The sequence below is a fragment of the Delphinapterus leucas genome, unplaced genomic scaffold, assembly GCF_059928025.1.
Source record: "Delphinapterus leucas isolate spDelLeu-1000000601 "Yukka" unplaced genomic scaffold, BTC_Dleu_Yukka2 spDelLeu_asBTCV2_sq53, whole genome shotgun sequence".
Classification (NCBI taxonomy): Eukaryota; Metazoa; Chordata; class Mammalia; order Artiodactyla; family Monodontidae; genus Delphinapterus; species Delphinapterus leucas.
Window position 1 is genome coordinate 2042409 of NW_028322262.1, and position 141565 is coordinate 2183973.

Genomic DNA, 141565 nt, shown 5'->3' on the forward strand with positions numbered 1-141565 from the left:
GGGTGCAAGTTGTAGCAGTAGTAGTAGCAGTAGCAGCAACGGCAGCAGTAGTAGTAATAGAAGCAGTATTTGCCATACACTGGAGTACTAGTAGTAGCAGTAGTGGTAGTGACAGCAATAAAAGTGGCAGCAGCAGTAGTAGAAACAGTAGTAGTACTTGCCATGCACTGCACTACTATCAGTGGCAGGAGTAGTAGTAGTAGTAGTAGCAGCAGCAGCAGCAGTAGTAGTAATAGTAGAAGTATTTGCCATGCACGGAGATAGTAGTAGTAGCAGCAGCAGCAGCAGCACTACTAGTAGCTGCAGTAGTAATAGCAGCAGCAGTAGTGGTAATAGTAGTAGTATTTGCTAATCACTGGGCTGCTACTAGTAGGAGCAGTCGCAGCACTAGCAAGGGTAGTAGTAGATTTACCATGCACTGGTCGAGTAGTATTGGTATTAGTAGTGGCAGTAGTAGCAGCAGCATCAGTAGTAGTAATAGTAGCAGTATTTTCCACGAACAGGGCTAGGATGAGTAGTAGTAGCAGCAGCAGCTGTAGAAGAAGCAGCAGCCGTAGTAGAAGCAGCAGTACTAGAAGTAGAAGCAATAGTGCTAATAGTAGTAGTATCTGCCATGCACTGGTCTAGCAGTAGTAGTAGCAGTAGCCGCAATAGAAGTAGTAATAGTAGATTTGCCATGCACTGGGTTAGTATTATAGATCATTGTAGTAGCAGTACTAGCAGCAGTAGTAGTAATAGTAGTAGTATTTGCAATGCAAAGGACTGCTAGTAGTAGCAGTAATAGTAGAAGTAGGAGGAGCAGCAGCAGCAGTATTAGTAATAGCACTAGTGTTTGCCATGCACTGGACTAGTAGTAGTAGTAGAAATAGCAGCAGCAGTAGTAGTAGCAGCAGTTGTGGTAATAGTAGTAGTATTTGCCATGCACTGGACTACTAGTAGTAGCAGTAGTAATAATGGGAGCAACAGCATTAGAATTGACCGCAGCAGCAGTAGTAGTAGCACCAGAGTTGCCCTGCAGTGTGACATTAGGAGTAGTAGCAGTAGTAGCAATAGAAGTACTAGTAGTAGATTTGCCATGCACTGAGGTAGTAGGATGGATAGTAGTAGCAGTAGCAGCAGTAGTAATAATAGAAGTAGTATTTGCCATGCACTGGGCTACTAGTACTAGCAGAAGTAGTAGCAGAAGTATCATCAGCAGCAGCAGTAGTAATAGTAGTAGTATTTGCCATGCAATGGTCTACTAGTAGTAGCTGCAGTGGTAGCAGTAATAGAAACAGTAGACACAGGAGTAGTTATACAAGTAGTATTCTCCATGCACTGAGCTACTAAGGGTACAAGTAGCAGCAGTAGTAGGAGTAGCAGCAGTAGTGGGAGTAGCAGCAGTAGTGTTAATAGTAGTAGTATTTTCCATGCACTGGGCTTGTTGTAGTACTAATAGTATTAGTGGTAGCAGCAGCAGTAGAAGTCCCGGGCTAAGTAGAAGTAGCAGAATATTAGACCTGCAGTGGACCAGTAGTAGTATTCGCATTAGCAGTAATAGGTGTAGTACTAGTAGATTTGCCATACACTGGACTACTAATATTGATACTAGTAGCAGTAGTAGTAGTAACTATAATATTATTTGCGATGTACTGGACTACTATTAGTAGCAATAGTAGTAGCAGTAGTAGCAGCAGCAGTACTGGTAATAGTAGTAGTATTTGGCATGCACTGTGATAGTAGTAGTAGTAGCCCTAACAGCAATAGCAAACAGGCCCGACCCTGCTTAGCTTCCGCGATCCAGCCGAGATCACGCCCCTCTGGGCTGGTTTGGCAGTAGGTGGCTGCAGGGTCACGGGCTGCCTCTTGAGGCGCAGCTGAGCAGGCACTTTGGTCTAACCTCCAGCCCAGCGGCCCGCCCGAACTGGCAGGGCCCCGCCGCCCGTCTAGACAGGGAAACGGAGGTCTAGGGTACAGGGGAGTGGCGGGCATGTTGGCGACCATCCAGCCCAGGGCGGGCGGGACCCAGCAAATTTTTGGCGCTTGGCGCCCCACCCCAGATCTCGCAGGCCGCTCACAAGTATGTGGCCCCGGAGGCTTCAGGGCCCGGGGCCCGCGGTCCCTTGGGCATCCCACCTGCCCGCCCACGCTGTGCTAGTCGCAGCCCGGACGCAGACGTGCCCGGCCCTCCTAACCGAGAGAAGCTGTCACGAAACCATTGGGAGCCACCATTGTGTTGGCACGGCCCCTGAGACCCAGCAACGCCACCCCTGCCCCCACGCCACAGTTCCAAACTCAGTACCCCGCCCCAAGTGGCCGGCAGCCCCGGGGAAGCGGCCTGCGCCCTCAATCCCGCTCTCGCCCCCGGCCAGAGTGAAAAGGCAGAGGGGTGGCATTTTCCATATGGAGCTGTGGAGAGACAGCCAGGCAGACAGGTGGCGGCGAAGGGGCTGTGCTCCAGTGGGTGAGGCCACCTTCCCCGGGGCTGCCGGCCACTTGGGGTGGGGTACTGAGCTCGGAACTGCAGCGTGGGGGCAAGGGTGGCGTTGCTTGATCCTAGGGGCCCTGCCAACTCAATGGTGGCTCCCAGTGGTTTCGGGCCAGCTTCTGTCTGGTAGGACGGCCGGGCTCATCTGCATCTGGGCTGCGCCTGGCGCAGCGTGGGCGGGCAGGTGGGATGCCCAAGGGACCGCGGGCCCCAGACCCTGTAGCCTCCGTGTCCACGTCTTTGTATGCGGCCTGCGTGATCTGGGGTGGGGCGCGAAGCGCCGCAAAGTTTGCTGGGTCCCGTCAGCCCTGGGCTGGTTGGTCGCCCACACCTCCGCCACCTGCATGTAGCCTAGACCTCCGTTTCCCTGTCTAGGCAGGCGGCAGGACTCTGCTGGATCGGGCGGGCCGCTGGACTGGTGGTATGACACAAGCGCCTGCTAAGCTGCGCCTCAAGAGGCAGCCCGCGACCCTGCAGCCACCTATTTCCAAACCAGCCCAGAGGGCGTGATCTCGGCTCAATTGCGGAAGCTAAGAAGGGTCGGGCCTGTTTAGTACGGGAATGGGAGACCTCCTGGGAATACCGGGTGCTACAGGCATTTGGCCTCCCGCTCTGCATTCTCCTTTTGTCGTCCGCGGCGGCGGCTATCTCTGCCCACGCCGGGTACCTCTGCAGGCCCCACCTCCTCAGGCCCCTCCCACCACAGCAAGCGTCTGACGGGGCGCTCCCCGCCTGCCTGACCGGCCAGGCGGCCAGAAGGCGTCCCTGGAAGGCAGCGACACACCAGACGCTCCGGGGGTGGCCTGACGCGACCCAGACATGGCCGCGGACACGGGTGCCATCCGTGCGGCCCGCGAGCCCTGCGAACTGCAATAGTAGTAGTAGATTTGCAATGCACTAGTCTAGTAATATTGATATTAGTAGTAACAGTAGTAGCAGCATCAGCTGTAGTAGTAAAACTATTAGTTATAACAATGCACTGCAGTTCTAGTAGTAGCGGCAGTAGTAACATTTTAGCAGCAGCAGCAGTCCTCATAGTAGTAGTATTTGCCATGCACTGGACTCCTATAGTAGCAGTAGTAGTGGTGGTAACAACAGCAAAAAAGGGCCGGCAGCAACAGTGGTAGCGGAAGAAGATTTGCCCTGCAGTTGGCCAGTAGTAGTAGTAGTAGCGGTAGCAGCCATAGCGGTCGTAGTAGTAGATTAGCCATGCACTGAGCTAGTAGTATTGATAGTAGTAATAGCACTAGTAGCAGCAGCAGCAGGTCTAGTAATTGTAGTAGTATTTGACGTGCACTGCACTACTAGTAGTAGCAGTAGAAGTAGTAGCAGCAACAGCAGTTGTAGTAATAGTAGTAGTATTTGCCACGCACTGGGGAGGTAGTAGTTGTAGTAACAACAGCAGTAGTAGAAGTAGCAGCAGCAGCAGTAGTAGTAGCAGCAGTAGAGGTAATAGTATTTTTATTTACGATGCACTGGGATTGTAGTAGTGGTAGAAGCAATAGTAGAAGACGCAGCAGCAGCAGTAGTAGTAACAGCAGTTATGTACTGCACCGGGCCAGTCGTAGTAGTAAGAGTAGAAGCAATAGGAGTAGTAGTAGGGATTTACTGTGCACTGTGATAGTAGTATTGATACAAGTAGTAGCAGTAGTAGCAGCAGCAGCAGCAGTAGTAATAGTAGTAGTATTTGCCATGCGCTCGACTACTAGACGTAGCGGTAATAGTAGTAGTAGTAGCAACAGCAGCAGCAGGAATAGGAATAGTTGTAGTATTTGAAATGCACTGTGATAGTAGTAGTACTAGCAGCAGCAGCAGCAAAAGTAGTAGCAGCAGTATTTGTAGCAGCAGTAGTGGTGGTAGCAGCAGAAGTGGTAATAGCAGTAGTACTTGCCATGCACTCGGCTAGTAGGAGTCCTAATAGCAGCAGTATTAGTAGTATCACCAGTAATAGTAACAGCAGCAGTACCCCTACTAGTAGCAGCTATAGTGATAATAGTAGTAGTGCTTGGAATGGACTGGGCTAGTAGTAGTACTAGTAGCAGCAGCAGTATTAGTAGAAGCGGTAGTAAAAAGTAGCAGCAGTAGTGGTAATATTTGTAGCGTTTGAAATACACTGTGGGAGTAGTAGTAGTAGTAGTTGTATTGGTAGCAGCAGCAGTAGAATTGGCAGAATATCAGTACTAGTAACAGCAGACTTGCCCCGCTGTGTGCAAATAGTAGTGTTAGCCTTAGCAGTAATAGGTGTAATACTAGTAGATTTGCAAGCACTGGGTTAGTAGTATTGGTAGTAGTAGTAGCAGCAGCAGAAGTAGTAGTAACATTAGTAGTATTTGCCATGAACTGGACTATTATTAGTAGAAGTAGTAGTAGTAGCAGTCGTAGCAGCAGCAGCAGCAGAAGTGGTAATAAGTAGTAGTATCGGCCATGCACTGGGTTAGTAGTAGTAGTAGCATTAGCAGCAATAGCAATAGTAGTAGTAGACTTGCCATGCACTCCGCTAGTAATATTGATATTAGTAGTAGCAGTTGTAGCAGCATCAGCAGTAGTAGTAATAGTAAAAATATTTGCAATACACTGGACTACAAGTAGTAGAAGCAGTAGTAGAAATAGTAGCAGCTGCGCCAGTAGTAATAACAGTAGTATTATTTTGCCATGCCCTGGGTTAGTAGAAGTAGTAGCAGCAGCAGCAAAATTTGAAGCAGTAGCAGTAGTAGCAGAAGTAGTAGTACTAGCAGCAGTAGCAGTAGTTGCAGCAGTAGTGGTAATAGTAGTAGTATTTGGCACGGACTGGGCTACTAGTTGTACTAGTAGCAGCAGCAGTAGTAGTAGCAGCAGCTGTAGTGGTAATATTTGTACTCTTTGAAATCCACTGAGGTGGTAGTAGTAGTAGTAGTTGTATTGGTAGCAGCAGCAGTTGAATTGGCAGCAAGATCAGTAGGAGGAGGAGGAGATTTGCCCTACAGTGTGCAAGTAGTAGTATTAGCATTAGCACTAATAGGTGTAGTACTAGTAGATTTGCCATGCACTGGGTTAGCAGTATTGATATTAGTAGTAACAGTAGTAGCAGCAGCAGCAGCAGTAGTAATATGAGTAGTACTTTCCATGCACTGGACTACTATTAGTAGCAGTAGTAGTAGCAGTAGTAGCAGCAGCAGAAGCAGTAGTGGTAATAGTAGTAGTATCTGCCAAGCACTGGGTAAGTAGTAGTAGTAGCAATAGGAGAAATAGCAATACTAGTACTAGATTTGCCATACACTGGGCACGTTGTATTGATTTTAGTAGTAACAGTAGTAGCAGCAGCAGCAGTAGTGTTAATAGTAAAAGTATTTACCATGCACTGGACTAGTAGTAGTAGTAGAATTAGCAGCAGCAGTACCAGTAGCTGCAGAAGCAGTAGTAGTAGCAGCAGCAGTAGAAGTAGCAGCTGCAGCAGCAGTAGTAGCAGCAGTAGTAGTAGTAGTATTTGCCATGCAGTGAGCTAGTAGTAGTCGTAGTAGTAGTGGTAGCAGCAGCAGTAGAACTGGCAGCAGCAGCAGTAGAAGTAGCAGAAGCTTTGACCTGCAGTGGGCCAGTAGTAGTAATAGCATTAGCACTAATAGGTGTAGTACTAATAGACATGCCATACAGTGTGCTAATGTTATTAATACTAGCAGTAGCAGTACTAGCAGCTAAAGCAGTAGTAGTAGTAATAGCAGTAGTATTACCATTCACTGGACTAGTAGCAGTTGTAGCAGCAGCAGTAGAATTATCAGCAATAGTACTAGTAGTAGTAGCAGTATATGTAGCAGCAGCAGCAGTAGAATTATCAGCAAGAGTACTAGTAGTAGTAGCAGTAGTAGTAGCAGTAGTAGCAGCAGCAGTAGTAGTAAAACTATTTGCCAGGCACTGCACTACTTGTAGTAGCAGTAGTAGTAGCAGCAGCAGCGGAAGTAGTAATAGTAGTGGTATTTACCATGCACTGAACTAATATTAGCAGTAGTAGCAGCAGTAGCAGTAGTAGTAGTAGCAGCAGTAGTGGTAAATGTAGTAGTATTTCCCATGCGCTGGGCTAGTAGTAGAAGTCATAGTAGTAGTGGTAGCAGCAGAATTAGAAGTGCCAGCAGCAGCAATAGTAGTAGCAGAAGTTTTGCCCTGCAGTGGGCCAGTAGTAGTAGTAGCAGTAGCAGCTATAGAAGTAGTAGTAGTATATTTGCCATGAACTGGTGTAGTAGTATTGATAGTAGTAGTAGCAACAGCAACCGTAGTAGTATGAATAGTACTTGCGATGCACTGGATTACTAGTAGTAGCAGCAGTAGTAGAAGTAATAGCAGCAGCAGCAGTAGTAGTAATGCTAGTACTATGTGACATGCACTGTGCTGGTAGTAGTAGTAGTAGTAATAGCAGCAGCTGTAGATGTGGCAGCAGCAGTAGTAGTAGTAGCAGCAGTTGTGGTAATAGTAGTAGTATTTGCCATGCACTAGGATCGTGGTAGTAGCAGTAATAGTAGTACTAGCAGCAGAAGTAGATGCAGCAGCAGCAGCAGTAGAAGTAGCAGCAGTAGTGGTAATAGAATTAGTATTTGCCATGCACTGGGCTAGTAGTAATTTTAGTGGAAGTTGCGGCAGTAGATTTGGCCACAGCAGCAGTAGTAGTAGCACCAGATTTGCCCTGCAGTGGGCAAGTAGTAGTAGTAGCAGTAGCAGCAATAGAATTAGTAGTAGTTGATTTGCCGTGCAATGGACTCCTAGCAGTAACAGTAGTAGTAGAGGTAGCATCAGCAATAGAAGTGGCATCAGCAGCAGTAATAGTAGCAGTAGATATTTCCTGCAGTGGGCCAGTAGTAGTACTAGAATTAGCACTAACAGTTGTAGTACTAGTGGATTTCCCATGCACTAGGTTAGTTGTATTGATACTAGTAGTAGCAGTCGTAGCAATAGCAGCAGTAGTAGTAACATTAGTAGTATTTGCCTTGCACTGGAATTGTAGAAGAATTAGTAGATTTAGAAGCAGGAGTAGAAGTTTCTGCAGCAGCATTAATAGTAGCAGCAGCAGTAGTAGTAGTATTAGCAGTTGTGGTTATAGTAGTAGTATTTGCCATGCACTGTACTAAAAGTAGTAGCAGTAGTAGCAGCAGCAGCACTACTAGTTACACTACTAGTAATTACCATGCACTGGGCTAGTAGTGGTATTAGTAGCAGCAGCAGTAGTAGTAGCCGCATTAGTAGTAGTCGAAGCAGTAGTGGTAATAGTAGTAGCATTTTCCATAAACTAGGCTAGTAGAAGTAGTAGTAGTGGTAGCAGCAGCAGTAGAAGTGGCAGCAGTAGTACTAGTGGCAGCAGATTTGCCCTGCAGTGGGCTAGCAGTAGTAGTAGAAGAATCAGAAATAGCAGTAGTATTAGTAGATTTGCCATGCACTGGGCTGTAGTATTAATACTAGTAGTAGCAAGAATAGCAGCAGCAGCAGCAGTAGTAATAATAGTAGTATTATTTGCCGTGCCCTGGGATAGTAGTAGTAGTAGTAGTAGCAAAAGCAGTAGAATTAGAAAGAGTAGCAGTAGTAGTAGCAGCAGTAGTAGCAGCAGTAGTGGTAACAGTAGTAGTATTTGGCACGCCCTGGGTAAGTAGTAGTAGTAGCAGTAGCAGCAATAGCAATTGTAGTAGTAGATTTGCCATGCTCTGGCCTAGTGGTATTCATATTAGTAGTAGCAGTAGTAGCAACAGCAGTTGTAGTAATATTAGTTGTATTTGCCATGCACTTTACTACTAGTAGTAGCAGTGGTAGCAGCAGCAGCATTAGTATTAATTGTAGTTGTATTTACCATGCACTGTACTACTAGTAGTAACAGTAGTAGCAGCAGACGTAGTAATTATAGTAGTATTTTAAATGCAATGCACTACTAGTAATAGCAATGTGTTTGCAATGCACTGGACTTGTAGTAGTAGCAATAGTAGCTGCAGAAGCAGCAGTGGTAGTAATAGTAGTAGTATTTACCACGCACTGGGCTAGTAGTAGCTGTAGTAATACGAGCAGCAGGAGAAGTAGCAGCGGCAGTCGAAGTAGTAGCAGCAGTCGTGGTGATACTAGTAGTATTTGATATACACTGGACTACTAATAGTAGCAGTAGTAGCAGAAGTAGTAGCAGCAGAAGCAGTAATAGTAGTAGTATTTGCCATGCATTGACTAGTAGTAGTAGTAGCAGCACATAGAGCAGCAGCATCAGTAGAATTAGCAGCAACAGTGCTAGTAGTAGTAGCAGTAGTAGTAGCAGTAGTAGCAGCAGCCTGAGCAGTAGTGTTAATAGTATTTGCCATTCACTGCACTACCTGTAGTAGCAGAAGTAGTATCAGAAGTAGCAGCAGCTGCGGTAGTAGTAATAGTACTAGCATTTGACATACACTGAACTAATAGTAGTAGTAGTAGCAGCAGCAATCAAATTAGCATCAGCAGTACTAGTAGTAGCAGCAGTAATCATCATAGTAGTAGTATTGGCCATGCGCTGGGCTACTAGTAGAAGTTGTAGTAGTAGTGGAAGCAGCAGCAGTAGAACGGACAGCAGAAGCAGTAGTAGTAGCAGAAGATTTGCCCTGCAGTGGGCCAGTAGTAATAGTAGCGGAAGCAGGAATAGCAGTATTAGTAGTATATTTGACATGCACTGGGCTAGTAGTATTTATAGTAGTAGTAGCAGCAGCAGCAGTATTACTATTAATAATATTTGCCATGCACTGGATTACTAGTAGTAGCAGTAGTAGGAGCATCAGTAGTAGCAGCAGCAGTAATAGAAATAGTAGTAGAATTTTAAATGCACTGGACTGCTAGTACTAGCAGTAGGAGTAGCAGAAGCAGCAGTAGTAATAATAGTAGTACCATTTGCCATGCACTGGGCTAGTAGTACGCTAGTAGTAGCAGCAGCAGTAGAAATAGCAGCTGCTGTAGTAGAACCAGTAGTGGTAATTGTAGTAGTATTTGCCATGCACTGGACTAGTCGTCGTAGTAGTAGTAGTGGGATCAGCATCAGTAGATGTGACAGCAGCAACAGTAGTAGTAGCAGCTAACTTGCACTGCAGTTGGCAGTAGTAGTAGGACAAAAAGCAGCAATAGCAGTAGGAGTAATAGATTGGGCTAGTAGTATTGATGGTAGTAGTAGCAGTAGTAACAGCATCAGAAGCAGTAGTAAGAGTAGTAGTATTTGCCATTTACTGGACAAATAGTAGTAGCAGTAGTAGCACCAGAAGCAGCAGTAATATTAATAGTAGTAGTATTGTTGATGCACTAGTCAATAGTTGTAATAGTAGTAGCTGTAGCAGCAGCAATAGAAGTGGCAGGGGCAGCACTAGAAGTAGCAGCAGATTTTCCCTGCACTGGGCCAGTAGTAGTAGTAAAAGTGTTAGGAATAGAAGTAGAAATAGTAGATTTGCCTTGCAATGGGCTAGTAATATTCATAGTAGTAGTAGAAGTAGTAGCAGCGGCAGTAGTGGTAATATTAGTAGTATTTGAAACGCACTGGACTACTATTAGCAGCAGTAGTAGCAGCAGCAGCAGCAGTAGTGGTAATAGTAGTAGCATCTGCCATGCACTGGGTTAGCAGTAGTAGTAGCAGCAGCAGCAATAGCAAGAGTAGTCGTAGGTTTGCCATGAAATTGGCTGGTACTATTGATATTAGTAGTAGCAGTAGTAGCAGCATCAGCAGTAGTAGTAATAGAATAATATTTGCAATACACTGGACTAGCAGTAGTAGCAGTAGTAGCAGTAACACTAGAAGCTGCATCAGCAGTAGTACTAGTAGTATTAGGATTTACCATACACTGGACTACTAGTAGTAGCAGTAGTAGTAGTTGTAGCAAGAGCAGTAGAAGTGGCAGCAGCAACAGAAGTAGTAGCAGCAGATTTGCCCTGGAGCTGGCCAGTAGTAGTAGTAGTAGCGGTAGCAGATACAGCAGTAGTAGTAGCAGATTTCCCATGCACTAAGCTAGTAGTATTGGTAGTAGTAGTAGCAGTAGTAGCAGCAGCAGCAGGAGTAGTAATAGAAGTAGTATTTCCCATGCACTAGACTACAAGTAATAGAAGTACTAGTAGAAGCAGTAGCAGCAGCAGCAGTAGTAATAATAGTAATAGTATTTGCCATGCCCTGGGCTAGTAGTAGTAGCAGCAACAGTAGAATTAGAAGCGGTAGCAGTAGTAGTAGCAGAAGTAGTCACAAGAGCAAGAGCAGTAATAGTAGCAGAAGTAGCAGCAGTGGTAATAGTCGTAGTATTTGGCATGGACTGGGCTAGTAATAGTACTAGTAGCAGCAGCAGTAGTAGTAGCAACAGTACTGGTAATATTGGTAGTATTTGAAATGCACTGGGGTACTAGGAGTAGTAGTTGTATTGGTAGCAGCAGAAGTAGAATTAGCAGCAACGTCGGTAGTAGTAGCAGCAGATTGGCCCTGCAGTGTGCAAGTAGCAGTATTAGCATTAGCACTAATAGGTGTAGTACTAGTAGATTTGCCATGCACTGGGATAGTAGTATTGATACTAGTAGTAGCAGTAGTAGCAGCAGCAGAAGTAGTAGTAATAGTAGTATTTGCCATGCACTAGACTACTAGTAGTAGCAGCAGTAGTAGAGGTAGCACCAGGAATAGAAGTGGCATAAGCAGCAGTAAGAGTAGCAGCAGATTTGCCCTGCAGTGGGCCACTAGTAGTAGTAGCAGTAGCAGCTATAGCAGTAGTAGTAGTATATTGGCCATGAACTGGGCTAGTAGTATTGATAGTAGTAGTAGCAACAGCAGCAGTAGTAGTAGGAATAGTATTTGTGACACACTGGATTACTAGTAGTAGCAGTAGTACTAGAAGTCATAGCAACAGCAGCAGCGGTAGTAGTAATCCTAGTACAATTTGCCACGCACTGTGCTAGTAGTAGAAGTAGTAATAGTAATAGCAGCAGCAGCAGTAGAGGTAGCAGCAGCAGTGGTAATAGAAGTAGTATCTGCCATGCACTGGGTAAGAAGTAGTAGTAGCAGTAGCAGCAATAGTAACAGTAGAGGTAGACTTGCCATGCACTGGGCTCGTAGTATTGATATTAGTAGTAGCAGTAGCCGCTGCTGCAGCAGTAGTAGTAATAGAGTAGCATTTGCCACGGACAGGATTAGTAGTAGTAGCAGTGGTAGCATTAGCAGCAGTCATAGTCATAGTAGTAGTATTTGCCAAGGGCTGGACTACTAGTAGTTGCAGTAGAAGGAGCAGTAGTAGTAGCAGCAGCAGCAGTAGTAGTGATAGTAGTAGTAGTATTTGCCATTCCCTGGACTACTAGTAATAGCAGTAGTAGTAGCAGTAGTAGCAGCAGCAGCAGTAGTAGTAATAGTAGTAGTATTTGCCACACACTGGTCTACTAGTAGTAGCAGTAGCAGAAGCAGTAGTAGAAAAAGCAGACGTAGGAGTCGCTTTACTAGTAGTACATTCCGTGCACTGGGATAGTAATAGTACAAGTAGCAGCTGTAATAGGACTAGCAGCAGTAGTAGGACTAACAGCAGTAGTGGTAATAGTAGTAGTATTTGAGATGCAATGGGCTAGTAGTAGTAGTAGTAGTTGTAGCAGCAGCAGCAGTAGAAGTGGCAGATGATTTGCCCAGCAGTGGGCCAGTAGTAGTAGTGGAAGTAGCAGCAATAGCAGCAGTAGTAGTATATTTGCCATGCACTGGCTAGTAGCATTGATAGTAGTATTAGCAGTAGTAGAGGCAACATCAGTAGTAGTAATATTTGTTGTATTTGCCATGCACTGGATCACTAGTAGTAGCAGTAGTAGCAGCAGTAGTAGCAGCAGCTGCAGCAGTAGTAGTAATAGTATTTTTCATGCACTGGACTACCAGTAGTAGCAGTAGTAGCAGCAGTACTAGCAGAAGCAGCAGTAGTCGTAATAATCGTATTATTTACCTTGCACTGGGACTAGCAGTGGTAGTAGTAGAAGCAGCAGCAGGAGAAGTAGAAGCAGTAGCAGTAGTATCAGTAGAAGCAGCAGCAGCAGTAGAAGTAATAGTTGTAATGTTTGCAATTTACTGGGTGCAAGTTGTAGCAGTAGTAGTAGCAGTAGCAGCAACGGCAGCAGTAGTAGTAATAGAAGCAGTATTTGCCATACACTGGAGTACTAGTAGTAGCAGTAGTGGTAGTGACAGCAATAAAAGTGGCAGCAGCAGTAGTAGAAACAGTAGTAGTACTTGCCATGCACTGCACTACTATCAGTAGCAGGAGTAGTAGTAGTAGTAGCAGCAGCAGCAGCAGTAGTAGTAATAGTAGAAGTATTTGCCATGCACGGAGATAGTAGTAGTAGCAGCAGCAGCAGCAGCACTACTAGTAGCTGCAGTAGTAATAGCAGCAGCAGTAGTGGTAATAGTAGTAGTATTTGCTATTCACTGGGCTGCTACTAGTAGGAGCAGTCGCAGCACTAGCAAGGGTAGTAGTAGATTTACCATGCACTGGTCGAGTAGTATTGGTATTAGTAGTGGCAGTAGTAGCAGCAGCATCAGTAGTAGTAATAGTAGCAGTATTTTCCACGAACAGGGCTAGGATGAGTAGTAGTAGCAGCAGCAGCTGTAGAAGAAGCAGCAGCCGTAGTAGAAGCAGCAGTACTAGAAGTAGAAGCAATAGTGGTAATAGTAGTAGTATCTGCCATGCACTGGTCTAGCAGTAGTAGTAGCAGTAGCCGCAATAGAAGTAGTAATAGTAGATTTGCCATGCACTGGGTTAGTATTATAGATCATTGTAGTAGCAGTACTAGCAGCAGCAGTAGTAATACTAGTAGTATTTGCAATGCAAAGGACTGCTAGTAGTAGCAGTAATAGTAGAAGTAGGAGGAGCAGCAGCAGCAGTATTAGTAATAGCACTAGTGTTTGCCATGCACTGGACTAGTAGTAGTAGTAGAAATAGCAGCAGCAGTAGTAGTAGCAGCAGTTGTGGTAATAGTAGTAGTATTTGCCATGCACTGGACTACTAGTAGTAGCAGTAGTAATAATGGGAGCAACAGCATTAGAATTGACCGCAGCAGCAGTAGTAGTAGCACCAGAGTTGCCCTGCAGTGTGACATTAGGTGTAGTAGCAGTAGTAGCAATAGAAGTACTAGTACTAGATTTGCCATGCACTGAGCTAGTAGGATGGATAGTAGTAGCAGTAGCAGCAGTAGTAATAATTGAAGTAGTATTTGCCATGCACTGGACTGCTAGTACTAGCAGAAGTAGTAGCAGTAGAATCAGCAGCAGCAGCAGTAGTAATATTAGTAGTATTTGCCATGCACTGGACTACTAGTAGTAGCAGTAGTAATAATGGGAGCAATAGCATTAGAATTGACCGCAGCAGCAGTAGTAGTAGCACCAGAGTTGCCCTGCAGTGTGACATTAGGAGTAGTAGCAGTAGTAGCAATAGAAGTACTAGTAGTAGATTTGCCATGCACTGAGCTAGTAGGATGGATAGTAGTAGCAGTAGCAGCAGTAGTAATAATAGAAGTAGTATTTGCCATGCACTGGACTGCTAGTACTAGCAGAAGTAGTAGCAGTAGAATCAGCAGCAGCAGCAGTAGTAATAGTAGTAGTATTTGCCATGCAATGGTCTACTAGTAGTAGCTGCAGTGGTAGCAGTAATAGAAACAGTAGACACAGGAGTAGTTATACAAGTAGTATTCTCCATGCACTGAGCTACTAAGGGTACAAGTAGCAGCAGTAGTAGGAGTAGCAGCAGTAGTGGGAGTAGCAGCAGTAGTGTTAATAGTAGTAGTATTTGCAATGCAATAGGCTAGTATTTGTAGTAGTACTAGTGGTCGCACCAGCAGTAGAAGTGGTAGAAGATTTGCCTGGCAGTGGGCCAGTAGTAGGAGTGGAAGTAGCAGCAATAGCAGTAGTAGTAGTAGATTTGCCATGCACTGAGCTAGTAGTATTGATGGTAGTAGTAGCAGTAGTATCAGCAGCAGCAGTAGTAGTAATAGTTGTAGTATTTGCCATGCACTGGACTACTAGTACTAGCAGAAGTAGTAGCAGTAGTATCAGCAGCAGCAGAAGTAGTAGTAGTAGTAGTATTTGCCATGCACTGGTCTACTAGGAGTAGCAGTTGTAGTAGCAGTAATATAAACTGCAGACATAAGCGTAGTTATAGAAGTACTATATTCCATGCACTGGGCTACTAAGAGAAAAAGTAGCAGCAGTAGTAGTCGTAGCAGCAGTAGGAGGAGTAGCAGCAGTAGTGTTAATACTATTAGTATTTGATATGCAATAGGCTAGTATTTGTAGTAGTACCAGTGATCGCAGCAGCAGAAGTGGTAGAAGATTTGCCTGGCAGTTGGCCAGTAGTAGTAGGACAAAAAGCAGCAATAGCAGTAGGAGTAATAGATTGGGCTAGTAGTATTGATGGTAGTAGTAGCAGTAGTAACAGCATCAGAAGCAGTAGTAAGAGTAGTAGTATTTGCCATTTACTGGACAAATAGTAGTAGCAGTAGTAGCACCAGAAGCAGCAGTAATATTAATAGTAGTAGTATTGTTGATGCACTAGTCAATAGTTGTAATAGTAGTAGCTGTAGCAGCAGCAATAGAAGTGGCAGGGGCAGCACTAGAAGTAGCAGCAGATTTTCCCTGCACTGGGCCAGTAGTAGTAGTAAAAGTGTTAGGAATAGAAGTAGAAATAGTAGATTTGCCTTGCAATGGGCTAGTAATATTCATAGTAATAGTAGAAGTAATAGCAGCGGCAGTAGTGGTAATATTAGTAGTATTTGAAACGCACTGGACTACTATTAGCAGCAGTAGTAGCAGCAGCAGCAGCAGTAGTGGTAATAGTAGTAGCATCTGCCATGCACTGGGTTAGCAGTAGTAGTAGCAGCAGCAGCAATAGCAAGAGTAGTCGTAGGTTTGCCATGAAATTGGCTGGTACTATTGATATTAGTAGTAGCAGTAGTAGCAGCATCAGCAGTAGTAGTAATAGAATAATATTTGCAATACACTGGACTAGCAGTAGTAGCAGTAGTAGCAGTAACACTAGAAGCTGCATCAGCAGTAGTACTAGTAGTATTAGGATTTACCATACACTGGACTACTAGTAGTAGCAGTAGTAGTAGTTGTAGCAAGAGCAGTAGAAGTGGCAGCAGCAACAGAAGTAGTAGCAGCAGATTTGCCCTGGAGCTGGCCAGTAGTAGTAGTAGTAGCGGTAGCAGATACAGCAGTAGTAGTAGCAGATTTCCCATGCACTAAGCTAGTAGTATTGGTAGTAGTAGTAGCAGTAGTAGCAGCAGCAGCAGGAGTAGTAATAGAAGTAGTATTTCCCATGCACTAGACTACAAGTAATAGAAGTACTAGTAGAAGTAGTAGCAGCAGCAGCAGTAGTAATAATAGTAGTAGTATTTGCCATGCCCTGGGCTAGTAGTAGTAGCAGCAACAGTAGAATTAGAAGCGGTAGCAGTAGTAGTAGCAGAAGTAGTCGTAAGAGCAAGAGCAGTAATAGTAGCAGAAGTAGCAGCAGTGGTAATAGTCGTAGTATTTGGCATGGACTGGGCTAGTAATAGTACTAGTAGCAGCAGCAGTAGTAGTAGCAACAGTACTGGTAATATTGGTAGTATTTGAAATGCACTGGGGTACTAGGAGTAGTAGTTGTATTGGTAGCAGCAGAAGTAGAATTAGCAGCAACGTCGGTAGTAGTAGCAGCAGATTGGCCCTGCAGTGTGCAAGTAGCAGTATTAGCATTAGCACTAATAGGTGTAGTACTAGTAGATTTGCCATGCACTGGGATAGTAGTATTGATACTAGTAGTAGCAGTAGTAGCAGCAGCAGAAGTAGTAGTAATAGTAGTATTTGCCATGCACTAGACTACTAGTAGTAGCAGCAGTAGTAGAGGTAGCACCAGGAATAGAAGTGGCATAAGCAGCAGTAAGAGTAGCAGCAGATTTGCCCTGCAGTGGGCCACTAGTAGTAGTAGCAGTAGCAGCTATAGCAGTAGTAGTAGTATATTGGCCATGAACTGGGCTAGTAGTATTGATAGTAGTAGTAGCAACAGCAGCAGTAGTAGTAGGAATAGTATTTGTGACACACTGGATTACTAGTAGTAGCAGTAGTACTAGAAGTCATAGCAACAGCAGCAGCGGTAGTAGTAATCCTAGTACAATTTGCCACGCACTGTGCTAGTAGTAGAAGTAGTAATAGTAATAGCAGCAGCAGCAGTAGAGGTAGCAGCAGCAGTGGTAATAGAAGTAGTATCTGCCATGCACTGGGTAAGAAGTAGTAGTAGCAGTAGCAGCAATAGTAACAGTAGAGGTAGACTTGCCACGCACTGGGCTCGTAGTATTGATATTAGTAGTAGCAGTAGCCGCTGCTGCAGCAGTAGTAGTAATAGAGTAGCATTTGCCACGGACAGGATTAGTAGTAGTAGCAGTGGTAGCATTAGCAGCAGTCATAGTCATAGTAGTAGTATTTGCCAAGGGCTGGACTACTAGTAGTTGCAGTAGAAGGAGCAGTAGTAGTAGCAGCAGCAGCAGTAGTAGTGATAGTAGTAGTAGTATTTGCCATTCCCTGGACTACTAGTAATAGCAGTAGTAGTAGCAGTAGTAGCAGCAGCAGCAGTAGTAGTAATAGTAGTAGTATTTGCCACACACTGGTCTACTAGTAGTAGCAGTAGCAGAAGCAGTAGTAGAAAAAGCAGACGTAGGAGTCGCTTTACTAGTAGTACATTCCGTGCACTGGGATAGTAATAGTACAAGTAGCAGCTGTAATAGGACTAGCAGCAGTAGTAGGACTAACAGCAGTAGTAGTAATAGTAGTAGTATTTGAGATGCAATGGGCTAGTAGTAGTAGTAGTAGTTGTAGCAGCAGCAGCAGTAGAAGTGGCAGATGATTTGCCCAGCAGTGGGCCAGTAGTAGTAGTGGAAGTAGCAGCAATAGCAGCAGTAGTAGTATATTTGCCATGCACTGGCTAGTAGCATTGATAGTAGTATTAGCAGTAGTAGAGGCAACATCAGTAGTAGTAATATTTGTTGTATTTGCCATGCACTGGATCACTAGTAGTAGCAGTAGTAGCAGCAGTAGTAGCAGCAGCTGCAGCAGTAGTAGTAAGAGTATTTTTCATGCACTGGACTACCAGTAGTAGCAGTAGTAGCAGCAGTACTAGCAGAAGCAGCAGTAGTCGTAATAATCGTATTATTTACCTTGCACTGGGACTAGTAGTGGTAGTAGTAGAAGCAGCAGCAGGAGAAGTAGAAGCAGTAGCAGTAGTATCAGTAGAAGCAGCAGCAGCAGTAGAAGTAATAGTTGTAATGTTTGCAATTTACTGGGTGCAAGTTGTAGCAGTAGTAGTAGCAGTAGCAGCAACGGCAGCAGTAGTAGTAATAGAAGCAGTATTTGCCATACACTGGAGTACTAGTAGTAGCAGTAGTGGTAGTGACAGCAATAAAAGTGGCAGCAGCAGTAGTAGAAACAGTAGTAGTACTTGCCATGCACTGCACTACTATCAGTAGCAGGAGTAGTAGTAGTAGTAGCAGCAGCAGCAGCAGTAGTAGTAATAGTAGAAGTATTTGCCATGCACGGAGATAGTAGTAGTAGCAGCAGCAGCAGCAGCACTACTAGTTGCTGCAGTAGTAATAGCAGCAGCAGTAGTGGTAATAGTAGTAGTATTTGCTATTCACTGGGCTGCTACTAGTAGGAGCAGTCGCAGCACTAGCAAGGGTAGTAGTAGATTTACCATGCACTGGTCGAGTAGTATTGGTATTAGTAGTGGCAGTAGTAGCAGCAGCATCAGTAGTAGTAATAGTAGCAGTATTTTCCACGAACAGGGCTAGGATGAGTAGTAGTAGCAGCAGCAGCTGTAGAAGAAGCAGCAGCCGTAGTAGAAGCAGCAGTACTAGAAGTAGAAGCAATAGTGGTAATAGTAGTAGTATCTGCCATGCACTGGTCTAGCAGTAGTAGTAGCAGTAGCCGCAATAGAAGTAGTAATAGTAGATTTGCCATGCACTGGGTTAGTATTATAGATCATTGTAGTAGCAGTACTAGCAGCAGCAGTAGTAATACTAGTAGTATTTGCAATGCAAAGGACTGCTAGTAGTAGCAGTAATAGTAGAAGTAGGAGGAGCAGCAGCAGCAGTATTAGTAATAGCACTAGTGTTTGCCATGCACTGGACTAGTAGTAGTAGTAGAAATAGCAGCAGCAGTAGTAGTAGCAGCAGTTGTGGTAATAGTAGTAGTATTTGCCATGCACTGGACTACTAGTAGTAGCAGTAGTAATAATGGGAGCAACAGCATTAGAATTGACCGCAGCAGCAGTAGTAGTAGCACCAGAGTTGCCCTGCAGTGTGACATTAGGTGTAGTAGCAGTAGTAGCAATAGAAGTACTAGTACTAGATTTGCCATGCACTGAGCTAGTAGGATGGATAGTAGTAGCAGTAGCAGCAGTAGTAATAATTGAAGTAGTATTTGCCATGCACTGGACTGCTAGTACTAGCAGAAGTAGTAGCAGTAGAATCAGCAGCAGCAGCAGTAGTAATATTAGTAGTATTTGCCATGCACTGGACTACTAGTAGTAGCAGTAGTAATAATGGGAGCAATAGCATTAGAATTGACCGCAGCAGCAGTAGTGGTAGCACCAGAGTTGCCCTGCAGTGTGACATTAGGAGTAGTAGCAGTAGTAGCAATAGAAGTACTAGTAGTAGATTTGCCATGCACTGAGCTAGTAGGATGGATAGTAGTAGCAGTAGCAGCAGTAGTAATAATAGAAGTAGTATTTGCCATGCACTGGACTGCTAGTACTAGCAGAAGTAGTAGCAGTAGAATCAGCAGCAGCAGCAGTAGTAATAGTAGTAGTATTTGCCATGCAATGGTCTACTAGTAGTAGCTGCAGTGGTAGCAGTAATAGAAACAGTAGACACAGGAGTAGTTATACAAGTAGTATTCTCCATGCACTGAGCTACTAAGGGTACAAGTAGCAGCAGTAGTAGGAGTAGCAGCAGTAGTGGGAGTAGCAGCAGTAGTGTTAATAGTAGTAGTATTTGCAATGCAATAGGCTAGTATTTGTAGTAGTACTAGTGGTCGCACCAGCAGTAGAAGTGGTAGAAGATTTGCCTGGCAGTGGGCCAGTAGTAGGAGTGGAAGTAGCAGCAATAGCAGTAGTAGTAGTAGATTTGCCATGCACTGAGCTAGTAGTATTGATGGTAGTAGTAGCAGTAGTATCAGCAGCAGCAGTAGTAGTAATAGTTGTAGTATTTGCCATGCACTGGACTACTAGTACTAGCAGAAGTAGTAGCAGTAGTATCAGCAGCAGCAGAAGTAGTAGTAGTAGTAGTATTTGCCATGCACTGGTCTACTAGGAGTAGCAGTTGTAGTAGCAGTAATATAAACTGCAGACATAAGCGTAGTTATAGAAGTACTATATTCCATGCACTGGGCTACTAAGAGAAAAAGTAGCAGCAGTAGTAGTCGTAGCAGCAGTAGGAGGAGTAGCAGCAGTAGTGTTAATACTAGTAGTATTTGATATGCAATAGGCTAGTATTTGTAGTAGTACCAGTGATCGCAGCAGCAGAAGTGGTAGAAGATTTGCCTGGCAGTTGGCCAGTAGTAGGAGTGGAAGTAGCAGCAATAGCAGTAGTAGTAGTAGACTTGCCATGCACTGGCTAGTAGTATTGATAGCAGTAGTAGCCGTAGTAGCAGCAGCAGCAGCAGTAGTAATAATAGTAGTATTATTTGCCATGCCCTGGGATAGTAGTAGTAGTAGTAGTAGCAAAAGCAGTAGAATTAGAAACAGTAGCAGTAGTAGTTGCAGCAGTAGTAGCAGCAGTAGTGGTAACAGTAGTTGTATTTGGCACGCCCTGGGTAAGTAGTAGTAGTAGCAGTAGCAGCAATAGCAATTGTAGTAGTAGATTTGCCATGCTCTGGCCTAGTGGTATTCATATTAGTAGTAGCAGTAGTAGCAACAGCAGTTGTAGTAATATTAGTTGTATTTGCCATGCACTTTACTACTAGTAGTAGCAGTGGTAGCAGCAGCAGCATTAGTATTAATTGTAGTTGTATTTACCATGCACTGTACTACTAGTAGTAACAGTAGTAGCAGCAGACGTAGTAATTATAGTAGTATTTTAAATGCAATGCACTACTAGTAATAGCAATGTGTTTGCAATGCACTGGACTTGTAGTAGTAGCAATAGTAGCTGCAGAAGCAGCAGTGGTAGTAATAGTAGTAGTATTTACCACGCACTGGGCTAGTAGTAGCTGTAGTAATACGAGCAGCAGGAGAAGTAGCAGCGGCAGTCGAAGTAGTAGCAGCAGTCGTGGTGATACTAGTAGTATTTGATATACACTGGACTACTAATAGTAGCAGTAGTAGCAGAAGTAGTAGCAGCAGAAGCAGGAATAGTAGTAGTATTTGCCATGCATTGACTAGTAGTAGTAGTAGCAGCACATAGAGCAGCAGCATCAGTAGAATTAGCAGCAACAGTGCTAGTAGTAGTAGCAGTAGTAGTAGCAGTAGTAGCAGCAGCCTGAGCAGTAGTATTAATAGTATTTGCCATTCACTGCACTACCTGTAGTAGCAGAAGTAGTATCAGAAGTAGCAGCAGCTGCGGTAGTAGTAATAGTACTAGTATTTGACATACACTGAACTAATAGTAGTAGTAGTAGCAGCAGCAATCAAATTAGCATCAGCAGTACTAGTAGTAGCAGCAGTAATCATCATAGTAGTAGTATTGGCCATGCGCTGGGCTACTAGTAGAAGTTGTAGTAGTAGTGGAAGCAGCAGCAGTAGAACGGACAGCAGAAGCAGTAGTAGTAGCAGAAGATTTGCCCTGCAGTGGGCCAGTAGTAATAGTAGCGGAAGCAGGAATAGCAGTATTAGTAGTATATTTGACATGCACTGGGCTAGTAGTATTTATAGTAGTAGTAGCAGCAGCAGCAGTATTACTATTAATAATATTTGCCATGCACTGGATTACTAGTAGTAGCAGTAGTAGGAGCATCAGTAGTAGCAGCAGCAGTAATAGAAATAGTAGTAGAATTTTAAATGCACTGGACTGCTAGTACTAGCAGTAGGAGTAGCAGAAGCAGCAGTAGTAATAATAGTAGTACCATTTGCCATGCACTGGGCTAGTAGTACGCTAGTAGTAGCAGCAGCAGTAGAAATAGCAGCTGCTGTATTAGAACCAGTAGTGGTAATTGTAGTAGTATTTGCCATGCACTGGACTAGTCGTCGTAGTAGTAGTAGTGGGATCAGCATCAGTAGATGTGACAGCAGCAACAGTAGTAGTAGCAGCTAACTTGCACTGCAGTTGGCAGTAGTAGTAGGACAAGAAGCAGCAATAGCAGTAGGAGTAATAGATTGGGCTAGTAGTATTGATGGTAGTAGTAGCAGTAGTAACAGCATCAGAAGCAGTAGTAAGAGTAGTAGTATTTGCCATTTACTGGACAAATAGTAGTAGCAGTAGTAGCACCAGAAGCAGCAGTAATATTAATAGTAGTAGTATTGTTGATGCACTAGTCAATAGTTGTAATAGTAGTAGCTGTAGCAGCAGCAATAGAAGTGGCAGGGGCAGCACTAGAAGTAGCAGCAGATTTTCCCTGCACTGGGCCAGTAGTAGTAGTAAAAGTGTTAGGAATAGAAGTAGAAATAGTAGATTTGCCTTGCAATGGGCTAGTAATATTCATAGTAGTAGTAGAAGTAGTAGCAGCGGCAGTAGTGGTAATATTAGTAGTATTTGAAACGCACTGGACTACTATTAGCAGCAGTAGTAGCAGCAGCAGCAGCAGTAGTGGTAATAGTAGTAGCATCTGCCATGCACTGGGTTAGCAGTAGTAGTAGCAGCAGCAGCAATAGCAAGAGTAGTCGTAGGTTTGCCATGAAATTGGCTGGTACTATTGATATTAGTAGTAGCAGTAGTAGCAGCATCAGCAGTAGTAGTAATAGAATAATATTTGCAATACACTGGACTAGCAGTAGTAGCAGTAGTAGCAGTAACACTAGAAGCTGCATCAGCAGTAGTACTAGTAGTATTAGGATTTACCATACACTGGACTACTAGTAGTAGCAGTAGTAGTAGTTGTAGCAAGAGCAGTAGAAGTGGCAGCAGCAACAGAAGTAGTAGCAGCAGATTTGCCCTGGAGCTGGCCAGTAGTAGTAGTAGTAGCGGTAGCAGATACAGCAGTAGTAGTAGCAGATTTCCCATGCACTAAGCTAGTAGTATTGGTAGTAGTAGTAGCAGTAGTAGCAGCAGCAGCAGGAGTAGTAATAGAAGTAGTATTTCCCATGCACTAGACTACAAGTAATAGAAGTACTAGTAGAAGTAGTAGCAGCAGCAGCAGTAGTAATAATAGTAGTAGTATTTGCCATGCCCTGGGCTAGTAGTAGTAGCAGCAACAGTAGAATTAGAAGCGGTAGCAGTAGTAGTAGCAGAAGTAGTCGTAAGAGCAAGAGCAGTAATAGTAGCAGAAGTAGCAGCAGTGGTAATAGTCGTAGTATTTGGCATGGACTGGGCTAGTAATAGTACTAGTAGCAGCAGCAGTAGTAGTAGCAACAGTACTGGTAATATTGGTAGTATTTGAAATGCACTGGGGTACTAGGAGTAGTAGTTGTATTGGTAGCAGCAGAAGTAGAATTAGCAGCAACGTCGGTAGTAGTAGCAGCAGATTGGCCCTGCAGTGTGCAAGTAGCAGTATTAGCATTAGCACTAATAGGTGTAGTACTAGTAGATTTGCCATGCACTGGGATAGTAGTATTGATACTAGTAGTAGCAGTAGTAGCAGCAGCAGAAGTAGTAGTAATAGTAGTATTTGCCATGCACTAGACTACTAGTAGTAGCAGCAGTAGTAGAGGTAGCACCAGGAATAGAAGTGGCATAAGCAGCAGTAAGAGTAGCAGCAGATTTGCCCTGCAGTGGGCCACTAGTAGTAGTAGCAGTAGCAGCTATAGCAGTAGTAGTAGTATATTGGCCATGCACTGGGCTAGTAGTATTGATAGTAGTAGTAGCAACAGCAGCAGTAGTAGTATGAATAGTATTTGCGACACACTGGATTACTAGTAGTAGCAGTAGTACTAGAAGTCATAGCAACAGCAGCAGCGGTAGTAGTAATCCTAGTACAATTTGCCACGCACTGTGCTAGTAGTAGAAGTAGTAATAGTAATAGCAGCAGCAGTAGATGTAGCTGCAGCAGCAGTAGAGGTAGCAGCAGCAGTGGTAATAGAAGTAGTATCTGCCATGCACTGGGTAAGAAGTAGTAGTAGCAGTAGCAGCAATAGTAACAGTAGAGGTAGACTTGCCATGCACTGGGCTCGTAGTATTGATATTAGTAGTAGCAGTAGCCGCTGCTGCAGCAGTAGTAGTAATAGAGTAGCATTTGCCACGGACAGGATTAGTAGTAGTAGCAGTGGTAGCATTAGCAGCAGTCATAGTCATAGTAGTAGTATTTGCCAAGGGCTGGACTACTAGTAGTTGCAGTAGAAGGAGCAGTAGTAGTAGCAGCAGCAGCAGTAGTAGTGATAGTAGTAGTAGTATTTGCCATTCCCTGGACTACTAGTAATAGCAGTAGTAGTAGCAGTAGTAGCAGCAGCAGCAGTAGTAGTAATAGTAGTAGTATTTGCCACACACTGGTCTACTAGTAGTAGCAGTAGCAGAAGCAGTAGTAGAAAAAGCAGACGTAGGAGTCGCTTTACTAGTAGTACATTCCGTGCACTGGGATAGTAATAGTACAAGTAGCAGCTGTAATAGGACTAGCAGCAGTAGTAGGACTAACAGCAGTAGTGGTAATAGTAGTAGTATTTGAGATGCAATGGGCTAGTAGTAGTAGTAGTAGTTGTAGCAGCAGCAGCAGTAGAAGTGGCAGATGATTTGCCCAGCAGTGGGCCAGTAGTAGTAGTGGAAGTAGCAGCAATAGCAGCAGTAGTAGTATATTTGCCATGCACTGGCTAGTAGCATTGATAGTAGTATTAGCAGTAGTAGAGGCAACATCAGTAGTAGTAATATTTGTTGTATTTGCCATGCACTGGATCACTAGTAGTAGCAGTAGTAGCAGCAGTAGTAGCAGCAGCTGCAGCAGTAGTAGTAAGAGTATTTTTCATGCACTGGACTACCAGTAGTAGCAGTAGTAGCAGCAGTACTAGCAGAAGCAGCAGTAGTCGTAATAATCGTATTATTTACCTTGCACTGGGACTAGTAGTGGTAGTAGTAGAAGCAGCAGCAGGAGAAGTAGAAGCAGTAGCAGTAGTATCAGTAGAAGCAGCAGCAGCAGTAGAAGTAATAGTTGTAATGTTTGCAATTTACTGGGTGCAAGTTGTAGCAGTAGTAGTAGCAGTAGCAGCAACGGCAGCAGTAGTAGTAATAGAAGCAGTATTTGCCATACACTGGAGTACTAGTAGTAGCAGTAGTGGTAGTGACAGCAATAAAAGTGGCAGCAGCAGTAGTAGAAACAGTAGTAGTACTTGCCATGCACTGCACTACTATCAGTAGCAGGAGTAGTAGTAGTAGTAGCAGCAGCAGCAGCAGTAGTAGTAATAGTAGAAGTATTTGCCATGCACGGAGATAGTAGTAGTAGCAGCAGCAGCAGCAGCACTACTAGTTGCTGCAGTAGTAATAGCAGCAGCAGTAGTGGTAATAGTAGTAGTATTTGCTATTCACTGGGCTGCTACTAGTAGGAGCAGTCGCAGCACTAGCAAGGGTAGTAGTAGATTTACCATGCACTGGTCGAGTAGTATTGGTATTAGTAGTGGCAGTAGTAGCAGCAGCATCAGTAGTAGTAATAGTAGCAGTATTTTCCACGAACAGGGCTAGGATGAGTAGTAGTAGCAGCAGCAGCTGTAGAAGAAGCAGCAGCCGTAGTAGAAGCAGCAGTACTAGAAGTAGAAGCAATAGTGGTAATAGTAGTAGTATCTGCCATGCACTGGTCTAGCAGTAGTAGTAGCAGTAGCCGCAATAGAAGTAGTAATAGTAGATTTGCCATGCACTGGGTTAGTATTATAGATCATTGTAGTAGCAGTACTAGCAGCAGCAGTAGTAATACTAGTAGTATTTGCAATGCAAAGGACTGCTAGTAGTAGCAGTAATAGTAGAAGTAGGAGGAGCAGCAGCAGCAGTATTAGTAATAGCACTAGTGTTTGCCATGCACTGGACTAGTAGTAGTAGTAGAAATAGCAGCAGCAGTAGTAGTAGCAGCAGTTGTGGTAATAGTAGTAGTATTTGCCATGCACTGGACTACTAGTAGTAGCAGTAGTAATAATGGGAGCAACAGCATTAGAATTGACCGCAGCAGCAGTAGTAGTAGCACCAGAGTTGCCCTGCAGTGTGACATTAGGTGTAGTAGCAGTAGTAGCAATAGAAGTACTAGTACTAGATTTGCCATGCACTGAGCTAGTAGGATGGATAGTAGTAGCAGTAGCAGCAGTAGTAATAATAGAAGTAGTATTTGCCATGCACTGGACTGCTAGTACTAGCAGAAGTAGTAGCAGTAGAATCAGCAGCAGCAGCAGTAGTAATATTAGTAGTATTTGCCATGCACTGGACTACTAGTAGTAGCAGTAGTAATAATGGGAGCAATAGCATTAGAATTGACCGCAGCAGCAGTAGTAGTAGCACCAGAGTTGCCCTGCAGTGTGACATTAGGAGTAGTAGCAGTAGTAGCAATAGAAGTACTAGTAGTAGATTTGCCATGCACTGAGCTAGTAGGATGGATAGTAGTAGCAGTAGCAGCAGTAGTAATAATAGAAGTAGTATTTGCCATGCACTGGACTGCTAGTACTAGCAGAAGTAGTAGCAGTAGAATCAGCAGCAGCAGCAGTAGTAATAGTAGTAGTATTTGCCATGCAATGGTCTACTAGTAGTAGCTGCAGTGGTAGCAGTAATAGAAACAGTAGACACAGGAGTAGTTATACAAGTAGTATTCTCCATGCACTGAGCTACTAAGGGTACAAGTAGCAGCAGTAGTAGGAGTAGCAGCAGTAGTGGGAGTAGCAGCAGTAGTGTTAATAGTAGTAGTATTTGCAATGCAATAGGCTAGTATTTGTAGTAGTACTAGTGGTCGCACCAGCAGTAGAAGTGGTAGAAGATTTGCCTGGCAGTGGGCCAGTAGTAAGAGTGGAAGTAGCAGCAATAGCAGTAGTAGTAGTAGATTTGCCATGCACTGAGCTAGTAGTATTGATGGTAGTAGTAGCAGTAGTATCAGCAGCAGCAGTAGTAGTAATAGTTGTAGTATTTGCCATGCACTGGACTACTAGTACTAGCAGAAGTAGTAGCAGTAGTATCAGCAGCAGCAGAAGTAGTAGTAGTAGTAGTATTTGCCATGCACTGGTCTACTAGGAGTAGCAGTTGTAGTAGCAGTAATATAAACTGCAGACATAAGCGTAGTTATAGAAGTACTATATTCCATGCACTGGGCTACTAAGAGAAAAAGTAGCAGCAGTAGTAGTCGTAGCAGCAGTAGGAGGAGTAGCAGCAGTAGTGTTAATACTAGTAGTATTTGATATGCAATAGGCTAGTATTTGTAGTAGTACCAGTGATCGCAGCAGCAGAAGTGGTAGAAGATTTGCCTGGCAGTTGGCCAGTAGTAGGAGTGGAAGTAGCAGCAATAGCAGTAGTAGTAGTAGACTTGCCATGCACTGGCTAGTAGTATTGATAGCAGTAGTAGCCGTAGTAGCAGCAGCAGCAGCAGTAGTAATAATAGTAGTATTATTTGCCATGCCCTGGGATAGTAGTAGTAGTAGTAGTAGCAAAAGCAGTAGAATTAGAAACAGTAGCAGTAGTAGTTGCAGCAGTAGTAGCAGCAGTAGTGGTAACAGTAGTTGTATTTGGCACGCCCTGGGTAAGTAGTAGTAGTAGCAGTAGCAGCAATAGCAATTGTAGTAGTAGATTTGCCATGCTCTGGCCTAGTGGTATTCATATTAGTAGTAGCAGTAGTAGCAACAGCAGTTGTAGTAATATTAGTTGTATTTGCCATGCACTTTACTACTAGTAGTAGCAGTGGTAGCAGCAGCAGCATTAGTATTAATTGTAGTTGTATTTACCATGCACTGTACTACTAGTAGTAACAGTAGTAGCAGCAGACGTAGTAATTATAGTAGTATTTTAAATGCAATGCACTACTAGTAATAGCAATGTGTTTGCAATGCACTGGACTTGTAGTAGTAGCAATAGTAGCTGCAGAAGCAGCAGTGGTAGTAATAGTAGTAGTATTTACCACGCACTGGGCTAGTAGTAGCTGTAGTAATACGAGCAGCAGGAGAAGTAGCAGCGGCAGTCGAAGTAGTAGCAGCAGTCGTGGTGATACTAGTAGTATTTGATATACACTGGACTACTAATAGTAGCAGTAGTAGCAGAAGTAGTAGCAGCAGAAGCAGGAATAGTAGTAGTATTTGCCATGCATTGACTAGTAGTAGTAGTAGCAGCACATAGAGCAGCAGCATCAGTAGAATTAGCAGCAACAGTGCTAGTAGTAGTAGCAGTAGTAGTAGCAGTAGTAGCAGCAGCCTGAGCAGTAGTATTAATAGTATTTGCCATTCACTGCACTACCTGTAGTAGCAGAAGTAGTATCAGAAGTAGCAGCAGCTGCGGTAGTAGTAATAGTACTAGTATTTGACATACACTGAACTAATAGTAGTAGTAGTAGCAGCAGCAATCAAATTAGCATCAGCAGTACTAGTAGTAGCAGCAGTAATCATCATAGTAGTAGTATTGGCCATGCGCTGGGCTACTAGTAGAAGTTGTAGTAGTAGTGGAAGCAGCAGCAGTAGAACGGACAGCAGAAGCAGTAGTAGTAGCAGAAGATTTGCCCTGCAGTGGGCCAGTAGTAATAGTAGCGGAAGCAGGAATAGCAGTATTAGTAGTATATTTGACATGCACTGGGCTAGTAGTATTTATAGTAGTAGTAGCAGCAGCAGCAGTATTACTATTAATAATATTTGCCATGCACTGGATTACTAGTAGTAGCAGTAGTAGGAGCATCAGTAGTAGCAGCAGCAGTAATAGAAATAGTAGTAGAATTTTAAATGCACTGGACTGCTAGTACTAGCAGTAGGAGTAGCAGAAGCAGCAGTAGTAATAATAGTAGTACCATTTGCCATGCACTGGGCTAGTAGTACGCTAGTAGTAGCAGCAGCAGTAGAAATAGCAGCTGCTGTAGTAGAACCAGTAGTGGTAATTGTAGTAGTATTTGCCATGCACTGGACTAGTCGTCGTAGTAGTAGTAGTGGGATCAGCATCAGTAGATGTGACAGCAGCAACAGTAGTAGTAGCAGCTAACTTGCACTGCAGTTGGCAGTAGTAGTAGGACAAAAAGCAGCAATAGCAGTAGGAGTAATAGATTGGGCTAGTAGTATTGATGGTAGTAGTAGCAGTAGTAACAGCATCAGAAGCAGTAGTAAGAGTAGTAGTATTTGCCATTTACTGGACAAATAGTAGTAGCAGTAGTAGCACCAGAAGCAGCAGTAATATTAATAGTAGTAGTATTGTTGATGCACTAGTCAATAGTTGTAATAGTAGTAGCTGTAGCAGCAGCAATAGAAGTGGCAGGGGCAGCACTAGAAGTAGCAGCAGATTTTCCCTGCACTGGGCCAGTAGTAGTAGTAAAAGTGTTAGGAATAGAAGTAGAAATAGTAGATTTGCCTTGCAATGGGCTAGTAATATTCATAGTAGTAGTAGAAGTAGTAGCAGCGGCAGTAGTGGTAATATTAGTAGTATTTGAAACGCACTGGACTACTATTAGCAGCAGTAGTAGCAGCAGCAGCAGCAGTAGTGGTAATAGTAGTAGCATCTGCCATGCACTGGGTTAGCAGTAGTAGTAGCAGCAGCAGCAATAGCAAGAGTAGTCGTAGGTTTGCCATGAAATTGGCTGGTACTATTGATATTAGTAGTAGCAGTAGTAGCAGCATCAGCAGTAGTAGTAATAGAATAATATTTGCAATACACTGGACTAGCAGTAGTAGCAGTAGTAGCAGTAACACTAGAAGCTGCATCAGCAGTAGTACTAGTAGTATTAGGATTTACCATACACTGGACTACTAGTAGTAGCAGTAGTAGTAGTTGTAGCAAGAGCAGTAGAAGTGGCAGCAGCAACAGAAGTAGTAGCAGCAGATTTGCCCTGGAGCTGGCCAGTAGTAGTAGTAGTAGCGGTAGCAGATACAGCAGTAGTAGTAGCAGATTTCCCATGCACTAAGCTAGTAGTATTGGTAGTAGTAGTAGCAGTAGTAGCAGCAGCAGCAGGAGTAGTAATAGAAGTAGTATTTCCCATGCACTAGACTACAAGTAATAGAAGTACTAGTAGAAGTAGTAGCAGCAGCAGCAGTAGTAATAATAGTAGTAGTATTTGCCATGCCCTGGGCTAGTAGTAGTAGCAGCAACAGTAGAATTAGAAGCGGTAGCAGTAGTAGTAGCAGAAGTAGTCGTAAGAGCAAGAGCAGTAATAGTAGCAGAAGTAGCAGCAGTGGTAATAGTCGTAGTATTTGGCATGGACTGGGCTAGTAATAGTACTAGTAGCAGCAGCAGTAGTAGTAGCAACAGTACTGGTAATATTGGTAGTATTTGAAATGCACTGGGGTACTAGGAGTAGTAGTTGTATTGGTAGCAGCAGAAGTAGAATTAGCAGCAACGTCGGTAGTAGTAGCAGCAGATTGGCCCTGCAGTGTGCAAGTAGCAGTATTAGCATTAGCACTAATAGGTGTAGTACTAGTAGATTTGCCATGCACTGGGATAGTAGTATTGATACTAGTAGTAGCAGTAGTAGCAGCAGCAGAAGTAGTAGTAATAGTAGTATTTGCCATGCACTAGACTACTAGTAGTAGCAGCAGTAGTAGAGGTAGCACCAGGAAAAGAAATGGCATAAGCAGCAGTAAGAGTAGCAGCAGATATGCCCTGCAGTGGGCCACTAGTAGTAGTAGCAGTAGCAGCTATAGCAGTAGTAGTAGTATATTGGCCATGCACTGGGCTAGTAGTATTGATAGTAGTAGTAGCAACAGCAGCAGTAGTAGTATGAATAGTATTTGCGACACACTGGATTACTAGTAGTAGCAGTAGTACTAGAAGTCATAGCAACAGCAGCAGCGGTAGTAGTAATATTAGTACTATTTGCCACGCACTGTGCTAGTAGTAGAAGTAGTAATAGTAATAGCAGCAGCAGTAGATGTAGCTGCAGCAGCAGTAGAGGTAGCAGCAGCAGTGGTAATAGAAGTAGTATCTGCCATGCACTGGGTAAGATGTAGTAGTAGCAGTAGCAGCAATAGTAACAGTAGAGGTAGACTTGCCATGCACTGGGCTCGTAGTATTGATATTAGTAGTAGCAGTAGCCGCTGCTGCAGCAGTAGTAGTAATATAGTAGCATTTGCCACGGACAGGATTAGTAGTAGTAGCAGTGGTAGCATTAGCAGCAGTCATAGTCATAGTAGTAGTATTTGCCAAGGGCTGGACTACTAGTAGTTGCAGTAGAAGGAGCAGTAGTAGTAGCAGCAGCAGCAGTAGTAGTGATAGTAGTAGTAGTATTTGCCATTCCCTGGACTACTAGTAATAGCAGTAGTAGTAGCAGTAGTAGCAGCAGCAGCAGTAGTAGTAATAGTAGTAGTATTTGCCACACACTGGTCTACTAGTAGTAGCAGTAGCAGAAGCAGTAGTAGAAAAAGCAGACGTAGGAGTAGCTTTACTAGTAGTACATTCCGTGCACTGGGATAGTAATAGTACAAGTAGCAGCAGTAATAGGACTAGCAGGAGTAGTAGGACTAACAGCAGTAGTGGTAATAGTAGTAGTATTTGAGATGCAATGGGCTAGTAGTAGTAGTAGTAGTAGTAGTTGTAGCAGCAGCAGCAGTAGAAGTGGCAGATGATTTGCCCAGCAGTGGGCCAGTAGTAGTAGTGGAAGTAGCAGCAATAGCAGCAGTAGTAGTATATTTGCCATGCACTGGCTAGTAGCATTGATAGTAGTATTAGCAGTAGTAGAGGCAACATCAGTAGTAGTAATATTTGTTGTATTTGCCATGCACTGGATCACTAGTAGTAGCAGTAGTAGCAGCAGTAGTAGCAGCAGCTGCAGCAGTAGTAGTAATAGTATTTTTCATGCACTGGACTACCAGTAGTAGCAGTAGTAGCAGCAGTATTAGCAGAAGCAGCAGTAGTCGTAATAATCGTATTATTTACCTTGCACTGGGACTAGTAGTGGTAGTAGTAGAAGCAGCAGCAGGAGAAGTAGAAGCAGTAGCAGTAGTATCAGTAGAAGCAGCAGCAGCAGTAGAAGTAATAGTTGTAATGTTTGCAATTTACTGGGTGCAAGTTGTAGCAGTAGTAGTAGCAGTAGCAGCAACGGCAGCAGTAGTAGTAATAGAAGCAGTATTTGCCATACACTGGGGTACTAGTAGTAGCAGTAGTGGTAGTGACAGCAATAAAAGTGGCAGCAGCAGTAGTAGAAACAGTAGTAGTACTTGCCATGCACTGCACTACTATCAGTAGCAGGAGTAGTAGTAGTAGCAGCAGCAGCAGCACTAGTAGTAATAGTAGAAGTATTTGCCATGCACGGAGATAGTAGTTGTAGCAGCAGCAGCAGCAGCACTACTAGTTGCTGCAGTAGTAATAGCAGCAGCAGTAGTGGTAATAGTAGTAGTATTTGCTATTCACTGGGCTGCTACTAGTAGGAGCAGTCACAGCACTAGCAAGGGTAGTAGTAGATTTACCATGCACTGGTCGAGTAGTATTGGTATTAGTAGTGGCAGTAGTAGCAGCAGCATCAGCATCAGTTGTAGTAGCAGTATTTTCCACGAACAGGGCTAGGATGAGTAGTAGTAGCAGCAGCAGCTGTAGAAGAAGCAGCAGCCGTAGTAGAAGCAGCAGTACTAGAAGTAGAAGCAATAGTGGTAATAGTAGTAGTATCTGCCATGCACTGGTCTAGCAGTAGTAGTAGCAGTAGCCGCAATAGAAGTAGTAATAGTAGATTTGTCATGCACTGGGTTAGTATTATAGATCATTGTAGTAGCCGTACTAGCAGCAGTAGTAGTAATAGTAGTAGTATTTACAATGCAAAGGACTGCTAGTAGTAGCAGTAATAGTAGAAGTAGGAGGAGCAGCAGCAGCAGTATTAGTAATAGCACTAGTGTTTGCCATGCACTGGACTAGTAGTAGTAGTAGAAATAGCAGCAGCAGTAGTAGTAGCAGCAGTTGTGGTAATAGTAGTAGTATTTGCCATGCACTGGACTACTAGTAGTAGCAGTAGTAATAATGGGAGCAACAGCATTAGAATTGACCGCAGCAGCAGTAGTAGTAGCACCAGAGTTGCCCTGCAGTGTGACATTAGGAGTAGTAGCAGTAGTAGCAATAGAAGTACTAGTAGTAGATTTGCCATGCACTGAGCTAGTAGGATGGATAGTAGTAGCAGTAGTAATAATAGAAGTAGTATTTGCCATGCACTGGACTACTAGTACTAGCAGAAGTAGTAGCAGAAGTATCAGCAGCAGCAGCAGTAGTAATAGTAGTAGTATTTGCCATGCAATGGTCTACTAGTAGTAGCTGCAGTGGTAGCAGTAATAGAAACAGTAGACACAGGAGTAGTTATACAAGTAGTATTCTCCATGCACTGAGCTACTAAGGGTACAAGTAGCAGCAGTAGTAGGAGTAGCAGCAGTAGTGGGAGTAGCAGCAGTAGTGTTAATAGTAGTAGTATTTGCAATGCAATAGGCTAGTATTTGTAGTAGTACTAGTGGTCGCACCAGCAGTAGAAGTGGTAGAAGATTTGCCTGGCAGTGGGCCAGTAGTAGGAGTGGAAGTAGCAGCAATAGCAGTAGTAGTAGTAGATTTGCCATGCACTGAGCTAGTAGTATTGATGGTAGTAGTAGCAGTAGTATCAGCAGCAGCAGTAGTAGTAATAGTTGTAGTATTTGCCATGCACTGGACTACTAGTACTAGCAGAAGTAGTAGCAGTAGTATCAGCAGCAGCAGAAGTAGTAGTAGTAGTAGTATTTGCCATGCACTGGTCTACTAGGAGTAGCAGTTGTAGTAGCAGTAATATAAACTGCAGACATAAGCGTAGTTATAGAAGTACTATATTCCATGCACTGGGCTACTAAGAGAAAAAGTAGCAGCAGTAGTAGTCGTAGCAGCAGTAGGAGGAGTAGCAGCAGTAGTGTTAATACTAGTAGTATTTGATATGCAATAGGCTAGTATTTGTAGTAGTACCAGTGATCGCAGCAGCAGAAGTGGTAGAAGATTTGCCTGGCAGTTGGCCAGTAGTAGGAGTGGAAGTAGCAGCAATAGCAGTAGTAGTAGTAGACTTGCCATGCACTGGCTAGTAGTATTGATAGCAGTAGTAGCCGTAGTAGCAGCAGCAGCAGCAGTAGTAATAATAGTAGTATTATTTGCCGTGCCCTGGGATAGTAGTAGTAGTAGTAGTAGCAAAAGCAGTAGAATTAGAAACAGTAGCAGTAGTAGTTGCAGCAGTAGTAGCAGCAGTAGTGGTAACAGTAGTTGTATTTGGCACGCCCTGGGTAAGTAGTAGTAGTAGCAGTAGCAGCAATAGCAATTGTAGTAGTAGATTTGCCATGCTCTGGCCTAGTGGTATTCATATTAGTAGTAGCAGTAGTAGCAACAGCAGTTGTAGTAATATTAGTTGTATTTGCCATGCACTTTACTACTAGTAGTAGCAGTGGTAGCAGCAGCAGCATTAGTATTAATTGTAGTTGTATTTACCATGCACTGTACTACTAGTAGTAACAGTAGTAGCAGCAGACGTAGTAATTATAGTAGTATTTTAAATGCAATGCACTACTAGTAATAGCAATGTGTTTGCAATGCACTGGACTTGTAGTAGTAGCAATAGTAGCTGCAGAAGCAGCAGTGGTAGTAATAGTAGTAGTATTTACCACGCACTGGGCTAGTAGTAGCTGTAGTAATACGAGCAGCAGGAGAAGTAGCAGCGGCAGTCGAAGTAGTAGCAGCAGTCGTGGTGATACTAGTAGTATTTGATATACACTGGACTACTAATAGTAGCAGTAGTAGCAGAAGTAGTAGCAGCAGAAGCAGGAATAGTAGTAGTATTTGCCATGCATTGACTAGTAGTAGTAGTAGCAGCACATAGAGCAGCAGCATCAGTAGAATTAGCAGCAACAGTGCTAGTAGTAGTAGCAGTAGTAGTAGCAGTAGTAGCAGCAGCCTGAGCAGTAGTGTTAATAGTATTTGCCATTCACTGCACTACCTGTAGTAGCAGAAGTAGTATCAGAAGTAGCAGCAGCTGCGGTAGTAGTAATAGTACTAGCATTTGACATACACTGAACTAATAGTAGTAGTAGTAGCAGCAGCAATCAAATTAGCATCAGCAGTACTAGTAGTAGCAGCAGTAATCATCATAGTAGTAGTATTGGCCATGCGCTGGGCTACTAGTAGAAGTTGTAGTAGTAGTGGAAGCAGCAGCAGTAGAACGGACAGCAGAAGCAGTAGTAGTAGCAGAAGATTTGCCCTGCAGTGGGCCAGTAGTAATAGTAGCGGAAGCAGGAATAGCAGTATTAGTAGTATATTTGACATGCACTGGGCTAGTAGTATTTATAGTAGTAGTAGCAGCAGCAGCAGTATTACTATTAATAATATTTGCCATGCACTGGATTACTAGTAGTAGCAGTAGTAGGAGCATCAGTAGTAGCAGCAGCAGTAATAGAAATAGTAGTAGAATTTTAAATGCACTGGACTGCTAGTACTAGCAGTAGGAGTAGCAGAAGCAGCAGTAGTAATAATAGTAGTACCATTTGCCATGCACTGGGCTAGTAGTACGCTAGTAGTAGCAGCAGCAGTAGAAATAGCAGCTGCTGTAGTAGAACCAGTAGTGGTAATTGTAGTAGTATTTGCCATGCACTGGACTAGTCGTCGTAGTAGTAGTAGTGGGATCAGCATCAGTAGATGTGACAGCAGCAACAGTAGTAGTAGCAGCTAACTTGCACTGCAGTTGGCAGTAGTAGTAGGACAAAAAGCAGCAATAGCAGTAGGAGTAATAGATTGGGCTAGTAGTATTGATGGTAGTAGTAGCAGTAGTAACAGCATCAGAAGCAGTAGTAAGAGTAGTAGTATTTGCCATTTACTGGACAAATAGTAGTAGCAGTAGTAGCACCAGAAGCAGCAGTAATATTAATAGTAGTAGTATTGTTGATGCACTAGTCAATAGTTGTAATAGTAGTAGCTGTAGCAGCAGCAATAGAAGTGGCAGGGGCAGCACTAGAAGTAGCAGCAGATTTTCCCTGCACTGGGCCAGTAGTAGTAGTAAAAGTGTTAGGAATAGAAGTAGAAATAGTAGATTTGCCTTGCAATGGGCTAGTAATATTCATAGTAGTAGTAGAAGTAGTAGCAGCGGCAGTAGTGGTAATATTAGTAGTATTTGAAACGCACTGGACTACTATTAGCAGCAGTAGTAGCAGCAGCAGCAGCAGTAGTGGTAATAGTAGTAGCATCTGCCATGCACTGGGTTAGCAGTAGTAGTAGCAGCAGCAGCAATAGCAAGAGTAGTCGTAGGTTTGCCATGAAATTGGCTGGTACTATTGATATTAGTAGTAGCAGTAGTAGCAGCATCAGCAGTAGTAGTAATAGAATAATATTTGCAATACACTGGACTAGCAGTAGTAGCAGTAGTAGCAGTAACACTAGAAGCTGCATCAGCAGTAGTACTAGTAGTATTAGGATTTACCATACACTGGACTACTAGTAGTAGCAGTAGTAGTAGTTGTAGCAAGAGCAGTAGAAGTGGCAGCAGCAACAGAAGTAGTAGCAGCAGATTTGCCCTGGAGCTGGCCAGTAGTAGTAGTAGTAGCGGTAGCAGATACAGCAGTAGTAGTAGCAGATTTCCCATGCACTAAGCTAGTAGTATTGGTAGTAGTAGTAGCAGTAGTAGCAGCAGCAGCAGGAGTAGTAATAGAAGTAGTATTTCCCATGCACTAGACTACAAGTAATAGAAGTACTAGTAGAAGTAGTAGCAGCAGCAGCAGTAGTAATAATAGTAGTAGTATTTGCCATGCCCTGGGCTAGTAGTAGTAGCAGCAACAGTAGAATTAGAAGCGGTAGCAGTAGTAGTAGCAGAAGTAGTCGTAAGAGCAAGAGCAGTAATAGTAGCAGAAGTAGCAGCAGTGGTAATAGTCGTAGTATTTGGCATGGACTGGGCTAGTAATAGTACTAGTAGCAGCAGCAGTAGTAGTAGCAACAGTACTGGTAATATTGGTAGTATTTGAAATGCACTGGGGTACTAGGAGTAGTAGTTGTATTGGTAGCAGCAGAAGTAGAATTAGCAGCAACGTCGGTAGTAGTAGCAGCAGATTGGCCCTGCAGTGTGCAAGTAGCAGTATTAGCATTAGCACTAATAGGTGTAGTACTAGTAGATTTGCCATGCACTGGGATAGTAGTATTGATACTAGTAGTAGCAGTAGTAGCAGCAGCAGAAGTAGTAGTAATAGTAGTATTTGCCATGCACTAGACTACTAGTAGTAGCAGCAGTAGTAGAGGTAGCACCAGGAAAAGAAATGGCATAAGCAGCAGTAAGAGTAGCAGCAGATATGCCCTGCAGTGGGCCACTAGTAGTAGTAGCAGTAGCAGCTATAGCAGTAGTAGTAGTATATTGGCCATGCACTGGGCTAGTAGTATTGATAGTAGTAGTAGCAACAGCAGCAGTAGTAGTATGAATAGTATTTGCGACACACTGGATTACTAGTAGTAGCAGTAGTACTAGAAGTCATAGCAACAGCAGCAGCGGTAGTAGTAATATTAGTACTATTTGCCACGCACTGTGCTAGTAGTAGAAGTAGTAATAGTAATAGCAGCAGCAGTAGATGTAGCTGCAGCAGCAGTAGAGGTAGCAGCAGCAGTGGTAATAGAAGTAGTATCTGCCATGCACTGGGTAAGATGTAGTAGTAGCAGTAGCAGCAATAGTAACAGTAGAGGTAGACTTGCCATGCACTGGGCTCGTAGTATTGATATTAGTAGTAGCAGTAGCCGCTGCTGCAGCAGTAGTAGTAATATAGTAGCATTTGCCACGGACAGGATTAGTAGTAGTAGCAGTGGTAGCATTAGCAGCAGTCATAGTCATAGTAGTAGTATTTGCCAAGGGCTGGACTACTAGTAGTTGCAGTAGAAGGAGCAGTAGTAGTAGCAGCAGCAGCAGTAGTAGTGATAGTAGTAGTAGTATTTGCCATTCCCTGGACTACTAGTAATAGCAGTAGTAGTAGCAGTAGTAGCAGCAGCAGCAGTAGTAGTAATAGTAGTAGTATTTGCCACACACTGGTCTACTAGTAGTAGCAGTAGCAGAAGCAGTAGTAGAAAAAGCAGACGTAGGAGTAGCTTTACTAGTAGTACATTCCGTGCACTGGGATAGTAATAGTACAAGTAGCAGCAGTAATAGGACTAGCAGGAGTAGTAGGACTAACAGCAGTAGTGGTAATAGTAGTAGTATTTGAGATGCAATGGGCTAGTAGTAGTAGTAGTAGTAGTTGTAGCAGCAGCAGCAGTAGAAGTGGCAGATGATTTGCCCAGCAGTGGGCCAGTAGTAGTAGTGGAAGTAGCAGCAATAGCAGCAGTAGTAGTATATTTGCCATGCACTGGCTAGTAGCATTGATAGTAGTATTAGCAGTAGTAGAGGCAACATCAGTAGTAGTAATATTTGTTGTATTTGCCATGCACTGGATCACTAGTAGTAGCAGTAGTAGCAGCAGTAGTAGCAGCAGCTGCAGCAGTAGTAGTAATAGTATTTTTCATGCACTGGACTACCAGTAGTAGCAGTAGTAGCAGCAGTATTAGCAGAAGCAGCAGTAGTCGTAATAATCGTATTATTTACCTTGCACTGGGACTAGTAGTGGTAGTAGTAGAAGCAGCAGCAGGAGAAGTAGAAGCAGTAGCAGTAGTATCAGTAGAAGCAGCAGCAGCAGTAGAAGTAATAGTTGTAATGTTTGCAATTTACTGGGTGCAAGTTGTAGCAGTAGTAGTAGCAGTAGCAGCAACGGCAGCAGTAGTAGTAATAGAAGCAGTATTTGCCATACACTGGGGTACTAGTAGTAGCAGTAGTGGTAGTGACAGCAATAAAAGTGGCAGCAGCAGTAGTAGAAACAGTAGTAGTACTTGCCATGCACTGCACTACTATCAGTAGCAGGAGTAGTAGTAGTAGCAGCAGCAGCAGCACTAGTAGTAATAGTAGAAGTATTTGCCATGCACGGAGATAGTAGTTGTAGCAGCAGCAGCAGCAGCACTACTAGTTGCTGCAGTAGTAATAGCAGCAGCAGTAGTGGTAATAGTAGTAGTATTTGCTATTCACTGGGCTGCTACTAGTAGGAGCAGTCACAGCACTAGCAAGGGTAGTAGTAGATTTACCATGCACTGGTCGAGTAGTATTGGTATTAGTAGTGGCAGTAGTAGCAGCAGCATCAGCATCAGTTGTAGTAGCAGTATTTTCCACGAACAGGGCTAGGATGAGTAGTAGTAGCAGCAGCAGCTGTAGAAGAAGCAGCAGCCGTAGTAGAAGCAGCAGTACTAGAAGTAGAAGCAATAGTGGTAATAGTAGTAGTATCTGCCATGCACTGGTCTAGCAGTAGTAGTAGCAGTAGCCGCAATAGAAGTAGTAATAGTAGATTTGTCATGCACTGGGTTAGTATTATAGATCATTGTAGTAGCCGTACTAGCAGCAGTAGTAGTAATAGTAGTAGTATTTACAATGCAAAGGACTGCTAGTAGTAGCAGTAATAGTAGAAGTAGGAGGAGCAGCAGCAGCAGTATTAGTAATAGCACTAGTGTTTGCCATGCACTGGACTAGTAGTAGTAGTAGAAATAGCAGCAGCAGTAGTAGTAGCAGCAGTTGTGGTAATAGTAGTAGTATTTGCCATGCACTGGACTACTAGTAGTAGCAGTAGTAATAATGGGAGCAACAGCATTAGAATTGACCGCAGCAGCAGTAGTAGTAGCACCAGAGTTGCCCTGCAGTGTGACATTAGGAGTAGTAGCAGTAGTAGCAATAGAAGTACTAGTAGTAGATTTGCCATGCACTGAGCTAGTAGGATGGATAGTAGTAGCAGTAGTAATAATAGAAGTAGTATTTGCCATGCACTGGACTACTAGTACTAGCAGAAGTAGTAGCAGAAGTATCAGCAGCAGCAGCAGTAGTAATAGTAGTAGTATTTGCCATGCAATGGTCTACTAGTAGTAGCTGCAGTGGTAGCAGTAATAGAAACAGTAGACACAGGAGTAGTTATACAAGTAGTATTCTCCATGCACTGAGCTACTAAGGGTACAAGTAGCAGCAGTAGTAGGAGTAGCAGCAGTAGTGGGAGTAGCAGCAGTAGTGTTAATAGTAGTAGTATTTGCAATGCAATAGGCTAGTATTTGTAGTAGTACTAGTGGTCGCACCAGCAGTAGAAGTGGTAGAAAATTTGCCTGGCAGTGGGCCAGTAGTAGGAGTGGAAGTAGCAGCAATAGCAGTAGTAGTAGTAGATTTGCCATGCACTGAGCTAGTAGTATTGATGGTAGTAGTAGCAGTAGTATCAGCAGCAGCAGTAGTAGTAATAGTTGTAGTATTTGCCATGCACTGGACTACTAGTACTAGCAGAAGTAGTAGCAGTAGTATCAGCAGCAGCAGAAGTAGTAGTAGTAGTAGTATTTGCCATGCACTGGTCTACTAGGAGTAGCAGTTGTAGTAGCAGTAATATAAACTGCAGACATAAGCGTAGTTATAGAAGTACTATATTCCATGCACTGGGCTACTAAGAGAAAAAGTAGCAGCAGTAGTAGTCGTAGCAGCAGTAGGAGGAGTAGCAGCAGTAGTGTTAATACTAGTAGTATTTGATATGCAATAGGCTAGTATTTGTAGTAGTACCAGTGATCGCAGCAGCAGAAGTGGTAGAAGATTTGCCTGGCAGTTGGCCAGTAGTAGGAGTGGAAGTAGCAGCAATAGCAGTAGTAGTAGTAGACTTGCCATGCACTGGCTAGTAGTATTGATAGCAGTAGTAGCCGTAGTAGCAGCAGCAGCAGCAGTAGTAATAATAGTAGTATTATTTGCCGTGCCCTGGGATAGTAGTAGTAGTAGTAGTAGCAAAAGCAGTAGAATTAGAAACAGTAGCAGTAGTAGTTGCAGCAGTAGTAGCAGCAGTAGTGGTAACAGTAGTTGTATTTGGCACGCCCTGGGTAAGTAGTAGTAGTAGCAGTAGCAGCAATAGCAATTGTAGTAGTAGATTTGCCATGCTCTGGCCTAGTGGTATTCATATTAGTAGTAGCAGTAGTAGCAACAGCAGTTGTAGTAATATTAGTTGTATTTGCCATGCACTTTACTACTAGTAGTAGCAGTGGTAGCAGCAGCAGCATTAGTATTAATTGTAGTTGTATTTACCATGCACTGTACTACTAGTAGTAACAGTAGTAGCAGCAGACGTAGTATTTTAAATGCAATGCACTACTAGTAATAGCAATGTGTTTGCAATGCACTGGACTTGTAGTAGTAGCAATAGTAGCTGCAGAAGCAGCAGTGGTAGTAATAGTAGTAGTATTTACCACGCACTGGGCTAGTAGTAGCTGTAGTAATACGAGCAGCAGGAGAAGTAGCAGCGGCAGTCGAAGTAGTAGCAGCAGTCGTGGTGATACTAGTAGTATTTGATATACACTGGACTACTAATAGTAGCAGTAGTAGCAGAAGTAGTAGCAGCAGAAGCAGGAATAGTAGTAGTATTTGCCATGCATTGACTAGTAGTAGTAGTAGCAGCACATAGAGCAGCAGCATCAGTAGAATTAGCAGCAACAGTGCTAGTAGTAGTAGCAGTAGTAGTAGCAGTAGTAGCAGCAGCCTGAGCAGTAGTGTTAATAGTATTTGCCATTCACTGCACTACCTGTAGTAGCAGAAGTAGTATCAGAAGTAGCAGCAGCTGCGGTAGTAGTAATAGTACTAGCATTTGACATACACTGAACTAATAGTAGTAGTAGTAGCAGCAGCAATCAAATTAGCATCAGCAGTACTAGTAGTAGCAGCAGTAATCATCATAGTAGTAGTATTGGCCATGCGCTGGGCTACTAGTAGAAGTTGTAGTAGTAGTGGAAGCAGCAGCAGTAGAACGGACAGCAGAAGCAGTAGTAGTAGCAGAAGATTTGCCCTGCAGTGGGCCAGTAGTAATAGTAGCGGAAGCAGGAATAGCAGTATTAGTAGTATATTTGACATGCACTGGGCTAGTAGTATTTATAGTAGTAGTAGCAGCAGCAGCAGTATTACTATTAATAATATTTGCCATGCACTGGATTACTAGTAGTAGCAGTAGTAGGAGCATCAGTAGTAGCAGCAGCAGTAATAGAAATAGTAGTAGAATTTTAAATGCACTGGACTGCTAGTACTAGCAGTAGGAGTAGCAGAAGCAGCAGTAGTAATAATAGTAGTACCATTTGCCATGCACTGGGCTAGTAGTACGCTAGTAGTAGCAGCAGCAGTAGAAATAGCAGCTGCTGTAGTAGAACCAGTAGTGGTAATTGTAGTAGTATTTGCCATGCACTGGACTAGTCGTCGTAGTAGTAGTAGTGGGATCAGCATCAGTAGATGTGACAGCAGCAACAGTAGTAGTAGCAGCTAACTTGCACTGCAGTTGGCAGTAGTAGTAGGACAAAAAGCAGCAATAGCAGTAGGAGTAATAGATTGGGCTAGTAGTATTGATGGTAGTAGTAGCAGTAGTAACAGCATCAGAAGCAGTAGTAAGAGTAGTAGTATTTGCCATTTACTGGACAAATAGTAGTAGCAGTAGTAGCACCAGAAGCAGCAGTAATATTAATAGTAGTAGTATTGTTGATGCACTAGTCAATAGTTGTAATAGTAGTAGCTGTAGCAGCAGCAATAGAAGTGGCAGGGGCAGCACTAGAAGTAGCAGCAGATTTTCCCTGCACTGGGCCAGTAGTAGTAGTAAAAGTGTTAGGAATAGAAGTAGAAATAGTAGATTTGCCTTGCAATGGGCTAGTAATATTCATAGTAGTAGTAGAAGTAGTAGCAGCGGCAGTAGTGGTAATATTAGTAGTATTTGAAACGCACTGGACTACTATTAGCAGCAGTAGTAGCAGCAGCAGCAGCAGTAGTGGTAATAGTAGTAGCATCTGCCATGCACTGGGTTAGCAGTAGTAGTAGCAGCAGCAGCAATAGCAAGAGTAGTCGTAGGTTTGCCATGAAATTGGCTGGTACTATTGATATTAGTAGTAGCAGTAGTAGCAGCATCAGCAGTAGTAGTAATAGAATAATATTTGCAATACACTGGACTAGCAGTAGTAGCAGTAGTAGCAGTAACACTAGAAGCTGCATCAGCAGTAGTACTAGTAGTATTAGGATTTACCATACACTGGACTACTAGTAGTAGCAGTAGTAGTAGTTGTAGCAAGAGCAGTAGAAGTGGCAGCAGCAACAGAAGTAGTAGCAGCAGATTTGCCCTGGAGCTGGCCAGTAGTAGTAGTAGTAGCGGTAGCAGATACAGCAGTAGTAGTAGCAGATTTCCCATGCACTAAGCTAGTAGTATTGGTAGTAGTAGTAGCAGTAGTAGCAGCAGCAGCAGGAGTAGTAATAGAAGTAGTATTTCCCATGCACTAGACTACAAGTAATAGAAGTACTAGTAGAAGTAGTAGCAGCAGCAGCAGTAGTAATAATAGTAGTAGTATTTGCCATGCCCTGGGCTAGTAGTAGTAGCAGCAACAGTAGAATTAGAAGCGGTAGCAGTAGTAGTAGCAGAAGTAGTCGTAAGAGCAAGAGCAGTAATAGTAGCAGAAGTAGCAGCAGTGGTAATAGTCGTAGTATTTGGCATGGACTGGGCTAGTAATAGTACTAGTAGCAGCAGCAGTAGTAGTAGCAACAGTACTGGTAATATTGGTAGTATTTGAAATGCACTGGGGTACTAGGAGTAGTAGTTGTATTGGTAGCAGCAGAAGTAGAATTAGCAGCAACGTCGGTAGTAGTAGCAGCAGATTGGCCCTGCAGTGTGCAAGTAGCAGTATTAGCATTAGCACTAATAGGTGTAGTACTAGTAGATTTGCCATGCACTGGGATAGTAGTATTGATACTAGTAGTAGCAGTAGTAGCAGCAGCAGAAGTAGTAGTAATAGTAGTATTTGCCATGCACTAGACTACTAGTAGTAGCAGCAGTAGTAGAGGTAGCACCAGGAAAAGAAATGGCATAAGCAGCAGTAAGAGTAGCAGCAGATATGCCCTGCAGTGGGCCACTAGTAGTAGTAGCAGTAGCAGCTATAGCAGTAGTAGTAGTATATTGGCCATGCACTGGGCTAGTAGTATTGATAGTAGTAGTAGCAACAGCAGCAGTAGTAGTATGAATAGTATTTGCGACACACTGGATTACTAGTAGTAGCAGTAGTACTAGAAGTCATAGCAACAGCAGCAGCGGTAGTAGTAATATTAGTACTATTTGCCACGCACTGTGCTAGTAGTAGAAGTAGTAATAGTAATAGCAGCAGCAGTAGATGTAGCTGCAGCAGCAGTAGAGGTAGCAGCAGCAGTGGTAATAGAAGTAGTATCTGCCATGCACTGGGTAAGATGTAGTAGTAGCAGTAGCAGCAATAGTAACAGTAGAGGTAGACTTGCCATGCACTGGGCTCGTAGTATTGATATTAGTAGTAGCAGTAGCCGCTGCTGCAGCAGTAGTAGTAATATAGTAGCATTTGCCACGGACAGGATTAGTAGTAGTAGCAGTGGTAGCATTAGCAGCAGTCATAGTCATAGTAGTAGTATTTGCCAAGGACTGGACTACTAGTAGTTGCAGTAGAAGGAGCAGTAGTAGTAGCAGCAGCAGCAGTAGTAGTGATAGTAGTAGTAGTATTTGCCATTCCCTGGACTACTAGTAATAGCAGTAGTAGTAGCAGTAGTAGCAGCAGCAGCAGTAGTAGTAATAGTAGTAGTATTTGCCACACACTGGTCTACTAGTAGTAGCAGTAGCAGAAGCAGTAGTAGAAAAAGCAGACGTAGGAGTAGCTTTACTAGTAGTACATTCCGTGCACTGGGATAGTAATAGTACAAGTAGCAGCAGTAATAGGACTAGCAGGAGTAGTAGGACTAACAGCAGTAGTGGTAATAGTAGTAGTATTTGAGATGCAATGGGCTAGTAGTAGTAGTAGTAGTAGTAGTTGTAGCAGCAGCAGCAGTAGAAGTGGCAGATGATTTGCCCAGCAGTGGGCCAGTAGTAGTAGTGGAAGTAGCAGCAATAGCAGCAGTAGTAGTATATTTGCCATGCACTGGCTAGTAGCATTGATAGTAGTATTAGCAGTAGTAGAGGCAACATCAGTAGTAGTAATATTTGTTGTATTTGCCATGCACTGGATCACTAGTAGTAGCAGTAGTAGCAGCAGTAGTAGCAGCAGCTGCAGCAGTAGTAGTAATAGTATTTTTCATGCACTGGACTACCAGTAGTAGCAGTAGTAGCAGCAGTATTAGCAGAAGCAGCAGTAGTCGTAATAATCGTATTATTTACCTTGCACTGGGACTAGTAGTGGTAGTAGTAGAAGCAGCAGCAGGAGAAGTAGAAGCAGTAGCAGTAGTATCAGTAGAAGCAGCAGCAGCAGTAGAAGTAATAGTTGTAATGTTTGCAATTTACTGGGTGCAAGTTGTAGCAGTAGTAGTAGCAGTAGCAGCAACGGCAGCAGTAGTAGTAATAGAAGCAGTATTTGCCATACACTGGGGTACTAGTAGTAGCAGTAGTGGTAGTGACAGCAATAAAAGTGGCAGCAGCAGTAGTAGAAACAGTAGTAGTACTTGCCATGCACTGCACTACTATCAGTAGCAGGAGTAGTAGTAGTAGCAGCAGCAGCAGCACTAGTAGTAATAGTAGAAGTATTTGCCATGCACGGAGATAGTAGTTGTAGCAGCAGCAGCAGCAGCACTACTAGTTGCTGCAGTAGTAATAGCAGCAGCAGTAGTGGTAATAGTAGTAGTATTTGCTATTCACTGGGCTGCTACTAGTAGGAGCAGTCACAGCACTAGCAAGGGTAGTAGTAGATTTACCATGCACTGGTCGAGTAGTATTGGTATTAGTAGTGGCAGTAGTAGCAGCAGCATCAGCATCAGTTGTAGTAGCAGTATTTTCCACGAACAGGGCTAGGATGAGTAGTAGTAGCAGCAGCAGCTGTAGAAGAAGCAGCAGCCGTAGTAGAAGCAGCAGTACTAGAAGTAGAAGCAATAGTGGTAATAGTAGTAGTATCTGCCATGCACTGGTCTAGCAGTAGTAGTAGCAGTAGCCGCAATAGAAGTAGTAATAGTAGATTTGTCATGCACTGGGTTAGTATTATAGATCATTGTAGTAGCCGTACTAGCAGCAGTAGTAGTAATAGTAGTAGTATTTACAATGCAAAGGACTGCTAGTAGTAGCAGTAATAGTAGAAGTAGGAGGAGCAGCAGCAGCAGTATTAGTAATAGCACTAGTGTTTGCCATGCACTGGACTAGTAGTAGTAGTAGAAATAGCAGCAGCAGTAGTAGTAGCAGCAGTTGTGGTAATAGTAGTAGTATTTGCCATGCACTGGACTACTAGTAGTAGCAGTAGTAATAATGGGAGCAACAGCATTAGAATTGACCGCAGCAGCAGTAGTAGTAGCACCAGAGTTGCCCTGCAGTGTGACATTAGGAGTAGTAGCAGTAGTAGCAATAGAAGTACTAGTAGTAGATTTGCCATGCACTGAGCTAGTAGGATGGATAGTAGTAGCAGTAGCAGCAGTAGTAATAATAGAAGTAGTATTTGCCATGCACTGGACTACTAGTACTAGCAGAAGTAGTAGCAGAAGTATCAGCAGCAGCAGCAGTAGTAATAGTAGTAGTATTTGCCATGCAATGGTCTACTAGTAGTAGCTGCAGTGGTAGCAGTAATAGAAACAGTAGACACAGGAGTAGTTATACAAGTAGTATTCTCCATGCACTGAGCTACTAAGGGTACAAGTAGCAGCAGTAGTAGGAGTAGCAGCAGTAGTGGGAGTAGCAGCAGTAGTGTTAATAGTAGTAGTATTTGCAATGCAATAGGCTAGTATTTGTAGTAGTACTAGTGGTCGCACCAGCAGTAGAAGTGGTAGAAGATTTGCCTGGCAGTGGGCCAGTAGTAGGAGTGGAAGTAGCAGCAATAGCAGTAGTAGTAGTAGATTTGCCATGCACTGAGCTAGTAGTATTGATGGTAGTAGTAGCAGTAGTATCAGCAGCAGCAGTAGTAGTAATAGTTGTAGTATTTGCCATGCACTGGACTACTAGTACTAGCAGAAGTAGTAGCAGTAGTATCAGCAGCAGCAGAAGTAGTAGTAGTAGTAGTATTTGCCATGCACTGGTCTACTAGGAGTAGCAGTTGTAGTAGCAGTAATATAAACTGCAGACATAAGCGTAGTTATAGAAGTACTATATTCCATGCACTGGGCTACTAAGAGAAAAAGTAGCAGCAGTAGTAGTCGTAGCAGCAGTAGGAGGAGTAGCAGCAGTAGTGTTAATACTAGTAGTATTTGATATGCAATAGGCTAGTATTTGTAGTAGTACCAGTGATCGCAGCAGCAGAAGTGGTAGAAGATTTGCCTGGCAGTTGGCCAGTAGTAGGAGTGGAAGTAGCAGCAATAGCAGTAGTAGTAGTAGACTTGCCATGCACTGGCTAGTAGTATTGATAGCAGTAGTAGCCGTAGTAGCAGCAGCAGCAGCAGTAGTAATAATAATAGTATTATTTGCCGTGCCCTGGGATAGTAGTAGTAGTAGTAGTAGCAAAAGCAGTAGAATTAGAAACAGTAGCAGTAGTAGTTGCAGCAGTAGTAGCAGCAGTAGTGGTAACAGTAGTTGTATTTGGCACGCCCTGGGTAAGTAGTAGTAGTAGCAGTAGCAGCAATAGCAATTGTAGTAGTAGATTTGCCATGCTCTGGCCTAGTGGTATTCATATTAGTAGTAGCAGTAGTAGCAACAGCAGTTGTAGTAATATTAGTTGTATTTGCCATGCACTTTACTACTAGTAGTAGCAGTGGTAGCAGCAGCAGCATTAGTATTAATTGTAGTTGTATTTACCATGCACTGTACTACTAGTAGTAACAGTAGTAGCAGCAGACGTAGTAATTATAGTAGTATTTTAAATGCAATGCACTACTAGTAATAGCAATGTGTTTGCAATGCACTGGACTTGTAGTAGTAGCAATAGTAGCTGCAGAAGCAGCAGTGGTAGTAATAGTAGTAGTATTTACCACGCACTGGGCTAGTAGTAGCTGTAGTAATACGAGCAGCAGGAGAAGTAGCAGCGGCAGTCGAAGTAGTAGCAGCAGTCGTGGTGATACTAGTAGTATTTGATATACACTGGACTACTAATAGTAGCAGTAGTAGCAGAAGTAGTAGCAGCAGAAGCAGGAATAGTAGTAGTATTTGCCATGCATTGACTAGTAGTAGTAGTAGCAGCACATAGAGCAGCAGCATCAGTAGAATTAGCAGCAACAGTGCTAGTAGTAGTAGCAGTAGTAGTAGCAGTAGTAGCAGCAGCCTGAGCAGTAGTGTTAATAGTATTTGCCATTCACTGCACTACCTGTAGTAGCAGAAGTAGTATCAGAAGTAGCAGCAGCTGCGGTAGTAGTAATAGTACTAGCATTTGACATACACTGAACTAATAGTAGTAGTAGTAGCAGCAGCAATCAAATTAGCATCAGCAGTACTAGTAGTAGCAGCAGTAATCATCATAGTAGTAGTATTGGCCATGCGCTGGGCTACTAGTAGAAGTTGTAGTAGTAGTGGAAGCAGCAGCAGTAGAACGGACAGCAGAAGCAGTAGTAGTAGCAGAAGATTTGCCCTGCAGTGGGCCAGTAGTAATAGTAGCGGAAGCAGGAATAGCAGTATTAGTAGTATATTTGACATGCACTGGGCTAGTAGTATTTATAGTAGTAGTAGCAGCAGCAGCAGTATTACTATTAATAATATTTGCCATGCACTGGATTACTAGTAGTAGCAGTAGTAGGAGCATCAGTAGTAGCAGCAGCAGTAATAGAAATAGTAGTAGAATTTTAAATGCACTGGACTGCTAGTACTAGCAGTAGGAGTAGCAGAAGCAGCAGTAGTAATAATAGTAGTACCATTTGCCATGCACTGGGCTAGTAGTACGCTAGTAGTAGCAGCAGCAGTAGAAATAGCAGCTGCTGTAGTAGAACCAGTAGTGGTAATTGTAGTAGTATTTGCCATGCACTGGACTAGTCGTCGTAGTAGTAGTAGTGGGATCAGCATCAGTAGATGTGACAGCAGCAACAGTAGTAGTAGCAGCTAACTTGCACTGCAGTTGGCAGTAGTAGTAGGACAAAAAGCAGCAATAGCAGTAGGAGTAATAGATTGGGCTAGTAGTATTGATGGTAGTAGTAGCAGTAGTAACAGCATCAGAAGCAGTAGTAAGAGTAGTAGTATTTGCCATTTACTGGACAAATAGTAGTAGCAGTAGTAGCACCAGAAGCAGCAGTAATATTAATAGTAGTAGTATTGTTGATGCACTAGTCAATAGTTGTAATAGTAGTAGCTGTAGCAGCAGCAATAGAAGTGGCAGGGGCAGCACTAGAAGTAGCAGCAGATTTTCCCTGCACTGGGCCAGTAGTAGTAGTAAAAGTGTTAGGAATAGAAGTAGAAATAGTAGATTTGCCTTGCAATGGGCTAGTAATATTCATAGTAGTAGTAGAAGTAGTAGCAGCGGCAGTAGTGGTAATATTAGTAGTATTTGAAACGCACTGGACTACTATTAGCAGCAGTAGTAGCAGCAGCAGCAGCAGTAGTGGTAATAGTAGTAGCATCTGCCATGCACTGGGTTAGCAGTAGTAGTAGCAGCAGCAGCAATAGCAAGAGTAGTCGTAGGTTTGCCATGAAATTGGCTGGTACTATTGATATTAGTAGTAGCAGTAGTAGCAGCATCAGCAGTAGTAGTAATAGAATAATATTTGCAATACACTGGACTAGCAGTAGTAGCAGTAGTAGCAGTAACACTAGAAGCTGCATCAGCAGTAGTACTAGTAGTATTAGGATTTACCATACACTGGACTACTAGTAGTAGCAGTAGTAGTAGTTGTAGCAAGAGCAGTAGAAGTGGCAGCAGCAACAGAAGTAGTAGCAGCAGATTTGCCCTGGAGCTGGCCAGTAGTAGTAGTAGTAGCGGTAGCAGATACAGCAGTAGTAGTAGCAGATTTCCCATGCACTAAGCTAGTAGTATTGGTAGTAGTAGTAGCAGTAGTAGCAGCAGCAGCAGGAGTAGTAATAGAAGTAGTATTTCCCATGCACTAGACTACAAGTAATAGAAGTACTAGTAGAAGTAGTAGCAGCAGCAGCAGTAGTAATAATAGTAGTAGTATTTGCCATGCCCTGGGCTAGTAGTAGTAGCAGCAACAGTAGAATTAGAAGCGGTAGCAGTAGTAGTAGCAGAAGTAGTCGTAAGAGCAAGAGCAGTAATAGTAGCAGAAGTAGCAGCAGTGGTAATAGTCGTAGTATTTGGCATGGACTGGGCTAGTAATAGTACTAGTAGCAGCAGCAGTAGTAGTAGCAACAGTACTGGTAATATTGGTAGTATTTGAAATGCACTGGGGTACTAGGAGTAGTAGTTGTATTGGTAGCAGCAGAAGTAGAATTAGCAGCAACGTCGGTAGTAGTAGCAGCAGATTGGCCCTGCAGTGTGCAAGTAGCAGTATTAGCATTAGCACTAATAGGTGTAGTACTAGTAGATTTGCCATGCACTGGGATAGTAGTATTGATACTAGTAGTAGCAGTAGTAGCAGCAGCAGAAGTAGTAGTAATAGTAGTATTTGCCATGCACTAGACTACTAGTAGTAGCAGCAGTAGTAGAGGTAGCACCAGGAAAAGAAATGGCATAAGCAGCAGTAAGAGTAGCAGCAGATATGCCCTGCAGTGGGCCACTAGTAGTAGTAGCAGTAGCAGCTATAGCAGTAGTAGTAGTATATTGGCCATGCACTGGGCTAGTAGTATTGATAGTAGTAGTAGCAACAGCAGCAGTAGTAGTATGAATAGTATTTGCGACACACTGGATTACTAGTAGTAGCAGTAGTACTAGAAGTCATAGCAACAGCAGCAGCGGTAGTAGTAATATTAGTACTATTTGCCACGCACTGTGCTAGTAGTAGAAGTAGTAATAGTAATAGCAGCAGCAGTAGATGTAGCTGCAGCAGCAGTAGAGGTAGCAGCAGCAGTGGTAATAGAAGTAGTATCTGCCATGCACTGGGTAAGATGTAGTAGTAGCAGTAGCAGCAATAGTAACAGTAGAGGTAGACTTGCCATGCACTGGGCTCGTAGTATTGATATTAGTAGTAGCAGTAGCCGCTGCTGCAGCAGTAGTAGTAATATAGTAGCATTTGCCACGGACAGGATTAGTAGTAGTAGCAGTGGTAGCATTAGCAGCAGTCATAGTCATAGTAGTAGTATTTGCCAAGGACTGGACTACTAGTAGTTGCAGTAGAAGGAGCAGTAGTAGTAGCAGCAGCAGCAGTAGTAGTGATAGTAGTAGTAGTATTTGCCATTCCCTGGACTACTAGTAATAGCAGTAGTAGTAGCAGTAGTAGCAGCAGCAGCAGTAGTAGTAATAGTAGTAGTATTTGCCACACACTGGTCTACTAGTAGTAGCAGTAGCAGAAGCAGTAGTAGAAAAAGCAGACGTAGGAGTAGCTTTACTAGTAGTACATTCCGTGCACTGGGATAGTAATAGTACAAGTAGCAGCAGTAATAGGACTAGCAGGAGTAGTAGGACTAACAGCAGTAGTGGTAATAGTAGTAGTATTTGAGATGCAATGGGCTAGTAGTAGTAGTAGTAGTAGTAGTTGTAGCAGCAGCAGCAGTAGAAGTGGCAGATGATTTGCCCAGCAGTGGGCCAGTAGTAGTAGTGGAAGTAGCAGCAATAGCAGCAGTAGTAGTATATTTGCCATGCACTGGCTAGTAGCATTGATAGTAGTATTAGCAGTAGTAGAGGCAACATCAGTAGTAGTAATATTTGTTGTATTTGCCATGCACTGGATCACTAGTAGTAGCAGTAGTAGCAGCAGTAGTAGCAGCAGCTGCAGCAGTAGTAGTAATAGTATTTTTCATGCACTGGACTACCAGTAGTAGCAGTAGTAGCAGCAGTATTAGCAGAAGCAGCAGTAGTCGTAATAATCGTATTATTTACCTTGCACTGGGACTAGTAGTGGTAGTAGTAGAAGCAGCAGCAGGAGAAGTAGAAGCAGTAGCAGTAGTATCAGTAGAAGCAGCAGCAGCAGTAGAAGTAATAGTTGTAATGTTTGCAATTTACTGGGTGCAAGTTGTAGCAGTAGTAGTAGCAGTAGCAGCAACGGCAGCAGTAGTATTAATAGAAGCAGTATTTGCCATACACTGGGGTACTAGTAGTAGCAGTAGTGGTAGTGACAGCAATAAAAGTGGCAGCAGCAGTAGTAGAAACAGTAGTAGTACTTGCCATGCACTGCACTACTATCAGTAGCAGGAGTAGTAGTAGTAGCAGCAGCAGCAGCACTAGTAGTAATAGTAGAAGTATTTGCCATGCACGGAGATAGTAGTTGTAGCAGCAGCAGCAGCAGCACTACTAGTTGCTGCAGTAGTAATAGCAGCAGCAGTAGTGGTAATAGTAGTAGTATTTGCTATTCACTGGGCTGCTACTAGTAGGAGCAGTCACAGCACTAGCAAGGGTAGTAGTAGATTTACCATGCACTGGTCGAGTAGTATTGGTATTAGTAGTGGCAGTAGTAGCAGCAGCATCAGCATCAGTTGTAGTAGCAGTATTTTCCACGAACAGGGCTAGGATGAGTAGTAGTAGCAGCAGCAGCTGTAGAAGAAGCAGCAGCCGTAGTAGAAGCAGCAGTACTAGAAGTAGAAGCAATAGTGGTAATAGTAGTAGTATCTGCCATGCACTGGTCTAGCAGTAGTAGTAGCAGTAGCCGCAATAGAAGTAGTAATAGTAGATTTGTCATGCACTGGGTTAGTATTATAGATCATTGTAGTAGCCGTACTAGCAGCAGTAGTAGTAATAGTAGTAGTATTTACAATGCAAAGGACTGCTAGTAGTAGCAGTAATAGTAGAAGTAGGAGGAGCAGCAGCAGCAGTATTAGTAATAGCACTAGTGTTTGCCATGCACTGGACTAGTAGTAGTAGTAGAAATAGCAGCAGCAGTAGTAGTAGCAGCAGTTGTGGTAATAGTAGTAGTATTTGCCATGCACTGGACTACTAGTAGTAGCAGTAGTAATAATGGGAGCAACAGCATTAGAATTGACCGCAGCAGCAGTAGTAGTAGCACCAGAGTTGCCCTGCAGTGTGACATTAGGAGTAGTAGCAGTAGTAGCAATAGAAGTACTAGTAGTAGATTTGCCATGCACTGAGCTAGTAGGATGGATAGTAGTAGCAGTAGCAGCAGTAGTAATAATAGAAGTAGTATTTGCCATGCACTGGACTACTAGTACTAGCAGAAGTAGTAGCAGAAGTATCAGCAGCAGCAGCAGTAGTAATAGTAGTAGTATTTGCCATGCAATGGTCTACTAGTAGTAGCTGCAGTGGTAGCAGTAATAGAAACAGTAGACACAGGAGTAGTTATACAAGTAGTATTCTCCATGCACTGAGCTACTAAGGGTACAAGTAGCAGCAGTAGTAGGAGTAGCAGCAGTAGTGGGAGTAGCAGCAGTAGTGTTAATAGTAGTAGTATTTGCAATGCAATAGGCTAGTATTTGTAGTAGTACTAGTGGTCGCACCAGCAGTAGAAGTGGTAGAAGATTTGCCTGGCAGTGGGCCAGTAGTAGGAGTGGAAGTAGCAGCAATAGCAGTAGTAGTAGTAGATTTGCCATGCACTGAGCTAGTAGTATTGATGGTAGTAGTAGCAGTAGTATCAGCAGCAGCAGTAGTAGTAATAGTTGTAGTATTTGCCATGCACTGGACTACTAGTACTAGCAGAAGTAGTAGCAGTAGTATCAGCAGCAGCAGAAGTAGTAGTAGTAGTAGTATTTGCCATGCACTGGTCTACTAGGAGTAGCAGTTGTAGTAGCAGTAATATAAACTGCAGACATAAGCGTAGTTATAGAAGTACTATATTCCATGCACTGGGCTACTAAGAGAAAAAGTAGCAGCAGTAGTAGTCGTAGCAGCAGTAGGAGGAGTAGCAGCAGTAGTGTTAATACTAGTAGTATTTGATATGCAATAGGCTAGTATTTGTAGTAGTACCAGTGATCGCAGCAGCAGAAGTGGTAGAAGATTTGCCTGGCAGTTGGCCAGTAGTAGGAGTGGAAGTAGCAGCAATAGCAGTAGTAGTAGTAGACTTGCCATGCACTGGCTAGTAGTATTGATAGCAGTAGTAGCCGTAGTAGCAGCAGCAGCAGCAGTAGTAATAATAGTAGTATTATTTGCCGTGCCCTGGGATAGTAGTAGTAGTAGTAGTAGTAGTAGCAAAAGCAGTAGAATTAGAAACAGTAGCAGTAGTAGTTGCAGCAGTAGTAGCAGCAGTAGTGGTAACAGTAGTTGTATTTGGCACGCCCTGGGTAAGTAGTAGTAGTAGCAGTAGCAGCAATAGCAATTGTAGTAGTAGATTTGCCATGCTCTGGCCTAGTGGTATTCATATTAGTAGTAGCAGTAGTAGCAACAGCAGTTGTAGTAATATTAGTTGTATTTGCCATGCAATTTACTACTAGTAGTAGCAGTGGTAGCAGCAGCAGCATTAGTATTAATTGTAGTTGTATTTACCATGCACTGTACTACTAGTAGTAACAGTAGTAGCAGCAGACGTAGTAATTATAGTAGTATTTTAAATGCAATGCACTACTAGTAATAGCAATGTGTTTGCAATGCACTGGACTTGTAGTAGTAGCAATAGTAGCTGCAGAAGCAGCAGTGGTAGTAATAGTAGTAGTATTTACCACGCACTGGGCTAGTAGTAGCTGTAGTAATACGAGCAGCAGGAGAAGTAGCAGCGGCAGTCGAAGTAGTAGCAGCAGTCGTGGTGATACTAGTAGTATTTGATATACACTGGACTACTAATAGTAGCAGTAGTAGCAGAAGTAGTAGCAGCAGAAGCAGGAATAGTAGTAGTATTTGCCATGCATTGACTAGTAGTAGTAGTAGCAGCACATAGAGCAGCAGCATCAGTAGAATTAGCAGCAACAGTGCTAGTAGTAGTAGCAGTAGTAGTAGCAGTAGTAGCAGCAGCCTGAGCAGTAGTGTTAATAGTATTTGCCATTCACTGCACTACCTGTAGTAGCAGAAGTAGTATCAGAAGTAGCAGCAGCTGCGGTAGTAGTAATAGTACTAGCATTTGACATACACTGAACTAATAGTAGTAGTAGTAGCAGCAGCAATCAAATTAGCATCAGCAGTACTAGTAGTAGCAGCAGTAATCATCATAGTAGTAGTATTGGCCATGCGCTGGGCTACTAGTAGAAGTTGTAGTAGTAGTGGAAGCAGCAGCAGTAGAACGGACAGCAGAAGCAGTAGTAGTAACAGAAGATTTGCCCTGCAGTGGGCCAGTAGTAATAGTAGCGGAAGCAGGAATAGCAGTATTAGTAGTATATTTGACATGCACTGGGCTAGTAGTATTTATAGTAGTAGTAGCAGCAGCAGCAGTATTACTATTAATAATATTTGCCATGCACTGGATTACTAGTAGTAGCAGTAGTAGGAGCATCAGTAGTAGCAGCAGCAGTAATAGAAATAGTAGTAGAATTTTAAATGCACTGGACTGCTAGTACTAGCAGTAGGAGTAGCAGAAGCAGCAGTAGTAATAATAGTAGTACCATTTGCCATGCACTGGGCTGGTAGTACACTAGTAGTAGCAGCAGCAGTAGAAATAGCAGCTGCTGTAGTAGAACCAGTAGTGGTAATTGTAGTAGTATTTGCCATGCACTGCACTAGTCGTCGTAGTAGTAGTAGTGGGATCAGCATCAGTAGATGTGACAGCAGCAACAGTAGTAGTAGCAGCTAACTTGCACTGCAGTTGGCAGTAGTAGTAGGACAAGAAGCAGCAATAGCAGTAGGAGTAATAGATTGGGCTAGTAGTATTGATGGTAGTAGTAGCAGTAGTAACAGCATCAGAAGCAGTAGTAAGAGTAGTAGTATTTGCCATTTACTGGACAAATAGTAGTAGCAGTAGTAGCACCAGAAGCAGCAGTAATATTAATAGTAGTAGTATTGTTGATGCACTAGTCAATAGTTGTAATAGTAGTAGCTGTAGCAGCAGCAATAGAAGTGGCAGGGGCAGCACTAGAAGTAGCAGCAGATTTTCCCTGCACTGGGCCAGTAGTAGTAGTAAAAGTGTTAGGAATAGAAGTAGAAATAGTAGATTTGCCTTGCAATGGGCTAGTAATATTCATAGTAGTAGTAGAAGTAGTAGCAGCGGCAGTAGTGGTAATATTAGTAGTATTTGCCACGCACTGGACTACTATTAGCAGCAGTAGTAGCAGCAGCAGCAGCAGTAGTGGTAATAGTAGTAGCATCTGCCATGCACTGGGTTAGCAGTAGTAGTAGCAGCAGCAGCAATAGCAAGAGTAGTCGTAGGTTTGCCATGAAATTGGCTGGTACTATTGATATTAGTAGTAGCAGTAGTAGCAGCATCAGCAGTAGTAGTAATAGAATAATATTTGCAATACACTGGACTAGCAGTAGTAGCAGTAGTAGCAGTAACACTAGAAGCTGCATCAGCAGTAGTACTAGTAGTATTAGGATTTACCATACACTGGACTACTAGTAGTAGCAGTAGTAGTAGTTGTAGCAAGAGCAGTAGAAGTGGCAGCAGCAACAGAAGTAGTAGCAGCAGATTTGCCCTGGAGCTGGCCAGTAGTAGTAGTAGTAGCGGTAGCAGATACAGCAGTAGTAGTAGCAGATTTCCCATGCACTAAGCTAGTAGTATTGGTAGTAGTAGTAGCAGTAGTAGCAGCAGCAGCAGGAGTAGTAATAGAAGTAGTATTTCCCATGCACTAGACTACAAGTAATAGAAGTACTAGTAGAAGTAGTAGCAGCAGCAGCAGTAGTAATAATAGTAGTAGTATTTGCCATGCCCTGGGCTAGTAGTAGTAGCAGCAACAGTAGAATTAGAAGCGGTAGCAGTAGTAGTAGCAGAAGTAGTCGTAAGAGCAAGAGCAGTAATAGTAGCAGAAGTAGCAGCAGTGGTAATAGTCGTAGTATTTGGCATGGACTGGGCTAGTAATAGTACTAGTAGCAGCAGCAGTAGTAGTAGCAACAGTACTGGTAATATTGGTAGTATTTGAAATGCACTGGGGTACTAGGAGTAGTAGTTGTATTGGTAGCAGCAGAAGTAGAATTAGCAGCAACGTCGGTAGTAGTAGCAGCAGATTGGCCCTGCAGTGTGCAAGTAGCAGTATTAGCATTAGCACTAATAGGTGTAGTACTAGTAGATTTGCCATGCACTGGGATAGTAGTATTGATACTAGTAGTAGCAGTAGTAGCAGCAGCAGAAGTAGTAGTAATAGTAGTATTTGCCATGCACTAGACTACTAGTAGTAGCAGCAGTAGTAGAGGTAGCACCAGGAAAAGAAATGGCATAAGCAGCAGTAAGAGTAGCAGCAGATATGCCCTGCAGTGGGCCACTAGTAGTAGTAGCAGTAGCAGCTATAGCAGTAGTAGTAGTATATTGGCCATGCACTGGGCTAGTAGTATTGATAGTAGTAGTAGCAACAGCAGCAGTAGTAGTATGAATAGTATTTGCGACACACTGGATTACTAGTAGTAGCAGTAGTACTAGAAGTCATAGCAACAGCAGCAGCGGTAGTAGTAATATTAGTACTATTTGCCACGCACTGTGCTAGTAGTAGAAGTAGTAATAGTAATAGCAGCAGCAGTAGATGTAGCTGCAGCAGCAGTAGAGGTAGCAGCAGCAGTGGTAATAGAAGTAGTATCTGCCATGCACTGGGTAAGATGTAGTAGTAGCAGTAGCAGCAATAGTAACAGTAGAGGTAGACTTGCCATGCACTGGGCTCGTAGTATTGATATTAGTAGTAGCAGTAGCCGCTGCTGCAGCAGTAGTAGTAATATAGTAGCATTTGCCACGGACAGGATTAGTAGTAGTAGCAGTGGTAGCATTAGCAGCAGTCATAGTCATAGTAGTAGTATTTGCCAAGGACTGGACTACTAGTAGTTGCAGTAGAAGGAGCAGTAGTAGTAGCAGCAGCAGCAGTAGTAGTGATAGTAGTAGTAGTATTTGCCATTCCCTGGACTACTAGTAATAGCAGTAGTAGTAGCAGTAGTAGCAGCAGCAGCAGTAGTAGTAATAGTAGTAGTATTTGCCACACACTGGTCTACTAGTAGTAGCAGTAGCAGAAGCAGTAGTAGAAAAAGCAGACGTAGGAGTAGCTTTACTAGTAGTACATTCCGTGCACTGGGATAGTAATAGTACAAGTAGCAGCAGTAATAGGACTAGCAGGAGTAGTAGGACTAACAGCAGTAGTGGTAATAGTAGTAGTATTTGAGATGCAATGGGCTAGTAGTAGTAGTAGTAGTAGTTGTAGCAGCAGCAGCAGTAGAAGTGGCAGATGATTTGCCCAGCAGTGGGCCAGTAGTAGTAGTGGAAGTAGCAGCAATAGCAGCAGTAGTAGTATATTTGCCATGCACTGGCTAGTAGCATTGATAGTAGTATTAGCAGTAGTAGAGGCAACATCAGTAGTAGTAATATTTGTTGTATTTGCCATGCACTGGATCACTAGTAGTAGCAGTAGTAGCAGCAGTAGTAGCAGCAGCTGCAGCAGTAGTAGTAATAGTATTTTTCATGCACTGGACTACCAGTAGTAGCAGTAGTAGCAGCAGTATTAGCAGAAGCAGCAGTAGTCGTAATAATCGTATTATTTACCTTGCACTGGGACTAGTAGTGGTAGTAGTAGAAGCAGCAGCAGGAGAAGTAGAAGCAGTAGCAGTAGTATCAGTAGAAGCAGCAGCAGCAGTAGAAGTAATAGTTGTAATGTTTGCAATTTACTGGGTGCAAGTTGTAGCAGTAGTAGTAGCAGTAGCAGCAACGGCAGCAGTAGTATTAATAGAAGCAGTATTTGCCATACACTGGGGTACTAGTAGTAGCAGTAGTGGTAGTGACAGCAATAAAAGTGGCAGCAGCAGTAGTAGAAACAGTAGTAGTACTTGCCATGCACTGCACTACTATCAGTAGCAGGAGTAGTAGTAGTAGCAGCAGCAGCAGCACTAGTAGTAATAGTAGAAGTATTTGCCATGCACGGAGATAGTAGTTGTAGCAGCAGCAGCAGCAGCACTACTAGTTGCTGCAGTAGTAATAGCAGCAGCAGTAGTGGTAATAGTAGTAGTATTTGCTATTCACTGGGCTGCTACTAGTAGGAGCAGTCACAGCACTAGCAAGGGTAGTAGTAGATTTACCATGCACTGGTCGAGTAGTATTGGTATTAGTAGTGGCAGTAGTAGCAGCAGCATCAGCATCAGTTGTAGTAGCAGTATTTTCCACGAACAGGGCTAGGATGAGTAGTAGTAGCAGCAGCAGCTGTAGAAGAAGCAGCAGCCGTAGTAGAAGCAGCAGTACTAGAAGTAGAAGCAATAGTGGTAATAGTAGTAGTATCTGCCATGCACTGGTCTAGCAGTAGTAGTAGCAGTAGCCGCAATAGAAGTAGTAATAGTAGATTTGTCATGCACTGGGTTAGTATTATAGATCATTGTAGTAGCCGTACTAGCAGCAGTAGTAGTAATAGTAGTAGTATTTACAATGCAAAGGACTGCTAGTAGTAGCAGTAATAGTAGAAGTAGGAGGAGCAGCAGCAGCAGTATTAGTAATAGCACTAGTGTTTGCCATGCACTGGACTAGTAGTAGTAGTAGAAATAGCAGCAGCAGTAGTAGTAGCAGCAGTTGTGGTAATAGTAGTAGTATTTGCCATGCACTGGACTACTAGTAGTAGCAGTAGTAATAATGGGAGCAACAGCATTAGAATTGACCGCAGCAGCAGTAGTAGTAGCACCAGAGTTGCCCTGCAGTGTGACATTAGGAGTAGTAGCAGTAGTAGCAATAGAAGTACTAGTAGTAGATTTGCCATGCACTGAGCTAGTAGGATGGATAGTAGTAGCAGTAGCAGCAGTAGTAATAATAGAAGTAGTATTTGCCATGCACTGGACTACTAGTACTAGCAGAAGTAGTAGCAGAAGTATCAGCAGCAGCAGCAGTAGTAATAGTAGTAGTATTTGCCATGCAATGGTCTACTAGTAGTAGCTGCAGTGGTAGCAGTAATAGAAACAGTAGACACAGGAGTAGTTATACAAGTAGTATTCTCCATGCACTGAGCTACTAAGGGTACAAGTAGCAGCAGTAGTAGGAGTAGCAGCAGTAGTGGGAGTAGCAGCAGTAGTGTTAATAGTAGTAGTATTTGCAATGCAATAGGCTAGTATTTGTAGTAGTACTAGTGGTCGCACCAGCAGTAGAAGTGGTAGAAGATTTGCCTGGCAGTGGGCCAGTAGTAGGAGTGGAAGTAGCAGCAATAGCAGTAGTAGTAGTAGATTTGCCATGCACTGAGCTAGTAGTATTGATGGTAGTAGTAGCAGTAGTATCAGCAGCAGCAGTAGTAGTAATAGTTGTAGTATTTGCCATGCACTGGACTACTAGTACTAGCAGAAGTAGTAGCAGTAGTATCAGCAGCAGCAGAAGTAGTAGTAGTAGTAGTATTTGCCATGCACTGGTCTACTAGGAGTAGCAGTTGTAGTAGCAGTAATATAAACTGCAGACATAAGCGTAGTTATAGAAGTACTATATTCCATGCACTGGGCTACTAAGAGAAAAAGTAGCAGCAGTAGTAGTCGTAGCAGCAGTAGGAGGAGTAGCAGCAGTAGTGTTAATACTAGTAGTATTTGATATGCAATAGGCTAGTATTTGTAGTAGTACCAGTGATCGCAGCAGCAGAAGTGGTAGAAGATTTGCCTGGCAGTTGGCCAGTAGTAGGAGTGGAAGTAGCAGCAATAGCAGTAGTAGTAGTAGACTTGCCATGCACTGGCTAGTAGTATTGATAGCAGTAGTAGCCGTAGTAGCAGCAGCAGCAGCAGTAGTAATAATAGTAGTATTATTTGCCGTGCCCTGGGATAGTAGTAGTAGTAGTAGTAGCAAAAGCAGTAGAATTAGAAAGAGTAGCAGTAGTAGTTGCAGCAGTAGTAGCAGCAGTAGTGGTAACAGTAGTTGTATTTGGCACGCCCTGGGTAAGTAGTAGTAGTAGCAGTAGCAGCAATAGCAATTGTAGTAGTAGATTTGCCATGCTCTGGCCTAGTGGTATTCATATTAGTAGTAGCAGTAGTAGCAACAGCAGTTGTAGTAATATTAGTTGTATTTGCCATGCACTTTACTACTAGTAGTAGCAGTGGTAGCAGCAGCAGCATTAGTATTAATTGTAGTTGTATTTACCATGCACTGTACTACTAGTAGTAACAGTAGTAGCAGCAGACGTAGTAATTATAGTAGTATTTTAAATGCAATGCACTACTAGTAATAGCAATGTGTTTGCAATGCACTGGACTTGTAGTAGTAGCAATAGTAGCTGCAGAAGCAGCAGTGGTAGTAATAGTAGTAGTATTTACCACGCACTGGGCTAGTAGTAGCTGTAGTAATACGAGCAGCAGGAGAAGTAGCAGCGGCAGTCGAAGTAGTAGCAGCAGTCGTGGTGATACTAGTAGTATTTGATATACACTGGACTACTAATAGTAGCAGTAGTAGCAGAAGTAGTAGCAGCAGAAGCAGGAATAGTAGTAGTATTTGCCATGCATTGACTAGTAGTAGTAGTAGCAGCACATAGAGCAGCAGCATCAGTAGAATTAGCAGCAACAGTGCTAGTAGTAGTAGCAGTAGTAGTAGCAGTAGTAGCAGCAGCCTGAGCAGTAGTGTTAATAGTATTTGCCATTCACTGCACTACCTGTAGTAGCAGAAGTAGTATCAGAAGTAGCAGCAGCTGCGGTAGTAGTAATAGTACTAGCATTTGACATACACTGAACTAATAGTAGTAGTAGTAGCAGCAGCAATCAAATTAGCATCAGCAGTACTAGTAGTAGCAGCAGTAATCATCATAGTAGTAGTATTGGCCATGCGCTGGGCTACTAGTAGAAGTTGTAGTAGTAGTGGAAGCAGCAGCAGTAGAACGGACAGCAGAAGCAGTAGTAGTAACAGAAGATTTGCCCTGCAGTGGGCCAGTAGTAATAGTAGCGGAAGCAGGAATAGCAGTATTAGTAGTATATTTGACATGCACTGGGCTAGTAGTATTTATAGTAGTAGTAGCAGCAGCAGCAGTATTACTATTAATAATATTTGCCATGCACTGGATTACTAGTAGTAGCAGTAGTAGGAGCATCAGTAGTAGCAGCAGCAGTAATAGAAATAGTAGTAGAATTTTAAATGCACTGGACTGCTAGTACTAGCAGTAGTAGTAGCAGAAGCAGCAGTAGTAATAATAGTAGTACCATTTGCCATGCACTGGGCTGGTAGTACACTAGTAGTAGCAGCAGCAGTAGAAATAGCAGCTGCTGTAGTAGAACCAGTAGTGGTAATTGTAGTAGTATTTGCCATGCACTGCACTAGTCGTCGTAGTAGTAGTAGTGGGATCAGCATCAGTAGATGTGACAGCAGCAACAGTAGTAGTAGCAGCTAACTTGCACTGCAGTTGGCAGTAGTAGTAGGACAAGAAGCAGCAATAGCAGTAGGAGTAATAGATTGGGCTAGTAGTATTGATGGTAGTAGTAGCAGTAGTAACAGCATCAGAAGCAGTAGTAAGAGTAGTAGTATTTGCCATTTACTGGACAAATAGTAGTAGCAGTAGTAGCACCAGAAGCAGCAGTAATATTAATAGTAGTAGTATTGTTGATGCACTAGTCAATAGTTGTAATAGTAGTAGCTGTAGCAGCAGCAATAGAAGTGGCAGGGGCAGCACTAGAAGTAGCAGCAGATTTTCCCTGCACTGGGCCAGTAGTAGTAGTAAAAGTGTTAGGAATAGAAGTAGAAATAGTAGATTTGCCTTGCAATGGGCTAGTAATATTCATAGTAGTAGTAGAAGTAGTAGCAGCGGCAGTAGTGGTAATATTAGTAGTATTTGAAACGCACTGGACTACTATTAGCAGCAGTAGTAGCAGCAGCAGCAGCAGTAGTGGTAATAGTAGTAGCATCTGCCATGCACTGGGTTAGCAGTAGTAGTAGCAGCAGCAGCAATAGCAAGAGTAGTCGTAGGTTTGCCATGAAATTGGCTGGTACTATTGATATTAGTAGTAGCAGTAGTAGCAGCATCAGCAGTAGTAGTAATAGAATTATATTTGCAATACACTGGACTAGCAGTAGTAGCAGTAGTAGCAGTAACACTAGAAGCTGCATCAGCAGTAGTACTAGTAGTATTAGGATTTACCATACACTGGACTACTAGTAGTAGCAGTAGTAGTAGTTGTAGCAAGAGCAGTAGAAGTGGCAGCAGCAACAGAAGTAGTAGCAGCAGATTTGCCCTGGAGCTGGCCAGTAGTAGTAGTAGTAGCGGTAGCAGATACAGCAGTAGTAGTAGCAGATTTCCCATGCACTAAGCTAGTAGTATTGGGAGTAGTAGTAGCAGTATTAGCAGCAGCAGCAGGAGTAGTAATAGAAGTAGTATTTCCCATGCACTAGACTACAAGTAATAGAAGTACTAGTAGAAGTAGTAGCAGCAGCAGCAGTAGTAAAAATAGTAGTAGTATTTGCCATGCCCTGGGCTAGTAGTAGTAGCAGCAACAGTAGAATTAGAAGCGGTAGCAGTAGTAGTAGCAGAAGTAGTCGTAAGAGCAAGAGCAGTAATAGTAGCAGAAGTAGCAGCAGTGGTAATAGTCGTAGTATTTGGCATGGACTGGGCTAGTAATAGTACTAGTAGCAGCAGCAGTAGTAGTAGCAACAGTACTGGTAATATTGGTAGTATTTGAAATGCACTGGGGTACTAGGAGTAGTAGTTGTATTGGTAGCAGCAGAAGTAGAATTAGCAGCAACGTCGGTAGTAGTAGCAGCAGATTGGCCCTGCAGTGTGCAAGTAGCAGTATTAGCATTAGCACTAATAGGTGTAGTACTAGTAGATTTGCCATGCACTGGGATAGTAGTATTGATACTAGTAGTAGCAGTAGTAGCAGCAGCAGAAGTAGTAGTAATAGTAGTATTTGCCATGCACTAGACTACTAGTAGTAGCAGCAGTAGTAGAGGTAGCACCAGGAATAGAAGTGGCATAAGCAGCAGTAAGAGTAGCAGCAGATTTGCCCTGCAGTGGGCCACTAGTAGTAGTAGCAGTAGCAGCTATAGCAGTAGTAGTAGTATATTGGCCATGAACTGGGCTAGTAGTATTGATAGTAGTAGTAGCAACAGCAGCAGTAGTAGTAGGAATAGTATTTGTGACACACTGGATTACTAGTAGTAGCAGTAGTACTAGAAGTCATAGCAACAGCAGCAGCGGTAGTAGTAATCCTAGTACTATTTGCCACGCACTGTGCTAGTAGTAGAAGTAGTAATAGTAATAGCAGCAGCAGCAGTAGAGGTAGCAGCAGCAGTGGTAATAGAAGTAGTATCTGCCATGCACTGGGTAAGAAGTAGTAGTAGCAGTAGCAGCAATAGTAACAGTAGAGGTAGACTTGCCACGCACTGGGCTCGTAGTATTGATATTAGTAGTAGCAGTAGCCGCTGCTGCAGCAGTAGTAGTAATATAGTAGCATTTGCCACGGACAGGATTAGTAGTAGTAGCAGTGGTAGCATTAGCAGCAGTCATAGTCATAGTAGTAGTATTTGCCAAGGACTGGACTACTAGTAGTTGCAGTAGAAGGAGCAGTAGTAGTAGCAGCAGCAGCAGTAGTAGTGATAGTAGTAGTAGTATTTGCCATTCCCTGGACTACTAGTAATAGCAGTAGTAGCAGCAGCAGCAGTAGTAATAGTAGTAGTATTTGCCACACACTGGTCTACTAGTAGTAGCAGTAGCAGAAGCAGTAGTAGAAAAAGCAGACGTAGGAGTAGCTTTACTAGTAGTACATTCCGTGCACTGGGATAGTAATAGTACAAGTAGCAGCTGTAATAGGACTAGCAGCAGTAGTAGGACTAACAGCAGTAGTGGTAATAGTAGTAGTATTTGAGATGCAATGGGCTAGTAGTAGTAGTAGTAGTAGTTGTAGCAGCAGCAGCAGTAGAAGTGGCAGATGATTTGCCCAGCAGTGGGCCAGTAGTAGTAGTGGAAGTAGCAGCAATAGCAGCAGTAGTAGTATATTTGCCATGCACTGGCTAGTAGCATTGATAGTAGTATTAGCAGTAGTAGAGGCAACATCAGTAGTAGTAATATTTGTTGTATTTGCCATGCACTGGATCACTAGTAGTAGCAGTAGTAGCAGCAGTAGTAGCAGCAGCTGCAGCAGTAGTAGTAATAGTATTTTTCATGCACTGGACTACCAGTAGTAGCAGTAGTAGCAGCAGTACTAGCAGAAGCAGCAGTAGTCGTAATAATCGTATTATTTACCTTGCACTGGGACTAGTAGTGGTAGTAGTAGAAGCAGCAGCAGGAGAAGTAGAAGCAGTAGCAGTAGTATCAGTAGAAGCAGCAGCAGCAGTAGAAGTAATAGTTGTAATGTTTGCAATTTACTGGGTGCAAGTTGTAGCAGTAGTAGTAGCAGTAGCAGCAACGGCAGCAGTAGTAGTAATAGAAGCAGTATTTGCCATACACTGGAGTACTAGTAGTAGCAGTAGTGGTAGTGACAGCAATAAAAGTGGCAGCAGCAGTAGTAGAAACAGTAGTAGTACTTGCCATGCACTGCACTACTATCAGTAGCAGGAGTAGTAGTAGTAGTAGCAGCAGCAGCAGCAGTAGTAGTAATAGTAGAAGTATTTGCCATGCACGGAGATAGTAGTAGTAGCAGCAGCAGCAGCAGCACTACTAGTTGCTGCAGTAGTAATAGCAGCAGCAGTAGTGGTAATAGTAGTAGTATTTGCTATTCACTGGGCTGCTACTAGTAGGAGCAGTCGCAGCACTAGCAAGGGTAGTAGTAGATTTACCATGCACTGGTCGAGTAGTATTGGTATTAGTAGTGGCAGTAGTAGCAGCAGCATCAGCATCAGTTGTAGTAGCAGTATTTTCCACGAACAGGGCTAGGATGAGTAGTAGTAGCAGCAGCAGCTGTAGAAGAAGCAGCAGCCGTAGTAGAAGCAGCAGTACTAGAAGTAGAAGCAATAGTGGTAATAGTAGTAGTATCTGCCATGCACTGGTCTAGCAGTAGTAGTAGCAGTAGCCGCAATAGAAGTAGTAATAGTAGATTTGTCATGCACTGGGTTAGTATTATAGATCATTGTAGTAGCCGTACTAGCAGCAGTAGTAGTAATAGTAGTAGTATTTACAATGCAAAGGACTGCTAGTAGTAGCAGTAATAGTAGAAGTAGGAGGAGCAGCAGCAGCAGTATTAGTAATAGCACTAGTGTTTGCCATGCACTGGACTAGTAGTAGTAGTAGAAATAGCAGCAGCAGTAGTAGTAGCAGCAGTTGTGGTAATAGTAGTAGTATTTGCCATGCACTGGACTACTAGTAGTAGCAGTAGTAATAATGGGAGCAACAGCATTAGAATTGACCGCAGCAGCAGTAGTAGTAGCACCAGAGTTGCCCTGCAGTGTGACATTAGGAGTAGTAGCAGTAGTAGCAATAGAAGTACTAGTAGTAGATTTGCCATGCACTGAGCTAGTAGGATGGATAGTAGTAGCAGTAGCAGCAGTAGTAATAATAGAAGTAGTATTTGCCATGCACTGGACTACTAGTACTAGCAGAAGTAGTAGCAGAAGTATCATCAGCAGCAGCAGTAGTAATAGTAGTAGTATTTGCCATGCAATGGTCTACTAGTAGTAGCTGCAGTGGTAGCAGTAATAGAAACAGTAGACACAGGAGTAGTTATACAAGTAGTATTCTCCATGCACTGAGCTACTAAGGGTACAAGTAGCAGCAGTAGTAGGAGTAGCAGCAGTAGTGGGAGTAGCAGCAGTAGTGTTAATAGTAGTAGTATTTGCAATGCAATAGGCTAGTATTTGTAGTAGTACTAGTGGTCGCACCAGCAGTAGAAGTGGTAGAAGATTTGCCTGGCAGTGGGCCAGTAGTAGGAGTGGAAGTAGCAGCAATAGCAGTAGTAGTAGTAGATTTGCCATGCACTGAGCTAGTAGTATTGATGGTAGTAGTAGCAGTAGTATCAGCAGCAGCAGTAGTAGTAATAGTTGTAGTATTTGCCATGCACTGGACTACTAGTACTAGCAGAAGTAGTAGCAGTAGTATCAGCAGCAGCAGAAGTAGTAGTAGTAGTAGTATTTGCCATGCACTGGTCTACTAGGAGTAGCAGTTGTAGTAGCAGTAATATAAACTGCAGACATAAGCGTAGTTATAGAAGTACTATATTCCATGCACTGGGCTACTAAGAGAAAAAGTAGCAGCAGTAGTAGTCGTAGCAGCAGTAGGAGGAGTAGCAGCAGTAGTGTTAATACTAGTAGTATTTGATATGCAATAGGCTAGTATTTGTAGTAGTACCAGTGATCGCAGCAGCAGAAGTGGTAGAAGATTTGCCTGGCAGTTGGCCAGTAGTAGGAGTGGAAGTAGCAGCAATAGCAGTAGTAGTAGTAGACTTGCCATGCACTGGCTAGTAGTATTGATAGCAGTAGTAGCCGTAGTAGCAGCAGCAGCAGCAGTAGTAATAATAGTAGTATTATTTGCCATGCCCTGGGATAGTAGTAGTAGTAGTAGTAGCAAAAGCAGTAGAATTAGAAACAGTAGCAGTAGTAGTTGCAGCAGTAGTAGCAGCAGTAGTGGTAACAGTAGTTGTATTTGGCACGCCCTGGGTAAGTAGTAGTAGTAGCAGTAGCAGCAATAGCAATTGTAGTAGTAGATTTGCCATGCTCTGGCCTAGTGGTATTCATATTAGTAGTAGCAGTAGTAGCAACAGCAGTTGTAGTAATATTAGTTGTATTTTCCATGCACTTTACTACTAGTAGTAGCAGTGGTAGCAGCAGCAGCATTAGTATTAATTGTAGTTGTATTTACCATGCACTGTACTACTAGTAGTAACAGTAGTAGCAGCAGACGTAGTAATTATAGTAGTATTTTAAATGCAATGCACTACTAGTAATAGCAATGTGTTTGCAATGCACTGGACTTGTAGTAGTAGCAATAGTAGCTGCAGAAGCAGCAGTGGTAGTAATAGTAGTAGTATTTACCACGCACTGGGCTAGTAGTAGCTGTAGTAATACGAGCAGCAGGAGAAGTAGCAGCGGCAGTCAAAGTAGTAGCAGCAGTCGTGGTGATACTAGTAGTATTTGATATACACTGGACTACTAATAGTAGCAGTAGTAGCAGAAGTAGTAGCAGCAGAAGCAGGAATAGTAGTAGTATTTGCCATGCATTGACTAGTAGTAGTAGTAGCAGCACATAGAGCAGCAGCATCAGTAGAATTAGCAGCAACAGTGCTAGTAGTAGTAGCAGTAGTAGTAGCAGTAGTAGCAGCAGCCTGAGCAGTAGTATTAATAGTATTTGCCATTCACTGCACTACCTGTAGTAGCAGAAGTAGTATCAGAAGTAGCAGCAGCTGCGGTAGTAGTAATAGTACTAGTATTTGACATACACTGAACTAATAGTAGTAGTAGTAGCAGCAGCAATCAAATTAGCATCAGCAGTACTAGTAGTAGCAGCAGTAATCATCATAGTAGTAGTATTGGCCATGCGCTGGGCTACTAGTAGAAGTTGTAGTAGTAGTGGAAGCAGCAGCAGTAGAACGGACAGCAGAAGCAGTAGTAGTAGCAGAAGATTTGCCCTGCAGTGGGCCAGTAGTAATAGTAGCGGAAGCAGGAATAGCAGTATTAGTAGTATATTTGACATGCACTGGGCTAGTAGTATTTATAGTAGTAGTAGCAGCAGCAGCAGTATTACTATTAATAATATTTGCCATGCACTGGATTACTAGTAGTAGCAGTAGTAGGAGCATCAGTAGTAGCAGCAGCAGTAATAGAAATAGTAGTAGAATTTTAAATGCACTGGACTGCTAGTACTAGCAGTAGTAGTAGCAGAAGCAGCAGTAGTAATAATAGTAGTACCATTTGCCATGCACTGGGCTAGTAGTACGCTAGTAGTAGCAGCAGCAGTAGAAATAGCAGCTGCTGTAGTAGAACCAGTAGTGGTAATTGTAGTAGTATTTGCCATGCACTGGACTAGTCATCGTAGTAGTAGTAGTGGGATCAGCATCAGTAGATGTGACAGCAGCAACAGTAGTAGTAGCAGCTAACTTGCACTGCAGTTGGCAGTAGTAGTAGGACAAGAAGCAGCAATAGCAGTAGGAGTAATAGATTGGGCTAGTAGTATTGATGGTAGTAGTAGCAGTAGTAACAGCATCAGAAGCAGTAGTAAGAGTAGTAGTATTTGCCATTTACTGGACAAATAGTAGTAGCAGTAGTAGCACCAGAAGCAGCAGTAATATTAATAGTAGTAGTATTGTTGATGCACTAGTCAATAGTTGTAATAGTAGTAGCTGTAGCAGCAGCAATAGAAGTGGCAGGGGCAGCACTAGAAGTAGCAGCAGATTTTCCCTGCACTGGGCCAGTAGTAGTAGTAAAAGTGTTAGGAATAGAAGTAGAAATAGTAGATTTGCCTTGCAATGGGCTAGTAATATTCATAGTAGTAGTAGAAGTAGTAGCAGCGGCAGTAGTGGTAATATTAGTAGTATTTGAAACGCACTGGACTACTATTAGCAGCAGTAGTAGCAGCAGCAGCAGCAGTAGTGGTAATAGTAGTAGCATCTGCCATGCACTGGGTTAGCAGTAGTAGTAGCAGCAGCAGCAATAGCAAGAGTAGTCGTAGGTTTGCCATGAAATTGGCTGGTACTATTGATATTAGTAGTAGCAGTAGTAGCAGCATCAGCAGTAGTAGTAATAGAATAATATTTGCAATACACTGGACTAGCAGTAGTAGCAGTAGTAGCAGTAACACTAGAAGCTGCATCAGCAGTAGTACTAGTAGTATTAGGATTTACCATACACTGGACTACTAGTAGTAGCAGTAGTAGTAGTTGTAGCAAGAGCAGTAGAAGTGGCAGCAGCAACAGAAGTAGTAGCAGCAGATTTGCCCTGGAGCTGGCCAGTAGGAGTAGTAGTAGCGGTAGCAGATACAGCAGTAGTAGTAGCAGATTTCCCATGCACTAAGCTAGTAGTATTGGTAGTAGTAGTAGCAGTAGTAGCAGCAGCAGCAGGAGTAGTAATAGAAGTAGTATTTCCCATGCACTAGACAACAAGTAATAGAAGTACTAGTAGAAGTAGTAGCAGCAGCAGCAGTAGTAATAATAGTAATAGTATTTGCCATGCCCTGGGCTAGTAGTAGTAGCAGCAACAGTAGAATTAGAAGCAGTAGCAGTAGTAGTAGCAGAAGTAGTCGTAAGAGCAAGAGCAGTAATAGTAGCAGAAGTAGCAGCAGTGGTAATAGTCGTAGTATTTGGCATGGACTGGGCTAGTAATAGTACTAGTAGCAGCAGCAGTAGTAGTAGCAACAGTACTGGTAATATTGGTAGTATTTGAAATGCACTGGGGTACTAGGAGTAGTAGTTGTATTGGTAGCAGCAGAAGTAGAATTAGCAGCAACGTCGGTAGTAGTAGCAGCAGATTGGCCCTGCAGTGTGCAAGTAGCAGTATTAGCATTAGCACTAATAGGTGTAGTACTAGTAGATTTGCCATGCACTGGGATAGTAGTTTTGATACTAGTAGTAGCAGTAGTAGCAGCAGCAGAAGTAGTAGTAATAGTAGTATTTGCCATGCACTAGACTACTAGTAGTAGCAGCAGTAGTAGAGGTAGCACCAGGAATAGAAGTGGCATAAGCAGCAGTAAGAGTAGCAGCAGATTTGCCCTGCAGTGGGCCACTAGTAGTAGTAGCAGTAGCAGCTATAGCAGTAGTAGTAGTATATTGGCCATGAACTGGGCTAGTAGTATTGATAGTAGTAGTAGCAACAGCAGCAATAGTAGTATGAATAGTATTTGTGACACACTGGATTACTAGTAGTAGCAGTAGTACTAGAAGTCATAGCAACAGCAGCAGCGGTAGTAGTAATCCTAGTACAATTTGCCACGCACTGTGCTAGTAGTAGAAGTAGTAATAGTAATAGCAGCAGCAGCTGTAGAGGTAGCAGCAGCAGTGGTAATAGAAGTAGTATCTGCCATGCACTGGGTAAGAAGTAGTAGTAGCAGTAGCAGCAATAGTAACAGTAGAGGTAGACTTGCCATGCACTGGGCTCGTAGTATTGATATTAGTAGTAGCAGTAGCCGCTGCTGCAGCAGTAGTAGTAATAGAGTAGCATTTGCCACGGACAGGATTAGTAGTAGTAGCAGCGGTAGCATTAGCAGCAGTCATAGTCATAGTAGTAGTATTTGCCAAGGACTGGACTACTAGTAGTTGCAGTAGAAGGAGCAGTAGTAGTAGCAGCAGCAGCAGTAGTAGTGATAGTAGTAGTAGTATTTGCCATTCCCTGGACTACTAGTAATAGCAGTAGTAGTAGCAGTAGTAGCAGCAGCAGCAGTAGTAGTAATAGTAGTAGTATTTGCCACACACTGGTCTACTAGTAGTAGCAGTAGCAGAAGCAGTAGTAGAAAAAGCAGACGTAGGAGTAGCTTTACTAGTAGTACATTCCGTGCACTGGGATAGTAATAGTACAAGTAGCAGCAGTAATAGGACTAGCAGGAGTAGTAGGACTAACAGCAGTAGTGGTAATAGTAGTAGTATTTGAGATGCAATGGGCTAGTAGTAGTAGTAGTAGTAGTAGTTGTAGCAGCAGCAGCAGTAGAAGTGGCAGATGATTTGCCCAGCAGTGGGCCAGTAGTAGTAGTGGAAGTAGCAGCAATAGCAGCAGTAGTAGTATATTTGCCATGCACTGGCTAGTAGCATTGATAGTAGTATTAGCAGTAGTAGAGGCAACATCAGTAGTAGTAATATTTGTTGTATTTGCCATGCACTGGATCACTAGTAGTAGCAGTAGTAGCAGCAGTAGTAGCAGCAGCTGCAGCAGTAGTAGTAATAGTATTTTTCATGCACTGGACTACCAGTAGTAGCAGTAGTAGCAGCAGTATTAGCAGAAGCAGCAGTAGTCGTAATAATCGTATTATTTACCTTGCACTGGGACTAGTAGTGGTAGTAGTAGAAGCAGCAGCAGGAGAAGTAGAAGCAGTAGCAGTAGTATCAGTAGAAGCAGCAGCAGCAGTAGAAGTAATAGTTGTAATGTTTGCAATTTACTGGGTGCAAGTTGTAGCAGTAGTAGTAGCAGTGGCAGCAACGGCAGCAGTAGTATTAATAGAAGCAGTATTTGCCATACACTGGGGTACTAGTAGTAGCAGTAGTGGTAGTGACAGCAATAAAAGTGGCAGCAGCAGTAGTAGAAACAGTAGTAGTACTTGCCATGCACTGCACTACTATCAGTAGCAGGAGTAGTAGTAGTAGCAGCAGCAGCAGCACTAGTAGTAATAGTAGAAGTATTTGCCATGCACGGAGATAGTAGTTGTAGCAGCAGCACTACTAGTTGCTGCAGTAGTAATAGCAGCAGCAGTAGTGGTAATAGTAGTAGTATTTGCTATTCACCGGGCTGCTACTAGTAGGAGCAGTCACAGCACTAGCAAGAGTAGTAGTAGATTTACCATGCACTGGTCGAGTAGTATTGGTATTAGTAGTGGCAGTAGTAGCAGCATCAGCAGTAGTAGTAATAGAATTATATTTGCAATACACTGGACTAGCAGTAGTAGCAGTAGTAGCAGTAACACTAGAAGCTGCATCAGCAGTAGTACTAGTAGTATTAGGATTTACCATACACTGGACTACTAGTAGTAGCAGTAGTAGTACTTGTAGCAAGAGCAGTAGAAGTGGCAGCAGCAACAGAAGTAGTAGCAGCAGATTTGCCCTGGAGCTGGCCAGTAGTAGTAGTAGTAGCGGTAGCAGATACAGCAGTAGTAGTAGCAGATTTCCCATGCACTAAGCTAGTAGTATTGGGAGTAGTAGTAGCAGTATTAGCAGCAGCAGCAGGAGTAGTAATAGAAGTAGTATTTCCCATGCACTAGACTACAAGTAATAGAAGTACTAGTAGAAGTAGTAGCAGCAGCAGCAGTAGTAAAAATAGTAGTAGTATTTGCCATGCCCTGGGCTAGTAGTAGTAGCAGCAACAGTAGAATTAGAAGCGGTAGCAGTAGTAGTAGCAGAAGTAGTCGTAAGAGCAAGAGCAGTAATAGTAGCAGAAGTAGCAGCAGTGGTAATAGTCGTAGTATTTGGCGTGGACTGGGCTAGTAATAGTACTAGTAGCAGCAGCAGTAGTAGTAGCAACAGTACTGGTAATATTGGTAGTATTTGAAATGCACTGGAGTACTAGGAGTAGTAGTTGTATTGGTAGCAGCAGAAGTAGAATTAGCAGCAACGTCGGTAGTAGTAGCAGCAGATTGGCCCTGCAGTGTGCAAGTAGCAGTATTAGCATTAGCACTAATAGGTGTAGTACTAGTAGATTTGCCATGCACTGGGATAGTAGTATTGATACTAGTAGTAGCAGTAGTAGCAGCAGCAGAAGTAGTAGTAATAGTAGTATTTGCCATGCACTAGACTACTAGTAGTAGCAGCAGTAGTAGAGGTAGCACCAGGAATAGAAATGGCATAAGCAGCAGTAAGAGTAGCAGCAGATATGCCCTGCATTGGGCCACTAGTAGTAGTAGCAGTAGCAGCTATAGCAGTAGTAGTAGTATATTGGCCATGCACTGGGCTAGTAGTATTGATAGTAGTAGTAGCAACAGCAGCAGTAGTAGTATGAATAGTATTTGCGACACACTGGATTACTAGTAGTAGCAGTAGTACTAGAAGTCATAGCAACAGCAGCAGCGGTAGTAGTAATATTAGTACTATTTGCCACGCACTGTGCTAGTAGTAGAAGTAGTAATAGTAATAGCAGCAGCAGTAGAGGTAGCAGCAGCAGTGGTAATAGAAGTAGTATCTGCCATGCACTGGGTAAGATGTAGTAGTAGCAGTAGCAGGAATAGTAACAGTAGAGGTACACTTGCCATGCACTGGGCTCGTAGTATTGATATTAGTAGTAGCAGTAGCCGCTGTTGCAGCATTAGTAGTAATAGAGTAGCATTTGCCACGGACAGGATTAGTAGTAGTAGCAGTGGTAGCATTAGCAGCAGTCATAGTCATAGTAGTAGTATTTGCCAAGGACTGGACTACTAGTAGTTTCAGTAGAAGGAGCAGTAGTAGTAGCAGCAGCAGCAGTAGTAGTGATAGTAGTAGTAGTATTTGCCATTCCCTGGACTACTAGTAATAGCAGTAGTAGTAGCAGTAGTAGCAGCAAAAGCAGTAGTAGTAATAGTAGTAGTATTTGCCACACACTGGTCTACTAGTAGTAGCAGTAGCAGAAGCAGTAGTAGAAAAAGCAGACGTAGGAGTCGCTTTACTAGTAGTACATTCCGTTCACTGGGATAGTAATAGTACAAGTAGCGGCTGTAATAGGACTAGCAGCAGTAGTAGGACTAACAGCAGTAGTGGTAATAGTAGTAGTATTTGAGATGCAATGGGCTAGTAGTAGTAGTAGTAGTAGTTGTAGCAGCAGCAGCAGTAGAAGTGGCAGATGATTTGCCCAGCAGTGGGCCAGTAGTAGTAGTGGAAGTAGAAGCAATAGCAGCAGTAGTAGTATATTTGCCATGCACTGGCTAGTAGCATTGATAGTAGTATTAGCAGTAGTAGAGGCAACATCAGTAGTAGCAATATTTGTTGTATTTGCCATGCACTGGATCACTAGTAGTAGCAGTAGTAGCAGCAGTAGTAGCAGCAGCTGCAGCAGTAGTAGTAATAGTATTTTTCATGCGCTGGACTACCAGTAGTAGCAGTAGTAGCAGCAGTACTAGCAGAAGCAGCAGTAGTCGTAATAATCGTATTATTTACCTTGCACTGGGACTAGTAGTGGTAGTAGTAGAAGCAGCAGCAGGAGAAGTAGAAGCAGTAGCAGTAGTATCAGTAGAAGCAGCAGCAGCAGTAGAAGTAATAGTTGTAATGTTTGCAATTTACTGGGTGCAAGTTGTAGCAGTAGTAGTAGCAGTAGCAGCAACGGCAGCAGTTGTAGTAATAGAAGCAGTATTTCCCATACACTGGAGTACTAGTAGTAGCAGTAGTGGTAGTGACAGCAATAAAAGTGGCAGCAGCAGTAGTAGAAACAGTAGTAGTACTTGCCATGCACTGCACTACTATCAGTAGCAGGAGTAGTAGTAGTAGTAGCAGCAGCAGCAGCAGTAGTAGTAATAGTAGAAGTATTTGCCATGCACGGAGATAGTAGTAGTAGCAGCAGCAGCAGCAGCACTACTAGTTGCTGCAGTAGTAATAGCAGCAGCAGTAGTGGTAATAGTAGTAGTATTTGCTATTCACTGGGCTGCTACTAGTAGGAGCAGTCGCAGCACTAGCAAGGGTAGTAGTAGATTTACCATGCACTGGTCGAGTAGTATTGGTATTAGTAGTGGCAGTAGTAGCAGCAGCATCAGCATCAGTTGTAGTAGCAGTATTTTCCACGAACAGAGCTAGGATGAGTAGTAGTAGCAGCAGCAGCTGTAGAAGAAGCAGCAGCCGTAGTAGAAGCAGCAGTACTAGAAGTAGAAGCAATAGTGGTAATAGTAGTAGTATCTGCCATGCACTGGTCTAGCAGTAGTAGTAGCAGTAGCCGCAATAGAAGTAGTAATAGTAGATTTGTCATGCACTGGGTTAGTATTATAGATCATTGTAGTAGCCGTACTAGCAGCAGTAGTAGTAATAGTAGTAGTATTTACAATGCAAAGGACTGCTAGTAGTAGCAGTAATAGTAGAAGTAGGAGGAGCAGCAGCAGCAGTATTAGTAATAGCACTAGTGTTTGCCATGCACTGGACTAGTAGTAGTAGTAGAAATAGCAGCAGCAGTAGTAGTAGCAGCAGTTGTGGTAATAGTAGTAGTATTTGCCATGCACTGGACTACTAGTAGTAGCAGTAGTAATAATGGGAGCAACAGCATTAGAATTGACCGCAGCAGCAGTAGTAGTAGCACCAGAGTTGCCCTGCAGTGTGACATTAGGAGTAGTAGCAGTAGTAGCAATAGAAGTACTAGTAGTAGATTTGCCATGCACTGAGCTAGTAGGATGGATAGTAGTAGCAGTAGCAGCAGTAGTAATAATAGAAGTAGTATTTGCCATGCACTGGACTACTAGTACTAGCAGAAGTAGTAGCAGAAGTATCAGCAGCAGCAGCAGTAGTAATAGTAGTAGTATTTGCCATGCAATGGTCTACTAGTAGTAGCTGCAGTGGTAGCAGTAATAGAAACAGTAGACACAGGAGTAGTTATACAAGTAGTATTCTCCATGCACTGAGCTACTAAGGGTACAAGTAGCAGCAGTAGTAGGAGTAGCAGCAGTAGTGGGAGTAGCAGCAGTAGTGTTAATAGTAGTAGTATTTGCAATGCAATAGGCTAGTATTTGTAGTAGTACTAGTGGTCGCACCAGCAGTAGAAGTGGTAGAAGATTTGCCTGGCAGTGGGCCAGTAGTAGGAGTGGAAGTAGCAGCAATAGCAGTAGTAGTAGTAGATTTGCCATGCACTGAGCTAGTAGTATTGATGGTAGTAGTAGCAGTAGTATCAGCAGCAGCAGTAGTAGTAATAGTTGTAGTATTTGCCATGCACTGGACTACTAGTACTAGCAGAAGTAGTAGCAGTAGTATCAGCAGCAGCAGAAGTAGTAGTAGTAGTAGTATTTGCCATGCACTGGTCTACTAGGAGTAGCAGTTGTAGTAGCAGTAATATAAACTGCAGACATAAGCGTAGTTATAGAAGTACTATATTCCATGCACTGGGCTACTAAGAGAAAAAGTAGCAGCAGTAGTAGTCGTAGCAGCAGTAGGAGGAGTAGCAGCAGTAGTGTTAATACTAGTAGTATTTGATATGCAATAGGCTAGTATTTGTAGTAGTACCAGTGATCGCAGCAGCAGAAGTGGTAGAAGATTTGCCTGGCAGTTGGCCAGTAGTAGGAGTGGAAGTAGCAGCAATAGCAGTAGTAGTAGTAGACTTGCCATGCACTGGCTAGTAGTATTGATAGCAGTAGTAGCCGTAGTAGCAGCAGCAGCAGCAGTAGTAATAATAGTAGTATTATTTGCCGTGCCCTGGGATAGTAGTAGTAGTAGTAGTAGTAGTAGCAAAAGGAGTAGAATTAGAAACAGTAGCAGTAGTAGTTGCAGCAGTAGTAGCAGCAGTAGTGGTAACAGTAGTTGTATTTGGCACGCCCTGGGTAAGTAGTAGTAGTAGCAGTAGCAGCAATAGCAATTGTAGTAGTAGATTTGCCATGCTCTGGCCTAGTGGTATTCATATTAGTAGTAGCAGTAGTAGCAACAGCAGTTGTAGTAATATTAGTTGTATTTGCCATGCACTTTACTACTAGTAGTAGCAGTGGTAGCAGCAGCAGCATTAGTATTAATTGTAGTTGTATTTACCATGCACTGTACTACTAGTAGTAACAGTAGTAGCAGCAGACGTAGTAATTATAGTAGTATTTTAAATGCAATGCACTACTAGTAATAGCAATGTGTTTGCAATGCACTGGACTTGTAGTAGTAGCAATAGTAGCTGCAGAAGCAGCAGTGGTAGTAATAGTAGTAGTATTTACCACGCACTGGGCTAGTAGTAGCTGTAGTAATACGAGCAGCAGGAGAAGTAGCAGCGGCAGTCGAAGTAGTAGCAGCAGTCGTGGTGATACTAGTAGTATTTGATATACACTGGACTACTAATAGTAGCAGTAGTAGCAGAAGTAGTAGCAGCAGAAGCAGGAATAGTAGTAGTATTTGCCATGCATTGACTAGTAGTAGTAGTAGCAGCACATAGAGCAGCAGCATCAGTAGAATTAGCAGCAACAGTGCTAGTAGTAGTAGCAGTAGTAGTAGCAGTAGTAGCAGCAGCCTGAGCAGTAGTGTTAATAGTATTTGCCATTCACTGCACTACCTGTAGTAGCAGAAGTAGTATCAGAAGTAGCAGCAGCTGCGGTAGTAGTAATAGTACTAGTATTTGACATACACTGAACTAATAGTAGTAGTAGTAGCAGCAGCAATCAAATTAGCATCAGCAGTACTAGTAGTAGCAGCAGTAATCATCATAGTAGTAGTATTGGCCATGCGCTGGGCTACTAGTAGAAGTTGTAGTAGTAGTGGAAGCAGCAGCAGTAGAACGGACAGCAGAAGCAGTAGTAGTAGCAGAAGATTTGCCCTGCAGTGGGCCAGTAGTAATAGTAGCGGAAGCAGGAATAGCAGTATTAGTAGTATATTTGACATGCACTGGGCTAGTAGTATTTATAGTAGTAGTAGCAGCAGCAGCAGTATTACTATTAATAATATTTGCCATGCACTGGATTACTAGTAGTAGCAGTAGTAGGAGCATCAGTAGTAGCAGCAGCAGTAATAGAAATAGTAGTAGAATTTTAAATGCACTGGACTGCTAGTACTAGCAGTAGGAGTAGCAGAAGCAGCAGTAGTAATAATAGTAGTACCATTTGCCATGCACTGGGCTAGTAGTACACTAGTAGTAGCAGCAGCAGTAGAAATAGCAGCTGCTGTAGTAGAACCAGTAGTGGTAATTGTAGTAGTATTTGCCATGCACTGGACTAGTCGTCGTAGTAGTAGTAGTGGGATCAGCATCAGTAGATGTGACAGCAGCAACAGTAGTAGTAGCAGCTAACTTGCACTGCAGTTGGCAGTAGTAGTAGGACAAGAAGCAGCAATAGCAGTAGGAGTAATAGATTGGGCTAGTAGTATTTATGGTTTCAGTAGCAGTAGTAACAGCATCAGAAGCAGTAGTAAGAGTAGTAGTATTTGCCATTTACTGGACAAATAGTAGTAGCAGTAGTAGCACCAGAAGCAGCAGTAATATTAATAGTAGTAGTATTGTTGATGCACTAGTCAATAGTTGTAATAGTAGTAACTGTAGCAGCAGCAATAGAAGTGGCAGGGGCAGCACTAGAAGTAGCAGCAGATTTTCCCTGCACTGGGCCAGTAGTAGTAGTAAAAGTGTTAGGAATAGCAGTAGAAATAGTAGATTTGCCTTGCAATGGGCTAGTAATATTCATAGTAGTAGTAGAAGTAGTAGCAGCGGCAGTAGTGGTAATATTAGTAGTATTTGCCACGCACTGGACTACTATTAGCAGCAGTAGTAGCAGCAGCAGCAGCAGTAGTGGTAATAGTAGTAGCATCTGCCATGCACTGGGTTAGCAGTAGTAGTAGCAGCAGCAGCAATAGCAAGAGTAGTCGTAGGTTTGCCATGAAATTGGCTGGTACTATTGATATTAGTAGTAGCAGTAGTAGCAGCATCAGCAGTAGTAGTAATAGAATTATATTTGCAATACACTGGACTAGCAGTAGTAGCAGTAGTAGCAGTAACACTAGAAGCTGCATCAGCAGTAGTACTAGTAGTATTAGGATTTACCATACACTGGACTACTAGTAGTAGCAGTAGTAGTAGTTGTAGCAAGAGCAGTAGAAGTGGCAGCAGCAACAGAAGTAGTAGCAGCAGATTTGCCCTGGAGCTGGCCAGTAGTAGTAGTAGTAGCGGTAGCAGATACAGCAGTAGTAGTAGCAGATTTCCCATGCACTAAGCTAGTAGTATTGGGAGTAGTAGTAGCAGTATTAGCAGCAGCAGCAGGAGTAGTAATAGAAGTAGTATTTCCCATGCACTAGACTACAAGTAATAGAAGTACTAGTAGAAGTAGTAGCAGCAGCAGCAGTAGTAATAATAGTAGTAGTATTTGCCATGCCCTGGGCTAGTAGTAGTAGCAGCAACAGTAGAATTAGAAGCGGTAGCAGTAGTAGTAGCAGAAGTAGTCGTAAGAGCAAGAGCAGTAATAGTAGCAGAAGTAGCAGCAGTGGTAATAGTCGTAGTATTTGGCGTGGACTGGGCTAGTAATAGTACTAGTAGCAGCAGCAGTAGTAGTAGCAACAGTACTGGTAATACTGGTAGTATTTGAAATGCACTGGAGTACTAGGAGTAGTAGTTGTATTGGTAGCAGCAGAAGTAGAATTAGCAGCAACGTCGGTAGTAGTAGCAGCAGATTGGCCCTGCAGTGTGCAAGTAGCAGTATTAGCATTAGCACTAATAGGTGTAGTACTAGTAGATTTGCCATGCACTGGGATAGTAGTATTGATACTAGTAGTAGCAGTAGTAGCAGCAGCAGAAGTAGTAGTAATAGTAGTATTTGCCATGCACTAGACTACTAGTAGTAGCAGCAGTAGTAGAGGTAGCACCAGGAATAGAAATGGCATAAGCAGCAGTAAGAGTAGCAGCAGATATGCCCTGCATTGGGCCACTAGTAGTAGTAGCAGTAGCAGCTATAGCAGTAGTAGTAGTATATTGGCCATGCACTGGGCTAGTAGTATTGATAGTAGTAGTAGCAACAGCAGCAGTAGTAGTATGAATAGTATTTGCGACACACTGGATTACTAGTAGTAGCAGTAGTACTAGAAGTCATAGCAACAGCAGCAGCGGTAGTAGTAATATTAGTACTATTTGCCACGCACTGTGCTAGTAGTAGAAGTAGTAATAGTAATAGCAGCAGCAGTAGAGGTAGCAGCAGCAGTGGTAATAGAAGTAGTATCTGCCATGCACTGGGTAAGATGTAGTAGTAGCAGTAGCAGGAATAGTAACAGTAGAGGTACACTTGCCATGCACTGGGCTCGTAGTATTGATATTAGTAGTAGCAGTAGCCGCTGCTGCAGCATTAGTAGTAATAGAGTAGCATTTGCCACGGACAGGATTAGTAGTAGTAGCAGTGGTAGCATTAGCAGCAGTCATAGTCATAGTAGTAGTATTTGCCAAGGACTGGACTACTAGTAGTTTCAGTAGAAGGAGCAGTAGTAGTAGCAGCAGCAGCAGTAGTAGTGATAGTAGTAGTAGTATTTGCCATTCCCTGGACTACTAGTAATAGCAGTAGTAGTAGCAGTAGTAGCAGCAAAAGCAGTAGTAGTAATAGTAGTAGTATTTGCCACACACTGGTCTACTAGTAGTAGCAGTAGCAGAAGCAGTAGTAGAAAAAGCAGACGTAGGAGTCGCTTTACTAGTAGTACATTCCGTTCAATGGGATAGTAATAGTACAAGTAGCGGCTGTAATAGGACTAGCAGCAGTAGTAGGACTAACAGCAGTAGTGGTAATAGTAGTAGTATTTGAGATGCAATGGGCTAGTAGTAGTAGTAGTAGTAGTTGTAGCAGCAGCAGCAGTAGAAGTGGCAGATGATTTGCCCAGCAGTGGGCCAGTAGTAGTAGTGGAAGTAGCAGCAATAGCAGCAGTAGTAGTATATTTGCCATGCACTGGCTAGTAGCATTGATAGTAGTATTAGCAGTAGTAGAGGCAACATCAGTAGTAGCAATATTTGTTGTATTTGCCATGCACTGGATCACTAGTAGTAGCAGTAGTAGCAGCAGTAGTAGCAGCAGCTGCAGCAGTAGTAGTAATAGTATTTTTCATGCGCTGGACTACCAGTAGTAGCAGTAGTAGCAGCAGTACTAGCAGAAGCAGCAGTAGTCGTAATAATCGTATTATTTACCTTGCACTGGGACTAGTAGTGGTAGTAGTAGAAGCAGCAGCAGGAGAAGTAGAAGCAGTAGCAGTAGTATCAGTAGAAGCAGCAGCAGCAGTAGAAGTAATAGTTGTAATGTTTGCAATTTACTGGGTGCAAGTTGTAGCAGTAGTAGTAGCAGTAGCAGCAACGGCAGCAGTCGTAGTAATAGAAGCAGTATTTCCCATACACTGGAGTACTAGTAGTAGCAGTAGTGGTAGTGACAGCAATAAAAGTGGCAGCAGCAGTAGTAGAAACAGTAGTAGTACTTGCCATGCACTGCACTACTATCAGTAGCAGGAGTAGTAGTAGTAGTAGCAGCAGCAGCAGCAGTAGTAGTAATAGTAGAAGTATTTGCCATGCACGGAGATAGTAGTAGTAGCAGCAGCAGCAGCAGCACTACTAGTTGCTGCAGTAGTAATAGCAGCAGCAGTAGTGGTAATAGTAGTAGTATTTGCTATTCACTGGGCTGCTACTAGTAGGAGCAGTCGCAGCACTAGCAAGGGTAGTAGTAGATTTACCATGCACTGGTCGAGTAGTATTGGTATTAGTAGTGGCAGTAGTAGCAGCAGCATCAGCATCAGTTGTAGTAGCAGTATTTTCCACGAACAGAGCTAGGATGAGTAGTAGTAGCAGCAGCAGCTGTAGAAGAAGCAGCAGCCGTAGTAGAAGCAGCAGTACTAGAAGTAGAAGCAATAGTGGTAATAGTAGTAGTATCTGCCATGCACTGGTCTAGCAGTAGTAGTAGCAGTAGCCGCAATAGAAGTAGTAATAGTAGATTTGTCATGCACTGGGTTAGTATTATAGATCATTGTAGTAGCCGTACTAGCAGCAGTAGTAGTAATAGTAGTAGTATTTACAATGCAAAGGACTGCTAGTAGTAGCAGTAATAGTAGAAGTAGGAGGAGCAGCAGCAGCAGTATTAGTAATAGCACTAGTGTTTGCCATGCACTGGACTAGTAGTAGTAGTAGAAATAGCAGCAGCAGTAGTAGTAGCAGCAGTTGTGGTAATAGTAGTAGTATTTGCCATGCACTGGACTACTAGTAGTAGCAGTAGTAATAATGGGAGCAACAGCATTAGAATTGACCGCAGCAGCAGTAGTAGTAGCACCAGAGTTGCCCTGCAGTGTGACATTAGGAGTAGTAGCAGTAGTAGCAATAGAAGTACTAGTAGTAGATTTGCCATGCACTGAGCTAGTAGGATGGATAGTAGTAGCAGTAGCAGCAGTAGTAATAATAGAAGTAGTATTTGCCATGCACTGGACTACTAGTACTAGCAGAAGTAGTAGCAGAAGTATCAGCAGCAGCAGCAGTAGTAATAGTAGTAGTATTTGCCATGCAATGGTCTACTAGTAGTAGCTGCAGTGGTAGCAGTAATAGAAACAGTAGACACAGGAGTAGTTATACAAGTAGTATTCTCCATGCACTGAGCTACTAAGGGTACAAGTAGCAGCAGTAGTAGGAGTAGCAGCAGTAGTGGGAGTAGCAGCAGTAGTGTTAATAGTAGTAGTATTTGCAATGCAATAGGCTAGTATTTGTAGTAGTACTAGTGGTCGCACCAGCAGTAGAAGTGGTAGAAGATTTGCCTGGCAGTGGGCCAGTAGTAGGAGTGGAAGTAGCAGCAATAGCAGTAGTAGTAGTAGATTTGCCATGCACTGAGCTAGTAGTATTGATGGTAGTAGTAGCAGTAGTATCAGCAGCAGCAGTAGTAGTAATAGTTGTAGTATTTGCCATGCACTGGACTACTAGTACTAGCAGAAGTAGTAGCAGTAGTATCAGCAGCAGCAGAAGTAGTAGTAGTAGTAGTATTTGCCATGCACTGGTCTACTAGGAGTAGCAGTTGTAGTAGCAGTAATATAAACTGCAGACATAAGCGTAGTTATAGAAGTACTATATTCCATGCACTGGGCTACTAAGAGAAAAAGTAGCAGCAGTAGTAGTCGTAGCAGCAGTAGGAGGAGTAGCAGCAGTAGTGTTAATACTAGTAGTATTTGATATGCAATAGGCTAGTATTTGTAGTAGTACCAGTGATCGCAGCAGCAGAAGTGGTAGAAGATTTGCCTGGCAGTTGGCCAGTAGTAGGAGTGGAAGTAGCAGCAATAGCAGTAGTAGTAGTAGACTTGCCATGCACTGGCTAGTAGTATTGATAGCAGTAGTAGCCGTAGTAGCAGCAGCAGCAGCAGTAGTAATAATAGTAGTATTATTTGCCGTGCCCTGGGATAGTAGTAGTAGTAGTAGTAGTAGTAGCAAAAGCAGTAGAATTAGAAACAGTAGCAGTAGTAGTTGCAGCAGTAGTAGCAGCAGTAGTGGTAACAGTAGTTGTATTTGGCACGCCCTGGGTAAGTAGTAGTAGTAGCAGTAGCAGCAATAGCAATTGTAGTAGTAGATTTGCCATGCTCTGGCCTAGTGGTATTCATATTAGTAGTAGCAGTAGTAGCAACAGCAGTTGTAGTAATATTAGTTGTATTTGCCATGCACTTTACTACTAGTAGTAGCAGTGGTAGCAGCAGCAGCATTAGTATTAATTGTAGTTGTATTTACCATGCACTGTACTACTAGTAGTAACAGTAGTAGCAGCAGACGTAGTAATTATAGTAGTATTTTAAATGCAATGCACTACTAGTAATAGCAATGTGTTTGCAATGCACTGGACTTGTAGTAGTAGCAATAGTAGCTGCAGAAGCAGCAGTGGTAGTAATAGTAGTAGTATTTACCACGCACTGGGCTAGTAGTAGCTGTAGTAATACGAGCAGCAGGAGAAGTAGCAGCGGCAGTCGAAGTAGTAGCAGCAGTCGTGGTGATACTAGTAGTATTTGATATACACTGGACTACTAATAGTAGCAGTAGTAGCAGAAGTAGTAGCAGCAGAAGCAGGAATAGTAGTAGTATTTGCCATGCATTGACTAGTAGTAGTAGTAGCAGCACATAGAGCAGCAGCATCAGTAGAATTAGCAGCAACAGTGCTAGTAGTAGTAGCAGTAGTAGTAGCAGTAGTAGCAGCAGCCTGAGCAGTAGTGTTAATAGTATTTGCCATTCACTGCACTACCTGTAGTAGCAGAAGTAGTATCAGAAGTAGCAGCAGCTGCGGTAGTAGTAATAGTACTAGTATTTGACATACACTGAACTAATAGTAGTAGTAGTAGCAGCAGCAATCAAATTAGCATCAGCAGTACTAGTAGTAGCAGCAGTAATCATCATAGTAGTAGTATTGGCCATGCGCTGGGCTACTAGTAGAAGTTGTAGTAGTAGTGGAAGCAGCAGCAGTAGAACGGACAGCAGAAGCAGTAGTAGTAGCAGAAGATTTGCCCTGCAGTGGGCCAGTAGTAATAGTAGCGGAAGCAGGAATAGCAGTATTAGTAGTATATTTGACATGCACTGGGCTAGTAGTATTTATAGTAGTAGTAGCAGCAGCAGCAGTATTACTATTAATAATATTTGCCATGCACTGGATTACTAGTAGTAGCAGTAGTAGGAGCATCAGTAGTAGCAGCAGCAGTAATAGAAATAGTAGTAGAATTTTAAATGCACTGGACTGCTAGTACTAGCAGTAGGAGTAGCAGAAGCAGCAGTAGTAATAATAGTAGTACCATTTGCCATGCACTGGGCTAGTAGTACACTAGTAGTAGCAGCAGCAGTAGAAATAGCAGCTGCTGTAGTAGAACCAGTAGTGGTAATTGTAGTAGTATTTGCCATGCACTGGACTAGTCGTCGTAGTAGTAGTAGTGGGATCAGCATCAGTAGATGTGACAGCAGCAACAGTAGTAGTAGCAGCTAACTTGCACTGCAGTTGGCAGTAGTAGTAGGACAAGAAGCAGCAATAGCAGTAGGAGTAATAGATTGGGCTAGTAGTATTTATGGTTTCAGTAGCAGTAGTAACAGCATCAGAAGCAGTAGTAAGAGTAGTAGTATTTGCCATTTACTGGACAAATAGTAGTAGCAGTAGTAGCACCAGAAGCAGCAGTAATATTAATAGTAGTAGTATTGTTGATGCACTAGTCAATAGTTGTAATAGTAGTAGCTGTAGCAGCAGCAATAGAAGTGGCAGGGGCAGCACTAGAAGTAGCAGCAGATTTTCCCTGCACTGGGCCAGTAGTAGTAGTAAAAGTGTTAGGAATAGCAGTAGAAATAGTAGATTTGCCTTGCAATGGGCTAGTAATATTCATAGTAGTAGTAGAAGTAGTAGCAGCGGCAGTAGTGGTAATATTAGTAGTATTTGCCACGCACTGGACTACTATTAGCAGCAGTAGTAGCAGCAGCAGCAGCAGTAGTGGTAATAGTAGTAGCATCTGCCATGCACTGGGTTAGCAGTAGTAGTAGCAGCAGCAGCAATAGCAAGAGTAGTCGTAGGTTTGCCATGAAATTGGCTGGTACTATTGATATTAGTAGTAGCAGTAGTAGCAGCATCAGCAGTAGTAGTAATAGAATTATATTTGCAATACACTGGACTAGCAGTAGTAGCAGTAGTAGCAGTAACACTAGAAGCTGCATCAGCAGTAGTACTAGTAGTATTAGGATTTACCCTACACTGGACTACTAGTAGTAGCAGTAGTAGTAGTTGTAGCAAGAGCAGTAGAAGTGGCAGCAGCAACAGAAGTAGTAGCAGCAGATTTGCCCTGGAGCTGGCCAGTAGTAGTAGTAGTAGCGGTAGCAGATACAGCAGTAGTAGTAGCAGATTTCCCATGCACTAAGCTAGTAGTATTGGGAGTAGTAGTAGCAGTATTAGCAGCAGCAACAGGAGTAGTAATAGAAGTAGTATTTCCCATGCACTAGACTACAAGTAATAGAAGTACTAGTAGAAGTAGTAGCAGCAGCAGCAGTAGTAATAATAGTAGTAGTATTTGCCATGCCCTGGGCTAGTAGTAGTAGCAGCAACAGTAGAATTAGAAGCGGTAGCAGTAGTAGTAGCAGAAGTAGTCGTAAGAGCAAGAGCAGTAATAGTAGCAGAAGTAGCAGCAGTGGTAATAGTCGTAGTATTTGGCATGGACTGGGCTAGTAATAGTACTAGTAGCAGCAGCAGTAGTAGTAGCAACAGTACTGGTAATATTGGTAGTATTTGAAATGCACTGGGGTACTAGGAGTAGTAGTTGTATTGGTAGCAGCAGAAGTAGAATTAGCAGCAACGTCGGTAGTAGTAGCAGCAGATTGGCCCTGCAGTGTGCAAGTAGCAGTATTAGCATTAGCACTAATAGGTGTAGTACTAGTAGATTTGCCATGCACTGGGATAGTAGTATTGATACTAGTAGTAGCAGTAGTAGCAGCAGCAGAAGTAGTAGTAATAGTAGTATTTGCCATGCACTAGACTACTAGTAGTAGCAGCAGTAGTAGAGGTAGCACCAGGAATAGAAATGGCATAAGCAGCAGTAAGAGTAGCAGCAGATATGCCCTGCAGTGGGCCACTAGTAGTAGTAGCAGTAGCAGCTATAGCAGTAGTAGTAGTATATTGGCCATGCACTGGGCTAGTAGTATTGATAGTAGTAGTAGCAACAGCAGCAGTAGTAGTATGAATAGTATTTGCGACACACTGGATTACTAGTAGTAGCAGTAGTACTAGAAGTCATAGCAACAGCAGCAGCGGTAGTAGTAATATTAGTACTATTTGCCACGCACTGTGCTAGTAGTAGAAGTAGTAATAGTAATAGCAGCAGCAGTAGATGTAGCTGCAGCAGCAGTAGAGGTAGCAGCAGCAGTGGTAATAGAAGTAGTATCTGCCATGCACTGGGTAAGATGTAGTAGTAGCAGTAGCAGCAATAGTAACAGTAGAGGTAGACTTGCCATGCACTGGGCTCGTAGTATTGATATTAGTAGTAGCAGTAGCCGCTGCTGCAGCAGTAGTAGTAATAGAGTAGCATTTGCCACGGACAGGATTAGTAGTAGTAGCAGTGGTAGCATTAGCAGCAGTCATAGTCATAGTAGTAGTATTTGCCAAGGACTGGACTACTAGTAGTTGCAGTAGAAGGAGCAGTAGTAGTAGCAGCAGCAGCAGTAGTAGTGATAGTAGTAGTAGTATTTGCCATTCCCTGGACTACTAGTAATAGCAGTAGTAGTAGCAGTAGTAGCAGCAGCAGCAGTAGTAGTAATAGTAGTAGTATTTGCCACACACTGGTCTACTAGTAGTAGCAGTAGCAGAAGCAGTAGTAGAAAAAGCAGACGTAGGAGTAGCTTTACTAGTAGTACATTCCGTGCACTGGGATAGTAATAGTACAAGTAGCAGCAGTAATAGGACTAGCAGGAGTAGTAGGACTAACAGCAGTAGTGGTAATAGTAGTAGTATTTGAGATGCAATGGGCTAGTAGTAGTAGTAGTAGTAGTAGTTGTAGCAGCAGCAGCAGTAGAAGTGGCAGATGATTTGCCCAGCAGTGGGCCAGTAGTAGTAGTGGAAGTAGCAGCAATAGCAGCAGTAGTAGTATATTTGCCATGCACTGGCTAGTAGCATTGATAGTAGTATTAGCAGTAGTAGAGGCAACATCAGTAGTAGTAATATTTGTTGTATTTGCCATGCACTGGATCACTAGTAGTAGCAGTAGTAGCAGCAGTAGTAGCAGCAGCTGCAGCAGTAGTAGTAATAGTATTTTTCATGCACTGGACTACCAATAGTAGCAGTAGTAGCAGCAGTATTAGCAGAAGCAGCAGTAGTCGTAATAATCGTATTATTTACCTTGCACTGGGACTAGTAGTGGTAGTAGTAGAAGCAGCAGCAGGAGAAGTAGAAGCAGTAGCAGTAGTATCAGTAGAAGCAGCAGCAGCAGTAGAAGTAATAGTTGTAATGTTTGCAATTTACTGGGTGCAAGTTGTAGCAGTAGTAGTAGCAGTAGCAGCAACGGCAGCAGTAGTATTAATAGAAGCAGTATTTGCCATACACTGGGGTACTAGTAGTAGCAGTAGTGGTAGTGACAGCAATAAAAGTGGCAGCAGCAGTAGTAGAAACAGTAGTAGTACTTGCCATGCACTGCACTACTATCAGTAGCAGGAGTAGTAGTAGTAGTAGAGCTAGCAGGAGTAGTAGTAGTAGCAGCAGCAGCAGCACTAGTAGTAATAGTAGAATTATTTGCCATGCACGGAGATAGTAGTTGTAGCAGCAGCAGCAGCAGCACTACTAGTTGCTGCAGTAGTAATAGCAGCAGCAGTAGTGGTAATAGTAGTAGTATTTGCTATTCACTGGGCTGCTACTAGTAGGAGCAGTCAGAGCACTAGCAAGAGTAGTAGTAGATTTACCATGCACTGGTCGAGTAGTATTGGTATTAGTAGTGGCAGTAGTAGCAGCAGCATCAGTAGTAGTAATAGTAGCAGTATTTTCCACGAACAGGGCTAGGATGAGTAGTAGTAGCAGCAGCAGCTGTAGAAGAAGCAGCAGCCGTAGTAGAAGCAGCAGTACTAGAAGTAGAAGCAATAGTGGTAATAGTAGTAGTATCTGCCATGCACTGGTCTAGCAGTAGTAGTAGCAGTAGCCGCAATAGAAGTAGTAATAGTAGATTTGCCATGCACTGGGTTAGTATTATAGATCATTGTAGTAGCAGTACTAGCAGCAGCAGTACTAATACTAGTAGTATTTGCAATGCAAAGGACTGCTAGTAGTAGCAGTAATAGTAGAAGTAGGAGGAGCAGCAGCAGCAGTATTAGTAATAGCACTAGTGTTTGCCATGCACTGGACTAGTAGTAGTAGTAGAAATAGCAGCAGCAGTAGTAGTAGCAGCAGTTGTGGTAATAGTAGTAGTATTTGCCATGCACTGGACTACTAGTAGTAGCAGTAGTAATAATGGGAGCAACAGCATTAGAATTGACCGCAGCAGCAGTAGTAGTAGCACCAGAGTTGCCCTGCAGTGTGACATTAGGAGTAGTAGCAGTAGTAGCAATAGAAGTACTAGTAGTAGATTTGCCATGCACTGAGCTAGTAGGATGGATAGTAGTAGCAGTAGCAGCAGTAGTAATAATAGAAGTAGTATTTGCCATGCACTGGACTACTAGTACTAGCAGAAGTAGTAGCAGAAGTATCAGCAGCAGCAGCAGTAGTAATAGTAGTAGTATTTGCCATGCAATGGTCTACTAGTAGTAGCTGCAGTGGTAGCAGTAATAGAAACAGTAGACACAGGAGTAGTTATACAAGTAGTATTCTCCATGCACTGAGCTACTAAGGGTACAAGTAGCAGCAGTAGTAGGAGTAGCAGCAGTAGTGGGAGTAGCAGCAGTAGTGTTAATAGTAGTAGTATTTGCAATGCAATAGGCTAGTATTTGTAGTAGTACTAGTGGTCGCACCAGCAGTAGAAGTGGTAGAAGATTTGCCTGGCAGTGGGCCAGTAGTAGGAGTGGAAGTAGCAGCAATAGCAGTAGTAGTAGTAGATTTGCCATGCACTGAGCTAGTAGTATTGATGGTAGTAGTAGCAGTAGTATCAGCAGCAGCAGTAGTAGTAATAGTTGTAGTATTTGCCATGCACTGGACTACTAGTACTAGCAGAAGTAGTAGCAGTAGTATCAGCAGCAGCAGAAGTAGTAGTAGTAGTAGTATTTGCCATGCACTGGTCTACTAGGAGTAGCAGTTGTAGTAGCAGTAATATAAACTGCAGACATAAGCGTAGTTATAGAAGTACTATATTCCATGCACTGGGCTACTAAGAGAAAAAGTAGCAGCAGTAGTAGTCGTAGCAGCAGTAGGAGGAGTAGCAGCAGTAGTGTTAATACTAGTAGTATTTGATATGCAATAGGCTAGTATTTGTAGTAGTACCAGTGATCGCAGCAGCAGAAGTGGTAGAAGATTTGCCTGGCAGTTGGCCAGTAGTAGGAGTGGAAGTAGCAGCAATAGCAGTAGTAGTAGTAGACTTGCCATGCACTGGCTAGTAGTATTGATAGCAGTAGTAGCCGTAGTAGCAGCAGCAGCAGCAGTAGTAATAATAGTAGTATTATTTGCCGTGCCCTGGGATAGTAGTAGTAGTAGTAGTAGTAGCAAAAGCAGTAGAATTAGAAACAGTAGCAGTAGTAGTTGCAGCAGTAGTAGCAGCAGTAGTGGTAACAGTAGTTGTATTTGGCACGCCCTGGGTAAGTAGTAGTAGTAGCAGTAGCAGCAATAGCAATTGTAGTAGTAGATTTGCCATGCTCTGGCCTAGTGGTATTCATATTAGTAGTAGCAGTAGTAGCAACAGCAGTTGTAGTAATATTAGTTGTATTTGCCATGCACTTTACTACTAGTAGTAGCAGTGGTAGCAGCAGCAGCATTAGTATTAATTGTAGTTGTATTTACCATGCACTGTACTACTAGTAGTAACAGTAGTAGCAGCAGACGTAGTAATTATAGTAGTATTTTAAATGCAATCCACTACTAGTAATAGCAATGTGTTTGCAATGCACTGGACTTGTAGTAGTAGCAATAGTAGCTGCAGAAGCAGCAGTGGTAGTAATAGTAGTAGTATTTACCACGCACTGGGCTAGTAGTAGCTGTAGTAATACGAGCAGCAGGAGAAGTAGCAGCGGCAGTCGAAGTAGTAGCAGCAGTCGTGGTGATACTAGTAGTATTTGATATACACTGGACTACTAATAGTAGCAGTAGTAGCAGAAGTAGTAGCAGCAGAAGCAGGAATAGTAGTAGTATTTGCCATGCATTGACTAGTAGTAGTAGTAGCAGCACATAGAGCAGCAGCATCAGTAGAATTAGCAGCAACAGTGCTAGTAGTAGTAGCAGTAGTAGTAGTAGTAGTAGCAGCAGCCTGAGCAGTAGTGTTAATAGTATTTGCCATTCACTGCACTACCTGTAGTAGCAGAAGTAGTATCAGAAGTAGCAGCAGCTGCGGTAGTAGTAATAGTACTAGCATTTGACATACACTGAACTAATAGTAGTAGTAGTAGCAGCAGCAATCAAATTAGCATCAGCAGTACTAGTAGTAGCAGCAGTAATCATCATAGTAGTAGTATTGGCCATGCGCTGGGCTACTAGTAGAAGTTGTAGTAGTAGTGGAAGCAGCAGCAGTAGAACGGACAGCAGAAGCAGTAGTAGTAGCAGAAGATTTGCCCTGCAGTGGGCCAGTAGTAATAGTAGCGGAAGCAGGAATAGCAGTATTAGTAGTATATTTGACATGCACTGGGCTAGTAGTATTTATAGTAGTAGTAGCAGCAGCAGCAGTATTACTATTAATAATATTTGCCATGCACTGGATTACTAGTAGTAGCAGTAGTAGGAGCATCAGTAGTAGCAGCAGCAGTAATAGAAATAGTAGTAGAATTTTAAATGCACTGGACTGCTAGTACTAGCAGTAGGAGTAGCAGAAGCAGCAGTAGTAATAATAGTAGTACCATTTGCCATGCACTGGGCTAGTAGTACACTAGTAGTAGCAGCAGCAGTAGAAATAGCAGCTGCTGTAGTAGAACCAGTAGTGGTAATTGTAGTAGTATTTGCCATGCACTGGACTAGTCGTCGTAGTAGTAGTAGTGGGATCAGCATCAGTAGATGTGACAGCAGCAACAGTAGTAGTAGCAGCTAACTTGCACTGCAGTTGGCAGTAGTAGTAGGACAAGAAGCAGCAATAGCAGTAGGAGTAATAGATTGGGCTAGTAGTATTTATGGTTTCAGTAGCAGTAGTAACAGCATCAGAAGCAGTAGTAAGAGTAGTAGTATTTGCCATTTACTGGACAAATAGTAGTAGCAGTAGTAGCACCAGAAGCAGCAGTAATATTAATAGTAGTAGTATTGTTGATGCACTAGTCAATAGTTGTAATAGTAGTAGCTGTAGCAGCAGCAATAGAAGTGGCAGGGGCAGCACTAGAAGTAGCAGCAGATTTTCCCTGCACTGGGCCAGTAGTAGTAGTAAAAGTGTTAGGAATAGCAGTAGAAATAGTAGATTTGCCTTGCAATGGGCTAGTAATATTCATAGTAGTAGTAGAAGTAGTAGCAGCGGCAGTAGTGGTAATATTAGTAGTATTTGCCACGCACTGGACTACTATTAGCAGCAGTAGTAGCAGCAGCAGCAGCAGTAGTGGTAATAGTAGTAGCATCTGCCATGCACTGGGTTAGCAGTAGTAGTAGCAGCAGCAGCAATAGCAAGAGTAGTCGTAGGTTTGCCATGAAATTGGCTGGTACTATTGATATTAGTAGTAGCAGTAGTAGCAGCATCAGCAGTAGTAGTAATAGAATTATATTTGCAATACACTGGACTAGCAGTAGTAGCAGTAGTAGCAGTAACACTAGAAGCTGCATCAGCAGTAGTACTAGTAGTATTAGGATTTACCATACACTGGACTACTAGTAGTAGCAGTAGTAGTAGTTGTAGCAAGAGCAGTAGAAGTGGCAGCAGCAACAGAAGTAGTAGCAGCAGATTTGCCCTGGAGCTGGCCAGTAGTAGTAGTAGTAGCGGTAGCAGATACAGCAGTAGTAGTAGCAGATTTCCCATGCACTAAGCTAGTAGTATTGGGAGTAGTAGTAGCAGTATTAGCAGCAGCAACAGGAGTAGTAATAGAAGTAGTATTTCCCATGCACTAGACTACAAGTAATAGAAGTACTAGTAGAAGTAGTAGCAGCAGCAGCAGTAGTAATAATAGTAGTAGTATTTGCCATGCCCTGGGCTAGTAGTAGTAGCAGCAACAGTAGAATTAGAAGCGGTAGCAGTAGTAGTAGCAGAAGTAGTCGTAAGAGCAAGAGCAGTAATAGTAGCAGAAGTAGCAGCAGTGGTAATAGTCGTAGTATTTGGCATGGACTGGGCTAGTAATAGTACTAGTAGCAGCAGCAGTAGTAGTAGCAACAGTACTGGTAATATTGGTAGTATTTGAAATGCACTGGGGTACTAGGAGTAGTAGTTGTATTGGTAGCAGCAGAAGTAGAATTAGCAGCAACGTCGGTAGTAGTAGCAGCAGATTGGCCCTGCAGTGTGCAAGTAGCAGTATTAGCATTAGCACTAATAGGTGTAGTACTAGTAGATTTGCCATGCACTGGGATAGTAGTATTGATACTAGTAGTAGCAGCAGCAGAAGTAGTAGTAATAGTAGTATTTGCCATGCACTAGACTACTAGTAGTAGCAGCAGTAGTAGAGGTAGCACCAGGAATAGAAATGGCATAAGCAGCAGTAAGAGTAGCAGCAGATATGCCCTGCAGTGGGCCACTAGTAGTAGTAGCAGTAGCAGCTATAGCAGTAGTAGTAGTATATTGGCCATGCACTGGGCTAGTAGTATTGATAGTAGTAGTAGCAACAGCAGCAGTAGTAGTATGAATAGTATTTGCGACACACTGGATTACTAGTAGTAGCAGTAGTACTAGAAGTCATAGCAACAGCAGCAGCGGTAGTAGTAATATTAGTACTATTTGCCACGCACTGTGCTAGTAGTAGAAGTAGTAATAGTAATAGCAGCAGCAGTAGATGTAGCTGCAGCAGCAGTAGAGGTAGCAGCAGCAGTGGTAATAGAAGTAGTATCTGCCATGCACTGGGTAAGATGTAGTAGTAGCAGTAGCAGGAATAGTAACAGTAGAGGTACACTTGCCATGCACTGGGCTCGTAGTATTGATATTAGTAGTAGCAGTAGCCGCTGCTGCAGCATTAGTAGTAATAGAGTAGCATTTGCCACGGACAGGATTAGTAGTAGTAGCAGTGGTAGCATTAGCAGCAGTCATAGTCATAGTAGTAGTATTTGCCAAGGACTGGACTACTAGTAGTTGCAGTAGAAGGAGCAGTAGTAGTAGCAGCAGCAGCAGTAGTAGTGATAGTAGTAGTAGTATTTGCCATTCCCTGGACTACTAGTAATAGCAGTAGTAGTAGCAGTAGTATCAGCAGCAGCAGTAGTAGTAATAGTAGTAGTATTTGCCACACACTGGTCTACTAGTAGTAGCAGTAGCAGAAGCAGTAGTAGAAAAAGCAGACGTAGGAATAGCTTTACTAGTAGTACATTCCGTGCACTGGGATAGTAATAGTACAAGTAGCGACTGTAATAGGACTAGCAGCAGTAGTAGGACTAACAGCAGTAGTGGTAATAGTAGTAGTATTTGAGATGCAATGGGCTAGTAGTAGTAGTAGTAGTAGTAGTTGTAGCAGCAGCAGCAGTAGAAGTGGCAGATGATTTGCCCAGCAGTGGGCCAGTAGTAGTAGTGGAAGTAGCAGCAATAGCAGCAGTAGTAGTATATTTGCCATGCACTGGCTAGTAGCATTGATAGTAGTATTAGCAGTAGTAGAGGCAACATCAGTAGTAGCAATATTTGTTGTATTTGCCATGCACTGGATCACTAGTAGTAGCAGTAGTAGCAGCAGTAGTAGCAGCAGCTGCAGCAGTAGTAGTAATAGTATTTTTCATGCACTGGACTACCAGTAGTAGCAGTAGTAGCAGCAGTACTAGCAGAAGCAGCAGTAGTCGTAATAATCGTATTATTTACCTTGCACTGGGACTAGTAGTGGTAGTAGTAGAAGCAGCAGCAGGAGAAGTAGAAGCAGTAGCAGTAGTATCAGTAGAAGCAGCAGCAGCAGTAGAAGTAATAGTTGTAATGTTTGCAATTTACTGGGTGCAAGTTGTAGCAGTAGTAGTAGCAGTAGCAACAACGGCAGCAGTAGTAGTAATAGAAGCAGTATTTCCCATACACTGGAGTACTAGTAGTAGCAGTAGTGGTAGTGACAGCAATAAAAGTGGCAGCAGCAGTAGTAGAAACAGTAGTAGTACTTGCCATGCACTGCACTACTATCAGTAGCAGGAGTAGTAGTAGTAGTAGCAGCAGCAGCAGCAGTAGTAGTAATAGTAGAAGTATTTGCCATGCACGGAGATAGTAGTAGTAGCAGCAGCAGCAGCAGCACTACTAGTTGCTGCAGTAGTAATAGCAGCAGCAGTAGTGGTAATAGTAGTAGTATTTGCTATTCACTGGGCTGCTACTAGTAGGAGCAGTCGCAGCACTAGCAAGGGTAGTAGTAGATTTACCATGCACTGGTCGAGTAGTATTGGTATTAGTAGTGGCAGTAGTAGCAGCAGCATCAGCATCAGTTGTAGTAGCAGTATTTTCCACGAACAGAGCTAGGATGAGTAGTAGTAGCAGCAGCAGCTGTAGAAGAAGCAGCAGCCGTAGTAGAAGCAGCAGTACTAGAAGTAGAAGCAATAGTGGTAATAGTAGTAGTATCTGCCATGCACTGGTCTAGCAGTAGTAGTAGCAGTAGCCGCAATAGAAGTAGTAATAGTAGATTTGTCATGCACTGGGTTAGTATTATAGATCATTGTAGTAGCCGTACTAGCAGCAGTAGTAGTAATAGTAGTAGTATTTACAATGCAAAGGACTGCTAGTAGTAGCAGTAATAGTAGAAGTAGGAGGAGCAGCAGCAGCAGTATTAGTAATAGCACTAGTGTTTGCCATGCACTGGACTAGTAGTAGTAGTAGAAATAGCAGCAGCAGTAGTAGTAGCAGCAGTTGTGGTAATAGTAGTAGTATTTGCCATGCACTGGACTACTAGTAGTAGCAGTAGTAATAATGGGAGCAACAGCATTAGAATTGACCGCAGCAGCAGTAGTAGTAGCACCAGAGTTGCCCTGCAGTGTGACATTAGGAGTAGTAGCAGTAGTAGCAATAGAAGTACTAGTAGTAGATTTGCCATGCACTGAGCTAGTAGGATGGATAGTAGTAGCAGTAGCAGCAGTAGTAATAATAGAAGTAGTATTTGCCATGCACTGGACTACTAGTACTAGCAGAAGTAGTAGCAGAAGTATCAGCAGCAGCAGCAGTAGTAATAGTAGTAGTATTTGCCATGCAATGGTCTACTAGTAGTAGCTGCAGTGGTAGCAGTAATAGAAACAGTAGACACAGGAGTAGTTATACAAGTAGTATTCTCCATGCACTGAGCTACTAAGGGTACAAGTAGCAGCAGTAGTAGGAGTAGCAGCAGTAGTGGGAGTAGCAGCAGTAGTGTTAATAGTAGTAGTATTTGCAATGCAATAGGCTAGTATTTGTAGTAGTACTAGTGGTCGCACCAGCAGTAGAAGTGGTAGAAGATTTGCCTGGCAGTGGGCCAGTAGTAGGAGTGGAAGTAGCAGCAATAGCAGTAGTAGTAGTAGATTTGCCATGCACTGAGCTAGTAGTATTGATGGTAGTAGTAGCAGTAGTATCAGCAGCAGCAGTAGTAGTAATAGTTGTAGTATTTGCCATGCACTGGACTACTAGTACTAGCAGAAGTAGTAGCAGTAGTATCAGCAGCAGCAGAAGTAGTAGTAGTAGTAGTATTTGCCATGCACTGGTCTACTAGGAGTAGCAGTTGTAGTAGCAGTAATATAAACTGCAGACATAAGCGTAGTTATAGAAGTACTATATTCCATGCACTGGGCTACTAAGAGAAAAAGTAGCAGCAGTAGTAGTCGTAGCAGCAGTAGGAGGAGTAGCAGCAGTAGTGTTAATACTAGTAGTATTTGATATGCAATAGGCTAGTATTTGTAGTAGTACCAGTGATCGCAGCAGCAGAAGTGGTAGAAGATTTGCCTGGCAGTTGGCCAGTAGTAGGAGTGGAAGTAGCAACAATAGCAGTAGTAGTAGTAGACTTGCCATGCACTGGCTAGTAGTATTGATAGCAGTAGTAGCCGTAGTAGCAGCAGCAGCAGCAGTAGTAATAATAGTAGTATTATTTGCCGTGCCCTGGGATAGTAGTAGTAGTAGTAGTAGTAGTAGCAAAAGCAGTAGAATTAGAAACAGTAGCAGTAGTAGTTGCAGCAGTAGTAGCAGCAGTAGTGGTAACAGTAGTTGTATTTGGCACGCCCTGGGTAAGTAGTAGTAGTAGCAGTAGCAGCAATAGCAATTGTAGTAGTAGATTTGCCATGCTCTGGCCTAGTGGTATTCATATTAGTAGTAGCAGTAGTAGCAACAGCAGTTGTAGTAATATTAGTTGTATTTGCCATGCACTTTACTACTAGTAGTAGCAGTGGTAGCAGCAGCAGCATTAGTATTAATTGTAGTTGTATTTACCATGCACTGTACTACTAGTAGTAACAGTAGTAGCAGCAGACGTAGTAATTATAGTAGTATTTTAAATGCAATGCACTACTAGTAATAGCAATGTGTTTGCAATGCACTGGACTTGTAGTAGTAGCAATAGTAGCTGCAGAAGCAGCAGTGGTAGTAATAGTAGTAGTATTTACCACGCACTGGGCTAGTAGTAGCTGTAGTAATACGAGCAGCAGGAGAAGTAGCAGCGGCAGTCGAAGTAGTAGCAGCAGTCGTGGTGATACTAGTAGTATTTGATATACACTGGACTACTAATAGTAGCAGTAGTAGCAGAAGTAGTAGCAGCAGAAGCAGGAATAGTAGTAGTATTTGCCATGCATTGACTAGTAGTAGTAGTAGCAGCACATAGAGCAGCAGCATCAGTAGAATTAGCAGCAACAGTGCTAGTAGTAGTAGCAGTAGTAGTAGCAGTAGTAGCAGCAGCCTGAGCAGTAGTGTTAATAGTATTTGCCATTCACTGCACTACCTGTAGTAGCAGAAGTAGTATCAGAAGTAGCAGCAGCTGCGGTAGTAGTAATAGTACTAGCATTTGACATACACTGAACTAATAGTAGTAGTAGTAGCAGCAGCAATCAAATTAGCATCAGCAGTACTAGTAGTAGCAGCAGTAATCATCATAGTAGTAGTATTGGCCATGCGCTGGGCTACTAGTAGAAGTTGTAGTAGTAGTGGAAGCAGCAGCAGTAGAACGGACAGCAGAAGCAGTAGTAGTAGCAGAAGATTTGCCCTGCAGTGGGCCAGTAGTAATAGTAGCGGAAGCAGGAATAGCAGTATTAGTAGTATATTTGACATGCACTGGGCTAGTAGTATTTATAGTAGTAGTAGCAGCAGCAGCAGTATTACTATTAATAATATTTGCCATGCACTGGATTACTAGTAGTAGCAGTAGTAGGAGCATCAGTAGTAGCAGCAGCAGTAATAGAAATAGTAGTAGAATTTTAAATGCACTGGACTGCTAGTACTAGCAGTAGGAGTAGCAGAAGCAGCAGTAGTAATAATAGTAGTACCATTTGCCATGCACTGGGCTAGTAGTACACTAGTAGTAGCAGCAGCAGTAGAAATAGCAGCTGCTGTAGTAGAACCAGTAGTGGTAATTGTAGTAGTATTTGCCATGCACTGGACTAGTCGTCGTAGTAGTAGTAGTGGGATCAGCATCAGTAGATGTGACAGCAGCAACAGTAGTAGTAGCAGCTAACTTGCACTGCAGTTGGCAGTAGTAGTAGGACAAGAAGCAGCAATAGCAGTAGGAGTAATAGATTGGGCTAGTAGTATTTATGGTTTCAGTAGCAGTAGTAACAGCATCAGAAGCAGTAGTAAGAGTAGTAGTATTTGCCATTTACTGGACAAATAGTAGTAGCAGTAGTAGCACCAGAAGCAGCAGTAATATTAATAGTAGTAGTATTGTTGATGCACTAGTCAATAGTTGTAATAGTAGTAGCTGTAGCAGCAGCAATAGAAGTGGCAGGGGCAGCACTAGAAGTAGCAGCAGATTTTCCCTGCACTGGGCCAGTAGTAGTAGTAAAAGTGTTAGGAATAGCAGTAGAAATAGTAGATTTGCCTTGCAATGGGCTAGTAATATTCATAGTAGTAGTAGAAGTAGTAGCAGCGGCAGTAGTGGTAATATTAGTAGTATTTGCCACGCACTGGACTACTATTAGCAGCAGTAGTAGCAGCAGCAGCAGCAGTAGTGGTAATAGTAGTAGCATCTGCCATGCACTGGGTTAGCAGTAGTAGTAGCAGCAGCAGCAATAGCAAGAGTAGTCGTAGGTTTGCCATGAAATTGGCTGGTACTATTGATATTAGTAGTAGCAGTAGTAGCAGCATCAGCAGTAGTAGTAATAGAATTATATTTGCAATACACTGGACTAGCAGTAGTAGCAGTAGTAGCAGTAACACTAGAAGCTGCATCAGCAGTAGTACTAGTAGTATTAGGATTTACCATACACTGGACTACTAGTAGTAGCAGTAGTAGTAGTTGTAGCAAGAGCAGTAGAAGTGGCAGCAGCAACAGAAGTAGTAGCAGCAGATTTGCCCTGGAGCTGGCCAGTAGTAGTAGTAGTAGCGGTAGCAGATACAGCAGTAGTAGTAGCAGATTTCCCATGCACTAAGCTAGTAGTATTGGGAGTAGTAGTAGCAGTATTAGCAGCAGCAACAGGAGTAGTAATAGAAGTAGTATTTCCCATGCACTAGACTACAAGTAATAGAAGTACTAGTAGAAGTAGTAGCAGCAGCAGCAGTAGTAATAATAGTAGTAGTATTTGCCATGCCCTGGGCTAGTAGTAGTAGCAGCAACAGTAGAATTAGAAGCGGTAGCAGTAGTAGTAGCAGAAGTAGTCGTAAGAGCAAGAGCAGTAATAGTAGCAGAAGTAGCAGCAGTGGTAATAGTCGTAGTATTTGGCATGGACTGGGCTAGTAATAGTACTAGTAGCAACAGCAGTAGTAGTAGCAACAGTACTGGTAATATTGGTAGTATTTGAAATGCACTGGGGTACTAGGAGTAGTAGTTGTATTGGTAGCAGCAGAAGTAGAATTAGCAGCAACGTCGGTAGTAGTAGCAGCAGATTGGCCCTGCAGTGTGCAAGTAGCAGTATTAGCATTAGCACTAATAGGTGTAGTACTAGTAGATTTGCCATGCACTGGGATAGTAGTATTGATACTAGTAGTAGCAGTAGTAGCAGCAGCAGAAGTAGTAGTAATAGTAGTATTTGCCATGCACTAGACTACTAGTAGTAGCAGCAGTAGTAGAGGTAGCACCAGGAATAGAAATGGCATAAGCAGCAGTAAGAGTAGCAGCAGATATGCCCTGCAGTGGGCCACTAGTAGTAGTAGCAGTAGCAGCTATAGCAGTAGTAGTAGTATATTGGCCATGCACTGGGCTAGTAGTATTGATAGTAGTAGTAGCAACAGCAGCAGTAGTAGTATGAATAGTATTTGCGACACACTGGATTACTAGTAGTAGCAGTAGTACTAGAAGTCATAGCAACAGCAGCAGCGGTAGTAGTAATATTAGTACTATTTGCCACGCACTGTGTTAGTAGTAGAAGTAGTAATAGTAATAGCAGCAGCAGTAGATGTAGCTGCAGCAGCAGTAGAGGTAGCAGCAGCAGTGGTAATAGAAGTAGTATCTGCCATGCACTGGGTAAGATGTAGTAGTAGCAGTAGCAGCAATAGTAACAGTAGAGGTAGACTTGCCATGCACTGGGCTCGTAGTATTGATATTAGTAGTAGCAGTAGCCGCTGCTGCAGCAGTAGTAGTAATAGAGTAGCATTTGCCACGGACAGGATTAGTAGTAGTAGCAGTGGTAGCATTAGCAGCAGTCATAGTCATAGTAGTAGTATTTGCCAAGGACTGGACTACTAGTAGTTGCAGTAGAAGGAGCAGTAGTAGTAGCAGCAGCAGCAGTAGTAGTGATAGTAGTAGTAGTATTTGCCATTCCCTGGACTACTAGTAATAGCAGTAGTAGTAGCAGTAGTAGCAGCAGCAGCAGTAGTAGTAATAGTATTAATATGTGCAATGCACTGCACGACTATCAGTATCAGTAGCAATAGTAGCAGCAGCAGAAGCAGTAGTACTAATCGTAGTATTATATGCCATGCACTGGACTGCTAGGAGTAGCAGTTTTAGTAGAGGTAGCAACAGCAATAGCTGTGGCAGCAGCAACAGAAATAGTAGCAGCAGATTTGCCCTGCAGTTGGCCAGTAGTAGTAGTAGTAGTGGTAGCAGAAATAGCAGTAGTAGTAGTAGATTTGCCATGCACTGAGCTAGTAGTATTGATAGTAGTATTAGCAGTAGTAGTAGCAGCAGCAGTGGTAGTAAGAGTAGTAGTATTTGCCATTCCCTGGACTACAAGTAGTACCAGTAGTAGTCACAGAAGACTCAGCAGCAGCAGTAGTGTTAATAGTACATATGTTTGCCATGCACTGGACTAGTAGTAGTAGAATTAGCAGCAGCACTAGGAGTAGCTGCAGAAGCAGCAGCAGCAGCAGTAGTAGTAGCAGCAGCAGTAGTAGTAATAGTAGTAGTATTTTACATGCACTGAGATAGTAGTGGTCCTAGTAGTAGTAGTGGTGGTAGCAGCAGCAATAGAAGTGGCAGCTGCAAGAGTAGAAGTAGCAGAAGATTTGACTTGCAGGGGGCCAGAAGTAGTATTAGCATCAGCAGTAATAGCTGTAGTACTAATAGACTTGCCATACACAGTGCTAATATTATTAATACTAGTAGTAGCAGTAGTAACAGCAGCAGCAGCAGTAGTAATAGTAGCAATATTTGACATGCACTGGACTAATAGTCGTAACTGTAGTAGTAGCTGTAGTAGCCGCCGCTGCAGCAGTAGTAGTAATATAGTAACATTTGCCATGGACTGGATTAGTAGTAGTAGCAGTAGTGGCAGCAGCAATAGAAGTAGCAGCAGCAGCAGTAGTAGTAGCAGCAGTAGGAGTAATAGTAGCAGTATTTGCCATGCACTTAGCTAGTAGTAGACGTAGTAGTAGTAGTAATGGTAGCAGGAGCAGTAGAAGTGGTGGCAGCAACAGTAGTAGTAGCAGCAGGTTTGCACAGCAATGGGCACGTAGTAGTAGTAGAAATAGCAGCAATAACAGTACAGGTAGTAGAATGGCCATGCACAGGACTATTATTATTGATAGGAGTAGTAGCTGTAGTGGCAGCAGCAACAGCTCTAGTAGTAATATAGTAGCATTTGCCACAGACAGGATTAGTAGTAGTAGCAGTGGTAGCATTAGCAGCAGTCATAGTCATAGTAGTAGTATTCGCCAAGGACTGGACTACTAGTAGTTGCAGTAGAAGGAGCAGTAGTAGTAGCAGCAGCAGCAGTAGTGGTAAAAATAGTAGTATTTGCCATGCACGGGACTAATAGTAGTAGTAGAATTAGGAGCAGCATTAGAAGTAGCTGCAGCTGCAGTAATAGTAGCAGCAGAAGTACTAGGAGCAGTTGTGTTAATAGTAGTAGTATTTGCCATGAACTGTACTACAAGTAGCAGCAGTACTAGCAGCAGCAGCACTACTAGTTACACGATTAATATTTACCATGCACTGGGTTAGTAGTGGTGCTAGTAGCAGCAGTAGTAGTCGTCACAGCATTAGTAGTAGTAGCAGCAGTAGTGGTAATAGTAGGAGCATTTGCCATGTAATGGGCTACTATTCGTAGTAATGGTAGTGGTAGCAACAGCAGTAGCAGTGGCAGCAGCAGTACTAGTGGCAGCAGATTTGCCCTGCCCTGGGCCAGTAGTAGTAGAAGCAGTAGAAAAAATGGCAGTAGTAGTAGTAAATTTGTGATGCATTGGGCTAGTATTATTAATACTAGTAGTAGCAGTAGTAGCAGCATCAGCTGTAGTAGTAATAGAAGTAGTATTTGCAAAGAACTTGACTACAACTAGTAGCCATACTACTAGAAATAGTAGCAGCAGCAGCAGTAGTAATAAGAGTAGTATAATTTGCCATGCCTGGGCTAATAATAGTAGTAGTGGTAGCAGCAGTAACAGTAGAATTAGGAGCAGTAGCATTAGTAGAAGCAGCGGTAGTGGTATTTGTAGTAGTAGTTTGCCATGCATTGCGATAGTAGTAGTAGCTGTAGTAGTGGTATCCACCACAGTAGTAGTGGCAGCAGCAGCTGCCGTAGTAGCAGCCTTAGTAGTAATACTAGTAGTATTTGCTGTGAACTGGATTACAAGTAGTAGCATTAGTAGCAGCATCAGCAGAAGTACTTCTTATAGTAGTAGTATTTGCCATGCACTGGGCTCCTAGTAGTACTAGTAGCAGCTGTAGTAATATTAGCAGCAACAGTAGCAGCAGCAGCAGTAGTGGTAAAAGTAGTAGTATTTGCCATGCACTGGGCTAGTAGTAGAAATCATAGCAGTAGTGGTAGCAGCAGAAGTAGAAGTGGCAGCAGCAGCAATAGTAGTAGCAGCAGATTTGCCCTGCAGTGGGCCAGTAGTAGTAGTAACAGTAGCAGCTCTAGCAGTAGTTGTAGTATATTTGCCATGCACTGGGCTAGTAGTATTAATACTAGTAGTAGCCGTAGCAGCAGCAGCAGCAGCAGTAGTAATAGAAGTAGTGTTTGCAACGAACTGGACTACAAGTAGTAGCAGTACTAGTAGAAATAGTAGCAGCAGCAGCAGTAGTAACAAGAATAGTATTATTTGCCATGCCTGGGCTAGTAGTAGTCATAGTAGTAGCAGCATCAGTAGAATTAAAAGCAGTAGCAGTAGTAGAAGCAGTGGTAGTGGTATAAGTAGTAGTGGTTTGCCATCCATTTCGATAGTAGTAGTAGCTGTTGTAGTGGTATCCACCACAGTAGTAGTGGCAGCAGCAGCTGCATCAGTAGCAGCCTTAGTAGTAATACTAGTAGTATTTGCCATGCACTGGACTATAAGTAGTAGCAGTAGTAGCAGCATCAGCAGCAGTATTTTTATAGTAGTAGTAGTTGCCATGCACCGGGCTACTAGTAATACTAGTAGCAACAGTAGTAGTAGTAACAGCAGTACTGGTAATAGTAGTAGTATTTGGCATGCACTGGGCTAGTAGTACTTCTAGTAGCAGCAGCAGTAGTCGTAGCAGCAGTAGAAGTAGTAGCAGCAGTAGTGTTAATAGTAGTAGTATTTTCCATGCACTGGGCTTGTTGTAGTACTAATAGTATTAGTGGAGGCAGCAGGAGTAGAAGTCCCGGGCTAAGTAGAAGTAGCAGAATATTAGACCTGCAGTGGACCAGTAGTAGTACTAGCATAAGCAGTAATAGGTGTAGTACTAGTAGATTTGCCATACACTGGACTACTAATATTGATACTAGTAGCAGTAGTAGTAGTAAATTTAGTATTATTTGCCATGTACTGGACTACTATTAGTAGCAACAGTAGTAGCAGTAGTAGCAGAAACAGCAGCAGTACTGGTAATAGTAGTAGTATTTGGCATGCACTGTGATAGTAGTAGTAGTAGCCCTAAGAGCCATAGCGATAGTAGTAGTAGATTAGCCATGCACTGAGCTAGTAGTATTGATAGTAGTAATAGCACTAGTAGCAGCAGCAGCAGGTCTAGTAATTGTAGTAGTATTTGACGTGCACTGCACTACTAGTAGTAGCAGTAGAAGTAGTAGCAGCAACAGCAGTTGTAGTAATAGTAGTAGTATTTGCCACGCACTGGGGAGGTAGTAGTTGTAGTAACAACAGCAGTAGTAGAAGTAGCAGCAGCAGCAGTAGTAGTAGCAGCAGTAGAGGTAATAGTATTTTTATTTACGATGCACTGGGATTGTAGTAGTGGTAGAAGCAATAGTAGAAGACGCAGCAGCAGCAGTAGTAGTAACAGCAGTTATGTACTGCACCGGGCCAGTCGTAGTAGTAAGAGTAGAAGCAATAGGAGTAGTAGTAGGGATTTACTGTGCACTGTGATAGTAGTATTGATACAAGTAGTAGCAGTAGTAGCAGCAGCAGCAGCAGTAGTAATAGTAGTAGTATTTGCCATGCGCTCGACTACTAGACGTAGCGGTAATAGTAGTAGTAGTAGCAACAGCAGCAGCAGGAATAGGAATAGTTGTAGTATTTGAAATGCACTGTGATAGTAGTAGTACTAGCAGCAGCAGCAGCAAAAGTAGTAGCAGCAGTATTTGTAGCAGCAGTAGTGGTGGTAGCAGCAGAAGTGGTAATAGCAGTAGTACTTGCCATGCACTCGGCTAGTAGGAGTCCTAATAGCAGCAGTATTAGTAGTATCACCAGTAATAGTAACAGCAGCAGTACCCCTACTAGTAGCAGCTATAGTGATAATAGTAGTAGTGCTTGGAATGGACTGGGCTAGTAGTAGTACTAGTAGCAGCAGCAGTATTAGTAGAAGCGGTAGTAAAAAGTAGCAGCAGTAGTGGTAATATTTGTAGCGTTTGAAATACACTGTGGGAGTAGTAGTAGTAGTAGTTGTATTGGTAGCAGCAGCAGTAGAATTGGCAGAATATCAGTACTAGTAACAGCAGACTTGCCCCGCTGTGTGCAAATAGTAGTGTTAGCCTTAGCAGTAATAGGTGTAATACTAGTAGATTTGCAAGCACTGGGTTAGTAGTATTGGTAGTAGTAGTAGCAGCAGCAGAAGTAGTAGTAACATTAGTAGTATTTGCCATGAACTGGACTATTATTAGTAGAAGTAGTAGTAGTAGCAGTAGTAGCAGCAGCAGCAGCAGAAGTGGTAATAAGTAGTAGTATCGGCCATGCACTGGGTTAGTAGTAGTAGTAGCATTAGCAGCAATAGCAATAGTAGTAGTAGACTTGCCATGCACTCCGCTAGTAATATTGATATTAGTAGTAGCAGTTGTAGCAGCATCAGCAGTAGTAGTAATAGTAAAAATATTTGCAATACACTGGACTACAAGTAGTAGAAGCAGTAGTAGAAATAGTAGCAGCTGCGCCAGTAGTAATAACAGTAGTATTATTTTGCCATGCCCTGGGTTAGTAGAAGTAGTAGCAGCAGCAGCAAAATTTGAAGCAGTAGCAGTAGTAGCAGAAGTAGTAGTACTAGCAGCAGTAGCAGTAGTTGCAGCAGTAGTGGTAATAGTAGTAGTATTTGGCACGGACTGGGCTACTAGTTGTACTAGTAGCAGCAGCAGTAGTAGTAGCAGCAGTAGTAGTAGTAGCAGCAGTAGTAGTAGCAGCAGCTGTAGTGGTAATATTTGTACTCTTTGAAATCCACTGAGGTGGTAGTAGTAGTAGTAGTTGTATTGGTAGCAGCAGCAGTTGAATTGGCAGCAACATCAGTAGGAGGAGGAGGAGATTTGCCCTACAGTGTGCAAGTAGTAGTATTAGCATTAGCACTAATAGGTGTAGTACTAGTAGATTTGCCATGCACTGGGTTAGCAGTATTGATATTAGTAGTAACAGTAGTAGCAGCAGCAGCAGCAGTAGTAATATGAGTAGTACTTTCCATGCACTGGACTACTATTAGTAGCAGTAGTAGTAGCAGTAGTAGCAGCAGCAGAAGCAGTAGTGGTAATAGTAGTAGTATCTGCCAAGCACTGGGTAAGTAGTAGTAGTAGCAATAGGAGAAATAGCAATACTAGTACTAGATTTGCCATACACTGGGCACGTTGTATTGATTTTAGTAGTAACAGTAGTAGCAGCAGCAGCAGTAGTGTTAATAGTAAAAGTATTTACCATGCACTGGACTAGTAGTAGTAGTAGAATTAGCAGCAGCAGTACCAGTAGCTGCAGAAGCAGTAGTAGTAGCAGCAGCAGTAGAAGTAGCAGCTGCAGCAGCAGTAGTAGCAGCAGTAGTAGTAGTAGTATTTGCCATGCAGTGAGCTAGTAGTAGTCGTAGTAGTAGTGGTAGCAGCAGCAGTAGAACTGGCAGCAGCAGCAGTAGAAGTAGCAGAAGCTTTGACCTGCAGTGGGCCAGTAGTAGTAATAGCATTAGCACTAATAGGTGTAGTACTAATAGACATGCCATACAGTGTGCTAATGTTATTAATACTAGCAGTAGCAGTACTAGCAGCTAAAGCAGTAGTAGTAGTAATAGCAGTAGTATTACCATTCACTGGACTAGTAGTAGTTGTAGCAGCAGCAGTAGAATTATCAGCAATAGTACTAGTAGTAGTAGCAGTATATGTAGCAGCAGCAGCAGTAGAATTATCAGCAAGAGTACTAGTAGTAGTAGCAGTAGTAGCAGCAGCAGTAGTAGTAAAACTATTTGCCAGGCACTGCACTACTTGTAGTAGCAGTAGTAGTAGCAGCAGCAGCGGAAGTAGTAATAGTAGTGGTATTTACCATGCACTGAACTAATATTAGCAGTAGTAGCAGCAGCAGCAGTAGTAGTAGTAGCAGCAGTAGTGGTAAATGTAGTAGTATTTCCCATGCGCTGGGCTAGTAGTAGAAGTCATAGTAGTAGTGGTAGCAGCAGAATTAGAAGTGCCAGCAGCAGCAATAGTAGTAGCAGAAGTTTTGCCCTGCAGTGGGCCAGTAGTAGTAGTAGCAGTAGCAGCTATAGAAGTAGTAGTAGTATATTTGCCATGAACTGGTGTAGTAGTATTGATAGTAGTAGTAGCAACAGCAACCGTAGTAGTATGAATAGTACTTGCGATGCACTGGATTACTAGTAGTAGCAGCAGTAGTAGAAGTAATAGCAGCAGCAGCAGTAGTAGTAATGCTAGTACTATGTGACATGCACTGTGCTGGTAGTAGTAGTAGTAGTAATAGCAGCAGCTGTAGATGTGGCAGCAGCAGTAGTAGTAGTAGCAGCAGTTGTGGTAATAGTAGTAGTATTTGCCATGCACTAGGATCGTGGTAGTAGCAGTAATAGTAGTACTAGCAGCAGAAGTAGATGCAGCAGCAGCAGCAGTAGAAGTAGCAGCAGTAGTGGTAATAGAATTAGTATTTGCCATGCACTGGGCTAGTAGTAATTTTAGTGGAAGTTGCGGCAGTAGAATTGGCCACAGCAGCAGTAGTAGTAGCACCAGATTTGCCCTGCAGTGGGCAAGTAGTAGTAGTAGCAGTAGCAGCAATAGAATTAGTAGTAGTTGATTTGCCGTGCAATGGACTCCTAGCAGTAACAGTAGTAGTAGAGGTAGCATCAGCAATAGAAGTGGCATCAGCAGCAGTAATAGTAGCAGTAGATATTTCCTGCAGTGGGCCAGTAGTAGTACTAGAATTAGCACTAACAGTTGTAGTACTAGTGGATTTCCCATGCACTAGGTTAGTTGTATTGATACTAGTAGTAGCAGTCGTAGCAATAGCAGCAGTAGTAGTAACATTAGTAGTATTTGCCTTGCACTGGAATTGTAGAAGAATTAGTAGATTTAGAAGCAGGAGTAGAAGTTTCTGCAGCAGCATTAATAGTAGCAGCAGCAGTAGTAGTAGTATTAGCAGTTGTGGTTATAGTAGTAGTATTTGCCATGCACTGTACTAAAAGTAGTAGCAGTAGTAGCAGCAGCAGCACTACTAGTTACACTACTAGTAATTACCATGCACTGGGCTAGTAGTGGTATTAGTAGCAGCAGCAGTAGTAGTAGCCGCATTAGTAGTAGTCGAAGCAGTAGTGGTAATAGTAGTAGCATTTTCCATAAACTAGGCTAGTAGAAGTAGTAGTAGTGGTAGCAGCAGCAGTAGAAGTGGCAGCAGTAGTACTAGTGGCAGCAGATTTGCCCTGCAGTGGGCTAGCAGTAGTAGTAGAAGAATCAGAAATAGCAGTAGTATTAGTAGATTTGCCATGCACTGGGCTGTAGTATTAATACTAGTAGTAGCAAGAATAGCAGCAGCAGCAGCAGTAGTAATAATAGTAGTATTATTTGCCGTGCCCTGGGATAGTAGTAGTAGTAGTAGTAGCAAAAGCAGTAGAATTAGAAAGAGTAGCAGTAGTAGTAGCAGCAGCAGTAGTGGTAACAGTAGTAGTATTTGGCACGCCCTGGGTAAGTAGTAGTAGTAGCAGTAGCAGCAATAGCAATTGTAGTAGTAGATTTGCCATGCTCTGGCCTAGTGGTATTCATATTAGTAGTAGCAGTAGTAGCAACAGCAGTTGTAGTAATATTAGTTGTATTTGCCATGCACTTTACTACTAGTAGTAGCAGTGGTAGCAGCAGCAGCATTAGTATTAATTGTAGTTGTATTTACCATGCACTGTACTACTAGTAGTAACAGTAGTAGCAGCAGACGTAGTAATTATAGTAGTATTTTAAATGCAATGCACTACTAGTAATAGCAATGTGTTTGCAATGCACTGGACTTGTAGTAGTAGCAATAGTAGTAGCACCAGTAGCTGCAGAAGCAGCAGTGGTAGTAATAGTAGTAGTATTTACCACGCACTGGGCTAGTAGTAGCTGTAGTAATACGAGCAGCAGGAGAAGTAGCAGCGGCAGTCGAAGTAGTAGCAGCAGTCGTGGTGATACTAGTAGTATTTGATATACACTGGACTACTAATAGTAGCAGTAGTAGCAGAAGTAGTAGCAGCAGAAGCAGTAATAGTAGTAGTATTTGCCATGCATTCACTAGTAGTAGTAGTAGCAGCACATAGAGCAGCAGCATCAGTAGAATTAGCAGCAACAGTGCTAGTAGTAGTAGCAGTAGTAGTAGCAGTAGTAGCAGCAGCCTGAGCAGTAGTGTTAATAGTATTTGCCATTCACTGCACTACCTGTAGTAGCAGAAGTAATATCAGAAGTAGCAGCAGCTGCGGTAGTAGTAATAGTACTAGCATTTGACATACACTGAACTAATAGTAGTAGTAGTAGCAGCAGCAATCAAATTAGCATCAGCAGTACTAGTAGTAGCAGCAGTAATCATCATAGTAGTAGTATTGGCCATGCGCTGGGCTACTAGTAGAAGTTGTAGTAGTAGTGGAAGCAGCAGCAGTAGAACGGACAGCAGAAGCAGTAGTAGTAGCAGAAGATTTGCCCTGCAGTGGGCCAGTAGTAATAGTAGCGGAAGCAGCAATAGCAGTATTAGTAGTATATTTGACATGCACTGGGCTAGTAGTATTTATAGTAGTAGTAGCAGCAGCAGCAGTATTACTATTAATAATATTTGCCATGCACTGGATTACTAGTAGTAGCAGTAGTAGGAGCATCAGTAGTAGCAGCAGCAGTAATAGAAATAGTAGTAGAATTTTAAATGCACTGGACTGCTAGTACTAGCAGTAGTAGTAACAGAAGCAGCAGTAGTAATAATAGTAGTACCATTTGCCATGCACTGGGCTGGTAGTACACTAGTAGTAGCAGCAGCAGTAGAAATAGCAGCTGCTGTAGTAGAACCAGTAGTGGTAATTGTAGTAGTATTTGCCATGCACTGGACTAGTCGTCGTAGTAGTAGTAGTGGGATCAGCATCAGTAGATGTGACAGCAGCAACAGTAGTAGTAGCAGCTAACTTGCACTGCAGTTGGCAGTAGTAGTAGGACAAGAAGCAGCAATAGCAGTAGGAGTAATAGATTGGGCTAGTAGTATTGATGGTAGTAGTAGCAGTAGTAACAGCATCAGAAGCAGTAGTAAGAGTAGTAGTATTTGCCATTTACTGGACAAATAGTAGTAGCAGTAGTAGCACCAGAAGCAGCAGTAATATTAATAGTAGTAGTATTGTTGATGCACTAGTCAATAGTTGTAATAGTAGTAGCTGTAGCAGCAGCAATAGAAGTGGCAGGGGCAGCACTAGAAGTAGCAGCAGATTTTCCCTGCACTGGGCCAGTAGTAGTAGTAAAAGTGTTAGGAATAGAAGTAGAAATAGTAGATATGCCTTGCAATGGGCTAGTAATATTCATAGTAGTAGTAGAAGTAGTAGCAGCGGCAGTAGTGGTAATATTAGTAGTATTTGCCACGCACTGGACTACTATTAGCAGCAGTAGTAGCAGCAGCAGCAGCAGTAGTGGTAATAGTAGTAGCATCTGCCATGCACTGGGTTAGCAGTAGTAGTAGCAGCAGCAGTAATAGCAATAGTAGTCGTAGGTTTGCCATGAAATTGGCTGGTACTATTGATATTAGTAGTAGCAGTAGTAGCAGCATCAGCAGTAGTAGTAATAGAATTATATTTGCAATACACTGGACTAGCAGTAGTAGCAGTAGTAGCAGTAACACTAGAAGCTGCATCAGCAGTAGTACTAGTAGTATTAGGATTTACCATACACTGGACTACTAGTAGTAGCAGTAGTAGTAGTTGTAGCAACAGCAGTAGAAGTGGCAGCAGCAACAGAAGTAGTAGCAGCAGATTTACCCTGGAGCTGGCCAGTAGTAGTAGTAGTAGTGTTAGCAGATACAGCAGTAGTAGTAGCAGATTTCCCATGCACTAAGCTAGTAGTATTGGTAGTAGTAGTAGCAGTATTAGCAGCAGCAGCAGGAGTAGTAATAGAAGTAGTATTCCCCATGCACTAGACTACAAGTAATAGAAGTACTAGTAGAAGTAGTAGCAGCAGCAGCAGTAGTAATAATAGTAGTATTATTTGCCATGCCCTGGGCTAGTAGCAGTCGTAATAGTAGTAGTAGCAGCAACAGTAGAATTAGAAGCGTTAGCAGTAGTAGTAGCAGAAGTAGTCGTAAGAGCAACAGCAGTAATAGTAGCAGAAGTAGCAGCAGTGGTAATAGTAGTAGTATTTGGCATGGACTGGGCTAGTAATAGTACTAGTAGCAGCAGCTGTAGTAGTAGCAACAGTACTGGTAATATTGGTAGTATTTGAAATGCACTGGGGTACTAGGAGTAGTAGTTGTATTGGTAGCAGCAGAAGTAGAATTAGCAGCAACGTCGGTAGTAGTAGCAGCAGATTGGCCCTGCAGTGTTCAAGTAGCAGTATTAGCATTAGCACTAATAGGTGTAGTACTAGTAGATTTGCCATGCACTGGGATAGTAGTATTGTACTAGTAGTAGCAGTAGTAGCAGCAGCAGAAGTAGTAGTAATAGTAGTATTTGCCATGCACTAGACTACTAGTAGTAGCAGCAGTAGTAGAGGTAGCACCAGGAATAGAAGTGGCATAAGCAGCAGTAAGAGTAGCAGCAGATTTGCCCTGCAGTGGGCCACTAGTAGTAGTAGCAGTAGCAGCTATAGAAGTAGTAGTAGTATATTGGCCATGCACTGGGCTAGTAGTATTGATAGTAGTAGTAGCAACAGCAGCAGTAGTAGTATGAATAGTATTTGCGACACACTGGATTACTAGTAATAGCAGTAGTACTAGAAGTCATAGCAACAGCAGCAGCGGTAGTAGTAATACTAGTACTATTTGCCACGCACTGTGCTAGTAGTAGAAGTAGTAATAGAAATAGCAGCAGCAGTAGATGTAGCTGCAGCAGCAGTAGAGTTAGCAGCAACAGTGGTAATAGAAGTAGTATCTGCCATGCACTGGGTAAGAAGTAGTAGTAGCAGTAGCAGCAATAGTAACAGTAGAGGTAGACTTGCCATGCACTGGGCTCGTAGTATTGATATTAGTAGTAGCAGTAGCCGCTGCTGCAGCAGTAGTAGTAATAGAGTAGCATTTGCCACGGACAGGATTAGTAGTAGTAGCAGTGGTAGCATTAGCAGCAGTCATAGTCATAGTATTAGTATTTGCCAAGGGCTGGACTACTAGTAGTTGCAGTAGAAGGAGCAGTAGTAGTAGCAGCAGCAGCAGTAGTAGTGATAGTAGTAGTATTTGCCATTCCCTGGACTACTAGTAATAGCAGTAGTAGTAGCAGTAGTAGCAGCAGCAGCAGTAGTAATAGTAGTAGTATTTGCCACACACTGGTCTACTAGTAGTAGCAGTAGCAGAAGCAGTAGTAGAAAAAGCAGACGTAGGAGTAGCTTTACTAGTAGTACATTCCATGCACTGGGATAGTAATAGTACAAGTAGCAGCTGTAATAGGACTAGCAGCAGTAGTAGGACTAACAGCAGTAGTGGTAATAGTAGTAGTATTTGAGATGCAATGGGCTAGTAGTAGTAGTAGTAGTAGTAGTAGTTGTAGCAGCAGCAGCAGTAGAAGTGGCAGATGATTTGCCCAGCAGTGGGCCAGTAGTAGTAGTGGAAGTAGCAGCAATAGCAGCAGTAGTAGTATATTTGCCATGCACTGGCTAGTAGCATTGATAGTAGTATTAGCAGTAGTAGAGGCAACATCAGTAGTAGTAATATTTGTTGTATTTGCCATGCACTGGATCACTAGTAGTAGCAGTAGTAGCAGCAGTAGTAGCAGCAGCTGCAGCAGTAGTAGTAAGAGTATTTTTCATGCACTGGACTACCAGTAGTAGCAGTAGTAGCAGCAGTACTAGCAGAAGCAGCAGTAGTCGTAATAATCGTATTATTTACCTTGCACTGGGACTAGTAGTGGTAGTAGTAGAAGCAGCAGCAGGAGAAGTAGAAGTAGTAGCAGTAGTATCAGTAGAAGCAGCAGCAGCAGTAGAAGTAATAGTTGTAATGTTTGCAATTTACTGGGTGCAAGTTGTAGCAGTAGTAGTAGCAGTAGCAGCAACGGCAGCAGTAGTAGTAATAGAAGCAGTATTTGCCATACACTGGAGTACTAGTAGTAGCAGTAGTGGTAGTGACAGCAATAAAAGTGGCAGCAGCAGTAGTAGAAACAGTAGTAGTACTTGCCATGCACTGCACTACTATCAGTAGCAGGAGTAGTAGTAGTAGTAGCAGCAGTAGCAGCAGTAGTAGTAATAGTAGAAGTATTTGCCATGCACGGAGATAGTAGTAGTAGCAGCAGCAGCAGCAGCACTACTAGTAGCTGCAGTAGTAATAGCAGCAGCAGTAGTGGTAATAGTAGTAGTATTTGCTATTCACTGGGCTGCTATTGGTAGGAGCAGTCGCAGCACTAGCAAGAGTAGTAGTAGATTTACCATGCACTCGTCGAGTAGTATTGGTATTAGTAGTGGCAGTAGTAGCAGCAGCATCAGTAGTAGTAATAGTAGCAGTATTTTCCACGAACAGGGCTAGGATGAGTAGTAGTAGCAGCAGCAGCTGTAGAAGAAGCAGCAGCCGTAGTAGAAGCAGCAGTACTAGAAGTAGAAGCAATAGTGCTAATAGTAGTAGTATCTGCCATGCACTGGTCTAGCAGTAGTAGTAGCAGTAGCCGCAATAGAAGTAGTAATAGTAGATTTGCCATGCACTGGGTTAGTATTATAGATCATTGTAGTAGCCGTACTAGCAGCATTAGTAGTAATAGTAGTAGTATTTGCAATGCAAAGGACTGCTAGTAGTAGCAGTAATAGTAGAAGTAGGAGGAGCAGCAGCAGCAGTATTAGTAATAGCACTAGTGTTTGCCATGCACTGGACTAGTAGTAGTAGTAGAAATAGCAGCAGCAGTAGTAGTAGCAGCAGTTGTGGTAATAGTAGTAGTATTTGCCATGCACTGGACTACTAGTAGTAGCAGTAGTAATAATGGGAGCAACAGCATTAGAATTGACCGCAGCAGCAGTAGTAGTAGCACCAGAGTTGCCCTGCAGTGTGACATTAGGAGTAGTAGCAGTAGTAGCAATAGAAGTACTAGTAGTAGATTTGCCATGCACTGAGCTAGTAGGATGGATAGTAGTAGCAGTAGCAGCAGTAGTAATAATAGAAGTAGTATTTGCCATGCACTGGACTGCTAGTACTAGCAGAAGTAGTAGCAGAAGTATCATCAGCAGCAGCAGTAGTAATAGTAGTAGTATTTGCCATGCAATGGTCTACTAGTAGTAGCTGCAGTGGTAGCAGTAATAGAAACAGTAGACACAGGAGTAGTTATACAAGTAGTATTCTCCATGCACTGAGCTACTAAGGGTACAAGTAGCAGCAGTAGTAGGAGTAGCAGCAGTAGTGGGAGTAGCAGCAGTAGTGTTAATAATAGTAGTATTTTCCATGCACTGGGCTTGTTGTAGTACTAATAGTATTAGTGGTAGCAGCAGCAGTACAAGTCCCGGGCTAAGTAGAAGTAGCAGAATATTAGACCTGCAGTGGACCAGTAGTAGTATTCGCATTAGCAGTAATAGGTGTAGTACTAGTAGATTTGCCATACACTGGACTACTAATATTGATACTAGTAGCAGTAGTAGTAGTAACTATAATATTATTTGCGATGTACTGGACTACTATTAGTAGCAATAGTAGTAGCAGTAGTAGCAGCAGCAGTACTGGTAATAGTAGTAGTATTTGGCATGCACTGTGATAGTAGTAGTAGTAGCCCTAACAGCAATAGCAAACAGGCCCGACCCTGCTTAGCTTCCGCGATCCAGCCGAGATCACGCCCCTCTGGGCTGGTTTGGCAGTAGGTGGCTGCAGGGTCGCGGGCTGCCTCTTGAGGCGCAGCTGAGCAGGCACTTTGGTCTAACCTCCAGCCCAGCGGCCCGCCCGACCTGGCAGGGCCCCGCCGCCCGTCTAGACAGGGAAACGGAGGTCTAGGGTACAGGGGAGTGGCGGGCATGTTGGCGACCATCCAGCCCAGGGCGGGCGGGACCCAGCAAATTTTTGGCGCTTGGTGCCCCACCCCAGATCTCGCAGGCCGCTCACAAGTATGTGGCCCCGGAGGCTTCAGGGCCAGGGGCCCGCGGTCCCTTGGGCATCCCACCTGCCCGCCCACGCTGTGCTAGGCACAGCCCGGACGCAGACGTGCCCGGCCCTCCTAACCGAGAGAAGCTGTCACGAAACCATTGGGAGCCACCATTGTGTTGGCACGGCCCCTGAGACCCAGCAACGCCACCCCTGCCCCCACGCCGCAGTTCCGAACTCAGTACCCCGCCCCAAGTGGCCGGCAGCCCCGGGGAAGCGGCCTGCGCCCTCAATCCCGCTCTCGCCCCTGGCCAGAGCGAAAAGGCAGAGGGGTGGCATTTTCCATATGGAGCTGTGGAGAGACAGCCAGGCAGACAGGTGGCGGCGAAGGGGCTGTGCTCCAGTGGGTGAGGCCAGCTTCCCCGGGGCTGCCGGCCACTTGGGGTGGGGTACTGAGCTCGGAACTGCAGCGTGGGGGCAAGGGTGGCGTTGCTTGATCCTAGGGGCCCTGCCAACTCAATGGTGGCTCCCAGTGGTTTCGGGCCAGCTTCTGTCTGGTAGGACGGCCGGGCTCATCTGCATCTGGGCTGCGCCTGGCGCAGCGTGGGCGGGCAGGTGGGATGCCCAAGGGACCGCGGGCCCCAGACCCTGTAGCCTCCGGGTCCACGTCTTTGTAAGCGGCCTGCGTGATCTGGGGTGGGGCGCGAAGCGCCGCAAAGTTTGCTGGGTCCCGTCAGCCCTGGGCTGGTTGGTCGCCCACACCTCCGCCACCTGCATGTAGCCTAGACCTCCGTTTCCCTGTCTAGGCAGGCGGCAGGACTCTGCTGGATCGGGCGGGCCGCTGGACTGGTGGTATGACCCAAGCGCCTGCTAAGCTGCGCCTCAAGAGGCAGCCCGCGACCCTGCAGCCACCTATTTCCAAACCAGCCCAGAGGGCGTGATCTCGGCTCAATTGCGGAAGCTAAGAACGGTCGGGCCTGTTTAGTACAGGAATGGGAGACCTCCTGGGAATACCGGGTGCTATAGGCTTTTGGCCTCCCGCTCTGCATTCTCCTTTTGTCGCCCGCGGCGGCAGCTATCTCTGCCCACGCCGGGTACCTCTGCAGGCCCCACCTCCTCAGGCCCCTCCCACCACAGCAAGCGTCTGACGGGGCGCTCCCCGCCTGCCTGACCGGCCAGGCGGCCAGAAGGCGTCCCTGGAAGGCAGCGACACACCAGACGCTCCGGGGGTGGCCTGACGCGACCCAGACATGGCCGCGGACACGGGTGCCATCCGTGCGGCCCGCGAGCCCTGCGAACTGCAATAGTAGTAGTAGATTTGCAATGCACTAGTCTAGTAATATTGATATTAGTAGTAACAGTAGTAGCAGCACCAGCTGTAGTAGTAAAACTATTAGTAATAACAATGCACTGCAGTTCTAGTAGTAGCGGCAGTAGTAACATTTTAGCAGCAGCAGCAGTCCTCATAGTAGTAGTATTTGCCATGCACTGGACTCCTATAGTAGCAGTAGTAGTGGTGGTAACAACAGCAAAAAAGGGCCGGCAGCAACAGTGGTAGCGGAAGAAGATTTGCCCTGCAGTTGGCCAGTAGTAGTAGTAGTAGCGGTAGCAGCCATAGCAGTCGTAGTAGTAGATTAGCCATGCACTGAGCTAGTAGTATTGATAGTAGTAATAGCACTAGTAGCAGCAGCAGCAGGTTTAGTAATTGTAGTAGTATTTGACGTGCACTGCACTACTAGTAGTAGCAGTAGAAGTAGTAGCAGCAACAGCAGTTGTAGTAATAATAGTAGTATTTGCCACGCACTGGGGAGGTAGTAGTTGTAGTAACAACAGCAGTAGTAGAAGTAGCAGCAGCAGCAGTAGTAGTAGCAGCAGTAGAAGTAATAGTATTTTTATTTACGATGCACTGGGATTGTAGTAGTGGTAGAAGCAATAGTAGAAGACGCAGCAGCAGCAGTAGTAGTAACAGCAGTTATGTACTGCACCGGGCCAGTCGTAGTAGTAAGAGTAGAAGCAATAGGAGTAGTAGTAGGGATTTACTGTGCACTGTGATAGTAGTATTGATACAAGTAGTAGCAGTAGTAGCAGCAGCAGCAGCAGTAGTAATAGTAGTAGTATTTGCCATGCGCTCGACTACTAGACGTAGCGGTAATAGTAGTAGTAGTAGCAACAGCAGCAGCAGGAATAGGAATAGTTGTAGTATTTGAAATGCACTGTGATAGTAGTAGTACTAGCAGCAGCAGCAGCAAAAGTAGTAGCAGCAGTATTTGTAGCAGCAGTAGTGGTGGTAGCAGCAGAAGTGGTAATAGCAGTAGTACTTGCCATGCACTCGGCTAGTAGGAGTCCTAATAGCAGCAGTATTAGTAGTATCACCAGTAATAGTAACAGCAGCAGTACCCCTACTAGTAGCAGCTATAGTGATAATAGTAGTAGTGCTTGGAATGGACTGGGCTAGTAGTAGTACTAGTAGCAGCAGCAGTATTAGTAGAAGCGGTAGTAAAAAGTAGCAGCAGTAGTGGTAATATTTGTAGCGTTTGAAATACACTGTGGGAGTAGTAGTAGTAGTAGTTGTATTGGTAGCAGCAGCAGTAGAATTGGCAGAATATCAGTACTAGTAACAGCAGACTTGCCCCGCTGTGTGCAAATAGTAGTGTTAGCCTTAGCAGTAATAGGTGTAATACTAGTAGATTTGCAAGCACTGGGTTAGTAGTATTGGTAGTAGTAGTAGCAGCAGCAGAAGTAGTAGTAACATTAGTAGTATTTGCCATGAACTGGACTATTATTAGTAGAAGTAGTAGTAGTAGCAGTAGTAGCAGCAGCAGCAGCAGAAGTGGTAATAAGTAGTAGTATCGGCCATGCACTGGGTTAGTAGTAGTAGTAGCATTAGCAGCAATAGCAATAGTAGTAGTAGACTTGCCATGCACTCCGCTAGTAATATTGATATTAGTAGTAGCAGTTGTAGCAGCATCAGCAGTAGTAGTAATAGTAAAAATATTTGCAATACACTGGACTACAAGTAGTAGAAGCAGTAGTAGAAATAGTAGCAGCTGCGCCAGTAGTATTATTTTGCCATGCCCTGGGTTAGTAGAAGTAGTAGCAGCAGCAGCAAAATTTGAAGCAGTAGCAGTAGTAGCAGAAGTAGTAGTACTAGCAGCAGTAGCAGTAGTTGCAGCAGTAGTGGTAATAGTAGTAGTATTTGGCACGGACTGGGCTACTAGTTGTACTAGTAGCAGCAGCAGTAGTAGTAGCAGCAGTAGTAGTAGTAGCAGCAGTAGTAGTAGCAGCAGCTGTAGTGGTAATATTTGTACTCTTTGAAATCCACTGAGGTGGTAGTAGTAGTAGTAGTTGTATTGGTAGCAGCAGCAGTTGAATTGGCAGCAAGATCAGTAGGAGGAGGAGGAGATTTGCCCTACAGTGTGCAAGTAGTAGTATTAGCATTAGCACTAATAGGTGTAGTACTAGTAGATTTGCCATGCACTGGGTTAGCAGTATTGATATTAGTAGTAACAGTAGTAGCAGCAGCAGCAGCAGTAGTAATATGAGTAGTACTTTCCATGCACTGGACTACTATTAGTAGCAGTAGTAGTAGCAGTAGTAGCAGCAGCAGAAGCAGTAGTGGTAATAGTAGTAGTATCTGCCAAGCACTGGGTAAGTAGTAGTAGTAGCAATAGGAGAAATAGCAATACTAGTACTAGATTTGCCATACACTGGGCACGTTGTATTGATTTTAGTAGTAACAGTAGTAGCAGCAGCAGCAGTAGTGTTAATAGTAAAAGTATTTACCATGCACTGGACTAGTAGTAGTAGTAGAATTAGCAGCAGCAGTACCAGTAGCTGCAGAAGCAGTAGTAGTAGCAGCAGCAGTAGAAGTAGCAGCTGCAGCAGCAGTAGTAGCAGCAGTAGTAGTAGTAGTATTTGCCATGCAGTGAGCTAGTAGTAGTCGTAGTAGTAGTGGTAGCAGCAGCAGTAGAACTGGCAGCAGCAGCAGTAGAAGTAGCAGAAGCTTTGACCTGCAGTGGGCCAGTAGTAGTAATAGCATTAGCACTAATAGGTGTAGTACTAATAGACATGCCATACAGTGTGCTAATGTTATTAATACTAGCAGTAGCAGTACTAGCAGCTAAAGCAGTAGTAGTAGTAATAGCAGTAGTATTACCATTCACTGGACTAGTAGTAGTTGTAGCAGCAGCAGTAGAATTATCAGCAATAGTACTAGTAGTAGTAGCAGTATATGTAGCAGCAGCAGCAGTAGAATTATCAGCAAGAGTACTAGTAGTAGCAGTAGTAGTAGCAGTAGTAGCAGCAGCAGTAGTAGTAAAACTATTTGCCAGGCACTGCACTACTTGTAGTAGCAGTAGTAGTAGCAGCAGCAGCGGAAGTAGTAATAGTAGTGGTATTTACCATGCACTGAACTAATATTAGCAGTAGTAGCAGCAGCAGCAGTAGTAGTAGTAGCAGCAGTAGTGGTAAATGTAGTAGTATTTCCCATGCGCTGGGCTAGTAGTAGAAGTCATAGTAGTAGTGGTAGCAGCAGAATTAGAAGTGCCAGCAGCAGCAATAGTAGTAGCAGAAATTTTGCCCTGCAGTGGGCCAGTAGTAGTAGTAGCAGTAGCAGCTATAGAAGTAGTAGTAGTATATTTGCCATGAACTGGTGTAGTAGTATTGATAGTAGTAGTAGCAACAGCAACTGTAGTAGTATGAATAGTACTTGCGATGCACTGGATTACTAGTAGTAGCAGCAGTAGTAGAAGTAATAGCAGCAGCAGCAGTAGTAGTAATGCTAGTACTATGTGACATGCACTGTGCTGGTAGTAGTAGTAGTAGTAATAGCAGCAGCTGTAGATGTGGCAGCAGCAGTAGTAGTAGTAGCAGCAGTTGTGGTAATAGTAGTAGTATTTGCCATGCACTAGGATCGTGGTAGTAGCAGTAATAGTAGTACTAGCAGCAGAAGTAGATGCAGCAGCAGCAGCAGTAGAAGTAGCAGCAGTAGTGGTAATAGAATTAGTATTTGCCATGCACTGGGCTAGTAGTAATTTTAGTGGAAGTTGCGGCAGTAGATTTGGCCACAGCAGCAGTAGTAGTAGCACCAGATTTGCCCTGCAGTGGGCAAGTAGTAGTAGTAGCAGTAGCAGCAATAGAATTAGTAGTAGTTGATTTGCCGTGCAATGGACTCCTAGCAGTAACAGTAGTAGTAGAGGTAGCATCAGCAATAGAAGTGGCATCAGCAGCAGTAATAGTAGCAGTAGATATTTCCTGCAGTGGGCCAGTAGTAGTACTAGAATTAGCACTAACAGTTGTAGTACTAGTGGATTTCCCATGCACTAGGTTAGTTGTATTGATACTAGTAGTAGCAGTCGTAGCAATAGCAGCAGTAGTAGTAACATTAGTAGTATTTGCCTTGCACTGGAATTGTAGAAGAATTAGTAGATTTAGAAGCAGGAGTAGAAGTTTCTGCAGCAGCATTAATAGTAGCAGCAGCAGTAGTAGTAGTATTAGCAGTTGTGGTTATAGTAGTAGTATTTGCCATGCACTGTACTAAAAGTAGTAGCAGTAGTAGCAGCAGCAGCACTACTAGTTACACTACTAGTAATTACCATGCACTGGGCTAGTAGTGGTATTAGTAGCAGCAGCAGTAGTAGTAGCCGCATTAGTAGTAGTCGAAGCAGTAGTGGTAATAGTAGTAGCATTTTCCATAAACTAGGCTAGTAGAAGTAGTAGTAGTGGTAGCAGCAGCAGTAGAAGTGGCAGCAGTAGTACTAGTGGCAGCAGATTTGCCCTGCAGTGGGCTAGCAGTAGTAGTAGAAGAATCAGAAATAGCAGTAGTATTAGTAGATTTGCCATGCACTGGGCTGTAGTATTAATACTAGTAGTAGCAAGAATAGCAGCAGCAGCAGCAGTAGTAATAATAGTAGTATTATTTGCCGTGCCCTGGGATAGTAGTAGTAGTAGTAGTAGCAAAAGCAGTAGAATTAGAAAGAGTAGCAGTAGTAGTAGCAGCAGTAGTAGCAGCAGTAGTGGTAACAGTAGTAGTATTTGGCACGCCCTGGGTAAGTAGTAGTAGTAGCAGTAGCAGCAATAGCAATTGTAGTAGTAGATTTGCCATGCTCTGGCCTAGTGGTATTCATATTAGTAGTAGCAGTAGTAGCAACAGCAGTTGTAGTAATATTAGTTGTATTTGCCATGCACTTTACTACTAGTAGTAGCAGTGGTAGCAGCAGCAGCATTAGTATTAATTGTAGTTGTATTTACCATGCACTGTACTACTAGTAGTAACAGTAGTAGCAGCAGACGTAGTAATTATAGTAGTATTTTAAATGCAATGCACTACTAGTAATAGCAATGTGTTTGCAATGCACTGGACTTGTAGTAGTAGCAATAGTAGTAGCACCAGTAGCTGCAGAAGCAGCAGTGGTAGTAATAGTATTTACCACGCACTGGGCTACTAGTAGCTGTAGTAATACGAGCAGCAGGAGAAGTAGCAGCGGCAGTCGAAGTAGTAGCAGCAGTCGTGGTGATACTAGTAGTATTTGATATACACTGGACTACTAATAGTAGCAGTAGTAGCAGAAGTAGTAGCAGCAGAAGCAGTAATAGTAGTAGTATTTGCCATGCATTGACTAGTAGTAGTAGTAGCAGCACATAGAGCAGCAGCATCAGTAGAATTAGCAGCAACAGTGCTAGTAGTAGTAGCAGTAGTAGTAGCAGTAGTAGCAGCAGCCTGAGCAGTAGTGTTAATAGTATTTGCCATTCACTGCACTACCTGTAGTAGCAGAAGTAGTATCAGAAGTAGCAGCAGCTGCGGTAGTAGTAATAGTACTAGCATTTGACATACACTGAACTAATAGTAGAAGTAGTAGCAGCAGCAATCAAATTAGCATCAGCAGTACTAGTAGTAGCAGCAGTAATCATCATAGTAGTAGTATTGGCCATGCGCTGGGCTACTAGTAGAAGTTGTAGTAGTAGTGGAAGCAGCAGCAGTAGAACGGACAGCAGAAGCAGTAGTAGTAGCAGAAGATTTGCCCTGCAGTGGGCCAGTAGTAATAGTAGCGGAAGCAGCAATAGCAGTATTAGTAGTATATTTGACATGCACTGGGCTAGTAGTATTTATAGTAGTAGTAGCAGCAGCAGCAGTATTACTATTAATAATATTTGCCATGCACTGGATTACTAGTAGTAGCAGTAGTAGGAGCATCAGTAGTAGCAGCAGCAGTAATAGAAATAGTAGTAGAATTTTAAATGCACTGGACTGCTAGTACTAGCAGTAGGAGTAGCAGAAGCAGCAGTAGTAATAATAGTAGTACCATTTGCCATGCACTGGGCTGGTAGTACACTAGTAGTAGCAGCAGCAGTAGAAATAGCAGCTGCTGTAGTAGAACCAGTAGTGGTAATTGTAGTAGTATTTGCCATGCCCTGGACTAGTCGTCGTAGTAGTAGTAGTGGGATCAGCATCAGTAGATGTGACAGCAGCAACAGTAGTAGTAGCAGCTAACTTGCACTGCAGTTGGCAGTAGTAGTAGGACAAGAAGCAGCAATAGCAGTAGGAGTAATAGATTGGGCTAGTAGTATTCATGGTAGTAGTAGCAGTAGTAACAGCATCAGAAGCAGTAGTAAGAGTAGTAGTATTTGCCATTTACTGGACAAATAGTAGTAGCAGTAGTAGCACCAGAAGCAGCAGTAATATTAATAGTAGTAGTATTGTTGATGCACTAGTCAATAGTTGTAATAGTAGTAGCTGTAGCAGCAGCAATAGAAGTGGCAGGGGCAGCACTAGAAGTAGCAGCAGATTTTCCCTGCACTGGGCCAGTAGTAGTAGTAAAAGTGTTAGGAATAGAAGTAGAAATAGTAGATTTGCCTTGCAATGGGCTAGTAATATTCATAGTAGAAGTAGAAGCAGTAGCAGCGGCAGTAGTAGTAATATTAGTAGTATTTGCCACGCACTGGACTACTATTAGCAGCAGTAGTAGCAGCAGCAGCAGCAGTAGTGGTAATAGTAGTAGCATCTGCCATGCACTGGGTTAGCAGTAGTAGTAGCAGCAGCAGCAATAGCAATAGTAGTAGTAGGTTTGCCATGAAATTGGCTGGTACTATTGATATTAGTAGTAGCAGTAGTAGCAGCATCAGCAGTAGTAGTAATAGAATTATATTTGCAGTACACTGGACTAGCAGTAGTAGCAGTAGTAGCAGTAACACTAGAAGCTGCATCAGCAGTAGTACTAGTAGTATTAGGATTTACCATACACTGGACTACTAGTAGTAGCAGTAGTATTAGTTGTAGCAAGAGCAGTAGAAGTGGCAGCAGCAACAGAAGTAGTAGCAGCAGATTTACCCTGGAGCTGGCCAGTAGTAGTAGTAGTAGCGGTAGCAGATACAGCAGTAGTAGTAGCAGATTTCCCATGCACTAAGCTAGTAGTATTGGTAGTAGTAGTAGCAGTATTAGCAGCAGCAGCAGGAGTAGTAATAGAAGTAGTATTCCCCATGCACTAGACTACAAGTAATAGAAGTACTAGTAGAAGTAGTAGCAGCAGCAGCAGTAGTAATAATAGTAGTATTATTTGCCATGCCCTGGGCTAGTAGCAGTCGTAATAGTAGTAGTAGCAGCAACAGTAGAATTAGAAGCGTTAGCAGTAGTAGTAGCAGAAGTAGTCGTAAGAGCAACAGCAGTAATAGTAGCAGAAGTAGCAGCAGTGGTAATAGTAGTAGTATTTGGCATGGACTGGGCTAGTAATAGTACTAGTAGCAGCACCTGTAGTAGTAGGAACAGTACTGGTAATATTGGTAGTATTTGAAATGCACTGGGGTACTAGGAGTAGTAGTTGTATTGGTAGCAGCAGAAGTAGAATTAGCAGCAACGTCGGTAGTAGTAGCAGCAGATTGGCCCTGCAGTGTTCAAGTAGCAGTATTAGCATTAGCACTAATAGGTGTAGTACTAGTAGATTTGCCATGCACTGGGATAGTAGTATTGATACTAGTAGTAGCAGTAGTAGCAGCAGCAGAAGTAGTAGTAATAGTAGTATTTGCCATGCACTAGACTACTAGTAGTAGCAGCAGTAGTAGAGGTAGCACCAGGAATAGAAGTGGCATAAGCAGCAGTAAGAGTAGCAGCAGATTTGCCCTGCATTGGGCCACTAGTAGTAGTAGCAGTAGCAGCTATAGCAGTAGTAGTAGTATATTGGCCATGCACTGGGCTAGTAGTATTGATAGTAGTAGTAGCAACAGCAGCAGTAGTAGTATGAATAGTATTTGCGACACACTGGATTACTAGTAATAGCAGTAGTACTAGAAGTCATAGCAACAGCAGCAGCGGTAGTAGTAATACTAGTACTATTTGCCACGCACTGTGCTAGTAGTAGAAGTAGTAATAGAAATAGCAGCAGCAGTAGATGTAGCTGCAGCAGCAGTAGAGGTAGCAGCAACAGTGGTAATAGAAGTAGTATCTGCCATGCACTGGGTAAGAAGTAGTAGTAGCAGTAGCAGCAATAGTAACAGTAGAGGTAGACTTGCCATGCACTGGGCTCGTAGTATTGATATTAGTAGTAGCAGTAGCCACTGCTGCAGCAGTAGTAGTAATAGAGTAGCATTTGCCACGGACAGGATTAGTAGTAGTAGCAGTGGTAGCATTAGCAGCAGTCATAGTCATAGTATTAGTATTTGCCAAGGGCTGGACTACTAGTAGTTGCAGTAGAAGGAGCAGTAGTAGTAGCAGCAGCAGCAGTAGTAGTGATAGTAGTAGTATTTGCCATTCCCTGGACTACTAGTAATAGCAGTAGTAGTAGCAGTAGTAGCAGCAGCAGCAGTAGTAATAGTAGTAGTATTTGCCACACACTGGTCTACTAGTAGTAGCAGTAGCAGAAGCAGTAGTAGAAAAAGCAGACGTAGGAGTAGCTTTACTAGTAGTACATTCCATGCACTGGGATAGTAATAGTACAAGTAGCAGCTGTAATAGGACTAGCAGCAGTAGTAGGACTAACAGCAGTAGTGGTAATAGTAGTAGTATTTGAGATGCAATGGGCTAGTAGTAGTAGTAGTAGTAGTAGTTGTAGCAGCAGCAGCAGTAGAAGTGGCAGATGATTTGCCCAGCAGTGGGCCAGTAGTAGTAGTGGAAGTAGCAGCAATAGCAGCAGTAGTAGTATATTTGCCATGCACTGGCTAGTAGCATTGATAGTAGTATTAGCAGTAGTAGAGGCAACATCAGTAGTAGTAATATTTGTTGTATTTGCCATGCACTGGATCACTAGTAGTAGCAGTAGTAGCAGCAGTAGTAGCAGCAGCTGCAGCAGTAGTAGTAAGAGTATTTTTCATGCACTGGACTACCAGTAGTAGCAGTAGTAGCAGCAGTACTAGCAGAAGCAGCAGTAGTCGTAATAATCGTATTATTTACCTTGCACTGGGACTAGTAGTGGTAGTAGTAGAAGCAGCAGCAGGAGAAGTAGAAGCAGTAGCAGTAGTATCAGTAGAAGCAGCAGCAGCAGTAGAAGTAATAGTTGTAATGTTTGCAATTTACTGGGTGCAAGTTGTAGCAGTAGCAGTAGCAGTAGCAGCAACGGCAGCAGTAGTAGTAATAGAAGCAGTATTTGCCATACACTGGAGTACTAGTAGTAGCAGTAGTGGTAGTGACAGCAATAAAAGTGGCAGCAGCAGTAGTAGAAACAGTAGTAGTACTTGCCATGCACTGCACTACTATCAGTGGCAGGAGTAGTAGTAGTAGTAGTAGCAGCAGCAGCAGCAGTAGTAGTAATAGTAGAAGTAATTGCCATGCACAGAGATAGTAGTAGTAGCAGCAGCAGCAGCAGCACTACTAGTAGCTGCAGTAGTAATAGCAGCAGCAGTAGTGGTAATAGTAGTAGTATTTGCTAATCACTGGGCTGCTACTAGTAGGAGCAGTCGCAGCACTAGCAAGAGCAGTAGTAGATTTACCATGCACTGGTCGAGTAGTATTGGTATTAGTAGTGGCAGTAGTAGCAGCAGCATCAGTAGTAGTAATAGTAGCAGTATTTTCCACGAACAGGGCTAGGATGAGTAGTAGTAGCAGCAGCAGCTGTAGAAGAAGCAGCAGCCGTAGTAGAAGCAGCAGTACTAGAAGTAGAAGCAATAGTGCTAATAGTAGTAGTATCTGCCATGCACTGGTCTAGCAGTAGTAGTAGCAGTAGCCGCAATAGAAGTAGTAATAGTAGATTTGCCATGCACTGGGTTAGTATTATAGATCATTGTAGTAGCAGTACTAGCAGCAGTAGTAGTAATAGTAGTAGTATTTGCAATGCAAAGGACTGCTAGTAGTAGCAGTAATAGTAGAAGTAGGAGGAGCAGCAGCAGCAGTATTAGTAATAGCACTAGTGTTTGCCATGCACTGGACTAGTAGTAGTAGTAGAAATAGCAGCAGCAGTAGTAGTAGCAGCAGTTGTGGTAATAGTAGTAGTATTTGCCATGCACTGGACTACTAGTAGTAGCAGTAGTAATAATGGGAGCAACAGCATTAGAATTGACCGCAGCAGCAGTAGTAGTAGCACCAGAGTTGCCCTGCAGTGTGACATTAGGAGTAGTAGCAGAAGTAGCAATAGAAGTACTAGTAGTAGATTTGCCATGCACTGAGCTAGTAGGATGGATAGTAGTAGCAGTAGCAGCAGTAGTAATAATAGAAGTAGTATTTGCCATGCACTGGGCTACTAGTACTAGCAGAAGTAGTAGCAGAAGTATCATCAGCAGCAGCAGTAGTAATAGTAGTAGTATTTGCCATGCAATGGTCTACTAGTAGTAGCTGCAGTGGTAGCAGTAATAGAAACAGTAGACACAGGAGTAGTTATACAAGTAGTATTCTCCATGCACTGAGCTACTAAGGGTACAAGTAGCAGCAGTAGTAGGAGTAGCAGCAGTAGTGGGAGTAGCAGCAGTAGTGTTAATAGTAGTAGTATTTTCCATGCACTGGGCTTGTTGTAGTACTAATAGTATTAGTGGTAGCAGCAGCAGTAGAAGTCCCGGGCTAAGTAGAAGTAGCAGAATATTAGACCTGCAGTGGACCAGTAGTAGTATTCGCATTAGCAGTAATAGGTGTAGTACTAGTAGATTTGCCATACACTGGACTACTAATATTGATACTAGTAGCAGTAGTAGTAGTAACTATAATATTATTTGCGATGTACTGGACTACTATTAGTAGCAATAGTAGTAGCAGTAGTAGCAGCAGCAGTACTGGTAATAGTAGTAGTATTTGGCATGCACTGTGATAGTAGTAGTAGTAGCCCTAACAGCAATAGCAAACAGGCCCGACCCTGCTTAGCTTCCGCGATCCAGCGGAGATCACGCCCCTCTGGGCTGGTTTGGCAGTAGGTGGCTGCAGGGTCACGGGCTGCCTCTTGAGGCGCAGCTGAGCAGGCACTTTGGTCTAACCTCCAGCCCAGCGGCCCGCCCGAACTGGCAGGGCCCCGCCGCCCGTCTAGACAGGGAAACGGAGGTCTAGGGTACAGGGGAGTGGCGGGCATGTTGGCGACCATCCAGCCCAGGGCGGGCGGGACCCAGCAAATTTTTGGCGCTTGGCGCCCCACCCCAGATCTCGCAGGCCGCTCACAAGTATGTGGCCCCGGAGGCTTCAGGGCCCGGGGCCCGCGGTCCCTTGGGCATCCCACCTGCCCGCCCACGCTGTGCTAGGCGCAGCCCGGACGCAGACGTGCCCGGCCCTCCTAACCGAGAGAAGCTGTCACGAAACCATTGGGAGCCACCATTGTGTTGGCACAGCCCCTGAGACCCAGCAACGCCACCCCTGCCCCCACGCCGCAGTTCCGAACTCAGTACCCCGCCCCAAGTGGCCGGCAGCCCCGGGGAAGCGGCCTGCGCCCTCAATCCCGCTCTCGCCCCCGCCCAGAGCGAAAAGGCAGAGGGGTGGCATTTTCCATATGGAGCTGTGGAGAGACAGCCAGGCAGACAGGTGGCGGCGAAGGGGCTGTGCTCCAGTGGGTGAGGCCACCTTCCCCGGGGCTGCCGGCCACTTGGGGTGGGGTACTGAGCTCGGAACTGCAGCGTGGGGGCAAGGGTGGCGTTGCTTGATCCTAGGGGCCCTGCCAACTCAATGGTGGCTCCCAGTGGTTTCGGGCCAGCTTCTGTCTGGTAGGACGGCCGGGCTCATCTGCATCTGGGCTGCGCCTGGCACAGCGTGGGCGGGCAGGTGGGATGCCCAAGGGACCGCGGGCCCCAGACCCTGTAGCCTCCGGGTCCACGTCTTTGTAAGCGGCCTGCGTGATCTGGGGTGGGGCGCGAAGCGCCGCAAAGTTTGCTGGGTCCCGTCAGCCCTGGGCTGGTTGGTCGCCCACACCTCCGCCACCTGCATGTAGCCTAGACCTCCGTTTCCCTGTCTAGGCAGGCGGCAGGACTCTGCTGGATCGGGCGGGCCGCTGGACTGGTGGTATGACCCAAGCGCCTGCTAAGCTGCGCCTCAAGAGGCAGCCCGCGACCCTGCAGCCACCTATTTCCAAACCAGCCCAGAGGGCGTGATCTCGGCTCAATTGCGGAAGCTAAGAAGGGTCGGGCCTGTTTAGTACGGGAATGGGAGAACTCCTGGGAATACCGGGTGCTACAGGCATTTGGCCTCCCGCTCTGCATTCTCCTTTTGTCGCCCGCGGCGGCGGCTATCTCTGCCCACGCCGGGTACCTCTGCAGGCCCCACCTCCTCAGGCCCCTCCCACCACAGCAAGCGTCTGACGGGGCGCTCCCCGCCTGCCTGACCGGCCAGGCGGCCAGAAGGCGTCCCTGGAAGGCAGCGACACACCAGACGCTCCGGGGGTGGCCTGACGCGACCCAGACATGGCCGCGGACACGGGTGCCATCCGTGCGGCCCGCGAGCCCTGCGAACTGCAATAGTAGTAGTAGATTTGCAATGCACTAGTCTAGTAATATTGATATTAGTAGTAACAGTAGTAGCAGCATCAGCTGTAGTAGTAAAACTATTAGTTATAACAATGCACTGCAGTTCTAGTAGTAGCGGCAGTAGTAACATTTTAGCAGCAGCAGCAGTCCTCATAGTAGTAGTATTTGCCATGCACTGGACTCCTATAGTAGCAGTAGTAGTGGTGGTAACAACAGCAAAAAAGGGCCGGCAGCAACAGTGGTAGCGGAAGAAGATTTGCCCTGCAGTTGGCCAGTAGTAGTAGTAGTAGCGGTAGCAGCCATAGCGGTCGTAGTAGTAGATTAGCCATGCGCTGAGCTAGTAGTATTGATAGTAGTAATAGCACTAGTAGCAGCAGCAGCAGGTCTAGTAATTGTAGTAGTATTTGACGTGCACTGCACTACTAGTAGTAGCAGTAGAAGTAGTAGCAGCAACAGCAGTTGTAGTAATAGTAGTAGTATTTGCCACGCACTGGGGAGGTAGTAGTTGTAGTAACAACAGCAGTAGTAGAAGTAGCAGCAGCAGCAGTAGTAGTAGCAGCAGTAGAGGTAATAGTATTTTTATTTACGATGCACTGGGATTGTAGTAGTGGTAGAAGCAATAGTAGAAGACGCAGCAGCAGCAGTAGTAGTAACAGCAGTTATGTACTGCACCGGGCCAGTCGTAGTAGTAAGAGTAGAAGCAATAGGAGTAGTAGTAGGGATTTACTGTGCACTGTGATAGTAGTATTGATACAAGTAGTAGCAGTAGTAGCAGCAGCAGCAGCAGTAGTAATAGTAGTAGTATTTGCCATGCGCTCGACTACTAGACGTAGCGGTAATAGTAGTAGTAGTAGCAACAGCAGCAGCAGGAATAGGAATAGTTGTAGTATTTGAAATGCACTGTGATAGTAGTAGTACTAGCAGCAGCAGCAGCAAAAGTAGTAGCAGCAGTATTTGTAGCAGCAGTAGTGGTGGTAGCAGCAGAAGTGGTAATAGCAGTAGTACTTGCCATGCACTCGGCTAGTAGGAGTCCTAATAGCAGCAGTATTAGTAGTATCACCAGTAATAGTAACAGCAGCAGTACCCCTACTAGTAGCAGCTATAGTGATAATAGTAGTAGTGCTTGGAATGGACTGGGCTAGTAGTAGTACTAGTAGCAGCAGCAGTATTAGTAGAAGCGGTAGTAAAAAGTAGCAGCAGTAGTGGTAATATTTGTAGCGTTTGAAATACACTGTGGGAGTAGTAGTAGTAGTAGTTGTATTGGTAGCAGCAGCAGTAGAATTGGCAGAATATCAGTACTAGTAACAGCAGACTTGCCCCGCTGTGTGCAAATAGTAGTGTTAGCCTTAGCAGTAATAGGTGTAATACTAGTAGATTTGCAAGCACTGGGTTAGTAGTATTGGTAGTAGTAGTAGCAGCAGCAGAAGTAGTAGTAACATTAGTAGTATTTGCCATGAACTGGACTATTATTAGTAGAAGTAGTAGTAGTAGCAGTAGTAGCAGCAGCAGCAGCAGAAGTGGTAATAAGTAGTAGTATCGGCCATGCACTGGGTTAGTAGTAGTAGTAGCATTAGCAGCAATAGCAATAGTAGTAGTAGACTTGCCATGCACTCCGCTAGTAATATTGATATTAGTAGTAGCAGTTGTAGCAGCATCAGCAGTAGTAGTAATAGTAAAAATATTTGCAATACACTGGACTACAAGTAGTAGAAGCAGTAGTAGAAATAGTAGCAGCTGCGCCAGTAGTATTATTTTGCCATGCCCTGGGTTAGTAGAAGTAGTAGCAGCAGCAGCAAAATTTGAAGCAGTAGCAGTAGTAGCAGAAGTAGTAGTACTAGCAGCAGTAGCAGTAGTTGCAGCAGTAGTGGTAATAGTAGTAGTATTTGGCACGGACTGGGCTACTAGTTGTACTAGTAGCAGCAGCAGTAGTAGTAGCAGCAGTAGTAGTAGTAGCAGCAGTAGTAGTAGCAGCAGCTGTAGTGGTAATATTTGTACTCTTTGAAATCCACTGAGGTGGTAGTAGTAGTAGTAGTTGTATTGGTAGCAGCAGCAGTTGAATTGGCAGCAAGATCAGTAGGAGGAGGAGGAGATTTGCCCTACAGTGTGCAAGTAGTAGTATTAGCATTAGCACTAATAGGTGTAGTACTAGTAGATTTGCCATGCACTGGGTTAGCAGTATTGATATTAGTAGTAACAGTAGTAGCAGCAGCAGCAGCAGTAGTAATATGAGTAGTACTTTCCATGCACTGGACTACTATTAGTAGCAGTAGTAGTAGCAGTAGTAGCAGCAGCAGAAGCAGTAGTGGTAATAGTAGTAGTATCTGCCAAGCACTGGGTAAGTAGTAGTAGTAGCAATAGGAGAAATAGCAATACTAGTACTAGATTTGCCATACACTGGGCACGTTGTATTGATTTTAGTAGTAACAGTAGTAGCAGCAGCAGCAGTAGTGTTAATAGTAAAAGTATTTACCATGCACTGGACTAGTAGTAGTAGTAGAATTAGCAGCAGCAGTACCAGTAGCTGCAGAAGCAGTAGTAGTAGCAGCAGCAGTAGAAGTAGCAGCTGCAGCAGCAGTAGTAGCAGCAGTAGTAGTAGTAGTATTTGCCATGCAGTGAGCTAGTAGTAGTCGTAGTAGTAGTGGTAGCAGCAGCAGTAGAACTGGCAGCAGCAGCAGTAGAAGTAGCAGAAGCTTTGACCTGCAGTGGGCCAGTAGTAGTAATAGCATTAGCACTAATAGGTGTAGTACTAATAGACATGCCATACAGTGTGCTAATGTTATTAATACTAGCAGTAGCAGTACTAGCAGCTAAAGCAGTAGTAGTAGTAATAGCAGTAGTATTACCATTCACTGGACTAGTAGTAGTTGTAGCAGCAGCAGTAGAATTATCAGCAATAGTACTAGTAGTAGTAGCAGTATATGTAGCAGCAGCAGCAGTAGAATTATCAGCAAGAGTACTAGTAGTAGTAGCAGTAGTAGTAGCAGTAGTAGCAGCAGCAGTAGTAGTAAAACTATTTGCCAGGCACTGCACTACTTGTAGTAGCAGTAGTAGTAGCAGCAGCAGCGGAAGTAGTAATAGTAGTGGTATTTACCATGCACTGAACTAATATTAGCAGTAGTAGCAGCAGCAGCAGTAGTAGTAGTAGCAGCAGTAGTGGTAAATGTAGTAGTATTTCCCATGCGCTGGGCTAGTAGTAGAAGTCATAGTAGTAGTGGTAGCAGCAGAATTAGAAGTGCCAGCAGCAGCAATAGTAGTAGCAGAAGTTTTGCCCTGCAGTGGGCCAGTAGTAGTAGTAGCAGTAGCAGCTATAGAAGTAGTAGTAGTATATTTGCCATGAACTGGTGTAGTAGTATTGATAGTAGTAGTAGCAACAGCAACCGTAGTAGTATGAATAGTACTTGCGATGCACTGGATTACTAGTAGTAGCAGCAGTAGTAGAAGTAATAGCAGCAGCAGCAGTAGTAGTAATGCTAGTACTATGTGACATGCACTGTGCTGGTAGTAGTAGTAGTAGTAATAGCAGCAGCTGTAGATGTGGCAGCAGCAGTAGTAGTAGTAGCAGCAGTTGTGGTAATAGTAGTAGTATTTGCCATGCACTAGGATCGTGGTAGTAGCAGTAATAGTAGTACTAGCAGCAGAAGTAGATGCAGCAGCAGCAGCAGTAGAAGTAGCAGCAGTAGTGGTAATAGAATTAGTATTTGCCATGCACTGGGCTAGTAGTAATTTTAGTGGAAGTTGCGGCAGTAGAATTGGCCACAGCAGCAGTAGTAGTAGCACCAGATTTGCCCTGCAGTGGGCAAGTAGTAGTAGTAGCAGTAGCAGCAATAGAATTAGTAGTAGTTGATTTGCCGTGCAATGGACTCCTAGCAGTAACAGTAGTAGTAGAGGTAGCATCAGCAATAGAAGTGGCATCAGCAGCAGTAATAGTAGCAGTAGATATTTCCTGCAGTGGGCCAGTAGTAGTACTAGAATTAGCACTAACAGTTGTAGTACTAGTGGATTTCCCATGCACTAGGTTAGTTGTATTGATACTAGTAGTAGCAGTCGTAGCAATAGCAGCAGTAGTAGTAACATTAGTAGTATTTGCCTTGCACTGGAATTGTAGAAGAATTAGTAGATTTAGAAGCAGGAGTAGAAGTTTCTGCAGCAGCATTAATAGTAGCAGCAGCAGTAGTAGTAGTATTAGCAGTTGTGGTTATAGTAGTAGTATTTGCCATGCACTGTACTAAAAGTAGTAGCAGTAGTAGCAGCAGCAGCACTACTAGTTACACTACTAGTAATTACCATGCACTGGGCTAGTAGTGGTATTAGTAGCAGCAGCAGTAGTAGTAGCCGCATTAGTAGTAGTCGAAGCAGTAGTGGTAATAGTAGTAGCATTTTCCATAAACTAGGCTAGTAGAAGTAGTAGTAGTGGTAGCAGCAGCAGTAGAAGTGGCAGCAGTAGTACTAGTGGCAGCAGATTTGCCCTGCAGTGGGCTAGCAGTAGTAGTAGAAGAATCAGAAATAGCAGTAGTATTAGTAGATTTGCCATGCACTGGGCTGTAGTATTAATACTAGTAGTAGCAAGAATAGCAGCAGCAGCAGCAGTAGTAATAATAGTAGTATTATTTGCCGTGCCCTGGGATAGTAGTAGTAGTAGTAGTAGCAAAAGCAGTAGAATTAGAAAGAGTAGCAGTAGTAGTAGCAGCAGTAGTAGCAGCAGTAGTGGTAACAGTAGTAGTATTTGGCACGCCCTGGGTAAGTAGTAGTAGTAGCAGTAGCAGCAATAGCAATTGTAGTAGTAGATTTGCCATGCTCTGGCCTAGTGGTATTCATATTAGTAGTAGCAGTAGTAGCAACAGCAGTTGTAGTAATATTAGTTGTATTTGCCATGCACTTTACTACTAGTAGTAGCAGTGGTAGCAGCAGCAGCATTAGTATTAATTGTAGTTGTATTTACCATGCACTGTACTACTAGTAGTAACAGTAGTAGCAGCAGACGTAGTAATTATAGTAGTATTTTAAATGCAATGCACTACTAGTAATAGCAATGTGTTTGCAATGCACTGGACTTGTAGTAGTAGCAATAGTAGCTGCAGAAGCAGCAGTGGTAGTAATAGTAGTAGTATTTACCACGCACTGGGCTAGTAGTAGCTGTAGTAATACGAGCAGCAGGAGAAGTAGCAGCGGCAGTCGAAGTAGTAGCAGCAGTCGTGGTGATACTAGTAGTATTTGATATACACTGGACTACTAATAGTAGCAGTAGTAGCAGAAGTAGTAGCAGCAGAAGCAGGAATAGTAGTAGTATTTGCCATGCATTGACTAGTAGTAGTAGTAGCAGCACATAGAGCAGCAGCATCAGTAGAATTAGCAGCAACAGTGCTAGTAGTAGTAGCAGTAGTAGTAGCAGTAGTAGCAGCAGCCTGAGCAGTAGTGTTAATAGTATTTGCCATTCACTGCACTACCTGTAGTAGCAGAAGTAGTATCAGAAGTAGCAGCAGCTGCGGTAGTAGTAATAGTACTAGCATTTGACATACACTGAACTAATAGTAGTAGTAGTAGCAGCAGCAATAAAATTAGCATCAGCAGTACTAGTAGTAGCAGCAGTAATCATAATAGTAGTAGTATTGGCCATGCGCTGGGCTATTAGTAGAAGTTGTAGTAGTAGTGGAAGCAGCAGCAGTAGAACGGACAGCAGAAGCAGTAGTAGTGGCAGAAGATTTGCCCTGCAGTGGGCCAGTAGTAATAGTAGCGGAAGCAGCAATAGCAGTATTAGTAGTATATTTGACATGCACTGGGCTAGTAGTATTTATAGTAGTAGTAGCAGCAGCAGCAGTATTACTATTAATAATATTTGCCATGCACTGGATTACTAGTAGTAGCAGTAGTAGGAGCATCAGTAGTAGCAGCAGCAGTAATAGAAATAGTAGTAGAATTTTAAATGCACTGGACTGCTAGTACTAGCAGTAGTAGTAGCAGAAGCAGCAGTAGTAATAATAGTAGTACCATTTGCCATGCACTGGGCTGGTAGTACACTAGTAGTAGCAGCAGCAGTAGAAATAGCAGCTGCTGTAGTAGAACCAGTAGTGGTAATTGTAGTAGTATTTGCCATGCCCTGGACTAGTCGTCGTAGTAGTAGTAGTGGGATCAGCATCAGTAGATGTGACAGCAGCAACAGTAGTAGTAGCAGCTAACTTGCACTGCAGTTGGCAGTAGTAGTAGGACAAGAAGCAGCAATAGCAGTAGGAGTAATAGATTGGGCTAGTAGTATTCATGGTAGTAGTAGCAGTAGTAACAGCATCAGAAGTAGTAGTAAGAGTAGTAGTATTTGCCATTTACTGGACAAATAGTAGTAGCAGTAGTAGCACCAGAAGCAGCAGTAATATTAATAGTAGTAGTATTGTTGATGCACTAGTCAATAGTTGTAATAGTAGTAGCTGTAGCAGCAGCAATAGAAGTGGCAGGGGCAGCACTAGAAGTAGCAGCAGATTTTCCCTGCACTGGGCCAGTAGTAGTAGTAAAAGTGTTAGGAATAGAAGTAGAAATAGTAGATTTGCCTTGCAATGGGCTAGTAATATTCATAGTAGAAGTAGAAGTAGTAGCAGCGGCAGTAGTAGTAATATTAGTAGTATTTGCCACGCACTGGACTACTATTAGCAGCAGTAGTAGCAGCAGCAGCAGCAGTAGTGGTAATAGTAGTAGCATCTGCCATGCACTGGGTTAGCAGTAGTAGTAGCAGCAGCAGCAATAGCAATAGTAGTAGTAGGTTTGCCATGAAATTGGCTGGTACTATTGATATTAGTAGTAGCAGTAGTAGCAGCATCAGCAGTAGTAGTAATAGAATTATATTTGCAATACACTGGACTAGCAGTAGTAGCAGTAGTAGCAGTAACACTAGAAGCTGCATCAGCAGTAGTACTAGTAGTATTAGGATTTACCATACACTGGACTACTAGTAGTAGCAGTAGTAGTAGTTGTAGCAACAGCAGTAGAAGTGGCAGCAGCAACAGAAGTAGTAGCAGCAGATTTACCCTGGAGCTGGCCAGTAGTAGTAGTAGTAGTGGTAGCAGATACAGCAGTAGTAGTAGCAGATTTCCCATGCACTAAGCTAGTAGTATTGGTAGTAGTAGTAGCAGTATTAGCAGCAGCAGCAGGAGTAGTAATAGAAGTAGTATTCCCCATGCACTAGACTACAAGTAATAGAAGTACTAGTAGAAGTAGTAGCAGCAGCAGCAGTAGTAATAATAGTAGTATTATTTGCCATGCCCTGGGCTAGTAGCAGTCGTAATAGTAGTAGTAGCAGCAACAGTAGAATTAGAAGCGTTAGCAGTAGTAGTAGCAGAAGTAGTCGTAAGAGCAACAGCAGTAATAGTAGCAGAAGTAGCAGCAGTGGTAATAGTAGTAGTATTTGGCATGGACTGGGCTAGTAATAGTACTAGTAGCAGCACCTGTAGTAGTAGGAACAGTACTGGTAATATTGGTAGTATTTGAAATGCACTGGGGTACTAGGAGTAGTAGTTGTATTGGTAGCAGCAGAAGTAGAATTAGCAGCAACGTCGGTAGTAGTAGCAGCAGATTGGCCCTGCAGTGTTCAAGTAGCAGTATTAGCATTAGCACTAATAGGTGTAGTACTAGTAGATTTGCCATGCACTGGGATAGTAGTATTGATACTAGTAGTAGCAGTAGTAGCAGCAGCAGAAGTAGTAGTAATAGTAGTATTTGCCATGCACTAGACTACTAGTAGTAGCAGCAGTAGTAGAGGTAGCACCAGGAATAGAAGTGGCATAAGCAGCAGTAAGAGTAGCAGCAGATTTGCCCTGCATTGGGCCACTAGTAGTAGTAGCAGTAGCAGCTATAGCAGTAGTAGTAGTATATTGGCCATGCACTGGGCTAGTAGTATTGATAGTAGTAGTAGCAACAGCAGCAGTAGTAGTATGAATAGTATTTGCGACACACTGGATTACTAGTAATAGCAGTAGTACTAGAAGTCATAGCAACAGCAGCAGCGGTAGTAGTAATACTAGTACTATTTGCCACGCACTGTGCTAGTAGTAGAAGTAGTAATAGAAATAGCAGCAGCAGTAGATGTAGCTGCAGCAGCAGTAGAGGTAGCAGCAACAGTGGTAATAGAAGTAGTATCTGCCATGCACTGGGTAAGAAGTAGTAGTAGCAGTAGCAGCAATATTAACAGTAGAGGTAGACTTGCCATGCACTGGGCTCGTAGTATTGATATTAGTAGTAGCAGTAGCCACTGCTGCAGCAGTAGTAGTAATAGAGTAGCATTTGCCACGGACAGGATTAGTAGTAGTAGCAGTGGTAGCATTAGCAGCAGTCATAGTCATAGTATTAGTATTTGCCAAGGGCTGGACTACTAGTAGTTGCAGTAGAAGGAGCAGTAGTAGTAGCAGCAGCAGCAGTAGTAGTGATAGTAGTAGTATTTGCCATTCCCTGGACTACTAGTAATAGCAGTAGTAGTAGCAGTAGTAGCAGCAGCAGCAGTAGTAATAGTAGTAGTATTTGCCACACACTGGTCTACTAGTAGTAGCAGTAGCAGAAGCAGTAGTAGAAAAAGCAGACGTAGGAGTAGCTTTACTAGTAGTACATTCCATGCACTGGGATAGTAATAGTACAAGTAGCAGCTGTAATAGGACTAGCAGCAGTAGTAGGACTAACAGCAGTAGTGGTAATAGTAGTAGTATTTGAGATGCAATGGGCTAGTAGTAGTAGTAGTAGTAGTTGTAGCAGCAGCAGCAGTAGAAGTGGCAGATGATTTGCCCAGCAGTGGGCCAGTAGTAGTAGTGGAAGTAGCAGCAATAGCAGCAGTAGTAGTATATTTGCCATGCACTGGCTAGTAGCATTGATAGTAGTATTAGCAGTAGTAGAGGCAACATCAGTAGTAGTAATATTTGTTGTATTTGCCATGCACTGGATCACTAGTAGTAGCAGTAGTAGCAGCAGTAGTAGCAGCAGCTGCAGCAGTAGTAGTAAGAGTATTTTTCATGCACTGGACTACCAGTAGTAGCAGTAGTAGCAGCAGTACTAGCAGAAGCAGCAGTAGTCGTAATAATCGTATTATTTACCTTGCACTGGGACTAGTAGTGGTAGTAGTAGAAGCAGCAGCAGGAGAAGTAGAAGCAGTAGCAGTAGTATCAGTAGAAGCAGCAGCAGCAGTAGAAGTAATAGTTGTAATGTTTGCAATTTACTGGGTGCAAGTTGTAGCAGTAGCAGTAGCAGTAGCAGCAACGGCAGCAGTAGTAGTAATAGAAGCAGTATTTGCCATACACTGGAGTACTAGTAGTAGCAGTAGTGGTAGTGACAGCAATAAAAGTGGCAGCAGCAGTAGTAGAAACAGTAGTAGTACTTGCCATGCACTGCACTACTATCAGTGGCAGGAGTAGTAGTAGTAGTAGTAGCAGCAGCAGCAGCAGTAGTAGTAATAGTAGAAGTAATTGCCATGCACAGAGATAGTAGTAGTAGCAGCAGCAGCAGCAGCACTACTAGTAGCTGCAGTAGTAATAGCAGCAGCAGTAGTGGTAATAGTAGTAGTATTTGCTAATCACTGGGCTGCTACTAGTAGGAGCAGTCGCAGCACTAGCAAGAGTAGTAGTAGATTTACCATGCACTGGTCGAGTAGTATTGGTATTAGTAGTGGCAGTAGTAGCAGCAGCATCAGTAGTAGTAATAGTAGCAGTATTTTCCACGAACAGGGCTAGGATGAGTAGTAGTAGCAGCAGCAGCTGTAGAAGAAGCAGCAGCCGTAGTAGAAGCAGCAGTACTAGAAGTAGAAGCAATAGTGCTAATAGTAGTAGTATCTGCCATGCACTGGTCTAGCAGTAGTAGTAGCAGTAGCCGCAATAGAAGTAGTAATAGTAGATTTGCCATGCACTGGGTTAGTATTATAGATCATTGTAGTAGCAGTACTAGCAGCAGTAGTAGTAATAGTAGTAGTATTTGCAATGCAAAGGACTGCTAGTAGTAGCAGTAATAGTAGAAGTAGGAGGAGCAGCAGCAGCAGTATTAGTAATAGCACTAGTGTTTGCCATGCACTGGACTAGTAGTAGTAATAGAAATAGCAGCAGCAGTAGTAGTAGCAGCAGTTGTGGTAATAGTAGTAGTATTTGCCATGCACTGGACTACTAGTAGTAGCAGTAGTAATAATGGGAGCAACAGCATTAGAATTGACCGCAGCAGCAGTAGTAGTAGCACCAGAGTTGCCCTGCAGTGTGACATTAGGAGTAGTAGCAGTAGTAGCAATAGAAGTACTAGTAGTAGATTTGCCATGCACTGAGCTAGTAGGATGGATAGTAGTAGCAGTAGCAGCAGTAGTAATAATAGAAGTAGTATTTGCCATGCACTGGACTGCTAGTACTAGCAGAAGTAGTAGCAGAAGTATCAGCAGCAGCAGCAGTAGTAATAGTAGTAGTATTTGCCATGCAATGGTCTACTAGTAGTAGCTGCAGTGGTAGCAGTAATAGAAACAGTAGACACAGGAGTAGTTATACAAGTAGTATTCTCCATGCACTGAGCTACTAAGGGTACAAGTAGCAGCAGTAGTAGGAGTAGCAGCAGTAGTGGGAGTAGCAGCAGTAGTGTTAATAGTAGTAGTATTTTCCATGCACTGGGCTTGTTGTAGTACTAATAGTATTAGTGATAGCAGCAGCAGTACAAGTCCCGGGCTAAGTAGAAGTAGCAGAATATTAGACCTGCAGTGGACCAGTAGTAGTATTAGCATTAGCAGTAATAGGTGTAGTACTAGTAGATTTGCCATACACTGGACTACTAATATTGATACTAGTAGCAGTAGTAGTAGTAACTATAATATTATTTGTGATGTACTGGACTACTATTAGTAGCAATAGTAGTAGCAGTAGTAGCAGCAGCAGTACTGGTAATAGTAGTAGTATTTGGCATGCACTGTGATAGTAGTAGTAGTAGCCCTAACAGCAATAGCAAACAGGCCCGACCCTGCTTAGCTTCCGCGATCCAGCCGAGATCACGCCCCTCTGGGCTGGTTTGGCAGTAGGTGGCTGCAGGGTCGCGGGCTGCCTCTTGAGGCGCAGCTGAGCAGGCACTTTGGTCTAACCTCCAGCCCAGCGGCCCGCCCGACCTGGCAGGGCCCCGCCGCCCGTCTAGACAGGGAAACGGAGGTCTAGGGTACAGGGGAGTGGCGGGCATGTTGGCGACCATCCAGCCCAGGGCGGGCGGGACCCAGCAAATTTTTGGCGCTTGGCGCCCCACCCCAGATCTCGCAGGCCGCTCACAAGTATGTGGCCCCGGAGGCTTCAGGGCCCGGGGCCCGCGGTCCCTTGGGCATCCCACCTGCCCGCCCACGCTGTGCTAGGCGCAGCCCGGACGCAGACGTGCCCGGCCCTCCTAACCGAGAGAAGCTGTCACGAAACCATTGGGAGCCACCATTGTGTTGGCACGGCCCCTGAGACCCAGCAACGCCACCCCTGCCCCCACGCCGCAGTTCCGAACTCAGTACCCCGCCCCAAGTGGCCGGCAGCCCCGGGGAAGCGGCCTGCGCCCTCAATCCCGCTCTCGCCCCCGCCCAGAGCGAAAAGGCAGAGGGGTGGCATTTTCCATATGGAGCTGTGGAGAGACAGCCAGGCAGACAGGTGGCGGCGAAGGGGCTGTGCTCCAGTGGGTGAGGCCACCTTCCCCGGGGCTGCCGGCCACTTGGGGTGGGGTACTGAGCTCGGAACTGCAGCGTGGGGGCAAGGGTGGCGTTGCTTGATCCTAGGGGCCCTGCCAACTCAATGGTGGCTCCCAGTGGTTTCGGGCCAGCTTCTGTCTGGTAGGACGGCCGGGCTCATCTGCATCTGGGCTGCGCCTGGCGCAGTGTGGGCGGGCAGGTGGGATGCCCAAGGGACCGCGGGCCCCAGACCCTGTAGCCTCCGGGTCCACGTCTTTGTAAGCGGCCTGCGTGATCTGGGGTGGGGCGCGAAGCGCCGCAAAGTTTGCTGGGTCCCGTCAGCCCTGGGCTGGTTGGTCGCCCACACCTCCGCCACCTGCATGTAGCCTAGACCTCCGTTTCCCTGTCTAGGCAGGCGGCAGGACTCTGCTGGATCGGGCGGGCCGCTGGACTGGTGGTATGACCCAAGCGCCTGCTAAGCTGCGCCTCAAGAGGCAGCCCGCGACCCTGCAGCCACCTATTTCCAAACCAGCCCAGAGGGCGTGATCTCGGCTCAATTGCGGAAGCTAAGAAGGGTCGGGCCTGTTTAGTACGGGAATGGGAGACCTCCTGGGAATACCGGGTGCTATAGGCTTTTGGCCTCCCGCTCTGCATTCTCCTTTTGTCACCCGCGGCGGCGGCTATCTCTGCCCACGCCGGGTACCTCTGCAGGCCCCACCTCCTCAGGCCCCTCCCACCACAGCAAGCGTCTGACGGGGCGCTCCCCGCCTGCCTGACCGGCCAGGCGGCCAGAAGGCGTCCCTGGAAGGCAGCGACACACCAGACGCTCCGGGGGTGGCCTGACGCGACCCAGACATGGCCGCGGACACGGGTGCCATCCGTGCGGCCCGCGAGCCCTGCGAACTGCAATAGTAGTAGTAGATTTGCAATGCACTAGTCTAGTAATATTGATATTAGTAGTAACAGTAGTAGCAGCACCAGCTGTAGTAGTAAAACTATTAGTAATAACAATGCACTGCAGTTCTAGTAGTAGCGGCAGTAGTAACATTTTAGCAGCAGCAGCAGTCCTCATAGTAGTAGTATTTGCCATGCACTGGACTCCTATAGTAGCAGTAGTAGTGGTGGTAACAACAGCAAAAAAGGGCCGGCAGCAACAGTGGTAGCGGAAGAAGATTTGCCCTGCAGTTGGCCAGTAGTAGTAGTAGTAGCGGTAGCAGCCATAGCGGTCGTAGTAGTAGATTAGCCATGCGCTGAGCTAGTAGTATTGATAGTAGTAATAGCACTAGTAGCAGCAGCAGCAGGTCTAGTAATTGTAGTAGTATTTGACGTGCACTGCACTACTAGTAGTAGCAGTAGAAGTAGTAGCAGCAACAGCAGTTGTAGTAATAGTAGTAGTATTTGCCACGCACTGGGGAGGTAGTAGTTGTAGTAACAACAGCAGTAGTAGA